We start from the raw sequence: 144,179 nt of genomic DNA on the forward strand, positions 1-144,179 counted from the left end.
ATGAGCATATGATGACAACTACACTATGGTATGGTAATATCCTACATGTATAACCAACACAAGCATGAATAACAAGTTATGCATATATATTAAAATAGATCAAAATACAAGATCAAGCAATATAAGGTCAAGCTAAAGAAGTAATATAAAATAGATATCAAGGTAAAAATAGCTACCACACAAGCAACGCAAATAACATAATCATGCATTAAGGTCAAAAATCTAAAGAAGGTAAGCAAGAACTATCCACCTCTAATGTAGAGTGTCCTATCCGTCTTTAAGTCCGAAGGTTACATTGAACTTAAATCCTATGAATATAGGGCGCAAAAATCCTAAGAGTCTATTAATCAATAATTAAACTCTATTGATTAATTAATCAACTTATTAGTTAATCTTTAAGTTAGTAATTCGAATCCTTGGTTAAGCCAACTAACTGTGTTCACTAACTTGTAAATTAACCCATTAAATGACCAAATTATCATTTGCTCATACCTAAACCAATTGAATCAATTGATCTACTTCATTAAACTTATGCAATCATTGACCCACACTACAAGAAAAAAGCTGAAAGACAACACTTTTTATGCGTTGTCTATGTGGCTAAAAAAAACATTGTTTAAAGCATTGTTGTTAAAAGTCTATTCAAAGACAACGCTTAAAAAGTGTTATTTTTTTTACAAAAATAATGCTTTTGAAACATTTAAAAAACTGTCATTTTTCTTTTTGCAAAGACAATATTTTTACAATGCTTAAAAGGTGTTATCGTTTGTTGCAAAGATAAAACTTTTGCAACACATAAAAAACATTATTTTTTCTATTTACAAAAGCATCATCTATTATATTTATATCACGAATTACTTAATTAAACCCTTATAAATAATAACAATTAAAATACCATGAAGGTACAACTAATTAATCTTCTTATTATTGAACCAGATGTGTGTCATACAATTCAAAATGAAAATAGGTAGACATAATCTACAAACTTTGGATACATGTTAAGTTTATATAAAAGCAAAAATCCTACCTACTAGACATATATATTAATTCTAATATATCTAGCTTTTTGGATTAAATCTTTCTGGTAATATTACATCTTCTCAGAAATATATAAGTATCTTTCTTAGCAAAATAAAAACTCCACTTTCAGTTTCTTTCCACATTCATCTGTGAGGATGAAAAATATTACATTATAATTAAGATGAAACAACTCACATAATCAATATATTAAACTCAAGACAATAAGCAAGTTCACATAATTAATATGCATTTGCTCGATCTACATGATCAAGAATCGATCGAGCATTCCAATGTTAGAGATTAATTCTTCATAAATTAGTTGATTGCTAGTTTCAAGTGAGGAACCATTGCCCTTCATCATATTATAGTATATTAAGAAATTGCATCTCTGATGTAGTAGTTTACCTGAATGAATAAAATACAAAAGTAAAATTGAAAAAGAAAACAATTTGTAGGACATTCTAAGAGAACTTTGCTTTCCAGAAAAGAAGAGCATCATCTTCCAGTCTTAAGCCTACACCTTGCAAATTGAAAAGGTTTTGCAACAAGATGGTAAGTTTGAGTCAAAGCTATAATAGAAAAAGAAATGTCAAGCTGATGTTCATGGCACAATTTCATTTTAAAAACAGACCACCGCATGCAACAGTTGAATAAAAATACCTTCAAGAAAAGTCCAAGTTGCATTCTTCCTCCATGCTTTAAATGGTGAGTTTCTCTTAACTACAAGAACTACATAGCTGCTAAGGTTAAAGTAGACAACAGATTTATAACAAAATACTGGAGATCCATCACCTTATCAAATAAATGGCACATGCAAAGAGGTTTTGAACTACTAGCTAGCTAGCTTGTTAATGTCCTTCAAAGATATTTCAACAGAATTTTTAGCCTGCAATAAATACTTCAACAATCATAAATACTTCAACACATTTGATTAACTAGCAATAGTCTAACTAACAATATTCTAACACATTTTTAGGCTAGCCTGTCTCTTTCTGTGTCTCTAATGGTTGATATCCATTTTCTGCAAAGAACTCACACCATGTTTGTCACGATAAAAAATCACAAGATTTATAAAGCTTGAAGATCTAAATATAAAAATAAAATAATAATAATAATAGTGAGCACCCATCATCACGCTTCTCTTTTATATCTTTCTTTTGATTTGATCTAATATCATAGGTATGTAGCAAGCAAAAATTAAAATTATCAAATCGCACAAGCAACTATTCTCGATAGCAATGACAATCCCAACAAATGCAATGTTGAATTTAAATTATATGAACAATTAACTGTTGGTTAAGACAAAGGACTTTGAAATATTACTTTGAAATTGAGTGACAATAAGGGACACAACCTAAAAAATAGTTCCAAACAAATATACAGTTATAATAACATCTTATGGAGTTTCAAAGACTTCAGATGAAAGCTCAGACATTTACACGTGTATTGTTAAAAAATATTATTATTTTTAGATAGTTAATTGAATATGAACATAGAACAATTACCTGTTGGTTAAGACAAGGGACTTTGAGAGATTGCTTCGGAATTGAGTGGTGACAAGGGATACAACTTGAAAAAAAAGTTCTGAACAAGTATAAAGTTATAATCACATCTTATAGAGTTTGAAAGTATAAAGATAAATTTAACATGGACCTGATGCATCACAACATAAGCAAAACCTTTTTGTAGGAAAACCCTACGACCAACAAATATTTCTGTCACTTCTTCAAAGGGTGTTTGCATGTAGAGATAGATTAGTAGAAACCATGGAGATATTATTGTAGTAAAAAATAGAGATTAGATTAAAAACAAGTAGATAAATGGTACCTTAAAAATAGTGTATCAGCTACAAATCAACAAAAGAGAACACCAGCAAATCATGAAAGACTTGGATGATAAGCAAGCACAACATAATAGAGTCAAATATTCTTTATATGATAAAGATTGCTAGGATCTCATATAGAGAGATGAGAAAAGTTAAATTCAAATCAAAGTTTTTTCAAATGATAATGGGATAAAGTTGTTTTGATGTGCTTGAGAAACCACCAACGTTAGAAGAATAATTTGCAGCACAAATGAAATTAATGATCGAATCGGGTAACTAATAGAGTGAAAATTGGAGGAATAGAACTGGACAATGAAATAGGGCGGGCAAGAAGAACTCGCCAACAAGGGGGATGAGGTTCTTATGGCGAAGGCGGTTGATGATGGTGAGTTCCTTGAGGAAGTCATTTGGAGCGAAGGTGCCACCTCTAGAGAATCGCTTCACGACAACCTGCTTGTTCTCCCCAGGCAACATGCCCCGGTACACCTCGTCAAAGCCCCCTTTCCCTAGCTTCATTTTCTTGTCGAAATTGTTGATCGCTTTGTCGAGGTCCTTGAACTCGAACTCCCTCGGCATCCCCAGTAGGCTCTTTAGAGCCCCCCAATAACAGTGGTTGCTGCTATTGGCGGTAGCATCCTTCCTCATCTTCAGCCACACACAAAGCCCTGCCCCAAGCGCCATCATGATCGCAAAAAATCCCCCAACGATCGCTCCAATTTTCCATGGCGGCATGAATTTTCCACTTACAATTATCATCTCGATAAATAGATTCCATGATAGTGTTGGTGCAATTCCCCTTAGTCAAAGTTGATTAGGTTGACTAAGTTTGAATTGGCCCAGCTTGAGTCGTAATGTGTGAGTTTCGATGCTTGACAATATATGAAGATTGTTTTGACTATGTATGGAGATTGCAGGAGCAATTGTCTGTTTGGAGAGATTGATCAAGGTAGACCAGGTTGACAATGAGAAGAGTCAAATAGGTCAAGGTTGACCGGATACTTGATTGAGAAAGTCCTAACTGGAGGTTAGACAAGGATAAGTCCAATGAGAAGGCTGGCAAAAGAGGAAAATCCAAGTGGGTCATTGTTGACCAGATAGTTGATGTTGAAACGCCAGGTAGAAGAAAAGTCCTGGTGAGTGAAGCTAGGTAGTGAGAAAATCCTGGTGAGTGAAGATAGACAGTGAGAAAATCCTGGTGAGTGAAGCCGGGTGAAAGACCTAGTGAGTGAAGTTGGGCTGTAAGAATATCCTAATGAGTGAAGTCAGACAATGGAAATCCAGGTGGATTAAGAATGACCAGACATCTGGTGATTGAAATTTCAAGTAGGTCAAATGATCGACCGGATACTTGGCACAAGGATTAAAGTCCAAGTGGGTTAAGAGATTTACCAGATACTTGGTGAAGTAGTCCCAGCAGGTTAAGGTTGACCAAATACTAGGCAATGAGGAGTCCAAATAGGTCAAGGTTGACTAGATGTTGGATTTGAGAATCCTAGACTTGAGTTAAACAAGTTAGGGTTGGTCAATCAATCAGGTAATTAATTGAACTAAAGCCCAATTGATCAATCGATCGATTGGGAGTGTGCTGCTAGTGAAAGCAGCCCAATCTATTAGTCAATCGATTGGGGAGACCTTCTCGCAAGCACAGAAAGGTTCTCAATCAATCAATCGATTGATTGAGTCATGCTAATCGATCAGTCAATCGATTAGGGCTAGATTTCTCGTAGGAATGCGAGGAAGTCTGAATCGATCGGTCAATCGATTCAGGACTTTTCTAGCGTGAGCACAGAGGCACTCTGAATCGATTAGTCGATCGATCGATTGGGATATGATTGTTGCGCAGAATACAGGTTTTGGATGGCTGGGATTGCTGGAATCTGACGTGGCAATCGATTGGGAGGAAGCTCAATCGATTGGGAGCCCTAGATTGTGGAATATAAAGGTGACAACGAGTTCAAATGAGGCAGCGCTTACACGAAGATCTCTCCCGATTCTTCTCCACTGAGCTCACGAATCTTCCACCAGTTCTTGGAGCATCTTGGGGACAAGTGCTACTACACTTCCAATAGTCAAGAGGCTCTACAAGCTACATAAGATAGAACAAGAGAGGTTATTCAATGTATTGTTTACTTTTACTTCTTGTTTTGAGTTTTATGTCTGTGTGAGTTTATACGAGGTTTCTCCACCTCCGGTAGTTACTGAGAAAGAGTATTTTTCACAGTGGAGAGTGCTTATGTATGTGGTTCCTTGGATTAGTCACCTCTTCTTGAGGTGGATACCAAGTAAATTATAGTGTTAGTGTTGTGAGCTTGCTGTGAGGTTTTTCGCTGTAACATCATCATCTACGAAGCAAGTGAATGAGTGCGACGAGCTATTCACCCTCCCCCCCTCTAGCTCCATAAGAGATCCAACAAGTGGTATCAGAGCGAGATCACTCTTCATCAAAATCATCACGAGAAGGACAACGAGCTAGAGGAAGAAGAAGTTGAAGCACTAAAGTCAACAAGTTAAATATTTCAAAAGGTTCAACTTCAAATGTATTTCCGAGATGGACTCGGATTCGACATAAGAATGCCTCCGCCATTCACATCGACAAGCTTCAATTCCTGGAAATCAAGAATCAAAAACTTCTTCATGATGGAGATAGAGCAATAGTTTGCTCTAATAGAGGTATTTGAAGCTCCAACAGATTCAAAAGGTAAAATCCTCAAGAAAAGTAAATGGAGCAAGGAGCAAATTCAAAGGTGTGAGGCAAATGAGAAGGTAACCAAACTATTGGTTAGTTTATTGTCAAGCACAATTTTATGCAAGATTGGAGAATGCAAAGATGCCAAGGAGCTTTGAAGCAAGTTGGCAAGAATTCATGAAGAAACCTCCACTACACTAAATCAAGACAAATCCAAAGTGACCAACTCATTGGATCAAGAAGAAGATAACTCTGAGGCTGAGAGGTGCTCAACATCAGAAGAAGAAGAAGTCGAAAAAGGTTCATCCTCAATGGAGGGCAACGAAAAAGGCAAAGAGGGAGCATACTCTTTGTTCAATGTGCAAGAGGATAAACAATAAGAAGCCTCTGCCTCTAGGATTGAGGGAGAGCATCGTTCATTGACGCCAGAGCAAGAAGAAGCTTCTACATCTGGGTCAAATGGAGAGGAAGATGATGCCACCTCCACAAGTCAAGAAAAATCAAATAGAGGATCACATGCCACCCCTACAAGCAAAGGTATAGAAATTTCAATTAGCAATAATAAAAAATATATTATTTTCTTTGAGTGCAGAGAGAAAGGGCATTACAAAAACAAGTGCCTTAAGTTGACCAAGAAGAAAGGTCAAGTGACACCAAAGGGCATGGAGAAGCCCAAGAAGGTTGGTCCTGTAACAAGGAAGAGCAAGGAATATATTGTATGTTTCTTGTGCAATCAAAGAGGACATTATCGGAGTCAATGTCCTAAGCGAAGGAAACCGACCAAAGTTAAAGGAGGAAGCTCAAGTCAAAGGGGAGCTTCAAAGGGAAAACTCAAGGTATTATTTATTGAGTCAATTCCTTTAACCCATGATAAAAAGCATGCTAGAAATAATTTATATCATTTCAATGCTATTTATCATGAAGATAGAGGGCATGATAGGATCAAATAAAAATATGTAGCTCTTCATGCCAAGTCTACCTCACCTAAGGTTAGGAAGGTAGATAACAATCTAGGTAAAAATTCTAGGGATTTTAGATATACGCCTAGAAATAGAAATGCTCAAGGACTAAATGTAAAATCAAAATCTAAATATTTAAGGATGGAAAACCAAGTCTTAAGGTCAAGACAAGGTCAAGACTTGATAAATTAGAAAAGACCCTAAAAAGAATGAAAAATATCCTCAAGGGGTCAAATGAGCAAAACCTAGGTTTAGGACATCAAGAGTCATCCAATGACCATAGAGGTTTGAGATACAAACCTAAGACTAAGAAGGATGTGACCTCTTATCATAGAGTTCCATATAGTTATGGAACTAAACCTAGGTCTAGGTTAAACCAAGGTTGCAAGGGAGGTCATCCCTAGAATTAACCTTAAAAAGACCAATATGACTAAGACTTCTAAGAAATCAAAGAAAGTCATTAAGAGGGTCACAAGGGAAGCTATTCCTAGAGTTGACCTAAGTGAGTCAAGTGTAACCAAGACTTCTAAGAAGTCTAGGAAGGTCATTAGAAAGGTATCTAGGGAAGTCATCCCTAGTGAATACCTAGAATATCCAAGGAGAATCAATCAGTTTTGGGTTTCGAGTGTATTCTCTACACCCTAGATGGGTTTGAAGAGTGTCAACTCTAATTGGAAAGATAGTTAACCCAATCTTGATGAAGTTGACACTTGGAGAGCATTTTCAAGGTAGTAGTATTCCTTGAAAATGAAATGGATTATATTGGTTATTCTTTAGAAGAGTAAATGTGTCAAAATTTAAGAAATTGAGCTTAATTTGAATTGGCACAATTAGGAAAAAAGCAAAAGAAATGCCAAGTTGGGATTTTAGTATTTACTTAGGGGGATAAGGGCAATCTAGGATGATTTCCTTAAATCTAGCAAATTATTTAAGGATACTTAGATAGATAATCTAAGTATATTTATTTATGCTAAATTGTCATGCTTTGTTTGCCCATCATATGTCATGACATCATATTTTGTATTCATACTTATTATGAAAAATAAATAAAAATACCATGTCATGTCATACATACAACATGTAGCAATAGTATGTTTTCTTTTGAAAATTATTCTTTTTGATATATGCTATAAATTATCATGCATTATTTTAAATTCCTTGTAATTAAGGATAATGCTATTTACCAACAAATGGTATAGGATTTTATCAACAAGTGACATCATAGGTGGATACTCATAAATTAAAATACCTAGATAGATATGAATGATCCTTAGTTTAGGGTAAAATCAAAATCTATATCTCACAAAAACTATAAGTTGACTTATATATATTTTAGTGCACCTTAGATACAAGTGAGATGTTAGAATAATGAACAAAACTCAAGATGTTGATTTAGTACATCTTTTTGAATTTTTAATTTCATCAAAACACATAGTTATGTGTTATCCAATCATTTGGAAAGTTAATATACAAGTTATGTGAATTGAGCCCAAAGAGCATGGTTGGAAATTAGTTTTGAAAATCATTTTTAATATACTTTGTAAAACCTTGGTAAAGGCTATCTTTTAATAGTAATCACCATTGAAAAGTTAAATACAAACTAGAAGAAAATATTGAAGTTTTCAAGTTTGTGTCAATCTTTGAAAATAATAAGTATTTTCTTAGAAAACTATTTTTTCTTGATAGTATATGTCTTAAATAATGTCTACAGGAATCTTCATGATGTTTAAAATTTTATAGAATTATTGGGGTATTTTTGAATTTCGGCTGAAATTCGATTTTAAAAATTCAATTGATCAACCGATTGATTGGGAGAATTCAATCGATCAAGCAATCGATTGAACTGGGTGCTCTCGTGAGCAGAAGCTCACAGAATCGATTAGTTGATCGATTCAACTTTTCTTGGATCGATGAGTTGATCGATTCAAGGACATTTTTTTTGCGAACAGAAGCTCTCGGAATTGATCAGTGGATCGATTGAATGACTTCAATTAATTGAGTCCCAACTTCAATCAATTAAAAAGGCAAATTTTGACTGAAAATATCTGATTTCAGCACACTAAACCATTTTTAGTCATGTTAACCATGCATAACCCCTTGAAATATGTTTATATATATATTTAGGGGTGATTTTCTTTATGAAAACAGGATTGAATTGGTTAAGGAAAATTAAGTTGGAGTTTAGGTTGAAGTTTACAATTAAATATTGATATTTGAACCTAAAAACTTTAAATTTTTGGATTTTCTAAAGTCTTAGGAATTTCAAGTCATTGTTGGTGCAATGACAAAAGTTTGGAGTATGTTTTTAGGGGGAGTCACTCTTTAAAGATATCAAAATTATTTTTCACAAAACTTTAGAGGGGAGTAAACCTTCATTATGATGAATGCTTAAGGGTGAGCAGTGAAGACAATGAAGGATATGCAACGAATGAGGTTGTGAACAACATATGATAACTACTATGGAGGAGAGTTTTTGATCTATGCCAAAGGGGGAGAATGTAGGGTTTCAGTAATGTAGGGTTTAAGTTAGACCTTCATTACCCAAAGGGGGAGTTTGCCCTCTAGGAAAGGGAGAGAATGAAGGAAAACCCTCATTCATGCTTTGGCATGAAGAAGAAGTTGATGCTATGAGATTAGCCTAACTTAAATGTAGGGGGAGTTTGCTCTCTATGAAAGGGAGAGAATGAAGGAAAACCCTCATTTATGCTCTGGCATGAAGAAGAAGTTAAGACTATGAAATTAGCCTAACTTAAATGTATTGTCAAAAATCAAAAAAGGAGAGATTGTTGGTGCAATTTCCCTAGGTTAAGGTTGACCAGGTTGACTAAGCTTGAATTGGCTCAAGCTTCAGTCGTAATGTGTGAGTTTTGATGTTTGACAATATATGAAGATTGTTTTGACAATGTGTGGAGATTGCAGGAGTAATCGTCCGTTTGGGGAGATTGGTCAAGGTTGATCAGGTTGACAATAAGAAGAGTCAAGTAGGTCAAGGTTGACTGGATACTTGACTGGAAAAGTCCTAACTAGAGGTTAGACAAGGATAAGTCCAACGGGAGGTTGACATAAGAGGAAAATTCAAGTGGGACATTGTTGACCGGACACTTGATGTTGAAAGTCTTGGTGAATGAAGTCACGAAGAAGGAAAATCCTAGTGAGTGAAGCTAGGTAAAAGCCTTGGTGAGTGAAGCCACGCAGAAGAAAAGCTCTGGTGAGTGAAGCCAGATAGTGAGAAAATCCTGCTTAGTGAAGTCGAGTGAAAGACCTAGTGAGTGAAGCTAGGTAGTAAGAATGCCTTGATAAGTGAAGCCAGACAATAGAAATTCAGGTGGGTCAAGGATGACTGGATATCTGGTGATTGGAAGTCCAAGTAGGTTAAAGGATCGACCAGATACTTGGCATAAGGAGAAAATTCCAAGTGGGTCAAGAGATTGACCGGACACTTGGTGAAGAAGTCCCAGTAGGTCAAGGTTGATTGGATGTTGGGTTTAGGAATCCTAAACTTGAGTTAGGCAAGTTAGGGTTGGTCAATCGATCATGTGATCAATTGAACCAGAGTCCAATCAATCAGTCGATCGATTGGGAGTGTGCTGCGAGTGAAAGCAGCCCAATCGATCAACCGATTGATTGGGGAGACTTTCTTGCGAGCACAAAAAGGTTCCCAATCAATCAACCGATCGATTGGGGCTGGATTTCTCGTAGAAATGCGAAGAAACCTGAATCGATCGATCAATCGATTCAGGGGTTTTCCAGCGAGAGCACAGAGGTACTCTGAATCGATTGGTCGATCGATTCAAGCCTCCCCAATCGATTAAGATATGATCGTTGCACAGGATGCAGGTTTTGGACAGCTGAGATTGCAGGGATCTGACGTGGTAATCGATTGAGAGGAAGCTCAATCATTTGGGAGCCTTATATCGTGGAATATAAAGGCGACAACGAGTTCAAAGCGCTTACACGAAGATCTCTCCCGATTCTTCTCCACCGAGCTCATGAATCTTCCACCAGTTCTTGGAGCATCTTAGGGACAAGTGCTGCTGCACTTCCAAGAGTCAAGAGACATCTACAAGCTACACGAGATAGAACAAGAGAGGTTATTCGTTGTATTGTTTACTTTTACTTCTTATTTCTAGTTGTATACTTGTGTGACTTTGTACGAGGTTTCTGCATCTCCGATAGTTACTGAGAAAGAGTGTTTTTCATAGTGGAGAGTGTTTGTGCGTGTGGATCTTTGGATTAGTCATCTTTTCTTAAGGTGGATACTAAGTAAATCCTGGTGTTAGTGTTGTGAGCTTGCTGTGAGGTTTTTCGCTACAATATCATCATCTACGAAGCAAACGAACGAGCACGATGAACTATTCACTCCCCTCTAGCTCCAGAAGTAATCCAACAGATAACACACAGTTGAGCTCGTACTACATCCCTATCGAAGCGGCAAACTTGAAGTAGAATTCCTACTTCAGGTAATCGCTGAGATAGAGTGGCGCTTCGAGCAAAGCAGAGTTTAGCTTTGGATAGTCGATGGTCTGCATGTAAACCTCTAAATGGCGCATCACACCGTCGTAATCGATCCAAACATCCAAAACATCCACAAGGGGATTCCATGCTCACGCGGTTCTCGTCCTCCTCCTCCTCGTAGCACATCCTATAGAGACATATGGAATCGATAGATGATTCCAACCTCATGTGCATAGGAGGAGGGTCTCATGGGCGTCGACTGTGGGTTTTGGTGGAGGAGCTAAGGTTTCATGGGTTTTGGCGGTGGATTTTGACGGAGGAGGGTTCGTGAGTTTTGGTCAACACTTATTAAAAATCATACATTGGTATACATATATATAATTGAAAAAAATGAAGTATAGATAATGTTTATAGATAATATTTTTTGAAAAACGTTATCTTTTGATTAAAAAAATATTAATAGATCATGTTTTTTTGAAAAATATTATTTTTAATAAAAAATATAGACAATAGTTATAAGCCGAGCATATTATTTACCTCTTCTCATATGTATAATCTGACGACGAAATATAACGAACGGGACCGGTCTCCGCCGTGTAAGGGAGCATTTTATCATTTGCCGTCCACCAGTTACCTCAGCGGATCTGACGGCCACGATGGCACGCACCCAGGGTCGGGTATTCGTATTCCACAACCATCAAGTCAACTCAAGGAGCATGCGCTCGGTGCCACGTTGCGTATCCGATGGTTGTTGCTGCTCGTAGGGTCGCCGAGGTAGCTATCTGCTGCAGCGGCCCGTGACGAGAGCGAAGCGAGAGAGAGAGAGAGAGAGATAGACCTCCGATTGGTGGATGACCGACGAATTCATAGAAAGAAAAGGGTGGGGGAAAGTTAATCGTGCATATTTTTTTGGCGGAAGTCAGTCTAGATTTCGCGTAGAAAAAGGTATCGTTTATTTTTCAGAGTCTGCTTGATGTGATCCAAATTATGTTTCGTTTGTTTATTTTCGCGCTTGTTCTGTCAGTCGCACTTTCCAAGTTGCGACGATCCCGTGCCTTTCTTTCCAATTATTTCGGAGCGGGGATCTCGCAGCTGGCGGTGCTGTTCTGGGGTTTCCTATTTTCTATCAGATGTTTGGTGGTTTTGTATGCGTTTTTATTTGGGAAATCCTGTTAGTCATTGGTTGTCTTTATTTTGGTGGCATATATGAAAGCGGAGATTGGGGATCCATCCCTAGGGTTTTCACTTACATCTCTCAATTTTCTGAATTTAAGACTTATTTAGGGTAGCATAGTCGTGATATATCCGGATCTGAATGTGTTTCTGTTGGCGATAATAATTTTGCACGATCTGGGGCTAATTGGAGCTGAAAATACCTACTTTTGTTGAAACAATAAGACTTAGGTTTTCTGTTTATTACTTGTATCGTGTTACGGGTACCAAATGGCTGCATTTACTTGAGCATGCCATGTGCATTTGGAACCAACAGGGCTAAGTAAAGGTCTGGATTCAATCCAAACGGCCCAGTGGATGAAAACTCAACTTGTGAACTTGCTAGGCTTAACAGACTGGTCATGCTAGTGTAATCCCTAGTAGAGGAGAGTGCCGGCATGTATCTCGCAAATCGGCTCTGGCAGATAATGTGTTATTCTCAAATGTATAAATACCAACCTCCATGGACAGGAAAGGGTAGACTCTTGATTTGAGAACCATATGCGCTACTCCACTGTTCTTCTTCTGGAAGCTATTGTAGCCGTCATTCAGCCTCATTTGGACAGTTTGTTTGAGAATGTTTACTCTTGGAATTTTTTATTCCCTTTTGACCATTATAGAGGAATTTTTTTTCTCTCAAAATTAAAAATAATAAATGTAATTTTTAGCCCCCTCAACTCATAATCTTGCATCTGGCACAGTTGGATCCAAAATAATCCTAGCAATTACTTGGGTGCCATCGCATTTTCAGTAGGAAATGTATCATGTGTGTGATCGTAATCCATCCACATTTTTACATAGAAATTTATCAATTTATTATTATTATTATTATTATTATTATTATTATTATTATGTTTCAGACTTACTGCCTAAAAAGAAATGTATTCACTTGATCTTGAATCATAATGAATTATCTCATAGATATGATATATTGAAACAACATTTTTCTATAATTCCCTTACTATGCTATATTATCATTATTAGCATTATCTTTATTATGTTTACTATTACTATTTTCTTTCATTGATCTCATAGATAATGGCAAATGCATCAAGAAATGGTTTTCTCAAGTACAGATTTGGCGCACAGCAATCCAGCCTCTCATGACCAACAAATAGAATCCAGTAACAACACTATGGGACCTATCTCTGGGGTGAACAACCACAATAATTTAGCTTTGAGACAGCGTTTAAGGTGGACAAATGAACTCCATGATCGCTTTGTGGATGCTGTGACACAGCTTGGTGGTCCAGATAGTAAGTGTTTCTAGTCATTTTTTATGACAGATTTCATTGTAGTGAAGTTATGTTAACAGATTGACTATCTATTTAGAATTTTATATTCTAAAAACAATTCGTTTTGAATTGCCATACAGTGTTCTTCATATTTGGTGTTATCTTAAAGTCTATATGTGAGTTTTTTTTTGCATAGACATTGTACAATACTAAATGACGTTAATGTGGAGATTGAAAAATATAATCCTGCGCTCCTCTGTTTTGGCTACATGGTTCTTATTCCTCCGTTTGAGCTCTGTTAAAGGCTATATCATTAGTATTTGAAATAACATATATAATTTTTTTATAAGTGGGCATTCAGGCTTGGTTACATCACAACTCCAAAACTTTCAGTTACATTTAGTATTTATCTCTTTTCAAAGTAACTGTTTAGCAACTTTTTGAGATATGATATTCGTTCCACTGAAAAATTGGATTCTTGGCAGGAGCAACTCCTAAAGGGGTTCTTAGAATCATGGGTGTACAAGGGCTGACAATATACCATGTCAAGAGCCATTTACAGGTACTTGTTTGCGAGATGCTACATTTTCACTATATTTTCGTTTGCTACATAGTTTTTTTTCCCCTTCTTATTTTGGTTTCTTATGTATGACTAGAAATATCGACTTGCAAAGTATGTACCTGAAGTTTCAGCTGATGGTAGGTAACTATTTTTCTCTATCCATCTGGATATAGCATTCTGAAACTAATGTCTATGCTCTCTATATACAAGATGACAAGCACTATATTTCACTTGGTCATGACTTCTGCAGGTGCGAAGTCTGAAAAGAATGATGACAGAAACTCAATTGCAGGCATCGAAAACTCTTCGTAAGGATAAGATTTATATTTTGTTGAATGAATATGCACAGATATTATGGTGTATTTAACAACTACGATATCTTTTACTGTGTAGCAGTGTGCACAAATAACTTTACTAGATTGGCTTGCTATGCAGATTCTTCTATTTATTCTCCCATCATTTTTACCCCAATAGATGCTTTTGATGGATAACAACCCATTATAACCATACTCATGGTGTCACATCAATGGTTGAGAACGAGGTTAGTTTTAGGGTTATAATCTTCCTTAGTTTCTTGTAAATGGGAAAAGGAAGCAGTTGATCCATCATCATATGACCTGCCATTGGACTTACTAACAAAACAACTGCTTACTTTTGAGTCTATAATTTTCTTGGTAGAAGAATAACTCTTGCGTCTTCCCCTTTTCAGAAATCTCTTCTATTTATTTGGAGCATAAGCAATATAGATTGTAAAAGTAATCAGCTAATTGCAACCAAGTACTGTGTTTTCTCATTGATTAATCAGCCTTATTGTCTGCTTCTTTTCGCTGTCAGTTGCTATATGCTCATGGCTTGCAATTTGAGGAAATCATTAACTTGTTCTTCCATGATCGTGTACTTTTTGTCACATCCTAACTCTTGGCTCGCTATGGAGATCTAGATTATGAGTGTGATAAGCTGAAAGAATAATTTTCTTCAGGGGGATTCAAATAACTGAAGCGCTCAAGTTGCAGCTGGAGGTGCAAAAACGCCTTCAAGAACAACTTGAGGTAAGATAAAAGCAAATGATAGTTATAAATTTCTCCAAAATAAAATCTCTGTCCTCTTTGGGTTTTTTTGATGAATTATGTTTCTATGATTTCAAACTCTGCTACTTCATAATAATGACAGAAGGCCGCAACAGTATTCTAGAGTTGCCTGCAATACTTCTCACTAGTGATCGTAAGGAATTGATTAGAGAAATGCAAAGTTGCATGCCAAGAAGTGGATAGTTAGATTGTGAATCATTTGAATTAATTTTCACGTGAGGGATGGACATCATAAATTTGAACTTTCATGCTTGTCAATATCGATAACAGGTGCAAAGGCAGCTGCAGCTAAGAATAGAAGCCCAAGGGAAGTATCTTAAGAAGATCATCGACGAGCAGCAGCATCTCAGTGGGGTACTGGCTGAATTTCCTGGATCAGACAATTCAGCACCCAATTCCGGTGGCCATTGCCTGGACTCTGGAAAAGCTGACCCTTCAACCCCTGCTCCAATCTCAGAATCCCCTCGCCAAGATAAGGCCACCGGTAGGGAGCATGGAGACACTGATGGCCTCTACAAAAGCATTTCATGCGATGATTCTTTCTCCTCTCGCCAGGAGCCTCTCACCCCTGACTCCAGCTTCCATGCAAGCGGCCCCTCAGCGAGGAACAAGTCGGAGATTATGGTTGCTCACATTCTAGAGTCAAGTTCAAGCTCAGATTTCCACCATTGATGCTTGGGAAGGAGCAATTTGGTTCATGTTAGATTGCAGGATTTGCAGCTTGGAAATCATGCTCGAAAATGGCATTTATTAAACCTAACGCCTAGAGACCCCCAAGAATGAATCATGTAAATATATTAAGTTAGAGACATTAATCCTGATGTAGATTGAATGTTGTTGGGAGTAGATTAGTGTTATGGTTATCAAACATTGACATATGATTTAGATTGCCCTCATTTTTATTGATATGGGCGACAAATAACTGCAGTAATGGGCTGTGCTTCTTGTGTGTTTCCTGTGGAATATGTCGAAAGTAGGGATGTTAATTTTTTCTGAATCTATTAGAGGATTTGATATTCGATTAGAATATAGGAGGGTACGAAGGGAATATTGATATACAATCCAAATATTTAATTAAATATATATTTTTTTCAAAATTTATTAATTATTTTTTTAATATTAGAAGTAGATTATATATATTTTTAATTTATTTTTTAATTATATATATTGCTCTGTTGGGACCAAATGATGCGTGACTGTGAGAATTTGGGGCGTTTGGAGTGAATTTATGTGCCTAAATTCACTCTAGGTGCCTCGAGTCTGCAGTAGTTTTTTTTTTTTAAATTTTTTGTTTATTTTTTAGGGTACATTACATGTATTTAGTGTTTTTAGATTTTAAAATTTAGGAATTTAGTTATAATATGTTTCAGTCAATAAGATTTTCATTCTAGAATTTAGACTTCCCTCTTAGATTATAATATTTAAAATTATAAATTTTAGATAGTCACGGGTATATTATATGTAATTACGATTTATGATTTTAATATTTAAGGATTGAATTATAATGGTTTAAGTTAATAAGATTTTTCCTCTAAAATTCAGATTTTTTTTTTTATGTTATAGTGTTCAAGATTAAAAATTTTAAATATTCATGGGATATAATATTTTTTTCAAAGAAATATTATTTTTTTAAAAAAAAAGACAATGAATTCTAGCGCCTAGATTCAACGCCTGGCACTATTGCGCGCATAGTTTGCATGTTGTAGTCTGCAATAGAAAACTCTTATATATATATATATATATATATAGTGAGGCTCTCCTGCGGTGTTTTTGGTGCGGTTTGGTGCGGTATGGGACAGCGAGGATGTCATGTCAAATGCGGTAAAGGACATATGTTGTAATCTGCTCCAAAAACGCTGCGCTGTTTAACCTCTCCAGAAAAAAACCCTAGCGCTCGCCTCTCCTCTCTCTCACCGAACCAGATATCTCTCGCTGTGATCTCCCTCCCTCGCTCCCTCACTGCACCTTCCTCACCGACCTCGCTGCGATCTCCCCGCCGCATCTCCCTCTCTCGCCTGAAAACACTGCGTCGGGGCTCCCTCCCTCGCCGCACCTTCCTCACCGGCCTCGCTGCGATCTCCCCGCCGCATCTCCCTCTCTCGCCTGAAAACATTGTGTCGGGGTTCCCTCCCTCGCTGCACCTTCCTCACCGTCGTCTACCTCTCAACAGAAGAGAGCCCTAGCTTCTCCCCTGACCAGTTGCCGGTGGAAACGAGGTACCTTGCTACCAATCTGGATCATTAGCCGATCTTTTCTTCATACCCCTTGTTAATTTGCTACCAATCTGGAAACGAGGTACTTTGCTACCAATCTGGATCATTAGCTGATCTTTTCTTCATACCCCTTGTCAATTTGTTAAACAATGTCAGGTCATATAATTTTGTCATGTTAGCAGGATATGCCTCTGCAAATGGTTTATGTAATTGTATCATACAACTTAAGTTTATTGATAACAATATCAGGTTTAGAGTTTGTGATCTTTGCAATCTGGATCATTAACTGATATTTCTTTCATAACCCTTGTTAATTTTAAAAATAGAGTTTGTTGGAATTGTATCAGGTTTAGACAACTTAAGTTTATTGATATATCAGGTTTAGAGTTGAGTTTGTTGGAATTGTATCAGGTTTAGACAACTTAAGTTTATTGATATATCAGGTTTAGAGTTTGTTGGAAATAATATCAAGTTTAGAAGCATTGTCTGCTGTTGGTGCATGTTTTTTTAGAGTTTGTTGGAATATGCAAATGTTTACTTTTGCTAAGTTGGAGGTAAAAAACTTCCCAACTCCATCTGCAATTAGCTAACTGTGTTGGAAAGTGAATATTGACATTTATTCCAATTGGCATTTAATGAAACTACTCACTTTTCAATAAGTTGGGATAAAGAAGTTATAATGAACTTCCTGAGTTACATGCTTCATTGGTTTTATGACTACTTGAATATAGTTCATGTTTTATGCTACAATGTTTTATGCAGAATGTTATAAATTATATAGAATATTATAATTTTTTTAAATCTAAGTAATGAAAATTTGATTATTAGGTTGTTATTTCATGGCATCATCAAGTTTTAGCAGCATCGAAAACACAAGATTTCAACCTGTAACATGTAGGGACTGCGGACAAAGAACATTGGTGTGTATTTCTAGATCAACCAAGAATCCTGGAAGACAGTATTACAGGTGTAGACAACATGGATGGCAAAAGTCGGTGACGACCGATACTACTTCATTTGATAATATTGAAAGTGAACACAATGCTTTTCATAGAGATAATCCGGCAATAATCCAAATACCGAAATTCATTTGGATAACAGTGATGGTGAACTTGATTCTCTTAGCCATAATCTTGATTGTGTTGTTAGTTCATCTTGTTAGTTAGTGTTAGGTAATGTTCGTGTTGTAATGTAACTGGCTAAATGTTTGTAATTCTGGACGCAAAATTAGTTTGTTAGTTGGTGTTGGAAACATTAAATATTGTTGTATAATGTTGATATTATAATTGTGGTATGATAATGGTGTTCTTTGTGTTATAGATAAAATTTATCTGAGTTAAAGTTGAAACATCTTGATTATTGTTATGCTATTTAGTGAAGTTCTTGATGCATGTTGAAAGAAATGAAATTGTTGGTGTTTAATTGAATCTTGTCCCGTTTGAGATTTTTTTCACTATGCACTATGTAATTTATGGTTTAAAATATTTATTTCGAATGGATTCTGACTAAACTTAATGTGCATCATTAGCAGCCTGCTGGCTGATTAACTAGATTACATTCTTCGATAACCATCCAGATTAGCAGCATCCTAAATCCCAATGAATCACAACTTCTTCCACGTTCCAGGAATCAATGTGTTTACCATGTGATTGTAGCACAAGATAACCATCCAATTTTACCAGTAGAGCATTCTGGCAAAAGCAGAGCACTCTATGCCTAAAAGCAAAGCATTCTGTATTCTGAAGTCAGGCATTAAGAAGAGGCAAATCATAGGACTCAGCATAGCATTGGATCGGTCTGTTGACCGATCCAGTGATACTTTGGTTGTCTGGATCGGTCTGTCGACCGATCCAGTGATACCTTAGTTATCTGATCGGTCTCGTGACCGATCAGTAACCACACAGAAGCAATCTGTGGATTATCTGATCGGTCTAGTGACCGATCAGTAAGAAGCGATGAAGCGATGGGATGCGCTGGGATTCAAAGCGATAGGGGGGATCGGTCTGTGGACCGATCCACCCATAGGCTGATCGGTCCACAAACCGATCAGGGTGTGTCCTGATCAGTCCGGAAGGCTATGGATCGGTCTGATGACCGATCCACAATGATGTCGATCAGACCGATCCACAACGATGTCGTTGCTGTGAGTTACAGGTTGCAAATCATCTGCTGTACAACAATTTTCGGGCATAGGCAATTTGTTCATTACTAAGCCTGTAGTTTTCCTAGTTGCTCATGGTGATTGCATCTGGCTTTTCCACTTCTGTTCTTCAGCAAAGAGCCACTACATCTCATTCTTATTGTTACCTCATTTATATAGAGCACTCATTCTTATTTATATAGCAGAGAGCCACTACAATATCATAAAAAATAACAATGATGGCATCAAAATATAAGAAATTAGATACAAGACATTAAATCAGTGCTATTTCCAGTTACTCTTTCAGTCTCAGTAAATTAAAAACACGACATTGAACCAGTCTTTGAAATCAAGTCTCAGTAAACTAAAAACACAACATCAAACTAGTTTTTGAAATCAAAATACAATTCTTCAATTACAATATAATGAAACAAAAAAAGATTTTAATAGCTTCTTTAACACTAGAGCAAAGGGAATAACCGCATCGAAACCAAAGCCAAGTCAAAAATGTAATGAGCGTGTAGTTATTGACATCAAGAGCTTTTATCTTTTTCCAAGAGGCAACCACTGACATTGGCATTGAATCAAGAACAGAACAGAAGAAAATTATATATGATCATTTAATTAGACCAATTGAAATAATATATAACTTAAAAATCAAAATGTATATATTCACCATATCCTTCTGGATCTTTGTTCATAATCTTCATCAGGAAATCATTTGCAACCAGATTGGTATCGCTGAACTGGTACTCCACCTGTGATTCGGATTGCAAAAATCATTTAAACATATATACTTTTTTAATATGTGACAAAATGATCAGAACCTGCTTTACTATCTTTTGAGCTAGATCGATGCTGTTCTTGGGGCTTGTTGTTGTTTTTGGTCTGCAAAGTAGAACCATTCTGCCGCCGCCATTGCCGCCGTTAAAGAACTGGAGGTAGGGGTAGAAGCACCCTCCTGGTAAGGAAGACGGCGGCGCAGGCAGGGCCAACCCACCCCACCCCACTATTGAATTTATATAGAGCACTCATTCTTATTTATAAAGCAGATAGCCACTACACTATCATTAAAAAAAACAATGATGGCATAAAACATAAGAAATTAGATACAAGACATTAAATCAGTGTTATTTCCAGTTACTCTTTCAGTCTCAGTAAACTAAAAACACGACATTAAACCAGTCTTTGAAATCAAAATACAATTCCTCAATTACAATATAATGAAACAAAAAAAGTTTTTAATAGCTTCTTTAACACTAGAGCAAAGGGAATAAACCACATCAAAACCAAATCCAAGTCAAATCTTCTCAAGCACTAGATTCACTGAAAGAAAACACACATTAAGTTAAATATATACAAAAAGGGGATAGAATTCTTAAACAGTAAGAAGCAAGTGACATGAAATCAATAAGAAGCTAATGCATCCTGTTACCTAAAACATCAAAGGTTCCACCTCCCAAATCAAATACTGATGCATCATGTTAATTATTCTTCTTTTCAAATCCATAAGCTAATGATGCATCTGTCAATATCCTAAAGCATGTTGTTAGAACCTGCAATTAAAATTACAATTTATTAATTTTATTTATTCAATAAACAATAAACCACTATAATTTAATAAATTAAAACTTTGATAGTACCAGCTATAGATCCCAAATCAGGTTCATATGTGTCGTCAAGACTGATATGATTATTATCTTCAATTGATCTGGTAATTGACATATTGTTATATACAAAATATAATAAAATATAATAAAAATGTAAAATAATTGACACATACCCTTGTTGCAAATTAGGACAGTTACGCTTATCATGTGACACTCCTCGATGTCCGCATCCATGACAAAGCTTGGAATTTGAGGTTGATTTCTCCTTTGATGATTTTAATCTCTTCCCACATCCCTTAATTTTTATTGTAGAAGGATCAATAATACCAAGACCCTCATCAATCGATTTCTTTCTTTGACTTCTATCACTGCATGTTGTACTAATGGACATCTCTTGAATTTTGTTGTAGATATAATTGAATTGTTCATCCAAGAAGATTGCCCTCTCATTACTCAAAGATGCATCATCAACTAATACTGAAGCTTTATAGGATAACCTCGAGTGCCTCGATATCAAATACCTTTCTAAATCAGGCTCATCATTGACATTTTGCTCTCCTAAAGCGTATATTGTTCCAACTTTTGCATCTCGTGTCTATCGTTTGAGTATATACGTATCAGGCAAAAGAAACACTTGGTTAATACGAAAAAAAGCTAACATGTGTCTGCATGGAATGCCCTCAAATTCAAATTTTGTGCAGCTACACGATATGTAGTCCCTTTGTTTGTCATGTGTGAGCACTCTTGATTTTGAGGAAGAAGAACTTTGAAATTTTATCACATGGTAAACTGCTGATGCAACTCCTATAAATGTCTGTTGCACATAATAACTATGACTCTCAGTCATTTCACTTTGAAACTCCAACCATTTCTTTTTTGTGTATATCTTAACCATTTGAGTTTCCATTGGCCAGGTTGTCTTAACCTTGGGATGCTCATTCATATCAATATGGTCTGCAACTAACTCATTGTGTCTTTGATGTCTCAGTGCCCTATTAAAACGGGTGATAAAATCTATTAATGAGTTCTTATTTGAAACATATTTCTTGAAAAATGCATGTGAACCTTCAGATCTTTGACTACTTGACATTCCTGCTGAAAATACATGACTAAAATATACTGGAACCCATCTATGTCGTAATTCATACATCAAAGATAACCAATTATTTTTCTCTAAGTTAGCACACTTGATAGTCTCTTCCCATGACTTCTCAAAATCATCAGGTGTTGTAGAATTTGTAATGACATTCTTTATGTTGTAATAGTGGTATCGAAAAGTCAAAGGGTCTAATTTATCTGGGAATTTGTTCAAGATGTGCCACAAACAATATCGATGCACTGTTTGAGGGAAAACCTGTGCAATAGCTTTTGTCATAGCAGGATCTTGATCAGTGATGATAATGTTTGGTGCACCTTTAGGCATGACTTCTAAGAACTTTGTAAGCAGCCAAACAAAAGACTCAGTTTTCTCATCACTAAGAAACTCACAGCCAAAAATAATTATCTGATGATGATGGTTAACTCCTACAAATGGTGCCAAAATCAAGCCATATCTGTTGGTGTTATATATAGTATCAAATACAACTGCATCACCGAATACACTATATGCCCTTCTTGACACATGATCAGCCCAAAAGCACCTACTAAATTTCTTATCTGAATCAGTCTCGTAATAAAAGAAAAAAGCTGAATTCTTTTCTTGCTCAGAGGTAAAAAAACTCAATCAGTGTTTCGGCATCAATACCCTTTTGCTCATCCCTAAGATTTCTCTCAAAGTTTCTAATATCTTTTTCTGTGCAACCTACCAACTCAGGGCCTCCATACTCTATCTCCAATAAACGTATTTGTTGACAAGTTGGTACATTGGCTTCTGAAAACTATTTTGTCAATGCTTTCTTAGCTACCGAAACACTACGATGTGAGCGTAGCAAATGCACCTTTGATGGGGTTGAGAGCGGATGATTATGAGTTTCTATAAAGTTACAGACAACCCAATTAGGCCCCGTCTGTTTCTTGACAAATGCAATATTTGACTTACAACCCGTTCTAACTGTGCCACGTGCTCTTTCCTTTGTTTGTTGATTAGGGTTTGGATCTTTTTTGTTCCGCATTAGATCTGTATGCCCTTCTTTAAAGCAAACAATTTGTTTCCATGTCACTTCATTTGTCATCTTGTTTTTCCTACTCGTGCTATTCCTTGAACTAAATCCCGCTTCTCGTGCATATTGGTTATAAAATGAATATGCATCCTCTAGTGATGGGAATTCCATTCCAATTTTTGGCTTTCGATCATCTGTAACTTGGGGAATGAATTCTTGATCATCAACTCTATTTTCTTCCATTTCTGTGCACCCTCGCATTATATTTGACAGTAGATAAATAAATAAATAAATAAATAAATAAATACCACATCTTATTTTAGAATAAACAACAAACTTAAGTTTTACAATTAACTTGACAGGGATCACAAACTCTAAACCTGATATTGTTATCAATAAACTTAATTTGTTTGATATAATTACATAAACCATTTGCAGAGGCATATCCTGCTAACATGACCAAATTCTATAACCTGACATTGTTTAGCATAAATCATATCATGAATAATATTATAAGTCTCCAACATGGTCTAAACGAAGTTAACCTCGATCAATTAAAGGTAATAAGCAATTGTAGCAAATTAACAAGGGTTATGAAAAAATATCAGTTAATGATCCAGATTGCAAAGATCACAAACTCTAAACCTGATATTGTTATCAATAAACTTAAGTTGTATGATACAATTACATAAACCATTTGCAGAGGCATATCCTGCTAACATGACAAAATTATATGACCTGACATTGTTTAACAAATTGACAAGGGGTATGAAGAAAAGATCAGCTAATGATCCAGATTGGTAGCAAAGTACCTCGTTTCCAGATTGGTAGCAAATTAACAAGGGGTATGAAGAAAAGATCAGCTAATGATCCAGATTGGTAGCAAGGTACCTCGTTTCCACCGGCAGCTGGTCAGGGGAGAAGCTAGGGCTCTCTTCGGTTGAGAGGTAGGCGACGGTGAGGAAGGTGCAGCGAGGGAGGGAACCCCGACGCAATGTTTTCAGGCGAGAGAGGGAGATGCGGCGGGGAGATCGCAGCGAGGCCGGTGAGGAAGGTGCGGCGAGGGAGGGAGCCTCGACGCAGTGTTTTCAGGCGAGAGAGGGAGATGCGGCGGGGAGATCGCAGCGAGGTCGGTGAGGAAGGCGCAGTGAGGGAGCGAGGGAGGGAGATCACAGCGAGAGATATCTGGTTCGGCGAGAGAGAGGAGAGGTGAGCGCTAGGGTTTTTTTCTGGAGAGGTTAAACAGCGCAGCGTTTTTGGAGCAAATTACAGCGTATGCCCTTTACCGCATTTGACGTGGCATCCTCGCTGTCCCATACCGCACCAAAAACACCGCAGGAGAGCCTCACTATATATATATATATATATATATAGACGTCTAAGATATTTATAGAAAATATTTTCTATTATCAATTCTAAGATGTAAGACTAAAAAGATTTCTAAATTTCTAATTAATTAATTAGAAAAAAAATATCAATAATACGCTGCATTTAAGTCTCGAATTTTAGATTTGATTAATGAAAAATATTTCTAATAATACATAATTTTAAACTCTAGATCCTTGATAGATGTGGTGTAGAAATTAATAATAAATTTAAAAAAAATTTTGGTGTGGAAAAATGATATTAATATAATTTTATTTCAGGTTTCATTAAAATTAATTAGTAGAGGAGAATTAAGTAAGATATTTAAAGTAAGAAATATTTAATAGATTAATATTTTCAATCCGGCCCAATACCAATTAGCCAGTAGCGTGATGCTTGAAGCGCTTGACATATTCCTTGCTTCTTCTGCAAGACAAATTTGGAAAGTGCAATTGCCTTTATATCTTCTATAGTCGCAGACCGATTCAATTCCTTGTTCGACAACCGATAAGATCTCTCTCTGCTGCCTCTTGGATTCCTCTTTTCTCCCCCAAATCCCGTCTTTCTGATTCTTCTCTAGACATCCTTCCTCCAAACCCTAAATTTGCCCCTCCAACGCCCGATTAGTGCCAATGAAGATCACCGTGATGACCCCTGACGACCGGTTCATCACGCTCGACGTCGATGCCGATGAGTCTGTAAGTTAAATCTCCGGAGTTCGGCCTTTTCCGTTGAATTTTACTTTATTCTTGGTTGCGAGAAAGGTTTTGACAATTTTTCGTGTAGGTTGAGAATGTTAAGGCCCTGCTTGAGGTGGAGGTGAGAAAACGTTTGTTTTTCCCCAACTGTTTGGAGGTTTTTGGTTAATCTGACCGGATGGTGTTTGGATTATGGCAGACGAATGTGTCACTTCCCCAGCAACATCTGCATTTCAACGGGAAGGAGATAAGTAATTCGCAACGGTTGAGCGCTCTTGGCGTCGGTGATGGTGATATGATCATGATGGTTTCATCAGCAGCGGCAAGGTAGTTAATCAATTGCTAACTCTGTTCACGTTTCTGTATTCACTGCCGAGGCGATTAGACAGTAAGTGAGCTAGCTTGTGTTACGTGAAATATTTTATTTGTTATTGGACGAGATTTCAGAGTATGACTCTTCCAAAGTGGTGTCACTGGGAATCTTTTGAAACTATTGACTGTGCAAAAAAATTGTTTTCAAAGTGTGAATACTTCTTCCTATCAAATGACCAGTTGATGATATACTAGAAAACAGGGATCTTGGATCTGCCCTTGCGTTGGCACCTAGAGTGCCTTTTGCTGTCCTTGCTGTATCCGAAGAGAGAGCCCTATGTTTACTGGTGTCATTTACTACACGGAATCCAATCACCATTGAAGCCACATGCACTTGCTTGTTGAAGAAAGAATGAAATGACAAAAAAACCAAAAGGAGTCTAATAAAGTGAGACTCTTAATCATCTGAACTTTTGAGTAAATGACAAAGTGATCCTTCTTAGGCGTGCTTGCTTGCCCACTATACGTTAGGATTTTCAATCTCCTGTTTCGATGAACTATGCAGGCCAGCCTTTGTTGGAAACGAATAAGAACTGAGTTTCAACTCCTTGCACATTTTTTCAATAATTGCTGTCATTCACGGTACTATTTTAGCTAGATGATTAAGGTGTGTTAAAAATGCTCCGTTCTTTCCTATGTCAAATGCCATACTCCGGCCCTTCAGGATTTCTTAATTCAGATGATTTTTACATGTATTTCCCACTTTCTGCTTCCAAAGCTTATTGGGTTTCACATGTAGCAATTTTGTGCCTTGTCTCTGCCATTTGAGAAGAAAACACAATGAATGAGAGAAGTTGGAACCTTATTAGTATCGATTGTTCAAAGGACCTTACTTCTCTGCTTCTTCCATGCTAGTATGGTTTTATATGTCTTGCATTAGGGACAGAAAATGCAGATTAAACTGGATTAGAAGTTGATTTTTGAATGATCAGCGACTCAAGGTGATTCAAATGCCAAATGATTACTTTTGATATACAAATAAAATTGGTACCTGCGCCACTGCATTCAGACTTCAGATGGATTGGTGGGTTTGGTTATAGGTCTGTTTACAGTATGGTTTGTGTTTTTTTTGGCTGTTTACATGGACTGATGGTGTATAAGCTTAGTAAGTTGACATGAGCTGAGCCAGCATGCTAACATTTGAACTAACAGAATCCTCCATCACCTGATAGATCTATTACATTTCCAAAATGTACGTGCATTGATTAGTGAAAAATAAAAGGATAGATTAATTAACCATTATTTTGATTTACCTTGCAGATCTTCTCTCGAACTAGTTTGTATTTTTTATAAAATTTATGCTGACATGATTTTTTTCACTTGTCCCAGTGCCTCATCTGCTGAATTGAGATTAAATGCTGATGGTTCAGCTGTCAATCCCTCTGCCTTCCAGCAGCATATTCGGCATGATTCTCAGTTGATAACGCAACTTCTTCAGGTAGAGCTCACATGGTTTACTCTCTGATCATTTTTATATGACAATTTCTTGGAACTTATTTGAACATGCAAAATCTGTTTGATTTATTGCAACATCTGAAAGATTGTTGTTGATTCTACTTTAGTTGGTTACATGATTTTGTTACTGAATCAGCTTTCTTTACTCGTGCCTAATTTTGTAAGAAAAAATGATAGCTTAATTGAGACACTTGATTTCTAACGGTTCTACTTTTGCAACCTATATAAGAAAATGGTGCAGGTTTTTTACCATCTGTGCTGTCTTTTCACTTTGGCACACACTTTGCTTTAAGAATAATGCAATTATGCAATCGATTTCTTTGTATTATTAATTAGTTAAATGGTTCGTGATCTACATTGTCTTATGCCTAACATTTGTGAGATATTATGGAGTTACTTTAATAATTTCTATTTTGGACTTGTAAACCCTACCACCCCATGTTGAGTTAATCCAATCAAGAACAGTTGTAACAATAATTACATCTCATGATCAACATTTAAGATCTGTGTCAGTAGCTATGTCACATGAGATCTCAGTCAAAGGGGATGTGTTTTTTGATGTAAATATCATAGATTGTTGTAAAAGACATATGACGACAAAAATGCATATGTAGTCAACATACACTAAACCAGGGATTGAGATCTCATGCTGAGGTGGTTGAAACGAGTAAAACATTTCGTTCTGCCCGTCGACCAGCACCGGCATGAACCCGTCCCGCAGCAGCCGTGGAGGTGTTGCGACGCCGGTGGCCACCCTAGAGTCGGCCGTGTCGGAGGGGCATCGTGACATCCGCGATCACGCCGGAGGGGCGTCGTGACCCCGTGGCCGCGGAAAAGGGATTGTGCGCCCCTTGTGGTCGCGCCTGGGGTCACAGTTGATTTTTTTAATTAAATATTTTTTTAAATTAAAATAATTTCCAAGATGGATGGGGATAATTCAAAGAGGTTTAATTAAATCCTAATAAAAATTATCTAATTAATTAAATATTTTATTTATTTTAATTTAAAAATATATAATAAAATTCTTATTTATTTATTTAGTTATGTTATTATTATTTTTTTAACGATCTAATTATCTCTAATTTAAATAAATAATCAAATATATTTTTTAAAATCCTAATTAAATTATCCCTTTAAAATATATAAAAATTAATTTGAAATTCTAAAAAAATTCTAATAAAATATTATATATTCCTAAAATCATCGGCAATGATCGCGACGGTATCCACGGATCACTGCAACCACCATTTTTTTTATTTAGTTAATTTTTTATTTTTTAAATATCTATTTTTATAAATAAACTTTATTAATAATAATTATAAAATTATTTCAAATTTTAATAAATATTTTATAAAATAATTTATTTTTTAAAAAATAATTTTAAAATTAAACATAAATTTAAAATAATCTAAAAAATAAAAAATATAATTCTTAAACATTTCAAATAAATTTTTTAAAAATAAAAATTTACAAATACATAAAAAAATAATTTAAAATTTTCAAATAATTTTATAATTATTTTTATAATTTTAAATTTAGTTTTGAATTTTAAGAATTACTTATTTTTTAAAATATTTTTTATAAAAATTCAATAGGCATTATCTTATGAGAAAATATTAAAATATAAATTCAACATCTCAAAATATAAAACATCTTTAATAATCAAATATTGATATATATTTATATTTATATTTAAAAAAATACCAAAACTATATCAACATGGCACGATACAATACCCAAACCGTATCGTTCTGGTCCAGGACCGAAACCTCGGCACAGGTCGAGATTTTACACCTTGCACTAGACTCCCTCTCATATTTTCTCACCTTTCTTTTACCTAGAATCTAGTTACTTTTATTCTAGCATTCAGTTGTCTAATGGTCATATTCCATATTCACGAGCAATAAGTAGTAAATAGCAAAATACAGACAAAATAATATAACATCTTCTGGTTTACCTAGAAAACTTAGTATTGTTATCTTTAGCTAGGAAATTCCGATCATTATATTGAAATATATAGTTTTTGCTCTTAAATTATTGCAGTGCTATTAGTACTTTTAGTATCGTTTTGAGGCACAAACCCCATTAATTAATAGACTGATTTACTTGCAGAATGATCCAGCACTTGCACAAGCTATACTTGGTGACAACATTAATGAACTTCAGAATATCTTGCTGGAGCGTCATCAAATGAGAATGGAACTACGCAGAAAGCAAGAAGAAGAGCTTGTAAGGAGTTGGCGTCAACATCTGTGATATTGCCTGTATTTGATTCCATTTGTTCTTACTTTGGGCTATATACTGTTAGTCACATGATTTGAGATGCAATATATTATTTTAGGGTTCTAGGTAGCACTTATTTTAGGAAGCCCATCTTGACTTATAGTTCAGCAACCCACTTAGGATACTTGAATTATTATAAATTTTTGCTCTTTTGTCATGCAAAAGAACATATTCAGGTATTTGTTTCATTGGCCGGGAATCATTCAATCTATTGCTTATTTTTATATTCTTACACTGTCAAAAGACTGAAAATAGCTTCATATATGCAGGCTCTGCTTTATGCTGATCCTTTTGATGTTGAGTCTCAGAAAAAGATAGAGGCAGCTATCAGACAGGTATACTATTTTGTATTATTTTACTTATTGTTTACTTGAGCAATTTTGGGGCTTATTTATCATTCTACAGAAGACACTGGTATCTATATATATACGTGCCTTGTATCTGTAACACTGTGCTAAGAAACCTTGGGAACCTAAAATGGATGGCAGTTGGCTTCTATTTGACGAAAATGATATAGTGGTTATACACGTTGATAGAGATGATTGCCCTTATTATTAATATCCTATTTTTGCTTGATCTTACTTAATTGACTGAACCTGAAAAATGGAGCATAGTTGACTTATCTGGTTAAAATGATCTAGTGGTTACACAGTGATTGGGATAGATTCTTCTTTATTCTAGATATGAGGTGCAACCTTTACTAGGAGGTCCAATTTTTATTTTATATATATAGATAGATAAAGAGAGGTAAAGAGATATGCATGATTCCTTATGCTCATATTGGTGATATTCATCTTTTGAAGATCTTAATTGATTTGTAATAGTAAAACAATGTTGTAGAAATTTGTGAACTTTGCATAATCAATCAAAAAATCATCTTAGGTACTGATTCAATTATTAGTTAATAATTTTACTTCCTCTTGGAAGATCTGTCTGTACACAATATGTGCCTGGAAATGGCACTGGCAGTTAATCTGGTACCTGCTTTGACCATCTCTTAGTTGCATAAATTTTAACTGCAAATGACTAACTAAAATACTAAGTGGCTTGTTGCTTATAGAAGGTTTAGCCTATGCTTGATGATATGGAGCTGCAGATGCTGCTCCAGAAGTACCTTATATCATGTCCTAAAATGGGTCACGGACTCAAATTTACCTTAATCTTTTGTATAAAAAAATATAAACAGAAGGTCTGTAAACATTAACTCACTTATTTTTTGGTCAACCTCTGGCTAATATCTAATAATATGTTTGGTAACTGATGTATCTTTTATCTATATATTTTAATAAATTGCAGAAAGGAATTGAGGAAAATTGGGAGGCTGCTTTAGAACACAATCCTGAAGCTTTTGCAAGAGTGGTATGGTGTATTCTTGTTATCAATCTTTTTTTTAAATTACTTTGGTTACATTTTATTCAACATTCCCATTTGTAGGTTATGTTGTATGTAGATATGGAAGTCAATGGAGTACCTTTAAAGGTAATTTCAAATTCTAGCATCTTTTTTTTTTGTGCGACAACCATTGCTGAAGATAATTGTAGAATACAGTTATTTTGTAGACCATATTTATCATGTATTGTTAAATTCATATAAACTAAATTTAGTTCTCTTATGCTTCTCTTTCCAGGCTTTTGTCGATAGTGGAGCACAATCTACAATAATTTCCAAAAGTTGCGCTGAAAGATGTGGGTATGATGACCTTCTCTAATTAACTCCAATTTAGCTTTACAAATTAGTTGTTGAATTTTATCTTGGATTAAGTAAAATCTGTATTTATGAGGATCTATTCTTTGTGAGTTGCTACAACAATAGCAGGACCCTCGTGCGTTAGCTTTCATTATTTAGAATATTTCACCACCACATTTTTTATTATGACATGAGGTTTGATGAATGGATTTTCTTTTTCACACTATTTTGGGAAGTTAAGGTGAAATGATAATCTTCTATTTCCTGAAGGGGTAAGTTTCTGTTCTTATATTAGGCTCTTGAGACTCCTTGATCAGCGCTACAGAGGTGTTGCTATTGGTGTTGGCCAGTCAGAGATATTAGGTCGAATACATGTTGCACCACTTAAGGTAGGCTTCTTTGTTGATTTTTCTTGACCATTTCTTTTAAGGATATTAATTTTTTGCAGATATTTAGGTAATTGACTGGTAATCTGCCAACCCAGTTGCTTGCAATATTATCACATAATAAACACTATATTTCTACTTAATTGGCTGATTTGATACTATAAATTTACTTGATCTTGACACATTTATATGATGATGTGTGATATTCAATTTTATGATAACTCTAGTGATAGTTGTAAATACTTGAGGAACCTGCTTATAATATTTCATTAATCAGTGGCTAATTGTCTTCGTCATAGATTGGCCATGCATTCTATCCTTGCTCCTTTACTGTGTTGGATGCACCAAACATGGAATTCCTTTTTGGGCTTGATATGCTTCGTAAGCATCAGGTAGTGGTTTACCATGCTTTGATATCTTTGCTACAACCGACGGAGTATCTTGACCTTTAAAAACCCTCTACCGTTAAACATTTGCAGTGTATAATTGATTTAAAGGAGAATGTTCTAAGAGTGGGAGGTGGAGAGGTTTCAGTGCCTTTTTTGCAAGGTTTGTTTGAACTCTAGAAGCATCTGAAATAACTGTATTTGTCTTATTTGTATCCTTGCTGATAGTGTGTGTGTTTAAGTTCATTCACTGCTGAATTCGTCTTCTGTGTAAGGCTTAACTGAACTGTGTCTCTTCCAGAGAAAGACATACCAGCTCATATCCGTGATGAAGAAAGACTGTCAAAACAAGCATCAACAGGCCAAGGATCTGCTCCTGTAAGCAACTTCTCACCCAGATATGCTTTGCGATTAACATGGTTTCTTGCACCATTAGACCAATGCTTTTTAACCTGTATTTATCCTGGATATCTGAAACCTTAGTGTCTTGTTGTACAACCTATCCTGGAATTGTGAGCGGGTAGTATTATATTGTAGTGAGCAAACATTTTTGAGTACTATGATAGTGTGATTTATAGATCATGTTTACCATGGAAATGACAAATGTCTATGCAAATCAAAGCACACTAAACAACACTGCATAGAAACAACTGATGTTTTTTTTACCTCCCTTTCATATCGCATGGGGCAGTCTTGAGGGGCCCTTGCGGTGAGGGTTATCACCTTTTGCTGTAACTGATGTTATTTTCTTCATTACCACCATGCAACCAACTGATGACTTAGCATTTCTCATCCTTGGATCCTGCATCTACTTTGCTTGTCTCAAACTGCTACACTTGCAACCTTCTTTATGCTCATGTGCACCGCAAATTTACACTAGTCAGAATAAAAAAGTTGAATAAGTTGACATTCTGGTTTTGTTTGGGTTTCATCCACACTTTTGTTATAGGATGACTATGGATGACAGCTATTGATGCAAGATGATATGCGTGCTGCATGCTTCTAAATGATTTTCTAATGCCTTTTCCATGGTTTCTTTATTCTCATGATCTTATGTAAATTGGGGTAATGTGAACAAAGGATTAGGTTAAGTTGGAGATGTTACTGCAATACCACAAATTCTACTCTTGTTTGTCAGAGGGGGTACAGTCTGAAAAACAACTAAATGTATCAGTTGGTATCTACCAATCTGACCCCCATGGGCATAGTTGAGGTGGTAAGTGGATGGAAGTTTACCACTTGAGGTTGAGGGATCGAACCTCGGGACTGAAGGGGTGTAAATCCCTACACTCCATATAGTTTGACTCCTTAGTTACCATAATTTACCTCTTCTGTGTTGGTCCTGAAGCAGGCTGGCGGGGGCACTGGGGATGAGCGCTTCGCCTTTTGCCACTTGGTATCTACCAATCTTGGGAAATGGAGCCATAACATCAATACCAAATACCACTCATCTATATGTTTTATTATTAATATTTATTTCATAGATCTGGTGCTAGAGTACCGCTAGTTGTCTGAGCAAGTGTTTAATTTGTTAATCAACAACTTTCCACCACAAGTTCACATAAATTGAAATCTTCTCTGAGTTTGTAGCACCTAAAGAGATTCTCCACTGTTGATAGGAGTTGCTTCTTTCATGTGGTATATCAAATTTTGTATCCGAATATAGTTAATTCGTAATCTGTAATGTTTAGGAATCATCAGGAGCAAGAGGGAAGACTCCAAATATCTCTACACAAACCCAGCCCTCAGGTTAGATTCACAGCGTTCTCTAACTAACTTGGTTTTGTTCATTTAGCTTATCCGAAAATAGTATCTTTTTAATCCTCTTTCCCTCTTTTAACTATATTCCCATCTTTTAAACTTTCTAACAATCATCTTCTGAAAATTTCTTTTTAACTTATTTTAAATATTTCATTCTCAGGAACTCCATCAATTGGTCAAGCACAGGTGAACTCCTTGAACTGCATACTCCACTTTTTTTGTGTGCTATTGCACACGTCCTGCAAGAAACTTCTCTGACATAAATACAACTGCTGATTCGTTTAGTTACATTTGTGATCAATTGAAATTCTAGTTTTCAAGCAAGTTCACATAACTGTTTTTATCTTTTATAACCATTCATTTGCCTTGTTGATAAGACTCAGATTAGCAAGAACTGCAGAATTAGAAAGATAGAGTGTCTCCTCAACAACCCACCTTTTTGTGCTACATTTTTATGTGAAGTAATATATCCTTTAGCGCTTCCACTTTCTTTTTTTTTTAAACTGACCCACTAGATAACAAACAAACCATAAATTGCTACACCTAAAAACCATAGAGGTTCTGGTCAACATGGATGGAATTGAGCTTTGTTTTACGTATTAATTGGAACTTGCAAGCAACTTGCAATTTGGTATTATCGTTGGTATTATCGTTACTAAGTAAACAACTCGCAACTTGTTCTTTACTCCTTTTTTAAAAAAAATCTAATACTTGATGCTTTGGCCGGTAATCTGTTTTTACATTACAGGTTGCTGATTTTGAAGCTAAAATTGGCAAGCTTGTGGAGCTTGGGTTTGATCGGGCATCAGCAAGTCAGGCCCTTAGATTGTTCGATGGCAATGAAGACAAAGCAGCAGCATTCTTGTTTGGGGGTTAACCATTTCTTTTTCAACTATATTCTTGCGGAAATTATGACCTTGCTTGCGGACATCTTCTGATGGTCTTTATTGGAATTTGGTTATGGTAAAAAAAAAAAAAACCTCCTCAGATTGCCCAAAAATACAAATGAAGGCAGGATTGCATTGTGACATTGTACTCATATGATGTATCAAGATGGTCAATTAATTTATTTCGCTGGAATTTTGTAGGCATTCAGGTTAATTCTGAAGCATATTTGTGCGACTGCTGCAATTTTCATTCGAGTGCTCTAAAACATTTCACCATTATTGTTGCTTTTTGGATGATCAGAACGTCGCGTTCCTATTGCTGAATGCTTTTTCTCTTCATGTTTAATTGTTGGTGTGTTTTTTTCCAAAGTCTATAAATTTCGAATATTTATTATTGTATCTCCAAGAGTTTGTTAAAATAAAAACTAGGTCTCAATTGTTATATTTTTTTACAGCAATTAAGGATCCTTTAATATATTATATTCATTTTAAAAATGTTTGGTTAATATGCGAATAACCTAGAATTCTTATCCGTTGGATTACAACACTAGTTCTCCACTGGCCCTCGATCAACGTATGTGACATAACATACAAATATTAAACGAGTAGCACAAGAACACTGTCACTGTGTTTGAGATAGGAACAAGAAAATTTGAATTAAAACAATATCATCAACTATCTGAATCATTTAAGATTTATCATTGAATACAGATGGATAAAATTCATATATTCAACTCCTAATAATTTGCCTAGACAAGGTTAAAAAAGTGTTCAAGAACATGCAAGTTTGGAGACGTGAATATGAAACATGTCATGGCATTATAAGTCCAATCTGCAGACCCTATTCGGATTCACAACCATACACTCAATTTTTTGTATTCCTCTTGTAGTGTTTCTCAGTGGCATAGCTTTAATCTTCTATTGCAAGAACAGTATGAAATACTTGCGATTTGGAAATCCTGTCGCTGCAGTTCAAACTCATTGAAGTTCTATATTAAATCTTCCTCCACGCTAGTTTTCCAAGATCACCTCCACTAGCTCACCTGTCAAGGAGAAATGATCATGACTCTATCAGAAGCTGGAGTATCAACATGGTAGAATAGTTAGTGGGAACATTAACCCTGTCAACGAGATTGAGACTTGAAAACATAACCAAGTTATTTTTTGCAGGTAGAATTGTTTCATTCGTGTGTTCAAATTCATTTTATCAAACCGTTGGTTTATATTTACACAGTGGAACTTCTATCACATCCTACTAAAGATCACTGGAGATACTGTTCGATATAGCATGATGAACATCAGATTATACTGTCAAGATAATGCCATGGAATACAAATGTAAATCTCTTGTTCCCATCAAGATTGTCTTTTTCAATGCCTGTCACTGCTATCTTTTTTACAATAAACATAGCTCCATTGCAATATGCAAAACAAGTTTTCAAGAATAAAACTATTAGTTAGGTTAACCCCAAAAATATAACTGTTCTAGTAAATTTTCTTCTCTCCCAGTCTCCTTTAGAAAAATTTAAGAACATTTCTTACAATTTTCTTTTTTCTGTTGCATAAATTTCCTAGTCAAAATCAATTGAAGCAGCAACCAATAACTGTGAATTGATTATTTCTTACACTATTTATTGCCTCTAAAAAGAACTTACCGACCAGCACAAAAATGGGTGGTTGATAAAGGTGCTAAGTGCATTAATAAAAAATAGTTGACAATCAACTAAGAATTACATATATTAACTAAATCAAAATTTGAGAAAAAAACTAGTCTCTATCCAGATGCATTATGCAAGTACTATTCTCATTTCCACTGAAAAGGAACATGCATCACATTTGGCACATTTGGCACACAATGAAATTGAGAAGAAATAGAACAGTTAATCTTAAAAATGGTATAGAATAAGAAATTAAGAATAACAATTCCACCATATCAGAAAGTATTACTAGAGGTTGATACAAGAAATAACTAAGAGGAACTCGGGGAAAAACAATTGTGTTAGAATTGGTATTCGAGATAGATTTTGCAACCACATGCTAGAATAACAATGTGCCAAAATTCATATAGAAGGAAGAATAATTAAATATGTTATTAGCGATCTATACAAGAATGACTGGTTGAGAAAGGTACAAAATTGGTTAAATACGAAATATATTCGAGTGTAGTTATGCTAAGCATGATCCCTAAACCCCTTGAACTCACAAATTGGTCACACATAATAAAAATGAAACTAACAGGGACAATAAATTAATTGAATAATTCATTGCATTTGACATTCATATTATATCTAAATTAGATGTGGTCTGAGCTTAAAGGAAAAGAGGAACTAAATTCATTAAAAAAGTGAATTGTATATATATATATATACCCAACAGAATAAGTAATATCTCAATAAGAAACATGAGGATGAACCAAACAGAGTTTGATGTGTTATTCTTCATCATAATAAAGTCACTTATGAAGTAACACATCCAATTATGTGTTTCCATCATCTCCTTTCTTAAATCCCTCAGTTTGTTACTGTAAAACTTCAAAGTTCACAATTAATGTAGGACAATTTGATGAAATAGGGATCAAAGAGAGACTGAGATTCCCACAATTATTCTAAAGGAGAAAAAAGGGGAGAAATCTTAGGAAAGAGGACTGGTAAAGCTTTGACATCTGGTTCATTAAAATATAAAAGACGGGAGAAAATATACTAAGTAATGAGTAAAGTATAGGATCTAGTCCATTAAAAGAGAGAAGAAAATTTTAGAAGAGAGAAAAAAAATAATAAGTTTTCTACATCTATGTTTTTGAATGAGATAAAAAGAAGAAAATATTGAAAAGGAGAAACAAGAACAATGCCCCAAGAATTACTTTGAAAAAAAATGAAACAGAAAATAATGGAAATAACACAACATAATAATAATAATAATAATAATAATAATAATAATAATAATAATAATAATAATAATAATAATAAATTTTCCGCATTTATGATTTTGAGAGATAAAAAGAAGAAAATATTGAAAGGGAAAAATAATAACAATGCCCCAACAATTACTTTGAAAAAAATAGTAATTTACCGAACTACGTAGCCAACTTTCTCTAATACCCAAACTACGTATCCAAATTTTATATTTACCAAACCACATAATTATTTCCCATTGTACCCTTCACTAAGAGTCGATTGCTCCTTCACCAAACTATTATGTATCTAATGACCTTATGCCAAATTATCTCAAGGCTATGAAGATTTTAAAAATTCACATATCTTACAGGCCGTCAAATTCAAGTTTAAGGGCATGGTTACACTCAGGAAGTTGCAAGAAATGCAACGAATTTGGTTTGAAGTATTTATGAGATGCCTAGGACCATCAATGAGTTTTAGCTAAAAATAATTGAGAATTTTAAAAGTTTAACATAGTCTGACTCAGGAGAGTCTTAAGAACCCTTTGGTGGGGTTGGTGAGTGAGTATGACACGCTTAGGTCTTCTAATGAGCTTATGCCAAATTGTCTCAAGGCTGTGAATATTTCAAAAATCCACACTTCTCAATGTAGGCTATGGAATCCAGATATAAGGATATGGTAACACGGGAAGATGTAAGGAGTCAACAAATTTGGTTTGAAGTGTTTATGAGGTGTTTAAGGCCATCAACAAGTTTTGACCAAAAACTCGTTGATGAATTTACAGTGTCTAAAATTACAAAAGTTGATATGGTCTGAACTAGAGGAGTCATAGAAACTCTTTGATTGTGTTAGTAAGTATGGCAGTCCTAAGTCCTCTAATGAATTTATATCAAATTGTCTTAAAACTGTGAAGATTTAAAAAACCAACAGCTCTCGATTTACACTGTGGAATCCAAGTTTGAGGGCATGGCTACATTCAGAAAGATACCAGGAGCACAATAAACTTAGTTTGAAATGTTTATGAGATGCCTAAGACCATCAATGAATTTTGGCTAAAAACTCGCTAATGAACTTATAGTGTCCAAAATTTTAAAATCTTGACATGGTCGGAGAGTCCTAGGAACCCTTTGGCGGTGTTGGTGAGTATGGGATGTCTAGGTCTTCTAATGAATTCATGACAAAACATCTCAAGGCCGTGTCAATTTCATAAATACACAACTCTTTATTTAGGTTATGCAATCCTTGTCTCACCCTCAGGATGATGCAAGGAGTGCAATGAACTTTGTTTGGAGTGTTTCTAAAGTGCCTAAGGGTAAAACTCATTGATGGACCTATAATGTCCGAAATTTTAAAATCTTGATATAGTCTGAACTAGGAGAGTCCTAGAAACCTTTTGGTAATGTTGGTGAGTGAGTATGATAGACCTAGGACCTTTAATGAGTTTATGTCAAATTGTCTCAAGACCATAAAGATTTCAAAAAATCCATAGCTCTCAATTTAGGTCGTGGAATCAAGTTTCAGGGCATAGTTACACTTAGGAGGCTCCCTGGAGTGTAATGGTGCTTGAAGTGACTCCGAGGTTCCTAAGGCCATCAGTGAATTTTGATTAAAACTTGTTGACGGCCTTAAACACCTCAAAAATACTTCAAGTCAAGCCATTGCACTCTTTGCAGCTTCTTGAGTGTAACCATGCCCTCAAACATGGATTAGAGTATTAAGATTAGGGAATTAAGTTTGGGATACCTCAGAAATACCTTAAATCAAACTTATTGCACGGAGGTGTTCCAATAGCAACTCCTAAAAGAGTAGAAATCTAACGTCTTCTTTAGAAGGAATAAAGGGAATAAAATATGATCTTGGAAGAGAGAATGCAATTAGTTTTTCTTTATCCTACACTCAAATAGATAAATAGAGGGAAATTTTATAATAAAATTATGACGTTCATTCTCAGAGTTGAGATAACCACATAATGTATTGCATGAAGAATTTTGAGACCAACAAACACAGGACAATTGTGAAAGATGAAGATACCCTAGTCAAGTATGTGTGAGGCCACATTCTGAATATAGGAGTTTGTGACAAACTATGGGAGATTTGTGCTTCATGAGGTAATACATGATGGATAGAAGGCCGGATGAGTTCACTTGACCTGAAGCCAAATGATACGATAGCAATGGTATCAATCACTACATGAGTAGAGACAAACTCAAAAGAGTTGATGCATATTGTGTATGCAAGGGAGGCAGACAATTTAGAATATTGTTCCATGTTGATTGGCACCGACAAAAACTTTTCATTTGGCCCATCAATCGACAAATAAGATAGGTTGCCTTAATGGGATGAGGCAAGTGAGTAAGTGAGCCTTCCTTTGCAAGACAGAGAGACAATGAGGGTTACATGAGGCAAACCTAGGGTTCCTTTGTGATGATAAGGCATAACCGTCGTTACCTCCATGAGGATAGACATTGGCAAGGGCTCTGTGTACTGTGATGCTTCCTCTTGGTTTATTTTCTTCCTTCAACTACATAAAGGCAAGTGAGATATGCTCTAAATCCCTCCCTATTCCTATCTCCTTGATTCCTTCTTCCTCATCTTGATCTGTCACTGACATTACATGTTTGTACGTTGCAACACAACACATGTTTGTATTCAGGTTTGGAACAATACTTTAACCCTTGAAGAGGCATGATTTGGTTGGTTGTCAAGGACACTCTTTATCGAGACGAGGAAATTGCAATTAATAGTTCTAACCTGTAAAGAAGATAAGTTACAGCAAAGGTGATGACATTGGCGAAAATAATTAGGGGTGTTATAATACCGTAGGCTAACCAAGCTTGTTCATTTTGGAGCTAACATTAGAGAAGACAAAGAGTCAGAGGCAACCTATTACAATGTGATGGTTGCCCAAATATACAAAGGCATGCCTCACATGACACTACAATCCAAAGGTCTTGAAAATCATAGAGGATCTTTTGGTGGTGGAACGCTGAAGACCCGGTTGCCCTCCTACAGGAAGTTAGGATAAGTTGTAGGTTGTTAGAGGGTGGTGTGTCATATGCTTACTAGTTATTGCATAAGATAGTTGTTGTATAAGGGGTCATAGACTTTGATGGTGTTGGTCCATAAAGGAGATCTGTGTTGACAGTAGGGTTGGGAGTGGAGATGATGGCATCGAAGCTGGATTTGTGGTTCTTACTCCTATGACACAAGCATTTGTGATCAGACCAGCTTCCATGGGAATCAGTAATAATGAGGGTGACAAGATCAAGTAGAGCAACGACTATGAGATATTCACTATGCCCTATCCTAGGAGTAATGTGTTATCGCTTACAAGTTATCAGGGAGGTAGTTACTAAATTAGACCTGGCAAAGGCCGAGTCCGGTTTAGACCTGGAACCAAGTCAACGAGTCAGATACCCATTGACCCAGTTCAACAAGCTCAACTCGTAACCAACCCGTCTAAGGGTCGGGCCCAAAGTAAATTAGCAAACAGCCGGTTCAACCGCCCAACCACCTATTTATTTAAAAACAAATTGTTTTAGATTTTTAAATTATTTAATAATATTTTAGTGATATTGATGGTGCAGTTCAATGTAAATTAACTCGTTTGCTTAAATTTGTTCAATGTAAATTAACTTGCTTAAAATTTTTCAATCTGGAACTATTATATATCTCTATTGAGTTAATTTTTTAACCTATTTGCCTTAAATCTTTTAATGTGAGACTATTATACCTTTAACTCATTATATTTATTAATATAACTATCTTAATAGGTTATTGGTCTTATTCTATCATTTTATCCTATACTTGTATGATATATCCAATAATAAATTTATAAAGTGATATAATTTATTCAAAAATAAAATTATATATAGTGAAGATTATCATCGAACATATAAAATTAGTCAAAAATATAAATGTATATCTCATCACATGAAAATATAATAATATTAAATTAGTTTTAAAAAATCAGGTATCAAAAAGTGAAGATGATTCAAGATTTAGTATAATATTATTCTTGATCTATTTTGGCTCTCGACTTTTTGGAAGCTCAAACACTATCTGATGATCAAACGAAAGTTACGTGGGAACTCATATGGATGGAATTAGTAGTCCTGATCCAACTACTGGGTTAGGTTAATCAACTTGACATTGAATCGTTGGCTCGAACCGGTGGAGCTCGGTATGGCGAAGTGAACCTTGTCTTGTTTATAATCTCGACACACCCTTTCGGTTATCGAGGTACCCCTTCAAGTAATAGACATACCCCTTTTGGTATCGTCATTATGGACTTAATCTTGTCGATCGTCGAGTTATCCCTTTGGATATCGACACACCCCTTTGGGTAACTTTATTCCTACGGATAAGAGTATTAAGGTCGAAGTGAAAGACCATAATTTCCAGGTAGGTACTTACGGTTTATCGACAATCGTCTCCCAAGATACAACGACCAATGTCTCAAAACATGAACACTCCAAATTTCGAGCCCTAGCAAACTTTCAAAACCTTGAAACTCTTACCAGAGAAGAGAGTGGAGAGAGAGGAGAATTCACAACTTGAGTTTTGATTTATTTGAATCAAGGAGTAGACTTTCTTTTATATGGATGAATAGTTACTCTCAAAGGATGAAGAGTTTCTTCCCGAAGTGAAAAGACATGGAGTGTCTTTTTAGTTAAATATTATCAATTGTATTTGATTAATCAATAACATTAATTAATTAAATTAATGTTATAGCTATGATTAATCTAATTAATCATTTAATTAATCTATTATAATATTAATCTTTTAATCGATCAAAGGAATTCATTCCAATTTCACATCCCTTAATGATTTCACATGGATTGACATTCATGCATACTTGAGTTACCGTTCATGTAATCCCATCCATGAACCTAGCTCGTGTGCGAGCCAAAACTTATGTCCGATCATACTGGACAAACCCTTTATTAGACATTAATTTCTCATTCACTCGAGAAATTGATTTACAACAATCTACTCATGAAATAGTCATCTTGCCCCTATTTAATTTATCAATTATCAAAATCAATTTTCCAACGATCTTCTACATGAATGGAAATGATTAAGTTTCAAGTCTTAGATAAGAGTTTCATTAGAAGACTAACGCATCAGGAGCGGTAGCTTATAACTTTGAACCTTTCGTAGTGGAATCCAATAGATTATGTCTTGAATTGTTTAGCCGTTAGTGTAAATCAAAACAATCATACCTACACAATAGTCCCCTAGGCTTCTACCAGTTCAATATCGTGTCCTTTTTGGCCATGGACAATGCTTGGGATTCATAAGTGTTTCATTGAAGTGACTCCTCTTCACACTTATATAGGTGATCTCCTATTAAAAGTATCTTATAATACCTTATTATACCCTTTGCAGTATAATATATGAATCATTAAGAACTTTTGTTCATCCTTTACTCAATTTGCAAGTCGTACCTTTTATCTCGAGAAATGAGTTGGAGTAATTACTCATAGGTGCCTCGAATCTTGTAGCTTAGTTATCCCTTTTGAACCATGATCTTGGGATCTCTAAAATTTTAGGATAAATCCAAAACTTATCAACATAGCCTTTATCATCTCTTTCATGTTTGGTTCTCATGCTCCACAACATCGTTGGATTGAGGTGAGTGGCATATAGTCGAATGTTGCTCTTCCTCAAGAAACATTCCTTAAGCAATATCTTGCACTCTCTCCCTCGATAATCTTGCTTAGTTAATTTTCCCAACCACATTTTGAAGGTCCCGTTGAGGCCGACTAGAGGAGGGGTTTGAATAACTTGCAAGTTAAATTACAATTTTCTTTTGCTTTCTAGTTTAGCAAAGACAAACATGTTAGTTAGTTAGAAATAAAAACATAAAAGAAAAGTAAGAGACACAAGCAATTTACTTGGTTACAACCAAAGGTTATTAATCCAAGACGTTGAAAGTACTAACAAACTCTTTCGATGAAGGAGGAGTAGCCTCTTACAGCGTTTAAGCACAGACAGAAAGAAATACAAAATATCTAAGTTAAAACACAAGTGTTGTTCTTAACTTCTAGGATTATGACTTTATTTATAGCCTACTGGTCAAATTCATCCGTTAGCTGACGTGACAGCTCTGGGCGCCTGGAGCACCTGCGGTGCACTTTATCTGCTTTGCAACGACTCTTCAAACTAAAGATAAAGTTTTATCCTCACCCGGGATCCGGGCGATTGAAATGATGCTGATGTGGACTACGAACGTCATCCTAGTAGCAACGTCTCGAAGGGGCGCTTGTTCTGGCCCAAGGTGGTTCGAGCGCCTGAATTGATTGTGTTGACTTGTCCGGCTGTTCCATTCGCTTAGGTGATTCTCTAGCCATCCAGAGTTGAGCTCACCTGAACCCAACTTCGGTCTTCTCCTCGAGCAGTCTTTTGCTTCGGCTTCTCGTCCCTCGGAAGCGTCGTGCGCGTCCTTCTCGTCCTCCAATGTATTCTTCCGCAGCACCTCGTCCCTCAAATGCAACGAACTTGTCGACTCACATTCCGTGTCATCCTTCTCGCTAGTTGCGTTTTCCGCTCGATTTCTTGTGTTCCTAGATTCCTACACACTTAGACGTGAGGATCAAATACAACGAGACCTAACTTAGCTCGGTTAACCACATCAAAACTATCTCGGGGTACTTACACATTTTAGTGTGTGATTTTTTTAAACAATTCAAGAGCCTCAATCTTGCTTAAAGCAAGTCTCTATGACTCCTTCAATGATCATGAAGGGTCGTCCTTGCAAGGAAAGACAAAATGTTGTACCACCTTTGGTAAAGTTCCCCTTGCATGACACAAGGCCACAATCTCATTTAAAACCATGTGTCTCGATTTGGCCTCTTAATCATGCTGAATCAAAAGTTACAACTTTTTGATCAAAGTTTTGTTGGGACACTCCAGAGCTAAGGGGTGAATAGCTCGTCTCGCTTCGTTGAAATGATTTACAGCGAAAAACTCGACGCAAATTCCTCCAATGCTAACACAAAGGATTTACTTGATATCTACCTCAAGATGAGGTGACTAATCCAAGAATCCACACACGAGTACACTCTCGACTATCAAAAACACATTTCGGAACAATCCGGAGGTGGAGAAACCTCGTGTAAGCTCATACAAGAGTACAACTCGAAACAAGAAGTAAATGTACAAAAATACAATGAAGAACCTTTCTTGTTTGATCTCTTGTAGCTTGAAGATGCCTCTGGACCAGCTGGGAAAGTGCGGCAGTATTTATCTTCCAAGCTTAACATCCAGCAAATAGTAGTGGCGAAGAATAGTGTAAGCGTTTTTGCATTTGAATCTCGCCAACAACTTTATCCTTCGTGATTGATCTAGGGTTACTCCCAATCGATTGCCACGTTAGATCCAGACGATCCTGCGCAACGGTCATATCCAAATGATCGATCCAAATGTCTTCTATACTCTCGCAGAAGACCCGGAATCGATTGACCAATCTATTCCGTCTGCCTTGCATCATCGCGAGAAAACTAACTCCAATCGATCGACTGATCGATTGGGAAGCCTTATGTGCTCACACAATTTCCTCTCAATCAATCACCTGATCGATTGAGCTCCTTGCATCAAAAAGCACCGCCCAATCGATCCATTGACCAACCCAAATTTGCTTAACTCAAGTCTAGGTTCCCACGCCCAATATCAAGTCAACCGTGGCCTGTTGAGACTTCCTCGTGCCTAGCATCTGGTCAACCTTGACCTGCTAGATCCTTTGACCCACTTGGACTTTTTTTCCCGTGCTAAGTGTCCGGCCAATCTTGACCCACTTGGACTTACTGTCTTATGCCAAGTATCCAGTCTTCCATGACCTACTTGAACTTCTAAGCACTAGATGTCCAGTCAATCCTTTGACTCACCTGGATTTCCACTACCTGACTTCACTCACTAGGACTTTTTATTACCTGACTTCACTCACCAGGATTTCCCTCTGCCTAGCTTCATTCACTAGGACTTTTCACACTGCCTACTTCACTCACTAGGACTTTTCACTACTTCACTCACCAGGATTTCCATCTGTCTAACTTCACTTACTAGGGCTTTCTCAACTCCCCGACTTCACTCACAGGGACTTTCTAATCTTGCTGACTTCATTCACCGGGACTTTTTCAACTATCCGACTTCATTCACCGGGGCTTCCACACCAAGTGTCCGGTCAACTGACCCACTTAGATTTTCATCTACACCCAACCTTTCCGTTGGTATCGCCCTTGTCTAATCTCCAGGTAGGACTTCCCAATCAAATATCCGGTCAACTTTGACCTACTTGATTCTTCTAGTCAACTTATGACCGTTCATCTCCCATATGAACAATTGCACTTGCAATTTCCATATATTGTCAAACATCAAAACTCAAATACCAAGACTCAAGCTTAAGCCAAGTCAAGCTTAGTGAACCTGGTCAACTTTGACCCAGGGGAAATTGCACCAACAAGTTTGACTAAGATTGCATTTGTTCTTGAGAATCACTTAGTCTAGAGAAAATGTGCCCCTTGATCTTATGATTTCACCGAGTCAAAACTGCGGTTGCCTAATCAGAATGAAGGGCAGCCCGGTGTAGGGGTGTCAAAAATGAACCCGACCCGACGACCCAACCCGAGTCGACCCGAAAAAAATCAGGTTCGGGTTGGGCATTTTCGGGTTCGGGTCGGGTTCGGGTTGGAGGGTTGAAGAGTAAAAAAATTTCGGGTTGAGTCGGGTTGGGTTCGGGTTGACCCGGGTTGACCCGGGTTGGCTTAAATATAGGGTTTTGTGGGTCTTTTTGGGGTTAAATCAAATTTTATTTTAAAAATTTAGATGTTTTTATGTACATTAATATCATATTTGTATGATAATGATGGAGTATTGAGATAAAAGTGAAGAATTATAGGAAAAATAGCCCAAAAAAGTCGTTTTGAATCGGATTTTCGGGTTATATGGGTCGGGTTCGGGTTGATCGGGTTGGTCGGGTTCGGGTTCGGGTTGAGGTGTTTTGGGTTGAACTCGGGTTCGGGTTGGGTTAAAAAAAAAAAAAAAAAACTCAACCCGACTCAACCCGACTCAACCCGACCCGACCCACCCGAATTGACACCCCTAGCCCGGTGCATGAAGCTCCCGCCATGCGGGGTCCCGGGGAAGAATCCATTGTACGCAGTCTTATCCTACTTTTTGCAAGAGGTTGTTTCCAGGTTGCCTAATCATAATGATGACCAAAATTTCACTTGTTCTCGAAAAGTGCTCAATCTAAAATATGCATCCCTCGATCTTCCAATCTTATCGAGATAAAGCAATGGTCGCCTGATTGGAGTGCTGGCCAAGATTTTATTTACTCTTCGAGAGACAGAAGAAATATACATCCTTGGTCTTCCAATCTCGTTGAGCTAAAGCCGCGGTCATCTGATTGGAGTGTTAACCAAGACTATTTTTTATTCTTCGAAAGACACTCGACTCAAGAAGTATACATCTCTTGATCTATCAATCTTGTTGAGCCAAAGTTGCAGTTGTCCGATTGGAGTGTTGATCAGTTTCTTGGTCAATTGCTCTAACTCATCTCTTTTGACCTCCACTTAGGTCTCGTTGAGTTAGACTCATATTTAGCTTTTGACCAAATGAGCTTTAGCTTCTATCTAAAGCCTGTCATTAGCCCTCTTTTTGAATAGTTTAAACTCACTATCAATAACTTTGTAACTTTAGTCCAATAACTCCCACAAAGCCTTGACCATCATTGTTACACTATACCCATGGTATAGTTTTGTCATGCAACCCTTTAAAGCATGGTTCTCGAATAGAAAGATTCAATTCTTCCTTACGAATCTCTATCCCATTACTTAAGGTTCACCTTTAGATACACCAGAGGCATCTTTTGATAGTAACCTTACGAGGTACATTTTCTTCAAGTAATACAATATCTTTCATTGTCACTGCTAGAAGATGGTTATGAAGAATTTATTCAACTTCTCTCTAGTATGAGTGTGACCCACGATCTTCATAATCGAGAAAATATCGTCTTAAGATTAGTGGAATTTATATGGATGGAATTGACAGTGTTGATCTTGGGTCAGGTTAATTTGCACAACCTTGAGTCGTCAGCTCAAACCGATGGAGCTCGATATGATGACATAGACCTTGTCCCGTTTATACTCTTGCAACATCCTTACGATTATCAAGGTATCCCTTTGAGTAATAGGCATACCCCTTTTAGTATCGTCATTAACGATTTAATTTCGTCAATTGTCAAATTATCCTTTCGGATATACACCCCTTCAGGAAGGCTTATCCCTGCGGATAAGAGTATTAAGGTTGAGGTGAATGTTAGACCTTTCTTTAAGAGGATATTGCCCCACCTAGGTACTTACGATTTATAGGCAATCGTCTCCCCAAATACAACGACCTACGCCTCGAAATATGAACACTCCAAATGTTGAGCCTCAGTGAACTTTCAAAGTCTTAAAACTGTTAATAGATGAGAGAGAGAAGAAAGCTCAAGAGGAGAATTCACAACTTAAGTTTTGTGTTATTTGAATCAAAGAAGTAGAGTTTCTTTTATAGGGATAAGGGTGACTCTTAAAGAGCGAACGATTTCTTCTAAAAGGTGAAAAGACATAATGTGCATCTTTTTACTTAAATATTATTAATTAACATTAATTGATTTGATTAATCGATAACATTAATTAATTAAATTAATATTATAACTATGATTAATATGATTAATCCTTTAATTAATCAATTGTAAATATTAATTAATATTACAATCACCGATTAATCTTTTAATCAATCAATTAATCAATCAATAAAATTAATTCCAATTTCACACCCCTCAATGATTCCACATGGATTGACATTCATGTATATTCGAGTTAGCGGTAATGTAATTCCATCCATGAAACTAGCTCATGTGCGAGCCAAAACTTTTGTCCGATCATATCAAACCAATCCTTCATTAGACATTAATTTCTCATTCACATGCGAAATTGATTTACAATGATCTACTTACGAAATAGTCGTCCTATTCCTATTTAATTTATTGGTTATCAAAACCAATTTTCCAATAAGTTATAAAAATAATAAAAGGAATGCAACTTTCAAAGAATGAAGTAGAAGATTTTCATACCGAAGGAACTAACGAACTAGTTGACTTCATTCCTTTATAGCCCAAGTGGATAAATAGACGACTTAAATAAATGCACGTCTTTAAAATTTTATTTTACACATTTATAAATTTTTAAATATTTTTTTAAAAAATAAAATATAAATAATAATTTTGAATCATCACAAACTGTAACCGGCAGTTTTGAACCGTAAACTATAACCACCTTTGAAGGTTAAGGTTAAGGGTTGAGATTTTGTGAACTGTTGAACCGATGATTCTAAATTGTCGGTTCTCAACCATGGTCGGGTCTATATTAAGTTGTTGCATGTAGATGGTATATGGGAAATGGGGTTAAGAGACCATTTATGTAATGTAATTTATGTTATATACCCAATAATCTAATCACTTGTTATGCAAATAACTTAAAGTTGACATTATTAATCTAAACCTGACTTGTAGTAAATATAAGACTAAGTTATATTGTTAGCCACTAACCCTAATTTATATAAAATAAGTCAAGACTAATCCCCCCTTCTCCATTTTAACTTGCATATATTGTTAGCCCTACCTCATAATACAAATTATATAACTTATAATCCTCGTACCCATTTTGTGTCCACATGAGGACAGGAGAGGTATACCGAGTTCCATTGGCAAGGAGAGAGTTGCGTGGAGACTCAGAGAGAAGGGAGACTAATTCATTACATCAGGTCCACAACCTGGATGAACTATAAGAGGGAAAAACTAAGCTCTAATACCATATTAAGAAGAAAATAACATTTTAGTTGGTTAAAAAATTGAATACATCAAATCCACAACCTGGATGAACTATAAGAGGGAAAAACTAAGCTCTAATACCATATTAAGAAGAAAATAACATTTTAGTTGGTTAAAAAATTGAATACATCAGATCCACAACCTGGATGAACTATAAGAGGGAAAAACTAAGCTCTAATACCATATTAAGAAGAAAATAACATTTTAATTGGTTAAAAAATTAAATACATCAGATCCACAACCTGGATGAACTATAAGAGGGAAAAACGAAGCTCTAATACCATATTAAGAAGAAAATAACATTTTAGTTGGTTAAAAAATTGAATACGATCATAGTATATATAAGTTTTCATCACATTAAGAAATAACCCAACAAGGAACGTGAGACTACTTATTCTAGCATCCTAATATGTGATGCTGATTGCCAATTTTGTTTTTACCAATAAAAGGAAGTTACACAATATGGTATTCACAGTCAATGTTGTCTGTTTTAGAATTTAAAGTCACGTCTAGGGAAAAGTGCTATTTGTGGCGATTGTAGGAAGTTTCCCTATTGTACCAAATCAGACCAATATTTATATCAATAACCAAATCATATTTGAAACTACTAATGATGTGTGATGTTGCGGCGATAAAGAGGGCCCGCCCGACACGGGTCAACTGCCGAAGTGGAGGTCAAAGTCAAGGTGATCAACGCCAGGGTGTCAAAAGGCTTGCCCACGGTGGCCGAGCGGAGGACCATAGTAAGGCATTAGTGTTTGATTTGTAAGAGATTTGTCCGAACTGACCACCCGTCTAACTCGGGAAAATACTGTAAGATAGCCAGACGCTCAATGCAGAACGGCAGGACGCTAAGGAGACCGAAGAGCTTGTCCGATCGAGAGGGATAAGCTGCTACGCCCAGTCACCGTAAGGAAGAGCAGCTGAGGCCAACAGAGAAGAAGAGTCCCGGCGAGCAACTACCCCACTCGGCCAAGCAGCGGGACCATTGTTATATCTCTCGATATTCTTTTGGGAGATAGTACTGCTGACACGAGTCATGGTCAACAGGTAGATCGTACGGCGGAAGCTTCTACTGTCTTGTAGGGATATGCATGCTCGGGAGGAAGAAAACAGGAGTAACGCCGCTCGGGGAGAAATTGGAATGATTACTGATGGGCCGATCGGCGATGATTCCAACCGAGCGAGGAAATCGCACGCTCGGCGACTGGAAATCCACGCCGTAGGGTGTAATAAGGAGAAGGCCAAAGGACCTGAAATAAGCCTCGGCCCCCGAGACTTAGAGGGAGTGGAGATCCCTCATGACAACGTCCTGATCATCCGAGTGATAATCGCTAATTATACTATTCACCGAACCTTTGTTGATACAAAAGTTCGGTGAATATTATATTCAAGAAGGCGTTAAGTTGCAAATTGACCGGAGCGAGTTGCAGCTAATGACGACCCCGCTCTATGGATTCACGGGCAACGAAGTGTTGCCGATCAATCAGGCACGGCTAACCATTTCGCTCGGAAAGGAGACGCTCAAGAGGACCAGGACCACGGACTTCATTGTGGTTGACGCGTCGTTCGCCTACAACGTCATACTGGGCATACCGACCCTCAACAAGTTCCGAGCGATGGTGTCCACTTTCTGCCAGAAGATTAAGTTTCCGGCGGACAACGAGATGGATGAAGTCAAAGGCGACCGGTTGACCGCTTAGCTATACTACGTCGAGATGGTCAAGTCTAAAGCAAGGGCCGCTTGAGAGAACCCGCGCTTGGAGGTGAACGCTATTAGGGAGGAACCTCCTTCGCTGGTCTATGAAGAAAAGGAGGAGCGCTAGATCTACCCCGGCCAAATGAGAGGTACGTGAATAGATCTAGATGTACTTGTATAAGTGTATGTCTTGTGGATGCAGGAAGAGAATGAATAAAAATCCCAAGTGTTCCAGACTCTTGTGCCAACCGGCCAAGTTAAAAGTTGAGCGGCGACTATAAACTCTTGTCTACGCCAATCAAAAGTCGAGCGGCAACTATAAACTCTTATCTACGTCAATCAACAATCGAGTGACGACTTTAAATCCTAGTCTACACGAACAGTCAAGCGACGACTTTAAACTCCGGTCTACGTCAACAGTCAAGCGGCGACTATAAACCCTAGTCTACACCAACAGTCAAGTGACGACCTTAAACCCAAGTCTACGTCAACAATCGAGCGACAACTTTAAACCACAGTTTTCATCAACAGTCGAGCGATGACTTTAAACCTCGATCTACGTCAATAGTTGAGCGGCGACTATAAACCCTAGTTTACACCAACAGTCAAGCGGCGACTTTAAACCCAAGTCTATGTCAACAGTCGAGCGACGACTTTAAACCTTGTCTTCGTCAACAGTCGAGCGGTGACTTTAAACCCAAGTCTTCGTCAACAGTCGAGCGGCGACTTTAAACCCTGATCTTCGTCAACAGTTGAGTAGCGACTTTAAACCCAAGTTTACGTCAACAGTCGAGCAGCGACTTTAAATCCAAGTCTGCGCCTTCAACAGTCGAGCGACGGCTATAAACCCGAGTCTATAACGAATAACGACTGATCGACCGTTCTAAAACCAAGTCTACGACAAATGAAGAGTATTGACGAATATATAAGTCGAGAATAAGGAACGTGCTGCAATAAGAAGCAACAGTTTTCACTAAAATAAGGTCGTTCGGCAGCGTTGAAGTGATGGCTCAGGCATCCCAGCGACTGGTTACATCGACGATCGGGAGGACATGGAACCACACTTAGAAAGTTTTCGCAAAACGGTAAGTGGTTCGTAGTCCTACTCGAGCCGAGCGGCATGAATGAACAAGTGCAACAACCAACGAAGCGAAGAAACGCCGAACGACGACGCATGAGAGAACACAATCCAATAGACGAAGATTCGCCGAACGGGCGATTATGCATTAACACTTAGAAAAATTTTATAAGTTAGCAAGAGACAGTACAAAAGGAGGCGAGGTTCGTAGGGGCGGGTTCACTCAAGGTAATCCAGTACATCATCGGGCAGCGACTCGGTCAGCTTGTCCTGACCGATGACCGTGTTAGTCAATGAGGTTGGGATATAGCCACCGCCCTTCAGCTGGTTGAGCATCTCATCAATGGCGAGGTTGAAGAGGCGGAGCGCTCGGTCGATGAGCCGGTCGTTGAAAGGGTCCGAGCGGAGGTAATCCCGCTTCAAAATCTCGAATCGACTAGACTTTAGGCCTTGATATACCTCCAAGGCCGTTCGAGACGCCCCCAGCTCAGCCTTCAAAGTAGCCAGCTCGGCATCCTTAGTGGTCAGCTGTTCTTGCGCCGCTGCTTGTTCAGCCGATCGGCTCTCCCACTCAGCATTCAGAGCTGCCTTCGCCTCCTTCAAATTTTGAGCCAAGATCCGAGCCTCTTTGTTCTTGATCTCTAGGTCCTCAATGGCTTGAAGCTTCTTGGTATTGGCCAAAAGGATCTTCGCCTCGAAGAATCCGAGCTTGTTTATTGAGCCTCGCCAGTTGCAAAGCTTGCTCGGCGCTCTTGCCCCTCTCTACCTCCAGCAACTCAGTGCTTTTTTGCAGAGCGACCTTTAGTTGGACTGCCTCGGCAGTCAGCTGTTCCAAGCGCACCTTAGAAGCCGCTGACTGGCCGCTCGGAGCACGCAGCTGCTGGACTTCATGCTCTAAAAATGCAAGCCTCTGGCACATGGCCAGACTCTCGACCTAGTATAACAAGGAAATGGTAAGGGTTGAGCGAATAAAAAGAAGTAAGAACAAATACAACGAATATACCCCAGTGGATATCTGAGTATGACTGTTCGCGAGCTCCCATGGTGAAATTACCACCGCACGAGCCCGGGCATCGGCTCATATTTGTGTGAGCGACCCTTGGATCCGTATCTGGTGCTCGGGGGTCCGGGACGTAATGTCGTCCGGACTGCGCCATTCATCGTTCGACAAATGGATAATTGTCGTTATTTGTCTCTGGCCGCTCGGACCAAAGGTTTCCGAGGTAGCTCTGCCTGTAGATTGGGGCGTTGGGGCCGATCGGATGCGGGAAACTTGGGCTGCTGGCAAGGATTGAGGCGGCATGAAGACGACCGGCGATGCACAAATTGCCCCCAGCCGTGGCCCGGACAACGACGGTGTCCGGTCGGATGACAGGGAGGTGTGAAGCGCTGCGACTCCCTGCTAGAGAAGAGCAGGCATGGATGTCTCGCCCCACTCAGAGGATGGTCGTGAGCTGACTTGGGCTAGAGTTTGCAGGGCGGAAGTAGCAGAGCGGGAGGACCCTTCTGCGCGACGCCTCTTGCGTAGTACCAGAGGTTCATTGGAAGTGGCCGACTTAGAAGCCACTACGATTGGCAGCATTGAGGGTCGTTCGAGAGGAAGTTTCGCTGAAGTGGCCGTTGCCCTGCTAGCCGCAGTTTGACTTCTTCCACCCTCGCTGGTCGGCGCTTCCACTCCTTCGGTGTCGCGAGCGGATCGTCGTAGGAGTCGATCGACTGTAGGCCTCGACTCTCCAGTCGGCCACAACCACAACACTAATTTCCGCGTCCGTGAGTTTGCTCTTTCCAACCAGACGTGCTCTTAAGATGATGCGACCTACAAAAAAAAGAAAGCACAATCAGTTAGATTCAAGGATGAAGAGAAGAAAGAGCATACCTAGGCTGAACGGAAGTCGCGTGCGGATTGAGTTTAAGCCGAACACGTAAAGGACGCCCTCTAACATCAACCCGGTGAATGTGGTATTTCTGACCGACCAAACTGGAAGTTGCATGGAGAAAGTCCGATCGACTTCTGTACTTCCCGAGCGATGGGGGATTCGTCACTTCTATCTGCCAGCCGGTCAGGAAGTCTGGCCGCATGGGAAAACGAAGAAAGAAGTAGTGGTCCCTCCAATGCTTATTTAAGGACGACATTTTATCAAAAAAAACCAAGTCCACTCGGGCTTGGAACAAGAAGGTCCCTGGCTCGGACAATTTAGGGTAATAAAAATAATGGAAGAGCCGAGGAGTCAAGGGAATGCCGTGTAGGCGGAACAAAACTACGACCTTGCACAACAATCTAAAGGAGTTCGACACCAACTGATTAAAGGAAATATGGAAGCATTTACAAACAGCGAGAAAAAGGGATGAACGAGGAATCAAAGGTCAGCGGTAAACTGATCCTTAAAAAAACACAAAAAAATCCGTAGGTGGTTCGTGTGGTCAGTTGTAAGCAGATGAAATGACAACTTGGTAATCAGATGGGAAGTGGTAGGCAGATTTCAGATTTTCAATGCCGTCCCCGTCAAACCTGGATTCGATGGAAGTATACCAGAGCCCAGGGATGGGGATGGGAGGTTGTGAAGAACTAGCCATCGAAAATAAAGGATTTGAGAAGGAGCAATGAACGGATTCGGATAAAGAAAGAGCGAAGAAGCTTACAAAAAACGATCGCTAGAGAAGAAGGAGAGATGAAGCGTCGCAGAGAAGGCTCGAAGACGAAAGTGCAAGGAATGAAGAAGGCGGCGACGCGAAGTAAGGCTTATAAACCTCGCGACCGATCGCCCTGAGCCGTCTAATCCAGGGTTCGAAAAACCAGGAGAAGATTCAACCGTAGAATTTGAAAAGGCGTTTGTCACATCACTAGCGGATATCTGCCTGCCACGTCAAACGTGCGGCGACAGAAAGTGAGACACGTAGTGTTCAACTATCGGAAGACATTAATGAGGCTTAATTAAAAGGTATAACCGCGTGCTCGGCCATAATGATCAGAGATTTGCACGTTTTTCAAAAAATTTGGATGAAGTCGGCTACTATGAAAGGGCGCTCATCCGAGGGAACGCAGGGAAAGGAGAAATTTCGCTAAGTGTTGTCGCCCATCGTCCCAATCGGCACAAAGAGGGGGTTATCACACAGCCAAGCGACATCTGTCTCAGGCGGTATGATCCGAGCGACAGCTACAAACCCAGCCAACAAAATAAAGCCGAACGGCGTAGACATTTGTTTCGATCAGAAACTTGGGAGCGTATATGGTCCGATTGTACGTGAAAACCACCCAATACTCTACTGGTCCAGTCAATTGGACTTGCAGTCTCCTTCGACTAGACTTCAGGGGAGGCTTGTGATACGACGATAAAGGGGGGGGTGCCCGGTACGGGTTAATTGCCGAGGTGGAGGTCAAAGTCAAGGTGGTCAACGCCAGATGTTAAAAGGCTTGCCTATGGTGGCCGAGTAGAGGACCTTAGTAAGGCCGGTCGGGGCAATTAGTGTCTAATCGGCAAGACACTTGTCCGAGCTGACCACCTGTACAGCTTGGGATAATACGGTAAGACAGTCAGACGCTCAATGCGAAACGGCAGGACGTTGAGGAGATCGAAGAGTTTGTCCGATCGGAAGGGACAAGCTACTACGCCCAGTCACTGCAAGGAAGAGCAGCTGAGGTCGACAGAGCGGAAGAGCCCCGACCGAGCGGCGGTAGCCGCTCGGCCAAGCAGAGCGGGACCATTGTTATATCTCTCGATATTCTTTTGGGAGATAGTGCCGCTGACACGAGGCATGGTCAACAGGCGGATTGTAGGGGAAGCTTCTACTATCTTATCAGGAATATATATGCTCTGTTAAGGTATGGTGTTAGAGGCACTTTCCTGATAGGTCCTTACACATTGGAGAGTGTGTCCATGCCTCGAGGAACGCGCACATCGCCCACCAGGGCTCTATATAAAGGGGGTCCAAGTACCGACGAAAATATGCGTTATTCACTATTTACGCTTGTGTTACTGTTGCTCCGCTTTCCTCTACAGTTCCGGTGACTGAGGACCCTTTCCCTAACTCGGCACTGACGTTGCTTGTTTTGCAGAGTGAGACGCGGTGTATATCCAGTTAACGTAGCAGCCACATCCCCAACTTTCCACCTTCTCGTTTTCGGACAGGATCATGTGATAAAAACAATAGAAAAAGATAAGGATGTTGTCAATTTGTAATATCTCTCTCAAACTGTCAAGTTCATCAAAATTGATCGATCATCATCAAACTGTGTTTGTCCCATTTGTATAGATGCAATTGTGAACTCACAAATCTATAGACCCGATCGTCATTAGAATGTTAAGAACACCGGTGTTGATTTAAATCAACAAAAAGCTTCAAACAATCCTAATGGTGCAAGAACAATACCATCTAGAACCCTAAAAACTAAGACCGTGCAAAGGGCAGCAGGATTCTACTAATTGGAAACAAAAAAAAATGAAGGATAAGAATACAAATCTGGACCAACCTCAATAAATTTAAATCTTCTGTTCAGATGTACTCATTTGTTAAACAAATCTCAGAAAAGATAAATTCCTGTTCGTCAATAATCATGATAAACGAAGAATTACAAGCTACAGGAAAGAATATTCATTGCTAAAAAGTTGTATTGGACCGGAAGCAAAAGATATCATGATTACTTAAAGGTTAAACCTAACAGAAGTAACCCTCAATCTTATTATCTTATTGATCGGCTGATGTGGGAGCTTGCATACAACAAATAATGACAAATCGGTGGGAAGAATCTACATGCCATATGTTTTCAAAGAACAAAGAAAGTTATTATTTCCTTCACAAGCAAATACTGCAATCAACCGAGGGAAAAGTGTAATATTTACTGTCAAACAGTACGAGAAATAAATACAATGGGTGAGCTCCACGATCTGTCCCTTGACTTTGGTAAATCGTGACGACTCAAACAACTACAATCAAAATATAAGTTAGAGATAGAGCAAAAAGTATGATAAACTTCCTAAGATGAAAGAAGCAAGTATCGAGATGTATGAGTTCCTTAGCAGGGAAAGGGAGGAAGAAAGATTGGAGGAAAGGGAAATGGAATATATTCATCAGTGCAAATTGTAAACCTGATATTTCAAACTTAAAACCAGCAAGATGGTCAGTATTTAGACTTCGGAGCAAAGACAGATGAACTCAGTCAGTATGAGGTACTCAAATCGAGGACTGGCAAAAACAAACAAATAACGTGTTAAACTGAAGAAAGATGATAGCTTTTACGATATTGAAGGAAGTAAATCATATAATAAAGGACCGTCTCAAGCTTCAAGATTCAATATGGCATATCCCAAAGTAGATGGAGCTCTATCCATTGGAAACAAAGCGCTGCACCAGTCTTTCGAAAAATAACCAAAAAAAAAAAAGCGATCTTTAGCGAAATGATGACGCGAAGGTGAAAAAAGATCAAAGACCGCACAAGACCTGAAGAAGGATAGAGTAAACAAGGACCTAGCGGCGGCCCTAAAGAGCATCAACAAAACCAAAACTTTCTCAAACAAAAACGAAAAGAGAGGAAGAAAGAAAGAAGCGTTAGACAAACAGTGGCTGCCTTAAAGGAACACAGAGAGAGAATGGGCGAAGGGAGGTGCATGTATGATGTACCTGGCGAGTGGACGGTGTGCATATCTGCCTATCCGGATTGGTACTCTCCTTCTCAAAAGTCCCGCTTCCATTCCCAAACTTAACTCGCCACGGCTGATACAAATTCAATAAAAGGAAGCAAGAAACTAGTAATCGAGAAAGACAATCGGTAAACAAGGATATCTCAGTGAAAAAAAAAACTCCTTTTGAAAATCGGGAGAGGAGTAGAGTCTCCGCTACTACCGAGGTTGAAGATAAGGATCAAGAAGAAGACAAGGAAGGAGTCGAAAAGGCTGACAGGAAGAGAAGTAAGCACGCAGCGAAAACAATAGCTCCATCATTTCTTGTTTAATTTGTTCCCTCTCTGTGCTCACTCTCTCCTGTCAACCTTTCCTTCCTCTCCCCCTTGGAATCTTTCTTCTTCCTCTTCCTCTCTTTCTCTAGATCCGAACGATCACCAACCCTGATAAATTGGGAGATAGGAGTGAAGCGATCATGAATCAACCACCAGCAGCTACTACAATAGAGACACGAGATCCGAGCCCTCTTCTTCACCTGCTCGCTGCTGGAATGGTACTCGGGAGCAATGAATTGGTCGGAATGATATTACATAATTTAACAAATTGATTAAATTTTATTCGTTGGATCTAATAATATGAAAGTACACAAAAAAAAAAGAGAGAGAGTAAAATTTAGAGAAACAGTACCAACTCTGCGCGCACAAATCATCTCAAAGGAGAAGAAAAATGCCCTTTTGCATCAAACTTTCCATAACCTTCAGACATACACTGGAATCGATCCGAAAAGGATTTTGTTAATCAAATTCTACAGTCAAAGAATATCAAACCCTATTTCCAAGGTCCTAGCTTCAAAATCTTTGCTCTTTTAAATGGGAACCGAATCGAGAACTTATATATACGAGCATCATCCAAAAGAAAGGACCCAAAATATGGCATCGCAAACTCAAAATTACGACAAAATCGAATCGCGTTATCAATTAATGCACGGGCAAAAAAAAAATGACTATGATTCTATCAAGGAAGTAAGTGGTAGGGCACCAAACCTTAGATGTGACTGGGCGTGACGGTGGTCGTGCGGGCGAGAACAAGCATGGAAAAGATGGGATCGAAGAGGAAGAGGATCAAATCATCATCTTCCTATCTCGTTTCCCACATCTGCCTCATCCCTGGAGTTCGATCGGATTTGCCTTTTTTTCCAATAAAAAAACAATCTTTAACCTGAATTTAATTGTGTTAGCCGAGCCCAACCTTCCCCCCGCTTGCACTTGCTCCAATTTGGTGGACCGCCTTCGTTCATCCTTTTTGTCGACTTGCGCTCAGGCAACGCATTGAATGTGGCGGCTAACGTTCTCCTTATGTACCTTAATGTGGCGATTTACAGGAACACCCCTCTAATTTATTGTTATTACTAAACACACCCTCTTTTATATATATATATATATATATTATTAACTACCATTAATTTGATGATATTTAACTCAATTTATATCTTATAAATGCATTGATCACTTAAAAATATAATTAAAATTTAAAATTTAAAATTTTAAGTTTCAAATGTGAGGAATATTTTAAAGATAAATTTTAAATTAGTTAAATGAAATTTAAATTATCAAATAATAATAATGATGATGATAAATCTAAATGAACTCTAACTACCTGTTAGTCATCAAAAACATATCATGATCGTACCAATGAAATGAGCATATTCATTGACATTTTTTTCTCCTTTTAGTTAAGTAGGCCTAGAACGGAAAGATATGAGAAAAAAATAGAAGGTAAGAATATATACTTATTATCGAATCATTCGTGATGTTGGGTGATCTTGTGTCCCATTTGTGCTTTCTAGATTTATTTAGTAGCCGATGAGAAATTTTTATAGGGTTGGATCGATCACCTCCAGTGAATGATGAATGAGTGAAGATATGATATTTGAAGATAGAAGAGTAGTATAACAATTTAGAGAATAAATATAACTAAGGAAGAAATATGATTTTTTTTCATGTCAGAACTTAACTTATACAGTTATGACAAAGGAAGTTCAAAGAACAATATGGATCTTCCTACATTAAACACACAATTATATTTTTCTAATTAAATGCATGTACGTAACAATTTAATTCAACATGATAACTTTGAAAACCAAAGCAATTTGGTTTTGAGTTCCATAATGCAATTTAGTTTAGTTTTTCAAGCATGCAATTTTGTTTAGATTTCCAACAATGCCCTCGTAAACTAAACTTACTTTTCATTCCTAAGTTTGCTGTAATTTTCGTGAAAGTGGATTCTCTAAGTGGTTTAGTGAAGATATTAGTATTTTGTTCATTTGTCCTACAATATTCAACATGAACAATAATTTCATTCACAAACTCCCATAAGAAATGATATTGAATTTGAATATGTTTTATTTTTCCACGAAGAATTGGATCCTTTGAAATTGAAATTGGACCTTCTTAATCATGCTTCAGATTCTCCAAAATTATATATAACCAAAGTAAATGACATCCTGCAAAAAAAATGATAATGTATTTTGTTTATGTAGTAGAGAGTGCAATAAGATATTGCTTCTTTGAACACCATGCTATAACTCCACTTCCAAGATCAAAAACATAACCTGAGGTGCTTAAACTATAATTGATATTTCCTGCTAAGTCATTGTCATTATTGTAGGATCGATGTGCACATGAGGAGGGGAGGGGAGGGGAGGGTGAATCACATGATTTTAAAAACTTATTTTTTTCTGACTTTGAAAACGAGTATGCAGCAGAATAACACAACACAGAAACAAAAAAATAAGAACTCGAGGAGTTACTTGGTTCGGAGTCTTCGGCGACTCCTACTCCAAGACCCACAATCCCTCGGATTGTATCGACGGGCAATCCACAATAAAGCTCTTCTAGAACTGTCGGAAGAGGGAATCAAATACAATAGTAAACTAAGGATAAGTGTAACAATCTACACTTTCCTTTATGCAGTAATTAAATACTTAATTAAAAATTTTATTACCCAACATTTGAAGATTATCGGATCGAGCTCGGTGTTGGATGACTTCTCTGTAGTAGTAGGACATTGTAGTGTCATAGCACAGTGGGAGGACGAAGTTGGAGCAACCGAAAACTCGAAAGATCGCGTATAGAAGTTGTGAACTTGTTGTGTAGAATGCTTGGGTGAACAACCCTTTTATTGAGCATTGAGGGCGCCTCCAAGCTCAATAAGGGTGCCTCTAGTAGCAAAAATGATCTCAAAAACCTCGGTCTTGATAAGCTCCATTTCTATTTGCGTGAGGGTGCCTCCAAGCACTTTGAGGCCCCTCCAATGTGCCTTGGAGGCGCCTTCGTGCCACGAAGCCTTATTCGCAGACCTTATCTCTTTGAGAGCGCCTCCGCCCTATCCAGGGCATGTTCCATGCTGATCTGAGGCGCCTTCAAGTACCTTTGAGGCTCCTCAGACATTGTTCATCCGAAGATGATGTTTGCTACTTCAACCCTACAAAATGTGTTAATCCAAAAACAAACTATACCTATAAAATAGAGTTAGCACAATAAAATAGTATTATTAATTAGATCATGTCTGTCCGAGACTAGGATCTAGTCATGATCTCAGTTTAGGTATACAAAATATATCTAAACTGGACCAATGCCTAAAGTCTTAACTGAGACTCGTCCTCACTGGGTCACTCTCCTCCAGTGCTTACCTTCACTTACCTGTCAAACATTTGGTCCTCTAAACCTGTTTGGACTTTCTCTAATTCTGCTTAGTGCCTGATCAATTTGATCTACTAAGACTTACTTGCAATACTGAGTTAGCACAATAGATATAAAACAGTAAGGTAAAACAGTGTTAATAACTTTCAAGATTCACTGGTCCAGTCAACTACATGCGATCAATCGAAAACCAGTCGGTCACACATGCTTGGAGTTTACTCCTCCAAGACTTTTCATTACTTAGGGGTACCTCCCCTAGGGTTGCCTAGGTTCACTTACTAGGATTTTCAATGTCTGGCTTCACTCACCAGAACTTTCACCGCCTAGCTTCACTCACTAGAGTATGGTTTCACTCACCATGACTATCACCACCTATCTTCACTCACTAGGGTCTAACTTCACTCACCAAGACTTCCACCACCTAGCTTCACTCACTAGTGTTGGAACTCCAAGGTTATTTTGATGTGATCAATCAAGTTAGGTTAAGTCTTGTGGTGTTTTAACCTTGTATCTAAGTGTGCAGGAGCTTAGGAACACAAGAAGTCGAGCAAAAGACGCAGCTAGCGAGAAGGACGACACGGGAGAGAGAGCTGACGGGCTCGGTGCGTCGGAAGAGTACACCGACGGACGAGAAGGGAGCGTGCGGTGTTTCCGAAGGATGAGAAGTCTGAGCGGAAGATTGCTCGAGGAGCAAGAGACGCAGCCAACGAGAAGGTCGACATGGGAGAAAGTCGACGAGCTCGGTGCATCCGAGGGACGAAGAGCTGCGGATGAGTATGCTGGCGGACGAGAAGGAAACACGCGATGATTTCGAGGGACGAGAAATCGGAACGGAAGCTTGCTCGAGAAGGCCGAAATTGAGTTCGGGTGGGCCTTATTTCGGTTGGCCGAAATCACATAAGCGAGCGGAGCGGAAGATCTGGACCGAGGCGAGCAGAACCGGAGCAGAGAGCTCGGATCGTAAAAAGTCAACAAAGTTGACTTTAAGGGTTCGGGCGCCTGGAATGTGACTTTTGACCAGATCACTTGTTGGGACCATTGGTGGCCGGCTAGAAGGGGGTTGAATAGCCCTACAAAAATAAAACCAAAATACCCTTCTCGAATTTTTAAAAGAACACATGCGTAAATTAAATAAAGAAAGAAACTAAAAAGACGAGGTGAGCAGAACCGGAGCAGAGAGCCCGGACCGCAAAAAGTCAACAAAGTTGACTTTAAGGGTCCGGGCGCCTGGACTATACCCGGAATCAATCCGAGCGCCCGGACCAATCCGGGCGCTCGGAACCCTTCCGAGCGCTCGGAACCCTTCCGGGCGTCCGAAATGCGACTTTTGACCAGATCATGTTTAACCGTGATCCGTTGCGAAGGGAATAAAGTTTTATCCCCTTCCAGGCGCCTGGAACCCTCCAGATGCCCCGACCAAGGCTATAAATATAGCCTTGGTCCAAGAAGCTAGATAGAACAAGCAATTTGATATTCAACACTTGTACGCTTCTATTGTTTAGTTTAGCTTCTCATTTTTGTGCTTTCATTATTGTAAGAGGCTTCTCCGCCTGAAGGAGATATTTAGTGTGATCCATTCCTTGGATTAACAACCTCCCCGGTTGTAACCAAGTCAAAACCGTGAGCCTCATCTTTTTAGTTTCTTTTTTTATTTAATTTACGCAAGTGTTCTTTTAAAAATTCGAGAAGGGTATTTTGATTTTATTTTTACAGGACTATTTAACCCCCTTCTAGTTGCCCACCAACGCTCCCAACAAAAGGTATCAGAGCCAAGATGCTTCAGGAGGACTAACCGTCGATCGAAGCAAAGACGATAGCCGGACCTAGCATATACCCTCCAAAGTTCGAGGGGAAGTTCGCTAGCTGAAAAAAGCGAATGCAGGTATTTTTTAAAACTGATTTCGATTACTTCTAATAATGGAATTCAGTTTTATAGCACCGGAAGGTAAGGAAAAATACCAGTGGACGAAAAAGGAGCAGGCCGACTACGTGACAAACAACAAAGTAGATTTCATCTTTTGAGCGCCCTTCCACCACAAGAAGTCAACCGGAACGGCAACTACGACTCAGAAAAGGAGTTTTGGGAGAAGTTCCTTGAGCTACACGAAGAGACGTCCGAAGCCAAGCTCGTGAGACGGGACTTACGTCGCAACCAACTGACCAACCTACGACTTAAAGAAGACGAAACTGTTGGTCCCCGTGGTTGTTTTGATGTGATCAACCAAGTTAGGTTAGGTCCTGTTTGGTTTTGATCCCTGTGTCTAAGTGTGCAAGAGTTTAGGAGTGCAGGAAGTCGAGCGGAAGACGCAGCTAGCGAGAATGATGGCACGAGAAGGGAGCCGACGGGCTCGGTGCGTCCGAAGGATAAAAGAGCTGCGGAAGATTACACCAGTGGACGAGAAGAACGTGCGCGACGTTCGAGCAACGAGAAGACGGGGCAGAAGCCTGCTCGAGGAGAAGGCTAAAAATTGGGTTCGGGTGAGCCCTATTTCGGTAGGCCACAATCACCCAATCAAACGGAACTTTGGAAGTTGAAAAGGAGAGGAAGAAGTGCGAGAAAAACAGTTGGAGGCGCTCTTAACAGTCGTTGGAGGCGCCTCGGACTTCAGCACGCTGAAGGCGCCCTCAACAGCCTTGGAGCCGCCCTTAATGCCTTTAATGACACCCTCGACCTGGCCAACTTGGCCGTTGACGAGCGGATAAAGTTTTATCTGGTCATCCCCTTGGAGGCGCCCTTAATCCCTTTGGAGGCGCCCTCAAGACTCGAGATAGGATTTCTAGGAGCTATATAAAGACCCCTGGAGCTAGGAATTAATCATTCAACTCTGTATTTAATTCCTAGCAACGTTTAAATGCTTTCAGTGTGTAAAAAGCTTCTCCGCCTTCAAAGAAGGAGATTCTGTCTGAGCTGTTCAACCGTCTTGGATTAACAACCACCTAAGTTGTAACCAAGTTAAATCCTTGAGTCTTCTTTCTTTCTTTTCTGTTATTTGTTTTTATTTTATTGTTGTTATTTTAGAGTTGAAAGAACGAGGAGGGTATTTTCGTATTGTAGGCAATTCACCCCTCCTCTCTTGCCGGCCCCGCTATGCCAACAAGTGATATCAGAGCCAGACCGCCTAAAAAGAACTGACCATTGACTAAAGCATCAAGATCAAGACGATGGCCGGTGCAAGTATTCATCCCCCGAAATTCGACGGAGACTTCACTACATGGAAACACCGAATGGAGGTATTCTTCAAAACAGAATTTGATATTCTTTTAATTATGAAATATTGTTTTGTAGTCCCTAAAGACAAGGAAGAATACAACTGGACGAAAAAGGAACAAGCTGATTTTGTGGCCAATGGAAAGGCAAAGTTCCATCTGTTCAGCGTTCTACCACCCCAGGAGGTAAGTCGGATCGGAAGCTACGACTCCGCCAAAGACCTCTGGGAAAAATTCCTAGAGCTCCACGAAGATACCTCAGAAGCGAAGTTGCAAGGCGCGACATCCTCCGGACTCACCTTACAAATCTCTGGATGAACAATGGCGAGAAGGTAGCGCAACTCCAAGCAAGAATCAAGGAGCTAATAACTTAACTGAACAACCTCAGAGAATCGATAACAAATAGAGACTCGATCCGGTATGTGCTCAACGCCTTCCCAAGAACTCTAGAATGGGCGTCCTTAGTAGATGCATACTACATCTCTAAGGACTATGAGGTAAGTACGCTAGAAAATTTATTTTCTACATTTGAACTTCACGAATCTTGAATTGCAGAACCTAAACAAATAGAGAAGTCAAATCTCAATGTTGCCCTATAAGCCGAGATGGACGATCCCGACTCTGAAGCGTCAATCGACGAAACTGAAATGACGCTATTGGTAAGAAAGTTAAATAAGTTTATTAAGACTAATAAATTTAGATCACAGTCGAGAAAGTATCAACGCAACAGAAGGACGGTCCAATGCTACAACTACAACGAGGAAGGGCACATCAAGGATGACTACCCAAAATTAAAGAAAAGGGACAAGGAGAAGTCTCAAAGACTGGCGTCCTCTAAATGCAAGAGTCTGAAGGCTACATGGGATGAATCATCATCCTCCGAATCAGAAGTCGAAGTCTTCTCAGGAGTAGCACTGATGGCCAACCATCAAACTAAAAAAGAAACCAGCTCAGAGATGAGCATAGATGAAGGGGGAGAATCATCAGAAGAAAGTTACGATGAAGGGGGAGTATCAGAAATTGAGGTAAGTAAAATACGTGCTCTAACTCCCAAACAGTCTTTTCAGTTCATCAAAGTTCTTACAAAAGACCTAGTAAAATCAGAAAAAGAAATTGCTGATTTAAAAATATTGTTAGATAATTTACAAATAGAAAATGATAATTTGAAATTACAAATTGACAAATTGAAAATAAATGCATGTTTAAAACCTAACAACTTTAAAAAAATCAGAACTTAGAGTTTATGGAAAATTAAATTGGTACATTAGAAAATATCAGAGATAACTTAGAAAAGTTTTCAAAAGTTATGTATCTCCTAAATACTTGATTAATCCAGTAGGAAGGAATCTATACTGGGTTCTAAAATCTTGTCTAGATTAAATTTTTGTAAGTTGCGCTTTCAGCAAGAAAAATTAAACAGTTAATTTCTTTATGAGACTTTGTCTAAGAAAGTGGTTGTTGCTCCAATAACTAAGAAGGCCTAGTGCCTCGCCACTGCTTGGAAGCTAAAATATTGAAATAAAATATTTAATTAACTTACTGATAAAGCATGTAAATAGAAATTAGATAATGCTTTAACAAGTTTTTTTTTAAAAAATATTTTTTGGAAATTTCTCAAAAATATTTTATTTAAATTGCCTAAAGGTTAGAGTTCTTTGTTAACTTAGAATTTATTTTGAAAAATTCCTACCCCGTTTTTACTGTGATCAAAGGGGGAGAGATAGGAACAAGTTTAGAGGGAGTTAATATTTTGTTTGGGTTTTTAATTTATTTTTTTTTTGGATAGGAACAAGTCAATATTTTTTTTAGAAAATTGTAAATTCTATTATTGCAATCTTTATGCTTAAAATGTTAGTTTAGTAGTTTCTTTAAATTACTTCTTGTCTGTTTCTTTATCCTAACTTGAACTTAGGTTGATGCATGATGTGCGTAAATATTATGATCGTTTATGCATGTTTTAACGCACATTCACTTGCTTTATACGTATATATTCTTTGCATGATCGCCTCTTTTATCATGTACTCATCATATATACTATTTTGTTCAGATATCTACTCTTTGTTTGGTTTTGTGTTGACAGGGATAACTTTCGGAGCAAAAACAACGATTGTCGACACACTGGAATGAGCCAGAGAACACGGCCGTACAACCTCGCATGGTCGTGTGGCCAAACAGAAGAGGAGCAGTGCACGACCATGCAACTCTTGCACGGTCGTGTGGCCAACCAGAGACAGATCAGAGCATGACCGTGTAAACTTGCACGGTCGTGCCCCTCACGACCGAAGCCAAGCAAGGAACGGTCGTGCAACCTTGAACGGCCGTGTCCCAGGAGCTGAGCCCGAAGTTCACACAGTCGTTCCAATTGGCACAGCCATGCAGCGCGGCCAGAGACAAGAAAGGGCACAACCGTGCCATATTGGCACGGCCGTGTCGCCGCAGCCGTGCCCTAGCCTATATAAGGGTTTTAACGCTTCTTCTCAAAGGGGGAGAGCCGAGAAGCGAGCCGTCAGCAAGAGAATCACCTTGGTGTCGTTCCACGCCGTCCAGGACCTCTGTCCAGCGATCTTTCATCACCACATCAACTCCAGAAGCAAAGGATTAGATCCGAAGATCACTCGTCATCGTTGGATAAGTATATTTCTTCTTTCTCTCTTCTTGTTTGAGGATGCTTAATTACATTATGTCTTCGGGGTTTTCTCCGGCGTCTATGGAGTAGATTCCGTGTTCTAGGATGAGGGAGTAATTGTAGATTAGTTTTGATGTAATACTCATATTTGTGCTTTATTTCATTGGATGATTTCGCTTGCTTTGTTTCGACTACTCGATCTCTATATTGTGTTAATTGATTGTGTAGGAATTGTCAACCTCGTAGAGAAAGTATCTTAGATCGTACACCCGAGGGGCCCTAGTGACAAGGATAACCTGTTCACGGATATCTAGGGTACTTCCTTGAAAGGAGAGGCAACTTCTCCACAAGGAAGTAAGAGACTAAACTAAGCTCCTTATTTCTATCCTTAATGACACCAATTAGAGCTGTGTTCTTGTGATCTACCGAGGCGCCCTAGTGATAGGGGTTAACCGTAACAGGATTTCATAGGGATCTTCTTTATTTGGTACTTGAGGATAGATGCTTCAACTTCCGGTGAATGCATGTTGATGGACAATGAGTAAAGGATAGAATGTGATACATCAATACCACCACAATGAAACCGAACTCCTAGAACTATTCATAAACCGAGTTAATTACTTCTTCTTGCTAGTTCTCGTTTCTGCTTCCCAATCTCTTTGCTTTAGATAACTTATAACCATCGATAGTTTAGCTAATCCTAAGTGAACCATTGCTAGTGCTTAAAACCAGTCCTCGTGGGATCGATAATCTTTATTACTGACGATGAATCCGTGCACTTGCAGAATCGTAACAATGCACATCAAAAAGGGAGAGATTGTTGGTCCCCGTAGTTGTTTTGATGTGATCAACCAAGTTAGGTTAGGTCCTGTTTGGTTTTGATCCCTGTGTCTAAGTGTGCAGGAGCTTAGGAGTGCAGGAAGTCGAGCGGAAGACGCAGCTAGCGAGAAGGACGACACGGGAAGGGAGCCGACGGGCTCGGTGCGTCCGAAGGACGAAAGAGCCGCGGAAGATTACATCGGTGGACGAGAAGAATGTGCGGAAAAAATAAACTTAATATATTTTCTCAATATTTTTAAACTTAGTTTAAAAGCAAATTTTGCCCATTGTTTCAATTTTGTGAATACTAGCATCACCAATCATCATTTCATCATGATCGATTTTAAATAAAATGGAAAATAAATTTTTTATTACCGGCCATGTGTTTGCTAGCCCCACTGTCTAGGTACTACATTTCATCAACCTTGCTATCATTAGAAGCAAACAATAAAATTTCCTCATTCTTACTTTGATGAATAAGGTTACTTTCAATTTGCTTGTCATCTTCTTTCTTAAACCAATAATATGCAGCTTTATGTCCAAGTTTATGGTAGTGGTTACACTTGATATTAGGGGTGAGCAGTCAATCCGTCATACTGACCCAAATCAAATCGAAAAAAAATTTGTCGGATATAGGGCCGGATGTAGGGTCCTGATATTATATTATCTGATCTAGTAGGGCCGAATGATTTTTTATCCCAATAATCGAACCAACCCGATCTGCAATCATCCCTACTTGTAGCAACTACTGTCGATAAGCTGCTACACATTGTACCAGCTACTGCCAATAAGTTGTTACACGTTGTAGCAGCTACTACCAATTAGCTGCTACAACGTGTAATAAGTAATGTCTATTATCATTTTAAAATATTTTATTTTTTTGTTGTATTTATATTTATATTTTATATTTTATATTTTATTAGATATAGGGTCGGATATCCAAATAACTGACAAATCATCGGATATCTGATACATAAGAACCGCTGGATATAGGGTCGAATGTAGGTCCTACTATTACATTATCTGATCTAATAGAGCCGGATAATTTTTTACCCTAAAAATTGAACCAACCCGATCCACGATCACCCCTACTTGATATAACAATTTTTAGCTTTGTCTTAGTTTTTTACAATAATCACATTCAATATAACCACATTTTCAGCCTCTTTGATAACCATCATCGCCTCATCCTCTTTGAAATTTGAAGCTTTGATTTTCATTGTTGTTATTTTGATGATATTATCGATTATTTCTTTCTCTTCCGTGAGAACTTGAATCACCACGTCCTCTAAATTTTTTGCCCTTGCCGCGGATAAACCACGACCTCTAATAAAAACTTAGGATTTAAGATTGTTGTGATGAGAAAATAATAAATTAATCTTCATTTTCAGAATGTCTCATAGATCCTCTAAAATCATGCTCTACAAATCTCTCCTTGTTTGCTCAATAACTTTTAGAATGCCTTGTAAGTCCTTCAAAGTCACGCTCTCTAAATATCTTCTTCTTGATTGCTCAATAACAGCAGCAAGATTAAAATATGACTATCTGACACAGTTGGTTCATCCTTTTGAATTTTGATCAGTAACTTTACAATTGAATAGGTTTGGTTTCTATTTCAACGGGGGTTTATACACTCAACTAGACCGAAAGTTCTTGATTAAACTTCATGATTTAACTTGAATAGAATGAATACCAAAATGTTACACACACACTGATCACAATAGAACCAGCTGGTTTGTGATTCCTGAGTTAATCGAATCAGCCAGTCCAGTACAGAGAATGATTTGACTGGATATTATTGAATAAACCATAAATTGACATGACTAATATTGACTACTGCTTAGCTATTTACAAGGTTTCTGATACAATACATCGCAGTAGTGGCTTGACTACGATACCAAGAAATGAAGAATCATAGAGAAGCACAAGCCAAATACAGAATTTTTTACAAGCTGCAACTTGCAACTTGGTTCCCACTTCCTCTCAATGTGGTATATCAGTATCAAAAAATGGGAGGGCGAGAAACTCCTAGACCACAAGCCACACACATCCCCGAGAACAAGCCACACAACCTTGTAATCGTAAAGATTCACTTCGGATAATAGTTTCATTGCAGCCGATAACCCCACTTGATAATTGATATCCATTATGCATAATACCGATTCTTCTATGAATTATGTTAATGATGACTTGCAATGAGATAAGAGAGAGTGATTTTTCCGCATTTTCCAGCATCTAGCTTGTCAAATTGGTTGCAGATGGGTATGATATCTTTCTGCGAGATCTTTTCCATCTCCTTGAGCTTGTAAATCACATATTCTGATTTACTGCAGTGTAATAGAAGGAAAGTTCAGCTTTCATGATTGAAGAAATAGCTATTTGAGCAATGTAGCCAACGGAATTAAGAAGATAAGGAAATCAACATTAAATCTGATGGAAACATTTTTAAGCATGCAGCCATCGAGTGGTTAGATATTTAAGAATAAAAAAGTAGGAAAATAAATATAGTTTAATTACATCCAATATAGACTACATTAATGGTTTTAATAGCTCCAGTTAGTACTTGCAGATTATATGCAAATATTTGAAAAAGATATTTCTATATAATTTTTAAAAAACGGTCTGCCCAGTTGGCTAGGGTGGCAGATTTACTACAATAAGACAAGACAGAAATCAATTCTCAACGAGTATATGCCCTCGGAAAAAAAACTCTTCCTACCTCCTAGCCACTTAACGGTCGGCTATAAGCTGATCATGTAATTTACGTCCCTTCACATAACTTGGGATGAGCTATGAGGAACGTTTGGGGTGAGCGTAATCACCTTTTGCTATAATGAATGGTCAACAGAGTATTATTGTTTGACCTCGGACAAAAGACAAACACTAGGATAAGATGTCGACATTGTCTTGTTCGCCAGGCAACAATGTGTAAAGAGCCATCAAAGATGAGAGTGGGGTAGCTGCTAGCTACTACATAAGTGAACTCTAAGAATGCAACCAAGTAACTTTTTGGGTAAATGAATCACCATTTATACTTCCAATATGATCTCTTGTTTCGATTTAGCTTCTCTGAAACATCTAACAACCAATAGTTGACCAATTTTGACACACAATCTTGCTGCCTAAACTAATTTGTTGACACTGAAAGATTATATCCTAAACCTCATTTACATGTCCATTACCTGAGTGAAAATTCTAAGTTGAATCATAAGACATAAAGAAAGTATTGGGAAATCATTGCATGGCAATTCAAACTCACTAGGCTTTGTTGAAGCTGCAGTGGCAACTAGCAAATACTGATATGCAGTAACTAAGGGTAAGAGATTTTGGATACTCACCTAGTGTATCAAAGATATTAGTATATAATTCATACAGCAAAACACTTCTTATCATATTCAAGATAGCAACTAGTTTCACTAGTAAATTAAAAGGCCCTTCAACGAATGAACCAGTTAACTTTTAGTAGTAGATCATCGACTAGCATTCAAAATTTATTCAGTCATGCATGAAACTTTGGCAAAGCAAAATCTAGGAAATGACTATTTAATATTCATCCCACAGACAATCAGCATCACACTTTATAAAGGTCTTGACGAAATTAATATCTTATCAGCCGACTTGCTAGTGAGAGACTTCAAAATCCATCTCTTCTTCAGTGGTGACAAAAAACATCAGTCGATAGAAATGCATGATCTTGGACATGCCATATGACCGGGTGACCAATAATTATTACTTCTGAAGTAGTGAATAAGAAAATCATCTGTTTTTATGGCAAAAACTTGATCCTCACAATTCCTACTGTTTCCATACACAAAGCCTTGCAAAATTTGTATTAACTATTTCAAACCTCTAGAAATACGTTCTGGCTTTGGCTGTTTGTGTTAAAAGTTTAACTACTCTTGTATTCCGTATCCCCTATTAATGTCTTCTACTTGTCTCATCACCTCCAATTCTCAGATAACAAGGTGGGATACCAAATGTATAGTGGAGATCAATGAAGCAAACCCTTATGCTAAATGAAGTGCATCTAAACTCCATTTGTTCTTTCAATTGCTTTAGTAGCTCCCTCAAACCAACAGCATGCATTACCTAAATTTTGTCTAAAATCATTAAACTTCATTTTGCCCATATTCAGCTATGATCTAAAGCCTCAGGGTACTCGTGCTAACAATAAGATAAAAGTGGGAAATTAATCAACTAAAAATAAGTTGATTCTGATGCAGGAATAAATCAACCAAGGAAGAAACCACCAAAAAGATAGGGCAACTCACGTAACAAATCCGGTGTTATTGATATCAGCGGCAAGGAATTCCGAGACGGTCATGTCCCTGCAAAGCACCAATTTTGCTATGTTCCTGTGCCTCTTATCGATCCTCGCCTCAGCTAAGTAAAGAAATGCACGAGCGACTGCAAGAGTGGAAACGAGAAGCCACAGCGACGCAAACAGCCTGCCCGGGAGCGTCTTGAATGCTCGGTCTCCGTACCCCACCGTGGTCACGGACATCACGGACAGGTAAAACGAATCGAGCCACTCGAGCCGCTCGACAAAGCGAAGCACCCCAGTGCCGAGGCCGATGCAGAGCAGGACGACGCAGAGTGCAAGCGCGACCTTCATCCGTATCCTCATCCGCCCCTTCTTGACATCGATGATGTAGTTCCGGGTGATGTTGTCGTCAACCTTCAATGGGTTATTGACGGCGGAGAGGAGGAGGGACTCCTGGATATCGAGCACGTAAGATACCATGCCAGTGAGAAGGATGTCGACAAAACCAAAGCCAATGATCACGAACAAGATGGAGAAGATCTTGGCAGAGGAGGAGGCGGGGGTGATGTCGCCGTAGCCGATGGTGCACATAGTGACGATGCAGAAGTAGAGGGCGTCAACCACAGGGTGAGTCTCGGTAGCAACGAAGTGATGGCGATTGAAGGTATAGATGGAGACTCCAAAAGAGAGGTAGAGGACGAGGAGGATGAAGGCCTGGCTGATGATGGAGGGTCGACGGGGGGTGTCGGGCTGGGAGGGGCTGACGTCGTTGAGCGTCGCCATCGCGGGGGCGGTTCGGGATCGGTGGAGGTTGGTTTTCCAATGCGCGGAGGAAGGATAGCTGAGCCAAACATCGGTGGCGGCGGCGGCGGCGGCGGCGAAAGCGGAAGAGAAGGGGCTAGGGTTGGGACTGTTGGGGACAGGGGAGGAAGGACGAGGGGGAGAAGGGGCGGAGGCGTCGGGTTGGTCGTCGGATCCGTTAGGGAAGTGGCCGAAGATGAGGAGATCCTTGAGGGAAGAAGAGGCGGCGGTACTGGGGGAAGAAACGACGGGGATAGAAATCTCTCCGTCTTCAGGGAGAGTGCACAGAGCGGAGGGAGGCGGCGTGGAGGAACTGGAGGAGGGCCTCCGCCGGTGAAAGGGCAGCGACGGAGTGGGAGACGGTGTCGTGGAGCCGATACTTACCGGAAGCAGCGGCTCTGTTTCCATGCTGCTCGTCGATGGAAATGAGGAAGAAGACGATTTTGACCGTAGAACAAATAATTTAAATATTTTTTAAGGGACGGTTAATATTAATGATTATCAAGGCGATGACTCTTGAAAAGGAGAGAACATAATAGATAATTAATCGATTTTATTAGCAACTGAAATTTGGCAAAAAAAACTGAAATCACGCCTCTTTTTTTCTTTTTTTATCCAAATCGGTAAACAAACGAACAATTACTATATTTAATCTTCAATACCAAACCATTAAGCCTTACCGATATTTTTATAGGTTACTTTTAAATGCACATAAATTATAATTTGGATTTTAAAGGCGGCCTATTTTTAAGATTAGTTGGATAAAAATTAAATATTTAAATTATCATAGATTGTGATTTAATTTTAAAATTTAATTATTGGAGCTAACAGTGCCACTCTGAATGGAGTTAATGGTAATGATCCCATAATTGCTCAGTGAAAGCGAAAGATAACTTGCACGATGGTGAAAGGCACCTTACGTAAGAGAAAAACAAATACTAGTATGCAAAATTAACTATACCTAGATTAATAATTTTATATATACATATCATACGTTGGTACTCAATAACATATATCACATTATTATATATATAAATTTAAATTAATTAGAAATTTAACTCTCGTTCAAACACAAACAATAAATAATATTTATTATTTATTGATCCTGTCTGAACTATGAGCTGATAAAAGTTAGGGACGTGATGCTCTCTGCTGGTTTCATGTAGATGTCGGGATGAGATGGACCTCCGGCGAACCTACAACAAAGTCGGACCGGGAAGGGGTTTCCGGCGACGACCTTCCGACGCTCAAGTTAGGTGAGAAGAAAACTGGAGCAAGATAATGAGAATTGTAGCTACAGTGTGGATCATTTTATACCTCCGTCGAAGTTTGGGGGTCCTTATATAGACCCCCGGAGAGGCGCATGCACGCTCCTTGACGTGTGAGCGCTTCCCCAAACATACCTCCAAATGGATATGTCAGAAAAGCACGTCTGACACCATACCGCAACTGTCTGAGCATATCTTTGACATGACAGTGGAAACTTCCACCGTACGATCTTTTGTCTGGTCCATCCGTCGACCATACTGTCTGTCGGCGACACGTATCTCGAAAAGGACATCTCTGGTCGTCCCCTTTGTACCTTTCTGTACCTTTTGTCTTTTATTGGGCCGAGCAGGAGAGTCGCTCGGCCATACTGGTCGTCCGGGGGGACACAGGAGGGGCAGAGCGAGTGGGTCGCTCGGTCATATGCTCGGATGAATAGCGCCTATGTTGGCCTACGGCTCAGCTGAGCGACCCTTCGGCCCAATCAACTGTCGTATGTGAATTCCTGAGCGTCGGAAACTCGAACCTTAGCCGAGTTATCTCCTTGCCGACCTGGCCTTCTACCGCGGCCGCTCGGCAAGGTGGCCCCCGCTCGGCGCACCTTTTACGTCGATCGCCTCGACCCTGACCTCCACGTGTCCTTAACCTCTGTCCGTACGAAACCCCTCCTTGGCTACCGGATCATTTATATTTTTAAAGAGTATAAAATTTCTACTAATACACTAGTAAGAATCATATTTAATGTCAAAAATATTCCCTTGATTTATAAGATAATCTAATTTAAAGGATAATAAAACATTTGATGTAGCAAACATTATTGAAACTTTTGGTTCAAATATGAACATAAGAAATATTTTTCTAAAGACCTATTAATTTCGTAGAATATCAAACAATTGTTAGAACATGTATGAGCTATAAGAGGTGGAGGGAGGGTGAATAGCTCGCTTCACTTCTTTGAACTTGAATAACTGAGAAAAACTCAAAGCAAAACTCTCAATCGCTAACATCTTCGATGTTACTAAGCATCTACCTTTTTGATGTGACTAATCTTAGGTTTGGCTCTCTCTCTCACAACTTCACTATGAAAACCTCCTTTCCGGAGACGGAGAATCCTCATATAAACTCGAGCACGAAAATATAACGAGAGAATTAGAATAAGATGTAGGATTAAGTCCACGTGAGTGGACTAAATCCAATTGAGTCCACATGGGTAGATATAATCTCCATAAGATGGGCTTACACTTGATTAAGACACATACATAACTAATTGCTATTAAAGTAACTAAACTCATTTAAGTGATCTAATGCTTCAAATATATAAAGAAGGTTTAGATTTAAATGGATGTGGATTCAATGTGTAAATAAAAAAATCCGGTTCATTAACATTTATGGGTTGTTAATGATGAATGAGCTTTAAGTATAGGATGGGCTTGGTATATAAAGGAAGAGGCTCATGAATTAAGGCAAGGGGTCTAGAGTTTTCTTCAACCTCCTTTCTTTCCCATTGAGAGAGGACTAAGGATTGTCGCCGCCCACTCCTGTAGAAGACTTTTCCGCAATAGCAGGAACTCCTGGCAAAAGTAAGAAGCAATACTCTTTTGCGATGGATTCAAGTCAGTCATTCATGAGTTATTGTTTCGATTTGTATAGAGCTTTAGAGATTGATAAAAGCTAGATCTTGTTGTAGATACATCCTTTAGCTCATACATGATGTATTGCAAGTATTTTAATTGGTATCAAAGCATAGGATTGACTTATTATTAGTTTTTAAGGCGTAAGAATTATTTTTCAACGTTTTGACATAAATACATCAATTTTTTGCATTTGATTCCATATGGATGAGCGAAATTTATGTATATTTATTGAATGTAGTATGAATAGATTATGATTTAACCTATGAATCGAGTTTTTACATTATCTGCAAAGAACGAGATTGGCGGTGTGATTTTAGGGCAGAAGATCGCGTTAAAAAATGAGCATTTTCTAATATCAATCGATTGGGAAGGTTCCCAATCGATTGGGAGTTGCGGATTCGCGAACAGAAGGGTTCGGAGTCGATTAGTTGATCGATTGATATGTATCAATCGATCAGCATGAGGAATCAATCAATTCAGATTGCCCCATCGCGACAAGAATCCAACAGAAGCTTCTAGATCAATCAACTGATCGATTGGACTCACCAATTGATCGGTCAATCGATTGAAGGTTGCAAGAATTCAACAGAGAGCTTCTGAATTGATCAACTAATCGATTTGGGCCATCAATCGATCAGTCAATCGATTGAAGTTCATGAAGAGTTCAACAAAGAGCTTCTGGATCGATCAACTAATCGATTGGGGTAACCAATCGATCAGTCAATCGATTAAAGCTTGTGAGAATCCAACAGAGAGCTACTAGATCAATCGGTTAATCGATTGGGTTCACCAATCGATCGACCAATCAATTAGAGTTCGCTAGGTTATCCACATAAGGTTTTTAAATCGATTGGCTAATCGATTAACATTGGTCAATCGATCAACTGATCGATTGGGGTAGATGAACGAGCGAACAGAAGCCTTTTGGATTGATTAGTGGATCGATTAATCGATTGATCAATTGATTGGCACATGTGTGAATCGATTCACATCCATTCATGATCGATTAATAAAGGTATCAATAGATTGATATCCAATACCAATTGATTGATAACTGAATTTAGCTCAGTTTTTTTACAATTTCTTCCTGGATTCTTCTTCACTCTTACTATTTAGTCAAACATATACTATCGCTAAAGCAAGAACTATTGGGGAGACTAGGAGTACTAGTCTAGAGGGATGTATGTCCATGCTAAGGGTGATTGACCTAAAGGAAAATCATTCTTATGTCGGATATGTGTTTGAAGGAAGCTCACAAATTAAGTTAAACTTCTTGATCATGCACGTGGTGTGTTGGCCTAAAGGAAGGGACACTATGTGGCCAATTAGAATAATTGTGAGTGATGTAGAAAACATAAGCTAACTAAGGAAGTTCATGAATAAAGTATCATGTGCATAATGTGTCGACCCAAAGGAAGACAAGTTATATGGTAGATGAAAGTAATCATGAGTTATTTAGAGAGACCCAATAGCAAGTTATGATTTAGTTTAAGAACTTAATGTAATGTTGCACTAGGAATCTCTAATAATGCACATATAGTTGCATGCTTCGCTTGTTGGATTTTGTTATTGCACAACTATAAAGATACATGTCTTGTTTATTAAATTGAGCTATGTTCTTTTCTTTTATTTATTCAACACTCTCAATGTCTACTAATTTGAACAACATCCCCGTGCTTATTGGCACAAACTTTGGACAATGGAAAGAGCATATTATAGTTTTATTGGGATGCATGGATCTAAACTTTGCATTTAGGCATGATCACACTACACCTTTGGTTGATGATTCCATTGTGGATCAAAAGGTGACCTTTGACGAGTGGGAGTGATTTAATCGCATGAGTCTAATGATCATGAGAATGTCAATTCCGGAATCACTAAGGGGTTCGATAACTGAGAAGGGGGATACTAAAACCTTCCTTAAGGAATTAGCAGACCAGTTTACCTCAAACGAAAAGGTCGAAACTACTACACTTCTCACGAAGTTATTGTTCATGCAGTACACAAGAAAGGGTAACATTAGGGAGTATATCATGGAGATGTCCAACTTGATTACAAGGCTTAAGATACTAAAGTTAGACATGTCTGAAAGTGTCCTTGTGACCGTTATCTTAATATATCTGCCTACACAGTTCACTCCTTTTAAGATTAGCTATAATACTCAAAAGGAGAAATGGACACTAAATGAGCTCATAGCTCAGTGTGTATAGGAAGAAGAGAGATTGAGAGGTGACACATCTCAAAGTGTTCACTATGTATCCTCATCTCAATATTCAAACAAGAAAAAGAAGAAGTGTAATAGTAAGAGTAAGGGTAAGCAACTTGCAGTGACTGAGGCTTTAGAGCATAAGGTGCAAAAGCAACAAGATCAGGACTCAACTTGTTTTTTTTTGTAAAAGAAAGACCATCTTAAGAAAGATTGCCCTAAATACGCCAACTGACGTGCCAAGAAAGGTATACTTTTTAACTTTGTTAGTTCAGAAGTCAACCTAGCTACTGTACATAATAACACTTGGTGGATAGACATTAGTGTAACTACTCACATAAGTGTAACTATGCAGGGTTACCTCATGAGCCGAATGCCAATTGATACTGAAAGATTCATCTATATAGAAATGGGCAAGAAGACAAAAGTAGAGGTAATATGTGTCTTTAGAGTTTGTTTGATGATTAATGTATCTTTGAATTTGGAAAATACATTTATAGTGTTGTCTTTTAAAAGGAACTTAATTTCTATTTCATGTTTGAACAAATCCAGATACACTTGTTATTTGGAAATGGAAAGTTTAGTATTTTTTGAAATTCTATGTTGTGCGGTACCGGTTCCTTGATTGACAAACTATATAGATTGGACATTGAAACTTATACGGATAATCTTGTGAAGGATAGTATGGGTGTGAAGCGTGGTGTGATAAATGAGAATTCATCTATGTTGTGGCATAGGCGTTTAGGACATATCTCTAAACAACGCCTAGAAAGGTTAATGTCACTAGAAATTCTCAATTCCCTTGATATGTTAGATTTTGGAATCTGTATTGAGTGTATCAAGGGGAAAACAACTAACAAAAGTTCAAGGTGGAGTAATGAAGTCTTAGAGCTTATACATACGGACATATGTGGACCATTTCCTAAGGCCTCTTGGAATGGTCAAGCATACTTTATAAGCTTTATAAATGATTATTCTTGATACAGATACTTGTACCTTATTCATGAAAAGTCACAATCTCTGGACATGTTCAAAACCTTCAAAGCCAAAGTTGAAAATCAACTTGGTAAGAAGATTAAGACCATAAGATCAGGTCGTGGTGGTGAGTACTATGGTAGATCCAACAGATCAGGTGACGTAAAATACGGTACCTAAATAGTAGTTAAATAATAATGTTATTTGACAAATAATCTTATTGGATTTTTCAGGAATTTTTAGAAATTTTCTGAGATTTAAAACGGAGTTCGTATGACACGTGTTGAGGGGATGAACCGGTGGGGCTAATTGGAAGCCTGTTTGAAATACACTTAAGTGGGAGTTGATTGAAATTATTAATATAAAGTTTAATTATTTGAACTTAGGATAAGTTATTAAACCCTAACTATTGTTCCCGATTCTATTCTATCTCCCTAGTTTCTCATCTTCGCCGAGCTTCTTCCCTCTCCCATCTTCTCCCTCACGCACCGGCCGCTCCCGGGCATCTGCTTGCGACCCTCCTCTGGAAGATCGCCGACCCAACAGAGCAGTCCCCGGCGCCATTGGACCCACTTTCGACTGAGCCTTTCTCCTCCTTTCCTTCGAGGTGTGGAGTCTTTTCCCTTCCTCGCGTTTGAGTCCACCGTCGGCTGTCGAGTCCGAACGAGGCAGCAACGAGTTCGTCAAGGAGGTTCGTCACTTAACCCTCTCCACCAGATCTCGATTCTTTGTCTTCGTCAGCATGGATCTGTGGTCGATCCTCCTCTCGATTTCTTCCGCCTGATGCTGAGCCACAGCGTCGTCAACGCCAATCAACCCACCGCCGGTCACAAGGAGGAGGATCTGAACCCTAGATTCGGTCCCTCGTTGCCTCACCCGTGTGCTGTGGTTTCGATCATTGGAGCCTCTATTCCAGCCGAGGTTTTGTTGCCATCTACATTGTCGTCGGCCACTTGTTGCAAGAAATGGTTACTAGGCCAGTGAACCTTTGGAGAAGGGATTGTTGACAAGGAATTAAGGTTTCGGCCACCACAACTTCATTTGGGGATCGGTTTCTTCGCCGGATCTGTGATCAACACCGGCAATTGAAATAGAAGAGGTAATGAGTGTTATTTCGCTTGCTGGATTCTTTAGTGACAAATAGTTTCTCTGGTTGTTCTTTGTTGCCTTCCTTTTGATCTGATCAATGGGTGCAATACATGGTTAACCAGTAGAGTTTTATGTATTGATTGATTTGGGGTTTATAACAGAATCAAAGTGTTGTTCTGTTTAGGTTGCTGGAGATGTTTCTGTGTGTAATATGATCTGGGATTGTATTAGTTGAGATTAATCTTGGGTCAGATCTGAAATTGTTGGAGGAAGCGAAGGTATGCTATCTTTAGGTAATGAAATGTGTTGATCCTGTGTTAGAAATTGGAATTTAGGAATTTATTCATGAGTTATATTAGTTGTCAGATTGCTAATTAGCAATTGATCTCGTGGATAAACTATGTATGTTGGATTCATAATGGTTATTTGGTGAATGATTTATATAGGTGGATGCATGATTATTATTAGCATATTATAGAATTGGTTGTTTATTGATGATTGATGCCAGAATTGGATTGTAAATGAATTAATGGATTCATGTTAAGTTGAGAAACTCAAGGATTAAATGATTGGATTAATTGGTGATTTATGTGTAAACCTAACTTAATTAGGTTGTAGTATAATTAAGGTTGATTGGGGGATTACTCAAGGATCATGTTTGATTAGCGTTACCCTAATTAGAATAGGGATTCTGTTTGGTTATTTACTTCCAATGTAATTAGCTGAATAGACTATGTGATCGCAGGATTTTGTTTCAGGACGAGCATCTCGATGTCGGATTTCGGGACACGATCGACAGATAAAGGCGGGTATTTCTTACTTTATCTCTTTAGTATTTTGATCCTAGTGCATGAGCTTTATGTTCGGATAGTTGCTATATCTATCTTGACTCCACTCTTATTTTTCCTGCATTTGATACTTCCACTCAATCTTTGAGCTACTCGTTTCTGTATCTATACAATCTCTAGTTGATATCGATGATATTTAGCAGATACTATATTACTAGGTATCAGATACCAGATGTCAGACATTAGATATTAGGTATTGGATATATAGACACCTGATATCATGTTTACATACTTTGATTGTTGTTTGTTTACACACCTTACTGAGCATGCTGGCTTCATGTAGCATACCTGTTTCTGTTTATATATATATATATATGATGACTGTTGCATTGTTCGCATCATGTCATTGCATGCATTGCCGACGATCCTGTCTCCCTTGTGGTTGAGGCGGTTGTTGGCCAGGGCCGCACGCTCGACCACTCATGGGTAGTGGTAGCTTGGAGCGTGCCGCATGTCCTGTCATGCCCCCCCCCCCCCACTCGCACACTCATGGGTAGTGTCTGCTGGAGTCGCGGGCAGTAGGGACCCCGTCGCAGACGTAGCTATTCAGCTACTATGCAACTGTCCCCTCGGCCACTCGAGAGTAGTGGTAGCTGGAGTGGCGTACAGTCTGTCATTGTCCCGGCCTCTTGTCCATACTGGGGTCATGGACTTGAGGGGTGGGCGGGAGTGACCATCCGTACATACGCTGTTGTTATTATATCTGCTGGTTGTTTACTTATGCTGTTGTTGCTTATCTATGCTGCTGTTACTAGCTTATGCTGTTGTTGTTTATTTATGCTGTTATGCTTACATAGGTTGAGATTTATACCTGTGATATGTGTTTAGACACTGACTTACTTACTGTTGACATGTATATACCTCACACGATACCATGTAGTTATGAGCAGTACTGTAGCAGGACTTTGCTACACTTTACCTTTTACTACTAGCCTAGGATATGGTTTCAGGTATGGACACTTATTATGATATCACTGTAGTATCTGCTATTTTCCATACGAGACTGTATATCTTTGCATCTCTAGTTCTTTACTATACTCATGCACTATCAGTCTATTACCCGCTGAGTCTTTATACTCACCATCCCGTATATTGGTAATTTCACCAGGTAGCAGGTAAATGATTTATGGAGTCGCTAGGAGAGCTTGTCCACCAGTCCCACGTCACATTCGAGGACGACCTTACGATTTTGGTATTTCTTACGCTATTTGCATTTTGGGTTTTGTACTTATTTATGTATTTGTGTTCTCTTGTATTTGGTTTGATATTATTGTGTCAAGCCGAGCCGGCTCGCAGTTAGTTACTTATGTTTTGTGATCGTTATTTGTGATTTCCACTGTGTTGATTTTAGTACAGCCGAGTGGCCTGATTATATAACTGCGTGATTGTGTTTATTTCTGTTCCAGCCGAGTGGGCTGATTATATAACTGCGTGGTTGTGTAAATATATTCCAGCTGTATGTGGCTGATGTATTTTGTATGTATGTATGCCTCAGATTGTCACCCGTACAGGGGAGATGCTGTCGAAATTTTTCGGTAAGGACTCCTTTGGGGGCGTGACAGGTGAACAACGTCCTGGGCCATTTGTGGATTACCTTGCTGAATACGATATCGTTGTGCAATATGCCATGGCTGAGACACCTCAGCAAAATGGTATAGCAAAGTGATGAAATCGAACCCTTAAGGGCATGGTAAGAAGTATGATTACATTTTCTTCTTTACTGGAGTCCTTGTGGGGTGAAGCACTCAAGACTGCAGTTTATCTACTCAACAGAGTTCCTAGTAAGGCAATAATTGTAGGGATCTAGTGTGATAAATAGGCGAAAAGCGTAACAGAAAATTTACTAGATCCTCTCCAGAAGATCCATCCAAAGGAAAAACTATCATATACTAAGTTTGATTAGAGGGTTATACCTTTGGTGAGTGCACTCTATCTCTTGATAGCTAGGATCTCAGCATGATCACGTGTCCATGCCTCTACGGTATCCACACGAACAAGCTTTCGTTTATCTCACAAACTCAAAAGTGAAGAAGGAAACCACCTAAGGTTGTGCTAGCAACCAAGAGAGGTGGTTCGGTCAAGATAAGGAAGAAGAAGAAAAAGAGGAGGAATCTCAATGGACACAACAAGTTTTTATCTAATGAGAATTTCATTCATGAATCATATTTATATCCATCTAAGGAATACCAAAGGGTTTTACCATTTGGTCTTCCTCTTTTCAATCTAATGGTTTAAAATTGATCATTCAATCCAATGGTTCAAAATTGACCATTCATCTTTCTTGATGAACCTTATCAACTCAATTAACTCCATGAATATCAATCTAAATTTACTCCATGAATCTAATTCAAATTAGACTCAATCCAATAATTAGATCCAATTGTATCTAACTCAATGAGTCTAATTCGGATTAGATTTAATCCAACGATCCATCATATAAACTCATCTCTAAATCAACTTGTTTTTTGTGTGTGACCTAATAGGTTCTCGTAACATTGGCAATATATCTATATCAATATTTTAGATACATAAACAATGAGTGGCATTTAGCAAGGCATCATTGCTACCCAAGTGATGAGAATAACGAGGTCTGACTTAACCTTTCCGTGACTATTATCTTGTATGACTTGGTCCTTCTATCCTTGATATCTAGATTGATCAATGAGGCATAGACCGTGTCATTCTCTTATCAATCTTTATATTTCTTGATCTCTAAGTATGCATACTCAATCAAATAAGCTTAATATCTCATATTGACTCATTTGAACATGGTCATGCATTCTTGTGTTCTACTAATCAATGTATCCACAGATATTATGTTCGTCATATGGAAAGGATAGATCTCATGTACATCACTCACCTCCCTCGGTATAACTCATTGCATACTCAGTGATCGACTTGATAGTCCACCCTATTACAGGTGACGTTTTACGATATCAAAGTACATAATTCCTTATGTAGGGAACCGTAGTGACTTCAGGTCTAAGGACTATTCATATCAATAGTCACATGAGAATATTTATGACACTCATATAATGATCCATGAAACATTCTCATGGCGGGTCATTCAGTATATATTCTCTAATATATACTCATGTGTCAACCTAATATCTCATATCCATGACTTGTGAGATTAATGTTGGTGCAACCTTAGGTCAAGGTTGACTTGGTTGACCTGACTCGAGTTGACCTGACTCGAGTTGTGTTTTGATGTTTGACGATGTTTGACGAGAAGAGAGTTGTATTCTTGATGTTTGACAAGAATAGGTGTTTGGGAGATTGTAGGTGCAACCTTAGGTCAAGGTTGACCTGGTTGACCTGATTCAGGAAAAGTCCAAGTAGGTAGCTTGGCACGCGGAAAGTCCAAGTATGGAGACTTGGCACGGGGAAAGTCCAAACAGGGAGTTTGGCACGGGGAAAAGTCCTGGTGAGTGAAGCCAGGCAGTCGGAGAAGTCCTGGTGAGTGAAGCCAGGCAGTCGGGAAGGCAGGTGAAAATCCTAGTGAGTGAAGCTAGGTGAAGGTGAAAGCCCTGGTGAGTGAAGCCAGGCATTCGAGAAAGTCCTGGTGAGTGAAGCCAGGCAAGGGAAAGTCCTGGTGAGTGAAGCCAGGCAGTTTGGAAGTCCTGGTGAGTGAAGCCAGGCAGATTGGAAATCCTGGTGAGTGAAGCCAGGTGAAAACCCTAGTGAGTGAAGCTAGGTGAAAGTCCTGGTGAGTTAAGCCGGGCAAGGGAAAATCTAGATGGATCAAGGGTGATCGGACATCTGGTGTTGAGAAGGTCAAGTAGGTCAAGGGAGTGACCGGATACGTGACACGAAAAGGAAGTCCAAGTGAGTCAAAGGGATTGACCGGACACTTGGTGAAGAGTCTTAGCAGGTCAAGGGAGTGACCGGATGCTAAGCATGATGTACCAACTGGTCAAGGTTGACTGGAGGTTGGTGTGGGAGACTTGGGACTTGGTTTGGGCAAAAACCAAGCTCTGGATCGATCAGTGGATCGATCCAGCGATACGCTGGGTATCTGATCGGTCTGGTGACCGATCAGATAACGATCAGTGGCTTACTGAGGCTCTTCTGATCGGTCTGCAGACCGATCAGAAAGCGAACAGAACTCACAGAGAAAAGGTGGGGATCGGTCTGAGGACCGATCCACATGCACCCTGATCGGTCCACGATCAGTGGCTCTGTGAAGATATGGCTGATCGGTCTGGGGACCGATCAGACTAGAGCCTGATCGGTCCCATGACTGATCAGAGAGGCTCTGGACCGATCAGGGTGGAGCCTGATCGGTCCAGGTCCTAGCCGTTGCGACACAACGACTAGTTTCTGTGTCTTCTTCTTCGCAGGTTATAAAAGGAGATCGAGCCTCTGCTTCTACTGCTTCTTCCTCTTCTTCTCTGCGACAGAGCTGCTGTTCTGGTGCTTGAGCTTTGTTGAGCTCTTCTTCGCAAGCTTCGCGTGAGCTTCATTCCACGACTGGATCAGCTGCTGCTGAGTTGCTTGTTGGCATCCGTCCGTGAAGTTGTTGCTTCATCTGGGACTTCAGTCGACAACGAGAAGGCAAGCTAGTGTTGTTGCATTCATATTGTCTTGTATTTCTTGTTGTATCTCGTGTACTCTTTGCTTGCTGTTGCAAGATTTTGTGGCGAGGTTTCTCCACCCAGAAGGAGTATATTTTAGCCGGGTTTCCGGGGATTCATCCACCGACGGATTGACAGGGCTCGTCCACCTTACGGACACGCCGAGGAGTAGGAGTATCATCTCCGAACCTCGTACATCGCTGTGTTAAGGTTTGATATTCTTCCTTTCGTTTCTAGTTTATTTTTCCGCTGCGCTAACGAAGTGTAGGAAGAAACGCGAGCGATTTGGGGTCGGCTATTCACACCCCCCTCTCTAGCCGTACAAAGGATCCTAACAAGTGGTATCAGAGCGAGGTCGCTCTTCATCGGATCAACACCCGTGGGAGCAAAGCTAGAGATGGATCAACTTGGAGAAGACATCACCATTCCACCCTTCTACGATCGCGACGACTTCGCGTATTGGAAGGTAAGGATGAAGTATTTCCTTATGACTAACATTGAAAATTGGACTTGTGTACAATTAGGTTTCACTCCTCCGATGGATAAAGAAGGAAAACCTCTTGAGAAGAAGAAGTGGACGAAGGAGCAAATCCACCAATCCACAATCAACGACGAGGTAATAAAAATATTTGAATTCTCATTACCTAACGATATATTGTGTAGGATAGATGGATACAACAATGCCAAGGAGTTGTGGAACAACTTGGCTAAGTTCCATGAGGGGAACTCCACTTCAAGCCATGAAGAGGAGTCAAGTGAGCCAAGTAGCTCACATCATGGAGAAGAGAAATTAGAAGTTGAGGGCTACTCAACATCTAAGGAAGAAGAGGAGGAGAGTTCTTCTTCAAGAATGAAGCAAGAGGAAGAAGCTTCTATCTCCGGAAGGGATGAAGAAGAAAGCATACATCCCACCTCAACCCTAGGTAACTCAAGCATTTCAATTTCAAATAAATTACACATAATGTGCTTTGAGTGTAGGGAGTATGGATATTATAAGAGTAAATGTCCAAAGAGGGTTAGAAAGACTCCACCGGCACCAAAGGTCAAGGAAGCCGGAGTCCCAACACGCAAGGGCAAGGAGCACGTGGTGTGCTTCCAATGCAAGCGAAGGGGACATTATCGGAGCCAATGTCCGAGAGGGAGGCAATCTCACAAGGACAAGAGATCGAGCACATGTATAGGGGGAGCTAGGGCAAACCCTAAGGTAATCTCTAAGGCACATTCTTGCAATTCTAGTAGGATGCATGCTAGTAGCCTTATTGCTATTGTCAAGAATGATAAGCATGTTAATTATAGAAATCGATACACATGCTTAGGTGCCAAACATGTGAGCCTAGATAAGGATAACACTAGGAAAGCCAACCCTAGAATTAACTCATCTAAGGCTAAGGAAAGTCTAGGTAGAAATCCCAAATCATCTAGACATATGCCTAGGAATACCTCAAAGAAAAATGATAAATTAAAGCTTGAGGCATTAGAGAAAGAAAATCAAGTCTTGAGGTCAAGACTTGACTCTCTAGAAAAGGCTCTTGGGGATTTGACTCTAGGGCTTAAGGGTCAAAAACCAATGCCCAAGGACAAGAAAGGTTTGGGTCACAAACCTAAGTCCCAAGTGGTCAAGCCCACTTATCATAATGTTCCATTCGATTATAGAACAAAACCTAGGGCTAGGAAGACCACCACCAAGGTCACAAGGGGAGTCACCCCTAGAGTTGATCTTGATGAGTCCCAAATGACCAAGGCTTTAAAGCCTAAGAGGGTCATTAGGAGGGTTGCTAGGGAAGTCATCCCTAGTGAATATTTAGTGAACCCAATGAGCTCAAATAGGTATTGGGTTCCTAGGAGCGTGATTTCATCACGCTAGATGAGTTAGGGTGTGCCAACCTTACTTGAATAGGTAGTTAACCTAATCATGGCAAAAGGTGACACTTTAGGAATTTTCAAGGTGTGAACAAGCCTTGAAAATGAACTTAACAATTATTCCTAAGGTGATGTGCCAACTACATTTGAGGAGTTCTCTTAAGTAAATCTAATTGGCACATGGTGATCTTTAGTATATGATTTTAGGTCTATTACACTTAGGAATATAGAACCTATGGCAAAATGATCAAAATTATCAAAAATGGCAACTAAGGCTAGAATTAGGTATTTTCTATACCTTTATGTGCTATTTGTCATATATTGTTTGCCATATGCCATGTCATGACATCATATTTAGTTTATGATCATTTAAAATGTCATGATAATGCTTAGGTTATCTTATGTCATGCTTTATTTAAGTTTCATACTTTATGCCATGACATCATGATATTGGCACATGTTTTCATTTATGATATCTTTTTATGCCATGTCATCATTTCTTGCATTTATAATCAATGAAATTGATCTAAGGATAAACAACACAATTTGATATGGAGATCAAGTTGTTGTTTTAGAAAATGCATGAAAACTTAGCCTAAGATAACCTAAACCCATATCTCACATCAAAATTGACTTGGATGTGTTTTATACACCTTAGATGTGTGTGAGATATTAGGATCATGAGTTAGGATCAAGGTGCATAGTTCTTGTACTTAGATGAGCCTAATTCGAAATTGGGGATCATAGGGAAAGCTTATGTACAAGTCATGTACATATAGCCCTAAGATTGTGGTCCTAAATTAAAAGGTTTAAAATCATTTTGAAATTGGTTTGAAAAACCTTGATGAAGCTTTTCTAGTGATAGTATTCATCATTGAGCAAATTGATACAAAGATGAGTTAACTTTGAACTATTTCAAAGACTTTTGAACTTTGTATCAAGATTTGAAAATGGAAGTTATTTTCATAGAAAACTATTTTTCCTTGATAGTATATGGTATGAGGAATGTATCCTCAAAATTTCACAATTTTTCGAATTTTCTGGAATTTGTTGTGAGTTTCTGAATTTCGGGAGAGAAGAAATCAGAAACCGCCTGATCTGAACTTGGATCACCGATCCAGGGAAGGCTGGATCGGTCTGGGGACCGATCCAGAGGGGTCCTGATCGGTCTGGTGACAGATAAGGAGTGCTGAATTTGCTGAATTTCGACTGTGGTCTGAAATTTCAGCTGTGGGAGTTGAGTTTCGGGTTTCTAAAGGTTTGAAACTCTCCAAGACATTATTGGTGCAATGGTCAAGGGAGAGTTGACCTTTAGGGGGAGTCTTAACTAATTGTCAAGGGGGAGTTGATTTTTAGGGGGAGTTTTTACTCCTTAAGACTTTTGAGGATTAGTGATATGGGATTGTCACTAAGTGTTGAGTTTAGTATCAAGGGGGAAATTAAGGGTTTCAATGAAAGGTATGGGACTTTCATTAGGAAGAAACTCTTGACCTTGATTCCCTCTTTTTGATGTGTGTCAAAAAGGGGGAGAGATGTCCAAAGGGGGAGAGTGTAGGTTTTGGAAGAATGTTCAAGGAAGAACATTGGAAAACCTAAGTTAGGTTATCGGGTTAACCTAACTTGATTTTGGATTTTGTCAAACATCAAAAAGGGGGAGATTGTTGGTGCAACCTTAGGTCAAGGTTGACTTGGTTGACCTGACTCGAGTTGACCTGACTCGAGTTGTGTTTTGATGTTTGACGATGTTTGACGAGAAGAGAGTTGTATTCTTGATGTTTGACAAGAATAGGTGTTTGGGAGATTGTAGGTGCAACCTTAGGTCAAGGTTGACCTGGTTGACCTGATTCGGGAAAAGTCCAAGCAGGTAGCTTGGCACGCGGAAAGTCCAAGTATGGAGACTTGGCACGGGGAAAGTCCAAACAGGGAGTTTGGCACGGGGAAAAGTCCTGGTGAGTGAAGCCAGGCAGTCGGAGAAGTCCTGGTGAGTGAAGCCAGGCAGTCGGGAAATCCTGGTGTGTGAAGCCAGGTGAAAATCCTAGTGAGTGAAGCTAGGTGAAGGTGAAAGTCCTGGTGAGTGAAGCCAGGCATTCGAGAAAGTCCTGGTGAGTGAAGCCAGGCAAGGGAAAGTCCTGGTGAGTGAAGCCAGGCAGTTTGGAAGTCCTGGTGAGTGAAGCCAGGCAGATTGGAAATCCTGGTGAGTGAAGCCAGGTGAAAACCCTAGTGAGTGAAGCTAGGTGAAAGTCCTGGTGAGTTAAGCTGGGCAAGGGAAAATCTAGATGGATCAAGGGTGATCGGACATCTGGTGTTGAGAAGGTCAAGTAGGTCAAGGGAGTGACCGGATACGTGACACGAAAAGGAAGTCCAAGTGAGTCAAAGGGATTGACCGGACACTTGGTGAAGAGTCTTAGCAGGTCAAGGGAGTGATCGGATGCTAAGCATGATGTACCAACTGGTCAAGGTTGACTGGAGGTTGGTGTGGGAGACTTGGGACTTGGTTTGGGCAAAAACCAAGCTCTGGATCGATCAGTGGATCGATCCGACCATTGCACTCTCGATCGGTCCGGTGACCGATCAGGCGTGCTGAATTTGCTGACTTTCGACGGTCTGGAGACCGATCAGAGACGAGCCAACTCTCAGAGAGTTGGCTGATCGGTCCGGGATCGATCAGCCTAGCCTGATCGGTCCACGACCGATCAGAGCACGATCGATGGCTCGTGAAGATATGGCTGATCGGTCCGGGACCGATCAGGAAGCCTGATCGGTCCCATGACCGATCAGGACCGATCAGGTCCTTTCGGTCCCGAAGGTGAGATGCTTCCCGCACCAACAGTTTCTTCGCTGTTTCTTCTTCGCAGTTATAAAGGAGATCGAGTCCTCCCTAACGCTTCTTCCTCTTCTTCTCTGCGACAGAGCTGCTGTTCTGGTGCTTGATCTTTGTTGAGCTCTTCTTCGCAAGCTTCGCGTGAGCTTCATTCCACGACTGGATCAGCTGCTGCTGAGTTGCTTGTTGGCATCCGTCCGTGAAGTTGTTGCTTCATCTGGGACTTCAGTCGACAACGAGAAGGCAAGCTAGTGTTGTTGCATTCATATTGTCTTGTATTTCTTGTTGTATCTCGTGTACTCTTTGCTTGCTGTTGCAAGATTTTGTGGCGAGGTTTCTCCACCCAGAAGGAGTATATTTTAGCCGGGTTTCCGGGGATTCATCCACCGACGGATTGACAGGGCTCGTCCACCTTGCGGACACGCCGAGGAGTAGGAGTATCATCTCCGAACCTCGTACATCGCTGTGTTAAGGTTTGATATTCTTCCTTTCGTTTCTAGTTTATTTTTCCGCTGCGCTAACGAAGTGTAGGAAGAAACGCGAGCGATTTGGGGTCGGCTATTCACACCCCCCTCTCTAGCCGTACAAAGGATCCTAACAATTAAGTCATCCGTTGACCTACATGCTAGTCTCAATGCATTAATATTGTCCTTCCATATTAATGTTTGACTATGAATAGTTAAGAGTAGTGCTCTATATATATCTACAATATCTCACTATCAATTCAACCAATTGATATGTTGTAGATTAGAACCTCCTACTCTAGGATATTATTATATTTATTCATTCGGTATTGAATTGAAGTAAATATAATAACTAACTTTGTCTTTATTAATAATGAAATATGATACAAAAGGAGTTCTTTACAATCATCTCATGATTGGTACTAAAGATAATACTAACAGTAACAAAAATGTTGGTGCAATATTCCCTAGGTCAAGGTTGACCTAGTTGACTAAGCTTGAGTTGGCTCAAGCTTAAGTCTTGATGTTTGAGTTTCGATGTTTGACAATACATTGAGACAATACATGGAGACTGACAGGTCGTGGAGATTGCAGGTGCAATCATCCGTGTGAGAAGTCCTAGTGAGTAAAGCCAGGCAGATGAAAATCCTAGTGAGTGAAGCTAGGTGCAAGTCCCGGTGAGTGAAGCCGAGCAGTTGAGAAATCCTAGTGAGTGAAGCTAGGTGAAAGTCCCGATGAGAAGTAGGGCAGTTGAGAAAGTCCTGGTGAGTGAAGCCAAGCAGGTAGAAGTCCTGGTGAGTGAAGTCAGGCAAGTGAAAGTTCTGGTGAGTGAAGCCAGGCAGGGGAAAGTCCCGGTGAGTGAAGTCGGGCAATGGAAAGACCTGGTGAGTGAAGCTAGACACTAGGAAATCCAGATGGGTCAAGGGTGACCGGACATCTAGTAGAAGGAAGTCCAAGTGGGTCATGGAGGACCGGACACTTGGCATGAGATGATAAGTCCAAGTGGGTCAAGTTGACCGAACACTTGGCACAAGGAGAAAGTCTAGATGGGTCAAAAGTTGATCGAACTCTTAGCGGTCGTAAGTCCAATAGGGAGTTGGCATGGAACTAGGAAGTTTGGACGTAGTGAGCTTCCGAAGGCCATAACTTTTGACTCGGATATCGGAATGAGGTGATCTCGGATGCGAAATGAAGCTAATTTCAAGATCTATCCAGTTTTCTACTTTCCAATCGATTGGTCAATCGATTGGGTGACATGATTTTATGCAGAAATGAGCTGAATCGATTGGGTAATCGATTGAAACTTCCCCAATCGATCGGTCAATCGATTGGGAGAGTTTTTGAGCGAACAGTGAGCTTCTGAATCGATCAATTGATCGATTGAAACCTCCAATCGATCGGCCGATCGATTGGAGCGATGGAAATCGCTCGAGAAGCCTTGAATCGATCGGGTAATCGATTAAGGGTGATTCCAAGAGTACAGAGGCGCTTTGGATCGATCAACCGATCGATCCAAAGCCTCCCCAATCGATTGGGAGCAATCCAATCGATTAGGATTCGACCGTTGGCGTGGATAAAGCCGTTGGCGAGCGTTTTTCTGCACAATTCTTCCTCTCTTCTCCACAGGCGATCACAGCAAACCTCCACAGCGATTTTTCTTCCTCACCGCCAGTTCTTGAAGGTTCTTGGAGGCTCATCCAAGTCAAGAGACGAGTTACAACAAGAAGAAGAAGCTAGGGTTTTCATTATAATCTTGTAAGATTCATTTGTATTTTTGCTTCTTTCTTTCTTATTGTTGTATTGTGAGGTTGTAAGGCTTCTCCGCCTTCGGTAGTTACCGAGAAGGAGTGTTTTTATAGTGGAGGGTGTGTGAGTGTGTGGATCCTTAGACTAGTCACCTCTTCTTGAGGTGGATACCAAGTAAATCCCTAAAGTTAGCGTTGTTGTTTGTGTTTCTTGTATTTCCACTGCACATCATCCCAAGAAGCGAGCAACGATGAGCACGACGATCGCGACGAGCTATTCACCCCCCTCTAGCTACATTTTGGTCCCAACAAGTGGTATCAGAGCGAGGTTGCTCTTCACCGGAATCATCGCCGGAAAGGGCAACAAAGCTAGAGGGTGAAGAAGTTGGAGAAAATTTGTCAAAGTTAAAGAATTCAAGAAGCCCAACTTCAAGATGGAATTCTGAGATGGACTCGGATTTGACACGAAGGTGCCTCCACCATATGTATCCACGAGTTTCGATTCTTGGAAATCAAGAATCGAAAATTTTCTTATGATGGAGATAGAGCAATGGTTTGCTCTCATAGAAGGCTTCAAAGCTCCAACAAGTTCAAAGGGCAAAATTCTCAAGAGGAGTAAGTGGAGTCAAGAACAAATCCAAAGGTGCAAGGCGAATGACAAGGTAACCAAATTACTAGTTAATTTATTTCCAAACACAATTCTATGTAAAATTGGAGAATTTGAAGATGCAAAGGAATTATGGAGCAAGCTGGCCAAGCTTCATGAAAAACCCTCCACGTACCAAATCAAGACAAATCCAAAGAGGGCAACTCATTGGAGCAAGACCAAGAGCAAGAGGACTCCGAAGTTGAGAGATGCTCAACTTCCAAAGAAGAGGTCCAAGAAGCTTTATCTTCAAAGGAATACAATGAAAAGGGCAAAGAGGGAGCATATTCTTTGTTTCATATGCAAGAGGAAGATGAAGAAGTCTCCACCTCTAGGATTGAGGGGGAGAGACCGTTGTTGACATCGGATCAAGAAGAATGAGAAGCTTCTACATCCGGGTTAAATGGAGAAGAAGTCATCCCTACACGCAAAGGTATATCAATTTCAATTGTTAATAATAAAGATCATATTATTTGCTTTGAGTGTAGGGAAAAAGGGCATTACAAGAGCAAGTGCCCTAAATTGGCCAAGAAGAAGGGCCAAGTGGCATTAAAGGGCAAGAAGAACCCAAGGAGACCGCTCCCGGAACAAAGAAGAGCAAGGAGCACATTGTATACTTTTCTTGCAATCAAAAGGGGCATTACCGGAGCCAATGTCCAAATGGGAAGAAAGCGGTCAAGGCTCAAGGAGGAAGCACAATTTTCAGGGGAGCCTCCAAGGTAAAACGAAAGGTATCATTTGTTAAGCCTACCCCGTTAAATAATGGTAAAAAACATGCTAATTCAAATTTATATCATTTTAATGCTATTTACTATAAGAATAGGAAGCATGATAACATTAAAGAAAAACATATGGCTCTCCATGCTAAGACTACCACACCTAGGGTTAGGAAGGTAGGTAAAAGTTTAGGCAATAACACTAATGACCATAGTTATAAGCCTAGAACTAAAAATGCTCAAGGATTTAATGAAAAATCTAAGGTTGAGGAATTATGGAGAGAAAATCAAGTCTTGAGGTCAAGACTTGATAAATTAGAGAGGACTCTTAGAAAAATCACAAATAATACACAAGGGTCAAAGAGTCAAAACCTAGGTCTAGGAGCACAAAAACCATCCAATGGCTATAGAGGTTTGGGATACAAACCTAAAATCAAAAAGGATGTGTCTTCTTACCATAGAGTTCCATATAGTTATGGAACTAACCCTAGGCTTAGTGGTCAAGTCAAAAATACAAGGGAAGTTATCCCTAGAAGTATTTTTGCAACAACAAACGTGACTAAGACTTCTAAGAAGTCTAAAAAAGTCACTAAGAAGGTCACAAGGGAAGAAATCCCTAGAGTTGACCTAGAAAAGGTGACCAAGGCTTCTAAGAAGCCAAAAAAGGTCACTAGGAAGGTGTCTAGAGAAGTTATCTCTAGTGAATACCTAGAGTATCCAAGGAGCGCCAATATATTTTGGATTCCTAGGAGTATTTTCTCTACCCCTTAGATGGGTTAGAGAGTGTCAACTCAAATTGGGAGGGTAGTTAACCCAATTTTGATGAAGTTGACACTCGGAGAGCATTTTCAAGGTTATTATCAACCTTTGAAAATGAAGTGGAGTTTCATTTACTCTTTGGAAGAGTAAATGTGTCATAATTTGAAAGTTTAATTTTAAATTAAATCGGCACAATTGGGAAAATCATAAAGAACTACCAAGTTGGGATTTTGGTATGTTCTTAAGGAGTAAGGGCAAAAATTTAGAACTTGATCTCGATGATTACTCCTTGAAGGAGAAAATTGTGCCAAAATTTGAAGAATATGCTTAATTTGAATTGGCACAAATTAAGAAAAGCAAAAGAAATGTCAAAATTAGAATTTGGCATTCTCTTGGGAAATGGTGGGCAATTTAGGGTTCAAATTTGTTAAAATTAGCTAAGGTTAAGAATACTTAGATAGGTAATCTAGGTATTGTATGTGTGCTAATTTGTCATGTCTTGTTTGGCCATCATATGCCATGACATCATATTTATTTATTTGTTTTTGCATTCATGTTTTATTATGAAAAATACAAAAATACCATGTCATGTCATACATACATCATGTAGTTATAGGAAATTTTCTTTTGAAAATTATTCATCTTTGATGTATGCCATAACATTTTCATGCATCAGTTTATTTCTTGCAATTAAGAACTAATGACATTCACTAACAAGTAACATCCTAGGTGGATGTTCATAGTTTCAAAAATGCCTAGGTAGATATGTATGATCCCTAGTTTAGGACAAAACCAATATTTTACATCTCACCAAAGAACTATAAGGTGACTTGTATGTGATTTCATACACATTAAATACAAGTGAGATGTTAGGATGATGAACAAAACTCAAGATGTTGGTTTAGTGCATTCTTTTGAGTTTTAAGTTCATCAAAACACATAGTTATGTGTTTTCCAATCATTGGGAAAGCTAATGTGCAAGTCATGTGCATTAAGCCCAAAGAACATGGTTGGATATTGGTTTTGAAAATCATTTTAAAATGTTTTTAGAAAACCTTGATGAAGACTATCTTTTGATAGTAATTATCATTGAAAAACACAAACTAGAAGAAAACACTAAAGTTTTTACAGGTTTTCAAGTTTGTGTCAATCTTGGAAAATAGAAAGTATTTTCATAGAAAACTATTTTTCCTTGATAGTATATCCATTAAATAGTGTCTACATGAATTTTCATGATTTCTAGAATTTTATAGAATTTTTGGGGAGTTTCTGAAGTTGACTGAAATGGAATTTCAGCAATTTCAGAGCTTCAATCGATCACCCGATCGATTGGAGTGCTTCAATCGATCAGGCGATCGATTGAGAAGGCATTTCTCGCGAGCAGAAGCTCGCTGGATCGATCCACCGATCGATTCACACTAGCTGAATCGATCAGTGGATATCAATTAGGACCCAACTCCAATCGATTGGGGATGCTGATTTTGGCTTGGAAAGCTTGTTTTCAGCATTCTAAACCATTTTTAGTCTGTAAAACCACTCCTAACCCCTCAAAACACATTTGTATACATTTAGGGGGAGTTTCATGATGAAAACAAAGATGGATTGGTTAAGGAAGACTAAGTAGAGGTTTAGGTTGAGGTTTGATTTCAATATTGAAGTTTTGAACCTCAAAACTTCTAAATTTAGATTTCCTATATGTTTAGGGATTCCAAGTCATTGTTGGTGCAATGACAGAAGTTACGTGCATGTCTTTATGGGGAGTTACTCTTTAAGGACATGAAAATTTATTTTTCATACACCTTGGAAGGTGGTTAACCTTCTTTCGGAAAAGCTCAAGGTTGGGCATTTGAATACAATGGAGAGTAGATATCTTCATTATTCAAGTGGTATATACTCAAGGATGAGCATTTGATGAAAATGAAGGGTATGAGACCTTTATTTGAATCGTGTGTGAACATACCAAGTGGTATATGCTCAAGGATGAGCATTAAGAATAATGAAGGGTATGGGACCTTCGTTATTGAGTTGTGAACAATGTTGGGTAACTCTTCAGGGGGAGAGTTTTTGATGTATGCCAATAGGGGGAGAATGTGTGGTTAAGTTAGGTCTTCATTACCTAAAGAGGAAGTTTGCGCCCTCTAGGAAAGGGGAAGAATGAAGGGAACCCTCATTCATATATTGGCATGAGATTAACCTAACTTAAAGGTATTGTCAAACATCAAAAAAGGGAGATTGTTGGTGCAATATTCCCTAGGTCAAGGTTGACCTGGTTGACTAAGCTTGAGTTGGCTCAAGCTTAAGTCTTGATGTTTGGGTTTCGATGTTTGACAATACCTTTCAATCTACAAATAAGGAAAGTTTTCTCAAAAATAAAATCTACCTTTCAATCTACAAATAAGGAAATATTTCAAATCTTTTCTTAATCTTTTGTAGAAAGCTATAAAAGGAAAGATTTAAATTTTAAACTCTCTTTTAAAACCATGGAATCCACATAAGAAAAATTTATAAATAAAATCCATTTTAATATGATGTGGCCGACCACCTAAGCTTGGGCTCCAAGCTATTGGTCGGCCACCTTAAGGCTCAACCTTTAGGCTTGGTCGGCCCTAAGCTTGAGCTTCAAGCTTAGCTTGGCCGACCCCTATTGGTTGGGTAAGAAGGTGGGTATGTGGTGGGTATAAATCTCTATATACAAGAAGCTGCGATAGGGACCGAGAGGAGGAATTGGTTTTGGTCTCCCGATGAAATTAAGCTTCCCGTGTTCACCCCGAACACACAACTTAATTCCATCAATAATAATTCATTCCACTAAAGAATTATTATTGAACTACCGCACCAATCCCAAATTATATTTTGGGCTTCTTCTTATTATGAGTGTGTTAGTCTCCCTGTGTTTAAGATAATAAATGCCCACTAATTAAATGAGTTACTGACAACTCACTTAATTAATATCTTAGTCCAAGAGTAGTACCACTCAACCTTATCGTCATGTCGGACTAAGTCCACCTGCAGGGTTTAACATGGCAATCCTTATGAGCTCCTCTTGGGGTCATTCTCAACCTAGATAATTAGGACACAGATTCCTTCTATAATCAACAACACACACTATAAGTGATATAATTTCCCAACTTATCGGGCTTATTGATATATCGAACTAAATCTCACCCATTGATAAATTAAAGAAATAAATATCAAATATATGTGCTTGTTATTATATTAGGATTAAGAGCACACACTTTCATAATAACTAAGGTCTAGTTCTTTTATCAAGTCAGTATAAAAAGAACTTACCTAAAATGGTCCTACTCAATACACTTAGAGTATACTAGTGTAATTTATTAGTCAAGATAAACTAATACCTAATTACACTATGACTATTCCAATGGTTTGTTCATTTCCATCTTAGTCGTGAGCAACTGTTTATAAATTATAAAGAACTGATAACATGATCTTCTGTGTGTGACACCACACACCATGTTATCTACAATATAAATTAATTGAACAACTACATTTATCATAAATGTAGATATTTGACCAATGTGATTCTTATTTCTAGATAAATGTTTATACCAAAAGCTAGGCTTTTAGTATACACTCTAACAATCTCCCACTTATACTAAAAGACTAAGCTGTCATATCTGCTGCCATACATCTGATTCCCAACCCTTCAACATGCTCATCAAAAGCTCTTGCCTTAAGGGCCTTAGTGAAAAGATCTATAGGTCATCATCTGATGCAATCTAGGCGGCAACAACTTCTCCTCGTTTATACGATTTCTTGTATTGGGTGGTACTTGCGCTCTATTGTGTTTACTTGCCTTATGGACTTATGGTTTCTTCGAGTTTGCTACTGCACCAAAATATTTTGGGAAAACCAGAAATCATATCTAAGTCTATCTTGAAGTATCTGAGCCATACAGCTTCTACGGCTACCTCAGAGGCTGTCATATACTCAGCTTCTATGGTGGAGTCCGAAAAAACACCTATGCTTATCACTCTTCCATAGTTATGACTTTTCCTCCTAAAGCAAACACAAAACCCCGAGGTTGACTTACTATTATCTCTTTCCGATTGGATGTTAAAATCCATGTAACCCACAGGGACCAAATTATCTGCCTTGTAAGCTAGCATATAATCTCTAGTGTCTCTAAGGTACTTCAATATATGCTTTACCGCTGACAAATGTCCTTGTCCAGAGTTACTTTGATATCTGCTAACCATGTCCACGGTAAAAGAGATATCCAGTCTCGTACACAGCATTGCATACATTAGACTTCCTACAGCCAAAGCATAAGGAACTGCCTTCATGTCCTTTATTTCCTTTGATGTCTTCTGAGACATCTCTTTAGATAAAGTTACTCCATGCCTAAAAGGTAAGAAACCTTTCTTGGAGTTATGCATGCTAAAACGAGCTAAGATTGTTTCGATATATGAAGCTTGGGATAAGTAAAATATATTCTTTTCTTGCCATCCTTTTGATCCCAAGAATATATGCATTCTCTGTAACACCCCAAATTTCATGATTTAGAGTTCTAAAAGACCTTATTAAAATCTAGAAATGTTTTAGAAAAATTCTAGAGATTTTTAGAAATTTTTAGAGTATTTTTATGGAATTTTTGGAGTTCGTTTGGTATTTTTACCAAGAGGAAGAAGTTTAAAAAAATAATAGAAAATATATATGTTGAAGCCGGGTTTTGAACCCAAGACATCGGACTCGAATCCGATTCTTAACAAATTCAGCCCAACCATCTGGGCTATGGATGTTTTGTTAATTATATGTGGAATAAAATATATATAAGGTAGAAGTTAGTAATAGAGAATAATAGGAAGGAAATAAGTTGCAGCTGAGGATTCGAAACCCAGACCTTTGATTTGGTCAAAACATGGCTGACCAACTGTTCCGCGGTTATTTCGTGAACAGATAAGAACATGTAATATTGTTAAGTTATAAAAGGACAAGTTAAGAGGGGGTTAAGTTATTTCTTTTCTCTCCTGTGACCTAATTCCTTCGCCCTTTCCTCTCTCGTGCGCGCGACAGCGCTGTTCGGGCGACGGCGTCGGCGATCTTCGTGAGCGAAAACGAAGCCGAGGAAGCTAGGGCTTCTCCGACGAGCACCCCTCTCCGTGGAGTCTTCGTACCATCGGGCTCCTCTCGTCAAGAAGGAAGTCGGGAGCACGAAGAACAGCCGGGATTGGGAGCTCACCCGAACCCTAGAAGCACTAGGAGGTTTCTCCTTTGGCTGTGAGTCAAGGAAACGAAGGTAAGTGCTTCCTCACCTGCAGAAGAGTAGTTCCGGATTCTCGTTTCTTTCTTGTTTTCGAATTGGCATGAGTTCTTTTCGATTGGCCTCTTTCCGGATGTGTTTGTGAATTGGCTCGAGGTTTCACAGGGGTGCTTGCTCCTTTAGTTTGGATTCGAAATTTAGCTAGTGTTTGCTGTATGAAGGAAGCTCAATGTTCATCAGAAAGATTTTCCATGATTCTGTGGTGATCGAGTTATCTACAGTTGAGCTCAGTTCTGATTTCTTAACTAAAGGAATGAGACTTAGATTGGGTTTCTTATGAAGTTCTAGCTTTGGTCTAATGATGTTGTGCAGGTTCTTCCTTGAGATAGCATGGGTATATGGGAGAGATTTGGAATAGATATAGGTTCTTATGCATTTGGCTGTTTAATGTGAAGTTCTGCTCTTTTTTCAAGATGAGCATGGTTAAGGGAATCGTGGTCTTGATATCATGATCATGTTTGTCTTCGATTTAGTTTGGGATAGCTTAATAGTATTGTACGGAATTATGCTGTAGGGTTGATTTTATTCTAGTTCCCCTTTCATGTGTACAAGCTCTTAGTCGTCTCTTCCAAAAGTTGTTTTGTGAATCATATGTTGAATGACAGTATAGCTCCCCTACATGTTTGCATGTTTTAGTACATTACGAGTTAACCTTTGATAGCAGCCGTAACTTTTCCTTAGGCTTAGCTTGGTTGAAGATTTTGTTAAAGATGGTTGCTTTATGCACAGAATTAGGATTTGGAAGAGGTTAAGAATAGCATGCGTGAATTGCTTTCCTTTCTTCTGATTTCCATTGTAGCATGTTAAAGATTTTGTTAAAGTTTATATGCAGAATCTTGTTAAGTTTGTTTGCAGAATACTATGCAGATTTTATAAGAATAGTATGCAGATTTTTATAAGTATAGTATGCAGATTTTAGTTAAGCTTAGTATGTAGATTCATGTTAAGCTTTGTATGCAGATTTTTTTGTTTAAGCATTTTTAGAATTTGTTTAAACATTTCAGCCTTGTAAGAAGCATTCTTTTATTAGAAGAATCAATCAAGACATGTTCTGGGATGGTGGTATGATCTGGGGACCTAAGCCCGGTGAGCGCGCCAGAATCAATTAAGATATGTTCTGGGATGGTGGTATGATCCGGGGACCTAAGTGTTGGAGTGTATACTGAAAGCCTAAGCTTTGTAAACATTCATTATGAATAAAGAATCACATTTGGTCTAATTATCTACATTTGTTTGTAGTTGTTCATTTAATTTATATTGTAGATAACATAGTATGTGGTGTCACATACAGAAGATGATGTTATCAGTACCTTATAAATTATAAACAGTAGCTCACGACCAGAATGGAAAGGAACAAACCATTAGAAGGTCGTAGTGTAATTAGGTATTAGTTTATCTTGACTATATAATTACACTAGTACACTCAGAGTGTATTGAGTAGGACCATTTGAGGTCGTTTCTTTTATACTGACTTTATAAAGGAACAAAGACCTCGGTTATTATGGAAGTGTGTGCTCTTAATCCTAATATAATAACAAGCACATATATTTGATATTTATTTCTTTAATTTATCAATGGGTGAGATTTAGTTCGATGAATCAAGAAGCCCGATAAATTGGGAAATGATATCACTTATAGTGTGTGTTGTTGATTATAGAAGGAAACTGTGTCCTAGAGATACTAGGTTGATAATGTCCCCAAGAGGAGCTCATAAGGATTGTCATGTTAAACCCTGCAGGTGGACTTAGTCCGACATGACGATAAGGTTGAGTGGTACTATTCTTGGACTTAGACATTAATTAAATGAGTTGTCAGTAACTCACTTAATTAGTGGACATTCGATATCTTAAACACAGGGAGACTAACACACTCATAATAAGAAGGAGCCCAAAAATGTAATTTGGGATTGGTGCGGTAGTTCAATGATAGTTCTCTAGTGGAATGAATTATCATTGATAAAATTAAGTTGTGTGTTCGGGGCGAACACGGGATGCTTAATTTTATCGGGAGACCAAAACTAATTCCTCCTCTCGGTCCCTATCGTAGCCTCTTATTTATAGAGTTCTATACCCACCTATACCCACCTTCTATACCCACCCAATAGGGGCCGGCCAAGCTAGCTTGGGAACAAGCTAGGGCCGACCTAGGTATAAAATTGGGTGGCCGCCCTAGCTTCAACCCAAGCTAGTAGGGCCGGCCAAATTAAATTAAAAAGAAATTTAATTTTAATTTTTATTATTATGTGGAAGATATAATTTAAAGAGAATTAAAAATAAAATATCTCTCTTATAAAAGATCTACAAAAGATTAAAGAAAGAAATTAGATCTCTTTCCTTATTTGTAGATTGGAGAGATGTTTTATTTTCTCTTTAAAAATTATTCACATGTTGATAAAATTAAAATTATAGAAATTTCCTTTTATCAACCATGAAGAGATTTTAAAGAGAAATTTTATTTTTTAAAATTTCCGGAAACAAATTAGGAAGTTTTAATTGTTGATTAAAACTTGTCCAATTTGTTCTCCAATGATGTGGCCGACCATTGAAGTTTGATTTGGAAAATTTATTTCATTTTTCTAAATTAAATCATGTCAAGGAAATTGAGGAAATTTTATTGTAATTAAATTTCCTAATTTGCCTAGGCCAAGGAATATAAAAGAAGGGGTGAGGGTGCCTTCAAGAGAAATAACATCTATTATTTCTCTCCCTCTTTTGTTCCTTGGTGTGGCCGGCCATCATCTCCTTCTCTTCCTCTTGTGGTGGCCGAACCTCTCCCTCTCCTTTGGAGCTCTTGTGGTGGCCGGATACTACTCGGAGAAGAAGAAGAAGAAGGAGAGAAAGCTAGCATCTCTTGGAGCTTGGTTAGTATTTTGGTTTTCCTCCTTGGTGAAGTTTTTCCTTTGTGGCCGAACCTTGCTTGGAGGAGAAGAAGGTGGTTGGTGGTTTCTCATCTTGGTAGATCATTGCCCACACAACATCCGAGGTTAGAAGAGGAATACGGTAGAAGATCAAGAGGTCTTTCTAGAAGGTATAACTAGTAGTTTTTCCTTTTCCGCATCATGCTAGTTATTTATGGAAATAATACCAAATACAAGAGGCTTACGTTCTAGTATTTCGAATATATTTTTCGATGTTGTGTTCTTTTGTTTCTTTCTTTTCCTTGTGATTTGATTGTTCTCTTTGGTTAACCTAAAGTTATTTTAGGAAATTAAATATTAGCTTTCTATTAAAGGTTTTGTCTAGTCGGTGGTGGTTGCTCCCATATCCAAGAAGGCCATGTGCCTCGCCACGCCAATCTTGGGAACCTTTTATGGAAATTAATATTTAATGGAATTAATAACTTAAGGAGACTTGGGTCGAACGTGTTAAGTTCCGCAGGAGATCCAAGTCAAAACCTAAAAGAACAAATATATTAAGTTTTGGATCAAACGTGTTAAGTTCCGCAGGCGATCCAAAATTTAATTTAAAAGAACACATGGTAGCTAGGAAAAGGTTCAGATCTTTGTACAAAATTTTGTACAGTGGAACCTATAGGTTTTCCGAGTAGCAACCAACAATTGGTATCAGAGCTAGGGTTTTGCCTCTGTGTATTTGGTATTAGGTTAATTATGCACATGTCATACATAATTTAGGCAGGTTAATAGTAGGATGTGCTAACTCTATGGATGCAGGATCCAACTATTATGGCTTTTAGTTATTATGTGTGTGATTGGACCCTTGGACATGTCAAGGGCATTTATATGTGTGTGCATGATTATATTAAAATACAGCAGGAGCTGTATTTAGTTTTATTAGGATTTTATTTTTGATCTAGATACATGTACATTCCTTTTATGGAATATAGGATCAAAAATGTAAAATTCTATTTATGTCGCGGATCGAATCTTGCAAAGCGTGGAACCTTCTAAGGACCAGAGGCGCAGTGGAACTAGGAGCAAGATGGATGCGACAGTTAGACCCGGTGGCGGTGGCCAAATATGGCAGCAGCTTCGGATGACAACACACGGAAGACAATTAAAGATAAAAGCCATAATAGTTGAAAATTAGATTTTCTATTTATTGCTTTTATATTGTGCTGTGTGTGCATGTTAGTTTACAAGTTTAGTAGGCTAGCATAGTTAAAATTCCTCATTTATAAATAACTAAGTGGGAGAGGGATTTTTAAGTAAATCCCATGGTCTCCATTACTGGTTTGTAAGTGATGCAAACAAGCTTGCGCGTTGGCTCTGAGTGCCTTCCTCCATAACGGATGAGCTTGTTTGTGGATCACTAGAACAGACTTCCATTTTTGGATGACTATAGGAAGTTAATTAAGAGCGTGTGATCTTCCCCAACGGAAGGGGCATAATCTTATTAATGGACTTAGTGTCAAGTAATGGTGTACACTTAGACACATCTAATAGTATCCTCCCCAACTGAGTCATCATTTGTGTGACCAAATAATACCAACTATTAATTTTATTTGTCAAAAGTTAGGTTGACAAGATAATAAAATTAATGGGTTAAAACCCTCCTTTACAAATGTTGAAATTGTATACGTCCACACTAACGTGGCATACAAAATTCACGGTGTTATGAGGTGTTGGTTAATTTAAAATAGTATTGTTTGAGGAATCAATATTATTCTAAATTTAGAGTTCTGACCAAAAGTTATTTGTGATTCTTAGGATGACTTTCAACCCACTATCCATCATACTTCAACAAAATAGACTTACTGGACCTAATTACATAGATTGGAAAAGGAACCTGGATATTGTTCTGACTGAACCTTGTCCTGATGCACCCACTGGTGAATCTACCCAAGAGGAGATTGAATATCATAAGAGATGGGTAAAGGCAGATGAGATGGCGCGGTGTTACATTTTGGCTTCAATGTCAAATGTATTGCAACATCAGCATAAAGATTTACCAACAGCTTATGATATTATGAACAATCTCAAGGAACTCTTTGGTCATCAGGATAGGGCTTCTAGACAAGAAGCTATGAGAAAGATAATGACAGCCACCATGCAAGAGGGTACTCCTGTAAGGGATCATATCCTAAAGATGATGGCTTATCTGAACGAGATACAGATCCTTGGAGGAGAAATTGATGGGGAAACCCAGATCGATATGATCCTCCAAACGCTACCTAGAAGTTTTGAGCAGTTCCGCCTGAACTATAATATGAATAAGAGGATTTATTCATTAGGGGAACTACTGACTGAAGCAGAAGGATTATTTCGTCACAATTCTCAAATTCACTATTTGAAAATGGTTCTACTTCTAAACCGAGAGGAAAGAAGAAGAAGAAACAAGTTGGTAAGAAAGAAAGTGAATAAATCTCAGTGTACAGGATTTAAAGCGAGTGAAGAAGTCAAGGGCAAGTGCTTCATCCGCAAGCAGTCAGGGGCAGACTGTCCTCGTAAGAACCAAAACAAAGGTATATCTCATGCTCTAGTTGTTGAAACATGTTTAGCGGTGTTATCTACCAGCACCTGGTGTGTAGATACGGGAGCCACTGATCATGTCTGCAATTCCTTGCAGGGGTTCCAGGAAACCCGACGACTATCTGAAGGGGAGATTACCATCTACATGGGCAATGCTACTAAGGTGGCAGCTGTTGCAGTGGGAGATGTCTACTTATCTTTTAGTAGAAATAAAAATTTGGTTTTAAGAAATTGTCTTTATGTACCCAGTTTTAGAAAGAATTTAATTTCAGTTTCTAAACTCTTTTTAGATGGATATTCAGTTTCTTTCAGTAACGATGTAGTTATTAAAAGAAATAAAGTGATTATCTGTTCTGGTGCATTAGTTGGCAATTTGTATACTTTAAATCCAATTTCTTCCACAAAGCAAAACATGGAAATTTATAATTCATCTTCTAACTCAAATAAGAGAAAAGAACCTTCAGAAATGAACCAAGCATATCTTTGGCATCTAAGGCTTGGTCATATTAACTTAAGTAGGATTCAGAGGCTTATAGCCGATGGACTTTTGGGTTCATTAGAGTTGGAAAATTTTTCAACTTGTGAATCTTGCTTGGAAGGTAAAATGACCAAGAGGCCTTTTAAGGCCAAGGGGTATAGAGCCAAAGAAGTGTTAGAATTGGTTCACTCTGATTTGTGTGGTCCTATGTCTGTCCAGGCAAGAGGAGGTTTTGAATATTTTGTCTCTTTCATAGACGATTATTCAAGATACGGATATATTTACCTAATGGGCCGCAAGTCCGAGTGCTTTGATAAGTTCAAAGAATACAAGGCTGATGTGGAAAAACGATTAGGTAAAAGTATCAAGTCACTACGATCTGATCGTGGTGGCGAATACCTCTTAGGAGAGTTTAGGAATTACTTATCAAAAGCTGGGATTCAATCCCAATTGTCTGCACCTGGAACACCCCAACAGAATGGTGTAGCAGAACGAAGGAATAGGACTCTTATGGAGATGGTTAGATCAATGATGAGTTATTCAGAATTACCAAATTCATTTTGGGGATATGCTCTGGAAACAGCAGTATACGTTCTGAACTTAGTACCTTCTAAATTAGTTTCTTCTACTCCCATAGAATTGTGGAATGGGCGAAAACCCAGTCTAAGACATATTCGGATTTGGGGTAGTCCAGCACATGTGCTGAAACCAGATGCTGATAAGTTAGAATCCCGTACAGAAGTTCGCGTGTTTGTAGGATATCCCAAAGGAACGAAAGGTGGTTTATTTTATAGTCCTAAAGACCAGAAGGTCATTGTTAGCACCAATGCCCAGTTTTTAGAAGAAGACTATATAATGGATCACAAGCCCAGTAGTAAAGTTGTTTTAGAAGAACTTAGAGAGGACACGTCTACTTCAGTACCAACAGTACAAGATGAAGTACCACAAGAGACTGCAACACGTGTCACACATGATACACAACCACAGACAGTGCCTCGTCGTAGTGGGAGGGTTGTAAGGCAGCCTGAAAGATTCATGTTTTTGGGAGAGTCTTCGGACTTGATCCTGGGTAAACATGAACCTGATCCACGAACATATGACGAAGCACTCCAAGATATAGATGCAGCATCTTGGCAAAAGGCAATGAATTCTGAAATAGAGTCTATGTACTCTAATAAGGTCTAGGAGCTTGTAGAACCACCTGCTGGTATAAAAGCCGTTGGATGCAAGTGGATCTACAAAAGGAAAAGAGGGACAGACGGGAAGGTAGAAACCTTCAAAGCTAGGCTTGTTGCGAAAGGGTACACTCAGAAAGAGGGAATCGATTATGAGGAAACCTTTTCATCGGTAGTCATGCTTAAGTCTATCCGGATACTCTTATCCATTGCTGCTCATATGGATTATGAGATTTGGCAAATGGATGTCAAGACAGCTTTCCTTAATGGAAGTCTTGAAGAGAACATCCATATGAAGCAACCAGAAGGGTTCATTGAAAAAGGCAAAGAGCATCTAGTGTGCAAGCTCAATCGGTCCATTTATGGACTAAAGCAAGCTTCAAGATCTTGGAACATCCGGTTTAATGAAGTAATTCAGTCATATGGATTTATTCAAAGTCCGGATGAATCTTGTGTATACAAGAAGTGTAACGGAAACGTGGTGGTATTTCTTGTACTATACGTAGATGATATTTTGTTAATTGGCAACAATGTCAAGGTATTATCAGACGTAAGGGTATGGTTGTCCAAACAATTTGATATGAAGGACTTAGGAGATTGTGCACACATTCTTGGGATCAAAGTTATAAAGGATCGTAAGAAAAGAATGTTGTGTCTATCCCAAGCTTCATATATAGATACAATCCTTGCTCGTTTTAGCATGCAGGATTCCAAGAAAGGTTTCTTACCTTTTAGACATGGAGTAGCTCTATCTAAAGAGATGTCTCCAAAGACGTCGAAGAGATAGAGGACATGAAAGCAGTTCCTTATGCTTCGGCTGTAGGAAGCCTAATGTATGCAATGCTATGTACGAGACCGATATATCTGTTTTGGCATTGGAGATATCGAGTAACCCTAGACAAGGATATTGGATGCGGTAAAGCATATATTAAAATACCCGAGAAGGACTAGAGATTATATGCTAGTTTACCAAGACGATCCGCTCCCGTGGGTTACACGATTGATTTCCAATCGATAGGGATAACGATAAGTCTACATCGGGCTATGTGTTTACTTTAGGAGGTGGAGCCATTTCATGGAGGAGTGTTAAGCGAATGCGTTTCGGACTCAACCATGGAAGCCGAGTATGTAGCAGCCTCCGAGGCGGCTAAAGAAGCAGTATGGCTCAGGAACTTTCTAATGGACTTAGATGTGATTCTGGTTTGCCCAAAATCATCACAATTTATTGTGATAATAGCATTGCAAACTCGAAGGAACCACGAGCTCATAAGGCAAGTAAACATATAGAGCGCAAGTACCACCTGATACGAGATATCGTGAAGCGAGGAGAAGTTGTCATCGCCAAGATTGCATCAGCGGATAACCTGGCAGATCCTTTCACTAAGGCCCTTCCGGCGAAAGCTTTCGATCGGCATGTGGAGGGAATGAGAATCAGATGTATGGTAGAAGATATGGCAGCTTAGTCATTAGTATAAGTGGGAGATTGTTGGAGTGTATATTGAAAGCCTAAGCTTTGTAAACATTCATTATGAATAAAGAATCACATTTGGTCTAATTATCTACATTTGTTTGTAGTTGTTCATTTAATTTATATTGTAGATAACATAGTATGTGGTGTCACATACAGAAGATGATGTTATCAGTACCTTATAAATTATAAACAGTAGCTCACGACCAGAATGGAAAGGAACAAACCATTAGAAGGTCGTAGTGTAATTAGGTATTAGTTTATCTTGACTATATAATTACACTAGTACACTCAGAGTGTATTGAGTAGGACCATTTGAGGTCGTTTCTTTTATACTGACTTTATAAAGGAACAAAGACCTCGGTTATTATGGAAGTGTGTGCTCTTAATCCTAATATAATAACAAGCACATATATTTGATATTTATTTCTTTAATTTATCAATGGGTGAGATTTAGTTCGATGAATCAAGAAGCCCGATAAATTGGGAAATGATATCACTTATAGTGTGTGTTGTTGATTATAGAAGGAAACTGTGTCCTAGAGATACTAGGTTGATAATGTCCCCAAGAGGAGCTCATAAGGATTGTCATGTTAAACCCTGCAGGTGGACTTAGTCCGACATGACGATAAGGTTGAGTGGTACTATTCTTGGACTTAGACATTAATTAAATGAGTTGTCAGTAACTCACTTAATTAGTGGACATTCGATATCTTAAACACAGGGAGACTAACACACTCATAATAAGAAGGAGCCCAAAAATGTAATTTGGGATTGGTGCGGTAGTTCAATGATAGTTCTCTAGTGGAATGAATTATCATTGATAAAATTAAGTTGTGTGTTCGGGGCGAACACGGGATGCTTAATTTTATCGGGAGACCAAAACCAATTCCTCCTCTCGGTCCCTATCGTAGCCTCTTATTTATAGAGTTCTATACCCACCTATACCCACCTTCTATACCCACCCAATAGGGGTTGGCCAAGCTAGCTTGGGAACAAGCTAGGGCCGGCCTAGGTATAAAATTGGGTGGCCGGCCCTAGCTTGAACCCAAGCTAGTAGGGCCGGCCAAATTAAATTAAAAAGAAATTTAATTTTAATTTTTATTATTATGTGGAAGATATAATTTAAAGAGAATTAAAAATAAAATATCTCTCTTATAAAAGATCTACAAAAGATTAAAGAAAGAAATTAGATCTCTTTCCTTATTTGTAGATTGGAGAGATGTTTTATTTTCTTTAAAATTATTCACATGTTGATAAAATTAAAATTATAGAAATTTCCTTTTATCAACCATGAAGAGATTTTAAAGAGAAATTTTATTTTTTAAAATTTCCGGAAACAAATTAGGAAGTTTTAATTGTTGATTAAAACTTGTCCAATTTGTTCTCCAATGATGTGGCCGACCATTGAAGTTTGATTTGGAAAATTTATTTCATTTTTCTAAATTAAATCATGTCAAGGAAATTGAGGAAATTTTATTGTAATTAAATTTCCTAATTTGCCTAGGCCAAGGAATATAAAAGAAGGGGTGAGGGTGCCTTCAAGAGAAATAACATCTATTATTTCTCTCCCTCTTTTGTTCCTTGGTGTGGCCGGCCATCATCTCCTTCTCTTCCTCTTGTGGTGGCCGAACCTCTCCCTCTCCTTTGGAGCTCTTGTGGTGGCCGGATACTACTCGGAGAAGAAGAAGAAGAAGGAGAGAAAGCTAGCATCTCTTGGAGCTTGGTTAGTATTTTGGTTTTCCTCCTTGGTGAAGTTTTTCCTTTGTGGCCGAACCTTGCTTGGAGGAGAAGAAGGTGGTTGGTGGTTTCTCATCTTGGTAGATCGTTGCCCACACAACATCCGAGGTTAGAAGAGGAATACGGTAGAAGATCAAGAGGTCTTTCTAGAAGGTATAACTAGTAGTTTTTCCTTTTCCGCATCATGCTAGTTATTTATGGAAATAATACCAAATACAAGAGGCTTACGTTCTAGTATTTCGAATATGTTTTTCGATGTTGTGTTCTTTTGTTTCTTTCTTTTCCTTGTGATTTGATTGTTCTCTTTGGTTAACCTAAAGTTATTTTAGGAAATTAAATATTAGCTTTCTATTAAAGGTTTTGTCTAGTCGGTGGTGGTTGCTCCCATATCCAAGAAGGCCATGTGCCTCGCCACGTCAGTACTGGGAACCTTTTATGGAAATTAATATTTAATGGAATTAATAACTTAAGGAGACTTGGGTCGAACGTGTTAAGTTCCGCAGGAGATCCAAGTCAAAACCTAAAAGAACAAATAGATTAAGTTTTGGATCAAACGTGTTAAGTTCCGCAGGCGATCCAAAATTTAATTTAAAAGAACACATGGTAGCTAGGAAAAGGTTCAGATCTTTGTACAAAATTTTGTACAGTGGAACCTATAGGTTTTCCGAGTAGCAACCAACACTAAGCCCGGTGAGCGCGCCAGAATCAATTAAGATATGTTCTGGGATGGTGGTATGATCCGGGGACCTAAGCCCGGTGAGCGCGCCAGAATCAATTAAGATATGTTCTGGGATGGTGGTATGATCCGGGGACCTAAGCCCGGTGAGCGCGCCAGAATCATTTAAGATATATTCTGGGATGGTGGTATGATCCGGGGACCTAAGCCCGGTGAGCGCGCCAGAATAGAGGGGAACTCCGGTCCTAAGATCGGACCCCTACCAACCTAGCGCTAGAGTAGTTGTTTGATCAACAACTTATGTTACGGTACTGCTAAGTGCAACTAGATCACCACAATAGTAGGTGTATAAGTACGCATGCAAGTATGTTCAAGTCATGTTCATGTTTATGCTTATGTTTATGTTTATGTTAGACTTGCTTACATGTTTAACATTTCAGTATGCTTTGTTCCTCCCGCTGTTAGGAGAGCATGAGTAGCTTACATGTTTAGCATTTCAGCCTATTTGATTCTTTTACTATTAGATAAGCATGAGCAGTCTTTAGTAAGCATTCAGTTTTAGCATGTTTTTATTTCAGTATATTCACATACATATCGAGTTTTTGTGAGTTAGATAGCGCTTACTAAGCATTTTGCTTATAGACTACACTTCCTCTTACTGCAGATACAGGAAAGGAAAAGATATAGAAAGGAAGGCGACAAGGAGGTGTTCGAAGGATGTGTGATGGCAGGACTATGGAAGCCTTGGGACTAGGAAGGAAGTTTTAATTTTAGTTTCCGCATTTTAGTAATTAATAAACATTTGAGTTGTATTTTAAGTTCATGTCATTTGAGATTATCCTGTTGAGATTGCATGTAGGATGAGTTTAGTTTAGTAAGTAGATATTTGTGTGTTTGATACTTATTTAACTGCGTGGTTGATTGATATGTGTTCCAGCCGCTTGTGGCTGAGTATATATTGCATGTATTGTTAAATATGGTCACCGGTACAGGGGAGATTCTGTCGAAATTTTTCGGTAGGGTTTCTTCAAGGATTTTAATCATACTGGTTAAGTAGAGTTAGTAGTTAAGTAACGGTCATCCTTAGAGAGTAGTAGTAGTAAGAAGGGTGGTCGTTACAGTTGGTATCAGAGCAGTTCCCATTCTCCAGCATCACACATCAGCACCAACCTTGCCGTCTTCAAGTAAGAAAGTATTTAATTTTCTTTTATGCTTTCTTTATTATTTGCAGTATAGAGTACCTGTTTATATGTACTTAGGGAAGAAGGCAATTCATGTTTTAATTTTCTATGTTTTGATACATATGCTTAGAAAGAATATAGACAATTTTAGTTTTGTTTCTCTTATATTCATATATGCATAAGTATGTTTAGAAAGGATAGAGAAGTTAAGAGACTAAGGAACAAAAGAGTATCATTAGTAGAAGTCATTTAGAACCAGAAGCATGAGGAAGTTACTAAGGAGCATGAGGACAGTATGAGATAGAAATGTCTAGAATTATTCTAAGTTCGAGGACAAACTTTTTATAAGGGAGGGAGAATTGTAACACCCCAAATTTCATGATTTAGAGTTCTAAAAGACCTTATTAAAATCTAGAAATGTTTTAGAAAAATTCTAGAGATTTTTAGAAATTTTTAGAGTATTTTTATGGAATTTTTGGAGTTCGTTTGGTATTTTTACCAAGAGGAAGAAGTTTAAAAAAATAATAGAAAATATATATGTTGAAGTCGGGTTTTGAACCCAAGACATCGGACTCGAATCCGATTCTTAACAAATTCAGCCCAACCATCTGGGCTATGGATGTTTTGTTAATTATATGTGGAATAAAATATATATAAGGTAGAAGTTAGTAATAGAGAATAATAGGAAGGAAATAAGTTGCAGCTGAGGATTCGAAACCCAGACCTTTGATTTGGTCAAAACATGGCTGACCAACTGTTTCGCGGTTATTTCGTGAACAGATAAGAACATGTAATATTGTTAAGTTATAAAAGGACAAGTTAAGAGGGGGTTAAGTTATTTCTTTTCTCTCCCGTGACCTAATTCCTTCGCCCTTTCCTCTCTCGTGCGCGCGACAGCGCTGTTCGGGCGACGGCGTCGGCGATCTTCGTGAGCGAAAACGAAGCCGAGGAAGCTAGGGCTTCTCCGACGAGCACCCCTCTCCGTGGAGTCTTCGTACCATCGGGCTCCTCTCGTCAAGAAGGAAGTCGGGAGCACGAAGAACAGCCGGGATTGGGAGCTCACCCGAACCCTAGAAGCACTAGGAGGTTTCTCCTTTGGCTGTGAGTCAAGGAAACGAAGGTAAGTGCTTCCTCACCTGCAGAAGAGTAGTTCCGGATTCTCGTTTCTTTCTTGTTTTCGAATTGGCGTGAGTTCTTTTCGATTGGCCTCTTTCCGGATGTGTTTGTGAATTGGCCCGAGGTTTCACAGGGGTGCTTGCTCCTTTAGTTTGGATTCGAAATTTAGCTAGTGTTTGCTGTATGAAGGAAGCTCAATGTTCATCAGAAAGGTTTTCCGTGATTCTGTGGTGATCGAGTTATCTACAGTTGAGCTTAGTTCCGATTTCTTAACTGAAGGAATGAGACTTAGATTGGGTTTCTTATGAAGTTCTAGCTTTGGTCTAATGATGTTGTGCAGGTTCTTCCTTGAGATAGCATGGGTATATGGGAGAGATTTAGAATAGATATAGGTTCTTATGCATTTGGCTGTTTAATGTGAAGTTCTGCTCTTTTTTCAAGATGAGCATGGTTAAGGGAATCGTGGTCTTGATATCATGATCATGTTTGTCTTCGATTTAGTTTGGGATAGCTTAATAGTATTGTACGGAATTATGCTGTAGGGTTGATTTTATTCTAGTTCCCCTTTCATGTGTGCAAGCTCTTAGTCGTCTCTTCCAAAAGTTGTTTTGTGAATCATATGTTGAATGACAGTATAGCTCCCCTACATGTTTGCATGTTTTAGTACATTACGAGTTAACCTTTGATAGCAGCCGTAACTTTTCCTTAGGCTTAGCTTGGTTGAAGATTTTGTTAAAGATGGTTGCTTTATGCACAGAATTAGGATTTGGAAGAGGTTAAGAATAGCATGCGTGAATTGCTTTCCTTTCTTCTGATTTCCATTGTAGCATGTTAAAGATTTTGTTAAAGTTTATATGCAGAATCTTGTTAAGTTTGTTTGCAGAATACTATGCAGATTTTATAAGAATAGTATGCAGATTTTATAAGAATAGTATGCAGATTTTTATAAGTATAGTATGCAGATTTTAGTTAAGCTTAGTATGTAGATTCATGTTAAGCTTTGTATGCAGATTTTTTTGTTTAAGCATTTTTAGAATTTGTTTAAACATTTCAGCCTTGTAAGAAGTATTCTTTTATTAGAAGAATCAATCAAGACATGTTCTGGGATGGTGGTATGATCTGGGGACCTAAGCCCGGTGAGCACGCCAGAATCAATTAAGATATATTCTGGGATGGTGGTATGATCCGGGGACCTAAGCCCGGTGAGCGCGCCAGAATCAATTAAGATATGTTCTGGGATGGTGGTATGATCCGGGGACCTAAGCCCGGTGAGCGCGCCAGAATCAATTAAGATATGTTCTGGGATGGTGGTATGATCCGGGGACCTAAGCCCGGTGAGCGCGCCAGAATCATTTAAGATATATTCTGGGATGGTGGTATGATCCGGGGACCTAAGCCCGGTGAGCGCGCCAGAATCAATTAAGATATGTTCTGGGATGGTGGTATGATCCGGGGACCTAAGCCCGGTGAGCGCGCCAGAATCATTTAAGATATATTCTGGGATGGTGGTATGATCCGGGGACCTAAGCCCGGTGAGCGCGCCAGAATAGAGGGGAACTCCGGTCCTAAGATCAGACCCCTACCAACCTAGCACTAGAGTAGTTGTTTGATCAACAACTTATGTTACGGTACTGCTAAGTGCAACTAGATCACCACAATAGTAGGTGTATAAGTACGCATGCAAGTATGTTCAAGTCATGTTCATGTTTATGCTTATGTTTATGTTTATGTTAGACTTGCTTACATGTTTAACATTTCAGTATGCTTTGTTCCTCCCGCTGTTAGGAGAGCATGAGTAGCTTACATGTTTAGCATTTCAGCCTATTTGATTCTTTTACTATTAGATAAGCATGAGTAGTCTTTAGTAAGCATTCAGTTTTAGCATGTTTTTATTTCAGTATATTCACATACATATCGAGTTTTTGTGAGTTAGATAGCGCTTACTAAGCATTTTGCTTATAGACTACACTTCCTCTTACTGCAGATACAGGAAAGGAAAAGATATAGAAAGGAAGGCGACAAGGAGGTGTTCGAAGGATGTGTGATGCCAGGACTATGGAAGCCTTGGGACTAGGAAGGAAGTTTTAATTTTAGTTTCCGCATTTTAGTAATTAATAAACATTTGAGTTGTATTTTAAGTTCATGTCATTTGAGATTATCCTGTTGAGATTGCATGTAGGATGAGTTTAGTTTAGTAAGTAGATATTTGTGTGTTTGATACTTATTTAACTGCGTGGTTGATTGATATGTGTTCCAGCCGCTTGTGGCTGAGTATATATTGCATGTATTGTTAAATATGGTCACCGGTACAGGGGAGATTCTGCCGAAATTTTTCGGTAGGGTTTCTTCAAGGATTTTAATCATACCGGTTAAGTAGAGTTAGTAGTTAAGTAACGGTCATCCTTAGAGAGTAGTAGTAGTAAGAAGGGTGGTCATTACATTCTCCCAAGTCCTTCATATCAAATTGTTTGGACAACCATACCCTTACTTCTGACAACACTTTGATATTATTTCCAACTACCAAAAATGTTATCTATGTATAGTACAAGAAATACTACCACATTTTCATCACATTTTTCACAAAACCCATTCGGTTATAAAATAAATCCATAGGTCTGGATTACTTTATTAAACCGAATGTACCAAGTCCTTGAAGCTTTACTTCAGTCCATAGACTGTTTGAGCTTACACACAAGATGTTCTTTGCTCTTTGCAATGAACCCTTCTGGTTGCTTTATATGGATGTTTTCTTCAAGACTTCCATTAAGGAAAGTTGTCTTGACATCCACTTGCTAAATCTCATAGATAAAAGAATCCGGGTAGACTTAAGCATAGCTACCGGTAAAAAAGTTTTCTTTTTCAACAAGCCTTGCTTTGAAAGTTTCTACCTTTCTGTCTATCCCTCTTTTCCTATTGTAGACTTATTTTTACCCAATGGCTTTTACACCATTTGGTGATTTTATAAGCTTCCAAACTCTATTAGAATACATATATTCTAATTCTGTATTCTTTGCAAAGATGCTACATCTTTATCTTGAAGTGCTTCGTCATATGTCCGGAGATCAGGTTCATGTCCTCCAGGGATCGAGTCCAAAGACTCTCCCAAAACATGAATCTTTTTAGGTTGCCTAACAACCCTCCCACTACGATGAGGTACTTTCTGCAATTGTGTATCATTTGTGATACGTGTTGCAGTTTCTTGTGATATTTCATCTTGTACAGTTGATACTAGGTTAGACGTGTCCTTTAATTTCCTTAAGAACAATTTTAACTCATGGGGCTTGTGGTTTATAATATAATCCTTTTCTAAAATCGAGCATTGGTGCCAACAATGACCTTCCGATTTTAAGGACTATAAACCTCTTTTCGTTTTTTCTAGGATAACTTACAAACAAGTGAACTCATGTCCAACTTATCAGTGTCTCTCATGTGCTAGACCACCCAAATCCGAATATGCTTCAGACTAGGCTTACGCCCATTCTACAATTCTATGGGAGTGGAGAGTTCTGACTTAGAAGGTACTATGTTCACTTCCGTTTCCAGTGTATATCCTTAAAACGAATTTGGTAATTTTCTGAATAACTCATCATCGATCTAATTATTCCATAAGAGCCTTATACCTTCTTTCTACTACACCATTCTGTTGGGGTGTACCAGGTGCAGTTAGTTGGGATTAAATCCCGACTTCTGATAAGTGACTCCTAAACTCTCCTAAGAAGTACTCGTTACTACAATTTCACCATAGTATCTTGATACTTTTACTTTGACGTTACTCCACATCAGCCTAGTATTCTTTGAACTAATCAAAGCACTTAGACTTGTGGCAAGTCAAGTAAATGTATCCTTATCTCGAATAGTCGTCTATAAAAGAGACGAAATATTTGAAACAACCTCTTGCCTGGATAGTCAAAGGTCTACACAAATCAGAATGAACCAATTCCAACATATCTTTAGCTCTATACCCCTTTAAAAGCTTCTTGGTTATTTTTCCTTCTAAGTAAGACTCGCAAGTTGGAAAGATTTTCACTACCAATGAACTCAAGAGTTCATTGGTTATTATCCTTTGAATCCTACTCAAGTTAATATAACCTAGCCTTGGATGCCAAAAAATATGATTGGTTCATTTCCGAAGGTTACTTTCTCTTAAAGTTAGAAAATGTGTTATTAATTTTCATTTATTGCATCGTGGGAGTTATTGGATTATAAATTGTCAACCAACGTACCAGAACAGATAACTTCCCTATTTTTCTTGATAACAAGTTTGTTATCAAAATAGACAGAATATCTATTCTTTAATAGTTTAGAAACTGAAATCAGGTTCTTAGTACGTAAAGACAATTTCTAATAATCCATATTTTATTCCTATCAAAGGATAAACATCTCTCACTGCAACAGTTGCTATTTTTATAGCAGTGCCCATGTGGACGGTGATTTATATAGTTGTCAGATTTCTTGGAACCCCTGCAATGAATTGCAGACATAATCAGTGGTTCCTATATCTACACACTAGGTACTGGTAGATAACACCACTAAATATGTTTCAACAACTAATAAAATACACTGTTATTATTCTCAGTTTTGTGAGGATAGTCTACCTTAATGTCCAAGTTTTCCAATCATTACAATTGGGACTACTAAGTCTATTCTATAGTATAACAGCTAGGGGATTGACTAACATTTGAAAACCTAAGAATCACAAAATTATTTGGTCAAGACCAACATTTCAAAAATCCCCGTGAATTTTGTATGCCACGTTAGTGTGGACGTATACAAATCCTAAAAAGAGATTTTATCCATTAATTTTATTATCTTGTCAACCTATGACAAATAAAATTAATAGTTGATCTGTCTTTGATCAAATATTTGGTCAAGACTCTAAATTTAAAATAATATTGATTCCTCTAACAATACTATTTAAATTTACCAACACCTCAAAACACCGTGAATTTTGCATGCCACGTTAGTGTGGACGTATACAAAATCATCATTTGTAAGAGGAGGGTTTACCCATTAACTATCTTGTCAACCTAACTTTATGACAAATAAAATTATCTCAAACGCCGTTAATTTTGTATGTCACGTTAGTGTGGACGTATACAAAATCAATCATTTGTAAGAGGAATTTTAACCCATTAATTTTATTATCTTGTCACTCTAGTTTTATGACAAATTAATAGTTGGTTTCCCTTTGGTCACACAAGTGATAGCAGTGACTCCGTTGGGGAGGATACTATTAAATGCGTCAAGTGTATACCATTACTTGATACTAAGTCCATTAAATAGAATTGTGCCCCTTCAGTTGGAGAAGATCACACACATCCTAAATAACTTCCTATAACCATCCATTAAGGAAGTTTGATCTAGTGATCCGTAAACAAACTCATCCGTTGTGGAGGGAGGCACTCAGAGCCAACACGCAAGCTTGTTGCATCACTTACAAACCAGTAATGGAGACCGTGGGATTAATATACTAATCCCTCTCCCACTTAGTTATTTAAGGTGAGGAATTTTAACCTATGCTAGCATATAACACATGCATACACACACATCACAGTAAATAAAAGCAATAAACATGGAAATTAATTTTCCAACTATTATGGCATTTTCATCACTGTCCTCCGTGTGCTCCAACCCTAGCTGCTACCATCTTTAGCCACCGCCATCGGGTCGAGTTGTCGCATCTATCTTGCTTCTTATTCCGCTGCGCCTCTGGTCCTCCAATAGCACCACGCCTCGCTAAGATACGATCCGCGACAAATATAGAATTTTACATATATCGATCCTAAATTCCATAAATGGAATGTACATATATTCTAGATCGAACAAAAAATGTAAAATCCTAATAACTAATACAGCTCCTGCTGTATTTAATTTTACAATCATGCACACATAATTAAATGCCCTTGACATGTCCAAGGGTCCAATCACACACAATAAAAATATGTCATAATAGTTAGAGCCTGCAACCACAAAGTTAGCACATCCTACTATTATCCTGCCTAAATTATGTATGACATGTGCATAACCTATTTGAAAACCAAACACACAGAGGCAAACCCTAGCTCTGATACCAATTGTTGGTTAGTCCTAAGAAAATCGTACCGGTTCCACTGTACAAAAAAATTTTGTACAAGTGTCGAACCTTTCCTTAAATAACCTATTGTATTCTTTAGAAGTTAAATTAGGAATCGTAGACAGAACTTAACATCATTGATTCCAAATTTAACTTATCTGTTTTTAATTATTTAGATTTGAATCGCAAGCGGAACTTAACACTATTGATTCAAATCTACCTAAATTATTAATTCCATAAATATTAATTTCCAAAATTGGCTTCCAGGACTGCATGGCGAGGCACATGACCTTCTTGGATATGGGAGCAACCACCACCGCCTAGGCAAGCCTTTTAAGGAAAGCTAATATTTATTTCCTTAAATAACTCTAGGTTAACCAAAAAGAACAATCGAATCACAAATTCGAAAAAGAAGAAAACATAAACTCGAAAAACTATTTCGAAAACTCTAGAATCATATGCCTCTTGTGTTTGGTATTTCCAAAAATAACAATACAAAGAAAACTAGTATGATGCGAAACACAATTACTAGTTATACCTTTCTTTGTAAGCAAAAATAACCTCTTGATCTTCTACCGTATTCCTCTTCTAACCTCAGACGTTGTGTGGGCAACGATCTTCCGAGACGAGAACCACCAAGCACCTTCTTCTTCCTTCTAGGTTTCGGCCACCACAATTCTCCAAGAGAAGTAGAGGTCCGGCCACCACCACCAAACTCCAAGGGATGCAAGAAATAAAACCTTCTTTCTCTCCTTCTTCTCCTAGCTAGAACCGGCCATCATCAAGAGCTCCAAGAGGGGTTGCCGCCGGCCATAAGAAGAAGAGAAGAGGGAGAAGCTAGGGTCGGCCACCAAGGAGGAAAAGAGAGGAGAAGAATAATAGAGTCGTTCACCCATGAAGGCACCTCTACCCCCTCTTTTATAATCCTTGGTCTTGGCAAATAAGGAAATTTTAATAAAAACTTCCTTAATTCTTTTTCCATGAAAAAGAAAAATTAGTTTAATTAAAAATAGTTTTCTTCTTTTAATAATAATGGCCGGCCACCACAAGCTATAAACAAGGAGAGTTTTAATTAATTAAAACTTCCTAATTTGTCTCCAGAAATTTATAAAAATTTCTCCAATAATTTTAATCCCTTCATGATTGGTTAGTAAAAAGGAAATTTTATAAATTAAAATCTTTCTTTTAAACATGTGGATAATTTCTAAAAAGGAAAGTTATCTCTAAAAATTTAAAACTCTTTTCAATCTACAAATAAGGAAAGATATCAAATCTTTTCTTAATCTTTTGTAGAAACTTATAAAAGAGAATATTTAATTTTTAAACTCTCTTTTAAATCATGAACATGGTTAAAAAAGGAAAGTTTTCTCAAAAATAAAATCTACCTTTCAATCTACAAATAAGGAAAGATTTCAAATCTTTTCTTAATCTTTTGTAGAAAGCTATAAAATGAAAGATTTAAATTTTAAACTCTCTTTTAAAACCATGGAATCCACATAAGAAAAATTTATAAATAAAATCCTTTTTAATATGATGTGGCCGGTCACCTAAGCTTGGGCTCCAAGCTATTGGTCGGCCACCTTAAGGCTGAACCTTTAGGCTTGGCCGGCCCTAAGCTTGAGCTTCAAGCTTAGCTTGGGTAAGAAGGTGGGTATGTGGTGGGTATAAATCTCTATATACAAGAAGCTACGATAGGGACCGAGAGGAGGAATTGGTTTTGGTCTCCCGATGAAATTAAGCTTCCTGTGTTCGCCCCGAACACACAATTTAATTCCATCAATAATAATTCATTCCACTAAAGAATTATTATTGAACTACCGCTCCAATCCCAAATTATATTTTGGACTCCTTTTTATTATGAGTGTGTTAGTCTCCCTGTGTTTAAGATAATGAATGCCCACTAATTAAATGAGTTACTGACAACTCACTTAATTAATATCTTAGTCCAAGAGTAGTACCACTCAACCTTATCGTCATGTCGGACTAAGTCCACCTGCAGGGTTTAACATGACAATCCTTATGAGCTCCTCTTAGGGTCATTCTCAACCTAGATAATTAGGACATAGATTCCTTCTATAATCAACAACACACACTATATGTGATATCATTTCCCAACTTATCGGGCTTATTGATTTATCAAACTAAATCTCACCCATTGATAAATTAAAGAAATAAATATCAAATATATGTGCTTGTTATTATGTTAGGATTAAGAGCACACACTTCCATAATAACTAAGGTCTAATTCTTTTATCAAGTCAGTATAAAAAGAACTTACCTAAAATAGTCCTACTCAATACACTTAGAGTGTACTAGTGTAATATATTAGTCAAGATAAACTAATACCTAATTACACTACGACTATTCCAATGGTTTGTTCCTTTCCATCTTAGTCGTGAGCAACTGTTTATAAATTATAAAGAATTGATAACATGATCTTCTGTGTGTGACACCACACACCATGTTATCTACAATATAAATTAATTGAACAACTACATTTATCATAAATGTAGATATTTGACCAATGTGATTCTTATTTCTAGATAAATGTTTATACCAAAAGCTAGGCTTTTAGTATACACTCTAATAAGTGAAAGTCCTGGTGAGTGAAGCCAGGCAGGGAAAAGTCCCGGTGAGTGAAGTCGGGCAATGGAAAGACCTGGTGAGTGAAGCTAGACACGAGGAAATCCAGATGGGTCAAGGGTGACCGGACATCTAGTAGAAGGAAGTCCAAGTGGGTCATGGAGGACCGGACACTTGGCATGAGATGATAAGTCCAAGTGGGTCAGGTTGACCGAACACTTGGCACAAGGAGAAAGTCTAGATGGGTCAAAAGTTGATCGAACTCTTAGCGGTCGTAAGTCCAATAGGGAGTTGGCATGGAACTAGGAAGTTCGAATATAGTGAGCTTCCGAAGGCCATAACTTTTGACTCGAATATCGGAATGAGGTGATCTCAGATGTGAAACGAAGCTAATTTCAAGCTCTATCCATTTTTCTACTTTCCAATTGATTGGCTAATCGATTGGGGGGTTAAATCGATTGGTCAATCGATTGGGCGACGTGATTTTATGCAGAAATGGGCTGAATCGATTGGGTAATCGATTGAAACTTCCCCAATCGATCGGTCAATCAATTGGGAGAGTTTTTGAGTGAACAGTGAGCTTTTGAATCAATCAATTGATCGATTGAAACCTCCAATCAATCGGTCGTTCGATTGGAGCGCTGGAAATCGCTCGAGAAGCCTTGAATCGATCGGGTAATCGATTCAAGGTGATTCCAAGAGCACAGAGGCGCTCTGGATCGATCAACCGATAGATCCAAAGCCTCCCCAATCGATTGGGAGCAATCCAATTGATTGGGATTCGACCGTTGGCGCGGATAAAGTCGTTGGCGAGCGTTTTTCTGCACAGCTCTTCCTCTCTTCTCCACAGGCGATCACAGCAAACCTCCACAGCGATTTTTCTTCCTCACCGCCAGTTCTTGAAGGTTCTTGGAGGCTCATCCAAGTCAAGAGGCGAGTTGCAACAAGAAGAAGAAGAAGCTAGGGTTTTCATTGTAATCTTGTAAGATTCATTTGTATTTTTGCTTCTTTTTTTCTTATTGTTGTATTGTGAGGTTGTAAGGCTTCTCCGCCTTCGGTAGTTACCGAGAAGGAGTGTTTTTATAGTGGAGGGTGAATGAGTGTGTGGATCCTTGGACTAGTCACCTCTTCTTGAGGTGGATACCAAGTAAATCCCTAGAGTTAGTGTTGTTGTTTGTGTTTCTTGTATTTTCACTGCACATCATCCCATGAAGCGAGCAACGACGAGCACGACGATCGCGACGAGCTATTCATCCTCCCCCCACTCTAGCTACATTTTGGTCCCAACAAAAAACTCCATACGAGTTATGGACAGGTAGAGCGCATAGTTTTTGGCATCTAAATGTCTAGGGTTGTCCAGCTGAAGCTAGGCCTTATGGGCCTAACAAAAGGAAATTGGACTCAAGAACTATTAGTTGTCATTTTGTAGGATACTCTGAAAACTCAAGAGGTTTCACGTGTTAGGATGTATACTAAAAGCCTAGCTTTTGGTATAAAACATTTATCTAGAAATAAGAATCATATTGGTCAAATGTCTACATTTGTGATAAATGTAGTTGTTCAATTAATTTATATTGTAGATAACATGGTGTGTGGTGTCACACACAGAAGATCATGTTATCAGTACCTTATAAATTATAAACAGTAGCTCACGACCATGATGGAAAGGAACAAACCATTGGAAGGTCGTAGTGTAATTAGGTGTTAGTTTATCTTAACTATATAATTACACTAGTACACTAAGAGTGTATTGATTAGGACCATTAGAGGTCGTTTCTTTTATACTGACTTTATAAAGGAACAAAGACCTCAGTTATTATGGAAGTGTGTGCTCTTAATCCTAATATAATAACAAGCACATATATTTGATATTTATTTCTTTAATTTATCAATGGGTGAGATTTAGTTCGATGAATCAATAAGCCCGATAAGTTGGGAAATGATATCACTTATAGTGTGTGTTGTTGATTATAGAAGGAAACTGTGTCCTAGTAATCTATGTGAGATCTCGGAAAATTTAAATAAATAGGGTTATCTCAGAAATAGCCTTATAATATTTGTTTGGAATTTTTAGAAATTTTCTGAGAATTTTTCGGAGCTCGTACGACGAGTTTTGAGGGGGACTAATTACGGGTACGGATAAAGCCTGTTTGGGATACCCGTTTAAGTGAGGAATTGTTTAATTATAAATTCCTTTTATTCCTCAACCAAACGCCGTTCTCCCGAATCGAGCCTCTTCCTCCTCTTTCCCGATCTCCCCTCCCTTCTCTCTGTTCTCTCTTGCGGACGAAGCAAAGCCGACGGTTCCGGCGGCTGTCGACCTCGACGGAAACCAGTGGAGTCACCGGAGCTTGCTGGAGCACGACGGGATTGGTGGAGTACCGATCTCCTTCGATCGAGGGGTTGCGGTTCGGTGGATTCAACGCTCGATCGTCGGCGATTCGGCAACTAGGGCACGGCGGGGGGTTTGATTCGTGTTGTCTCCTAGCCAATCGACCTTCCCTTTCCTTTCCTCGCATTGCTCACAGTGTGATCCATCTCTTCCTTGGCCGGATCTGGATCGAGCCGTGCCACCCGATCGCTGGCGTGGAAGGGGCGATTAGGGCTTCAATGGGTAAGCAATCCGAACCTTATTCCTCTTTCCTGTTCTTTGATTTGTGCCCTAGATTCGATTCGATTCTTCTCTTGACCCTTGCGGACCCGTGCCCTAGATCGCCGGGAGCCATTCCCCCGATCTCTTCTCTGTTCACCGATACCCTGTTCTTGATCCTCATCTTCTTGTGGTTGATTAGGTCTCGGTTGAAGATGATGGGATCATTTGAGCTGTCGGCAGAGGCTAGGAGAGTTCTTGCTTGATTGGTGATCTCCACCGCTTGACCTCCTGCTTGATCAGATTGATAGCAGCAAGGTGAGGTCTTGTTCTGTTCTTGCTGTGGAGTTGTTCTTGGTTCCGACAACACTTCAACCAGTAGCTTCTCTGATTCCAGCAATCAATAGCAACTGGATCGAGGTAAGGTGTGTAGGGTTTGTTTTGTTTTAGATGATTGATCTTAGTGTGGATGAATTAGGGTTTATGTATTGGTTGAGTAGTTGGATGTAGATTTGATTATTTAGGTTTGGATTTCATTTAGGTATTAGATAACTAATCTAATTGGTAACTAAGGATTAGGAAATTATTCCTAATTAACCGTTAGAAAGGTGGAGGGTTATAGGTTAGGGTTTGTCCCTAAATTTCTGTTTAGGATTTATTTAGCTATTTGTTTGTATTCTAGCTAAATAAATGTAAATGTATCTATTTACACAGGACTCTGATTCGAGACGAGCATCTCGACATTGGATTAGGACTGGATTGTATCTTCTATTTGAGGCGGGTACCCTTTGACTTATCTTTTGATACTGTCTTATGATATGTATAGTTTATATATACTTACTAGTGATTGGTAGATTTAGCACTTCTCTGGATTTAGGTTTAGTTGATACCTATCACATGCTTCTACTGTTAGATGCTTTACATTAGTCTGGTTTACTTTTATCTCTTGCCATGTGTATATGTGTTTGTGGTTATGGTTACTTATAGTGCTTATCTACCCATGATTAGATGCTGGAGATACTTGTTATATATTGTTGGATTCATGTTGTTTATATCTCTATTATATATCTGCGTTTACCTTTATGGCACCTACGCATATGGAGGAGGATACGTTCAGGTATGACATTCTGTAGCCGCATGCACCATACCGCATGATTGCATGCTGGGCGATGGACGACTCCATTATTGTTGAGCTCGTCGGCCGGCTACATGAGGGCCTGCACACAACGTGTCTACTGCATGGGTAGTGGCACAGCACTCAGGGTGTGTATGGCAGGTTGCTCGGTGGTGCACCGTCGGGGTGCTCATGGGTAGCACGATACAGCGGGGTTGCAACCGGGATCCCTCCCCGTCATCGCGTACCGGGAGTTGAGAGCATTGCGCTCCCTCACTATGTTTGAGGTAGGAGGATAGGTGTACTCCGACAGCATCCCGTCCACTCGGTCACTCTTCAGGGGTAGTGACGGCAGAGTGCACGGTGTCACAGCCCTACCCACGCGGTCTCACCATTGTGTGTGAGATACAGACTGGCGTCAGGGGTGACCATGTCATATTGCATCATATGCACAGATTGCATTTATTGTGATTGTTGCATATTGGATGATGCACTTGGGTGACTGCATATGATTGACATGCATACAGGATACATGCGTATTTGTTCTGACTATCTTTATCTGTGTATGTCCACAGTCATTCGCCCAAGCCTCGCAGGTGAGTACAGTTTATTTCAGTTATGCATTTCTTATTATTCTTGCTGTAAACTGTATTACATGCTTCTGGTTACTTATTACAGTTTATCTCAGCTATGCATATCTTTTATACTGTTAGGAGACTGTACCGTAGGTTGTACTGTTAGGAGACTGTACTGTAGGCTCTATGGTTTAGTGTACTGTACCATAGGATGTTACTGGTGGTTATATGTTGTTGTACATATCTATTGGATTACCTACTGAGTTCTTTGAACTCACCCCGTTGTTACTATTTTTCAGGTTGAGGCCGTCAGGAGAGATTCCAGTCGCTAGCCCCTTGGTCGCGAGGATTTCTAGATATCGTTTTCTTTCTTCGCTTTTATTCGTATACTTGTGATGTGGGTTTGTATTGTGGACTTTATGACGCACATTGGGTTTACTACTTTTGTTTTCCGCTGCGAACATTTCATTACTTCGTGGATTTCGTTTCTTCGTTGTAGTGGAGTAGGATGTGTACGTATATCTTCGTTGATTTCTATATCATCTTTTCTTTATATAACTGCGTGGATTGTTCATATTATATCTGTGTAGAAATGTTGAATATAACTGCGTGGATTGTTTACTATTTGTATGTATTGTTCCGGCCGAGTGTGGCCGAGGTATAGATATATGTATACTGAGATTCATATTGTCCGCCGTACAGGGGAGATGCTGCCGAAATTTCTTCGGACAGGGACTACCTGGGGCGTGACAATCTAGGTTGAGAATATCCCCAAGAGGAGCTCATAAGGATTGTCATGTTAAACCCTGCAGGTGGACTTAGTCCGACATGACAATGAAGTTGAGTGGTACTACTCTTGGAGCTAGATATTAATTAAGTGAGTTGTTAGTAACTTACTTAATTAGTGGACATTTGTTATCTTAAACACAGGGAGACTGACACACTCATAATAAGAAGGAGCCCAAAATGTAATTTGGGATTGGTGCGGTAGTTCAATAATAGTTCTCTAGTGGAATGAATTATTATTGATAAAATTAAGTTGTGTGTTCGGGGCGAGCACGGGATGCTTAATTTTATCGGGAGACCAAAACCAATTCCTCCTCTCGGTCCTTATCGTAGCCTCTAGTATATAGAGATTTATACCCACCGCATACCCACCTTCTTACTCATCCAATGGGGCCGGCCAAGCTAGCTTGGAACCCAAGCTAGGGTCGGCCAAGACCAAGTGGATGAGCCATGAAGGTGGCCGGCCAAAGCTTGGGTCCCAAGCTTAGGTGGCCGGCCACTAGAATATTAAAAAGGATTTTTATTAAAATTATTTCTTATGTGGATATCATGGTTTTTAAAAGAGAGTTTAAAAATTAAAAATTTCCTTTTATAGCTTTCTACAAAAGATTAAGAGAAGAGATTAATCTCTTTCCTTATTTGTAGTCTAAAAGGATGGTTTTAATTTTTGGTAAAAACTTTCCTTATTTGTAAATCATATTCATGTTTAAAAGAGAGTTTAAAATTTGAAATCTTTCCTTATTTGTTGATTAAAGGAGGATTTTAAATTTTAAGAAAACTTTCCTTTTTAACCATGTTCATGATTTAAAAGAAAGTTTAAAAATTAATAATTCTCTTTTATTAGTTTCTACAAAAGATTAAGAAAAGATTTGATATCTTTCCTTATTTGTAGATTAAAAGAGATTTTAATTTTTAGAGATAACTTTCTTTTTATCCACATGTTTAAAAGAAAGATTTTAATTTATTAAATTTACTTTTTATAAACCAATCATGAAGGGATTAAATTATTGGAGAAATTTTTATAAATTTTCGGAAACAAATTAGGAAGTTTTAATTCTTGTTTTAATTAAAACTTTCCTTGATTTGGGGCTTGAGGTGGCCGGCCATTGTATTTGAAAAAGAAAATTATTTTTAATTAAATAATTTTTTATTTTCAATCGAAAAAGAATTAAGGAAATTTTTATTAAATTTTCCTTATTTGCCAAGACCAAGGATTATAAAAGAGGGGGTAGAGGAGGCTTCAAGGCTAACGACTCTATTCTATTTTTCTTCCTCTTTTCCTTGGTGGTGTGGCCGGCCCTTCCTTCTTCTCTTCTTCTTCTCTTTGTGGCCGAACCTCTTCATGCTCATGGAGTTTTAATTGGTGGCCGGATCTAGCTTGAGGAAGAAGGAGAGAAAGCCTACATCCCTTGGAGCTTGGTTGGTGGAAAAGATCTTCATCTTTTGGAAGCTTTGTGCTTGGCCGAAATTTGAAGAAAGGAGAAGGTGCTTTAGTGGTTTCTCATCTCGGAAGATCGTTGCCCACACAACGTCCGAGGTTAGAAGAGGAATACGGTAGAAGATCAAGAGGTCTTTCTAAAAGGTATAACTAGTAATTTTTCTTTCCGCATCATACTAGTTATTTTTGGAAATAATACTAAATACAAGAGGCATACGATTCTAGTGTTTCGAATTTGTTTTCGATATAGTGTTCTTTTGTTTTTCTTTTCCTTGTGATTTGATTGTTCTTTTCGGTTGACCTAAAGTTATTTTAGGAAATTAAATATTAGCTTTCCTTAAAAGGTTTTGTCTAGTCGGTGGTGGTTGCTCCCATATCCAAGAAGGTCATGTGCCTCGCCACGTCAGTACTGGGAACCAATTATGGAAATTAATATTTAATGGAATTAATAACTTAAAGTGACTTGGGTCGAACGTGTTAAGTTCCGCAGGAGATCCAAGTCAAAACCTAAAAGAACAAATAGATTAAGTTTTGGATCAAACGTGTTAAGTTCCGCAGGCGATCCAAAATTTAATTTAAAAGAACACATGGTAGCTAGGAAAAGGTTCAGACCTTTGTACAAAATTTTTGTACAGTGGAACCTCTAGGTTTTCCGAGTAGCAACCAACAATTGGTATCAGAGCTAGGGTTTTGCCTCTGTGTATTTGGTATTAGTTTAATTATGCACATGTCATACATAATTTAGGCAGGTTAATGGTAGGGTGTGCTAACTTTGTGGATGCAGGATCCAACTATTATGGCTTATAGTTATTATGTGTGTGATTGGACCCTTGGACATGTCAAGGGCATTTTATTGTGTGTGCATGATTGTATTATAAAATACAGCAGGAGCTGTATTTAGTTTTATTAGGATTTTATTTTTTGATCTAGTTACATGTACATTCCTTTTATGGAATATAGGATCGATGGATGTAAATTTTATTTTATGTTCGATCTAGTTTACATGTACATTCCTTCGAGGAATATAGGATCGAAAAATGTAAAATTCTATTTATGTCGCGGATCGAATCTTGCAAGGCGTGGAACCTTTTGAGGACCAGAGGCGTAGCGGAACAAGGAGCAAGATGGATGCGACAACTAGACCCAATGGCGGTGGCCAAAGATGGCAGCAGCTAGGGTTGGCGACACACGATGGACAGCAATGGATAAAAGCCATAATAGTTGAAAATTAGTTTTTCTATTTATTGTTTTTTATGCTGTGTTGTGTGTGCTTGTTAGTATGCATGTTAGGTAGACTAGCATAGTCAAAATTCCTCACTTTAAATAACTAAGTGGGAGAGAGATTTATTTTAAATAAATTCCACGGTCTCCATTACTGGTTTATAAGTGATGTAACAAGTTTGCGCGTTGGCTCTGAGTGCCTTCCTCTATATCGGATGAGCTTGTTTGCAGATCACTAGATTAAACTTCCATTTTGGATGACTATAGGAAGTTAATTAAGAGCGTGTGATCTTCCTCATCGGAAGGGACATAATTTTATTAATGGACTTAGTGTCAAGTAATGGTATACACTTAGGCACGTCTAATAGTATCCTCCCCATCGGAGTCACTGCTATTATTTGTGTGACCGAAGAAAACCAACTATTAATTTGTCAAAAAAATAGGTTGACAAGATAATAAAATTAAAAACCCCTCTTACGAATGTTTGATTTTGTATACGTCCACACTATCGTGGCATACAAAATTCACGGTATTTGAGGTAATTTTATTTGTCATAAAGATTTATTGACAAGGTAATTAATGGGTAAACCCCTCCTCTTACAAATGTTTAATTTTGTATACGTCCACACTATCGTGGCATGTAAAATTCACGGTGTTTGAGGTGTTGGTGAATTTAAATAATATTGTTTGAGGAATCAATGTTATTTTAAATTCAAAAAGGTTTGACCAAATATTTGATCAAAGACAGATCAACTATTAATTTTATTCGTCATAAAGTAAAGTTGACAAGATAATAAAATTAGTGAATAAAATCTCCTCTTCGATTTTGTATACGTTCACACTATCGTGGCATACAAAATTCATGGGGATTTTAAGGAGTTGATCTTGACCAAATATTTTTGTGAATCTTAGGATTTAAAATGTTTGTCAATCCCCTAGTAGTCATATTATAGAAAAGACTTAGTAGTCTCAATTGTAATGATTGGAAATAGGACTTGGACATTAAGGTAGACTGTCTTCTTAGAATTAAGAACAATATAGGTGTATTTAATTCATTAGTTGAAACATGTTTAGTGGTGTTATCTACCAGAACCTGGAGTGTAGATACAGATGTCATTAATCATATCCGCAATTCATTGCAGGGTTCCAGGAAACCCGGCAACTAAATGAAAATTAAAACACCGTCCACATGGGCACTACTGTAAAAATGGTAGTTGTTGTAGTGGGAGATGTTTATCTTTTGATAAGAATAAAACATGGATTTTTGAGTAATTGTCTTTACGCACCAAGTTTAGAAAGAATTAGTTTTCAGTTTCTAAACTATTCAAAGAACTTGATATTATATCTCTTTTAATAACAAAGTTGTTATTAAGAAGAAGAGGGAAGTTATCTGTTCTGGTACGTTGGTTGGCAATTTATAAATCCAATAACTCTCATGATGCAACAAATGGAAATTAGTAACACGTCTTCTAACTTTAAGAGAAAGTAACCTTCGGAAATGAACCAATTATATCTTTGGCATCTAAGGCTAGGTTATATTAACTTGAGTAGGTTTCATTGGTAGCTGATGAACTTTTGGGTTCATTAGTAGTGGAAATCTTTCCAACCTGCGAGTCTTACTTGGAAGGAAAAATAACCAAGAAGCTTTTAAGTCTAAGGGGTATGGAGTCAAAGATATGTTGAAATTGGTTCATTCTGATTTGTGTGATCCTATGACTATCTAGACAAGAGGTAGTATTGAATATTTCGTCTATTTTATAGACAACTATTCAAGATACAAATAAATTTACTTAATGTACCGCAAGACTAAGTACTTTGATTAGTTCAAAGAGTACAAGGCTGATGCGGAGAAATGTTAAAGTAAAAGTCACTATGGTAAGATCGTAGTGGCAAGTACCTCTTGGGAGAATTTAGGAGTCACTTATCAGAAGTAGGAATTCAATCCCAACTAACTGCACCTGGTACACCCCAACAGAATGGTGTAGATAAAGGAAGGTATAGGACTCTTATGGAAATAAGTAGATTGATGAGTTATTTAGAATATTACCAAAATCATTTTAAGGATATACTCTGGAAACGGAAGTGAATATAGTACCTTCCAAAGACAGAACTCTCTACTCATATAGAATTGCTGAATAGGCGTAAGCCTATTTCGAAGTATATTCATATTCGGGTAGTCCATCACATATGCAGAAGAGAGACAATGATAAGTTGGACAGGAATTCACTTGTTTGTGGGTTATCCTAGATAAATGAAAGTAATTTTATAGTCTTAAAAATCAGAAAGTCATTGTTAGCATCAATGACCGATTTTTAGAAAAGGACTATGTAATAAACCATGTGTCCATAAGAAAATTTGTTTTTAAGAAAATAATAAAAGACATGTCTAATCTAGTACCAACTGTATAAGATGAGATACCACAAGGAAGCTGCAACACGTATCACAAATGATACACAATTACAGAAAGTGTCTTGTCGTAGTGGGAGGGTTGTTAGGAAACCTAAAAGGATTCATGTTTTGGAAGAGTTTTTGGACTCGATCCCTGGAGGACATGAACCTGATCTCCGGACATATGACGAAGCACTCCAAGATAAAGATGCAACATCTTGGCAAAGAGTAATGAATAACAGAATTAGAATATATGTATTCTAATAAAATCTGGAAGCTTGTAGAACCACCAAATGGTGTAAAAGCCTTTGGATGTAAAAAGGTATAAAATAGGAAAAGAGGGATAGACAGGAAGGTAGAAACTTTCAAAAGTAAGGCTAGATGAAAAAGGAAACTTTTTCACTAGTAGCCATGCTTAAGTTTATCCGGATTCTTTTATCTATTTGACAAGTGGATGTCAAGACAGCATTCCTTAATGGAAGTCTTGAAGAAAGCATCCATATAAAGCAACCAGAAGGGTTCATTGTAAAGGGCTAAGAGCATCTTGTGTGCAAGCTCAATCAGTCTATGGACTGAGGCAAAGCTTCAAGGTCTTGGAACATCCAGTTTATCAAAGTAATCCAGACCTATGAATTTATTGAGTAAACAGATAAGTCTTGTGTATACAAAAGGTGTGATGGAAACGTGGTGGTATTTCTTGTACTATACGTAGATAACATTTTTGGTAGTTGGAAACAATATCAAAATGTTGTCAGAAGTAAGGGTATGGTTGTCCAAATAATTCGATATAAAGGACTTGGGAGAATGTATATATTTTGAGATCAAAGTAATAAGGGATCGCAAGAAAAATATATATATATATATATATATATATATATATATATATATATATATATATATATATATATATATATATATATATCCCAAGCTTAATACATCGGAAAAATCCTTGCTCGTTTTTAGCATGCAAAACTCCTAGAAAGATTTCTTACCTTTTAAGCATGGAGTGTCTTTATCTAAAGAGATGTTTCCGATGACATCAAAGAAGATTGAGGACATGTAGGCAGTTCTTTATGCTTCGGCAGTTAGACAACCTAATGTATGCTATGCACGAGATCTGAAATCTGTTTTGCCAAGGGCATAGTTAGCAGATATCAAAGTAACCCTAGACAAGGACATTGGACTACAGTAAAGCATATATTAAAGTACCTTAGAGGCACTAGAGATTATATGCTAGCTTACAAGGCAGTTAATTATGTTCCTGTGGGTTGCACGGATTTTGACTTCCAATCGGATAGGGACAATAATAAGTCGACCTCGGGGTTTTGTGTTTACTTTAGGAGGAAAAGTCATAACTATGGAAGAGTGATAAGCATAGGTGTTTTTCTGGATTCCACCATAGAAGCTGAGTATATGGCAAGCCTCTGAGGTAGCCATAAAAGCTGAATGACTTAATAACCTCAAGATAGACTTAGATATGATTTCTAGTTTGTCCAAAGATTATTACAATTTATTGTAATAATAATGGTGCAGTAGCAAACTCGAAGAAACCATGAGTCTATAAGGCAAGTAAACACAATAGAGCGCAAGTACTACCCAATACGAGAAATTGTATAACGAGGAGAAGTTGTTGCCGCCTAGATTGCATCAGATGATAACCTAAGGTCCTTAAGGCAAGAGATTTTTGAAAGGCATGGGAATCAGATATATGGCAGCAGGTATGGCAGCTTAGTCTTTTAGTATAAGTGGGAGATTGTTAGGATGTATACTAAAAGTCTAGCTTTTGGTATAAAACATTTATCTAGAAATAAGAATCACATTGGTCAAATGTCTACATTTGTGATAAATGTAGTTGTTCAATTAATTTATATTGTAGATAACATGGTGTGTGGTGTCACACACAGAAGATCATGTTATCAGTACCTTATAAATTATAAACAGTAGGTCACGACCATGATGAAAAGGAACAAACCATTGGAAGGTCGTAGTGTAATTAGGTGTTAGTTTATCTTAACTATATAATTACACTAGTACACTAAGAGTGTATTGAGTAGGACCATTAGAGGTCGTTTCTTTTATACTGACTTTATAAAGGAACAAAGACCTCAGTTATTATGGAAGTGTGTGCTCTTAATCCTAATATAATAACAAGCACATATATTTGATATTTATTTCTTTAATTTATCAATTGGTGAGATTTAGTTCGATGAATCAATAAGCCCGATAAGTTGGGAAATGATATCACTTATAGTGTGTGTTGTTGATTATAGAAGGAAACTGTGTCCTAGTAATCTAGGTTGAGAATGTCCCCAAGAGGAGCTCATAAGGATTGTCATGTTAAACCCTGCAGGTGGACTTAGTCCGACATGACAATGAAGTTGAGTGGTACTACTTTTGGAGCTAGATATTAATTAAGTGAGTTGTTAGTAACTTACTTAATTAGTGGACATTTGTTATCTTAAACACAGGGAGACTGACACACTCATAATAAGAAGGAGCCCAAAATATAATTTGAGATTGGTGCGGTAGTTCAATAATAGTTCTCTAGTGGAATGAATTATTATTGATAAAATTAAGTTGTGTGTTCGGGGCGAGCACGGGATGCTTAATTTTATCGGGAGACCAAAACCAATTCCTCCTCTCGGTCCTTATCGTAGCCTCTAGTATATAGAGATTTATACCCACCTTCTTACTCATCCAATGGGGCCGGCCAAGCTAGCTTGGAACCCAAGCTAGGGTCGGCCAAGACCAAGTGGATGAGCCATGAAGGTGGCCGGCCAAAGCTTGGGTCCCAAGCTTAGGTGGCCGGCCACTAGAATATTAAAAAGGATTTTTATTAAAATTATTTCTTATGTGGATATCATGGTTTTTAAAAGAGAGTTTAAAAATTAAAAATTTCCTTTTATAGCTTTCTACAAAAGATTAAGAGAAGAGATTAATCTCTTTCCTTATTTGTAGTCTAAAAGGATGGTTTTAATTTTTGGTAAAAACTTTCCTTATTTGTAAATCATATTCATGTTTAAAAGAGAGTTTAAAATTTGAAATCTTTCCTTATTTGTTGATTAAAGGAGGATTTTAAATTTTAAGAAAACTTTCCTTTTTAACCATGTTCATGATTTAAAAGAAAGTTTAAAAATTAATAATTCTCTTTTATTAGTTTCTACAAAAGATTAAAAAAAGATTTGATATCTTTCCTTATTTGTAGATTAAAAGAGATTTTAATTTTTAGAGATAACTTTCTTTTTATCCACATGTTTAAAAGAAAGATTTTAATTTATTAAATTTACTTTTTATAAACCAATCATGAAGGGATTAAATTATTGGAGAAATTTTTATAAATTTCCGGAAACAAATTAGGAAGTTTTAATTCTTATTTTAATTAAAACTTTCCTTGATTTGGGGCTTGAGGTGGCCGGCCATTGTATTTGAAAAAGAAAATTATTTTTAATTAAATAATTTTTTCTTTTCAATGGAAAAACAATTAAGGAAATTTTTATTAAATTTTCCTTATTTGCCAAGACCAAGGATTATAAAAGAGGGGGTAGAGGAGGCTTCAAGGCTAACGACTCTATTCTATTTTTCTTCCTCTTTTCCTTGGTGGTGTGGCCGGCCCTTCTTTCTTCTCTTCTTCTTCTCTTTGTGGCCGAACCTCTTCATGCTCATGGAGTTTTAATTGGTGGCCGGATCTAGCTTGAGGAAGAAGGAGAGAAAGCCTACATCCCTTGGAGCTTGGTTGGTGGAAAAGATCTTCATCTTTTGGAAGCTTTGTGCTTGGCCGAAATTTGAAGAAAGGAGAAGGTGCTTTAGTGGTTTCTCATCTCGGAAGATCGTTGCCCACACAACGTCCGAGGTTAGAAGAGGAATACGGTAGAAGATCAAGAGGTCTTTCTAAAAGGTATAACTAGTAATTTTTCTTTCCGCATCATACTAGTTATTTTTGGAAATAATACTAAATACAAGAGGCATACGATTCTAGTGTTTCGAATTTGTTTTCGATATAGTGTTATTTTGTTTTTCTTTTCCTTGTGATTTGATTATTCTTTTCGGTTGACCTAAAGTTATTTTAGGAAATTAAATATTAGCTTTCCTTAAAAGGTTTTGTCTAGTCGGTGGTGGTTGCTCCCATATCCAAGAAGGTCATATGCCTCGCCACGTCAGTACTGGGAACCAATTATGGAAATTAATATTTAATGGAATTAATAACTTAAGGTGACTTGGGTCGAACGTGTTAAGTTCCGCAGGAGATCCAAGTCAAAACCTAAAAGAACAAATAGATTAAGTTTTGGATCAAACGTGTTAAGTTCCGCAGGCGATCCAAAATTTAATTTAAAAGAACAAATTGTAGCTAGGAAAAGGTTCAGACCTTTGTACAAAATTTTTGTACAGTAGAACCTCTAGGTTTTCCGAGTAGCAACCAACATCACGTTCTATAACCCCTTGAGTAGATCTTTTTTTGAGACGGGAAATACCAAATTCATTTAGGATTGTGGGAGTGATAAAGCTAGAGAAATATCATTTGAGGAGAACATTAGTGATCCTAATATAGTGACTACTGATGTAGTTGATAATGAAATGATTATCATTCCACATATGGTTGAAGTTACACAATTAGAAGGGATAGTTGGTCATGATATTCCTAGGTCGGCTCCAATTCATTTGAAAGGTGCATCATCTCAAATAGAGGTATTTTCTCCTATGATTGAGAATGACTCTCAACTACCTTAAGATCAAGTGCCACCAAAAAGATCCATTAGAGAGAGGAGATCCATGATGTCTCATAATTATGTATATCTCCAAAAGCATGAATTGGACATTGGGTTGGAAGATGATCCCACATCATTCCAAGATGTTAAACAATGCTCTCATCCGAAAAAATGGATCAATGTCATGAAGGAAGAGATGAAATCTTTAGCGGACGATAGTATTTGGGAACTCGTAGAATTACCTAAAGATTGTTAGAGTGTATACTAAAAGCCTAGATTTTGTAAACATTTATTTATGAAATAAAAGAATCACATTGGTCAAATGTCTACATTTTATTTGTTAAGTGTAGTTGTTTAAATTAATTTATATTGTAGATAACATGGTGTGTGGTGTTACACACAGAAGATCATGTTATCAGTTCTTTATAAATTATAAACAGTTGCTCACGATTAAGATGAAAAGGAACAAACCATTGGAATAGTCGTAGTGTAATTAGGTATTAGTTTATCTTGACTAATAAATTATACTAGTACACTCTAAGTGTATTGAGTAGGACCATTTTAGGTAAGTTCTTTTTATACTGACTTAATAAAAGACCTAGACCTTAGTTATTATGGAAGTGTGTGCTTTTAATCCTAATATAATAACAAGCACATATATTTATTATTTATTTCTTTAACTTATCAAAGAGTGAGATTTAGTTTGATAAATCAATAGGCCCGATAAGTTGGGAAATGATATTACTTATAGTGTGTGTTGTTGATTATAGAAGGAATCTGTGTCCTAGTTATCTAGGTTGAGAATGTCCCCAAGAGGAGCTTATAAGGATTGTCATGTTAAACCCTGCAGGTGGTCTTAGTCCAACATGACAATGAAGTTGAGTGGTACTACTCTTGGAGCTAGATATTAATTAAGTGAGTTGTTAGTAACTTACTTAATTAGTGGGCATTCGTTATCTTAAACACAGGGAAACTAACACACTCATATATGAAGGAGACCATAATGTAATTTGGGATTGGTGCGGTAGTGCAATAATAACTCTCTAGTGGAATGAGTTATTATTGATGAACTTGAGTTGTGTGTTTAGAGTGAATACGAGATACTCAAACTCATCGGAAGGCCAAAACCAATTTCTCCTCTAGGTCCCTGTCGTAACCTTATTAAAGCCTCAAGTCCATCCATATAAAGCCCTTCTTGGTGTCCAAGAAGAGGTCGGCCCATGGCTTGGTGACCAAGCCAAAGGGGCTGACCAATCTCCTTCACAAAGGGGCCGACCCTTTACTTGGTGTCCAAGAAAAGAGGGGTCGGCCATAATATGTCAAATTAGGAGGGGTGTTTTGAATTTTTTAAAATCTTCTCTTTGTAGAAAACTACAAGTTTTAAAAGAGAGATTTTAAAATATAAAACTTTCCTTATTTGAATTAGGCCACATGGTTTAAAAGAAAATTTAAAAGTTTTAAAACTTTCCTTTTTTAACCGTCCTTATGATTTTTAGAAAAAAGGAAGAGAAGTTTTAAAATTGAAATTTTCTAATTTTGTAACCATGTTAAAAAAGGAAATTTTAGAAGAGAAGTTTTAAATTTTAAAACTTGGTTTTAATTTTTAAAACTTTCCTTTTTTAACATCCACAATAGGTAAGAGAACTTGTAAAATTTTATAAGAGGATTTCTTCTTTTATAAAATTTTATAAAAAATATTTCCTTCCTTTTTAAGGGATCGGTCACCCTTGCTTGGTGCCCAAGCAAGGGGCCGGCCAAATTAAATCATCATCCAATCTATGATTGATGATTGATTCAATCAAGAGGAAAGAAAAGGAAAAATAAAAAGGGAAAAGGAAAAAACAAGAGGAAGATTTTAATTTTTGTAAAAAGTCTTTCCTTATTTGCCTTGGGCAAGTAATATAAAAGAAGGGGAGATGAGGCATCAATTATTATTCTCTTGGTGGAGTTCCTCATTGTGGCCAGCCCTCTCTCCCTCTCTTTTCCCTTTGCTCTCTTTTGCTCCTTGGTGGTGGTGGTGGCCGAAACTTAGAGGAGGAGAAGCTCTTTGGGTAATGTTCATCTTGGAGGATCGTCGCACACATGACATCCAAGAGGAGGCAAGGAATACGGCAGAAGATCTCGAGTTATTAGCTAACGAAAAAGAGGTATAACTAGTAATTTTCTTTCGCATCATGCTAGTTATTTTTCTTTGTATGAATTCCAAACACAAGAGGCATTATATTCTAGTTTTTCGAATTTGTTATTCGAGTTTTTTTTTTTTCGAATTTGTGATTTGATTGTTCCTTTTGGTTAAACCTAGAGTTATATAAGGAAATTAAATATTAGCTTTCCTTAAAAGACTTTGTCTAGGTGGTGGTGAATACTCTCATACCCAAGAAGGTCATGTGCCTCGCCATGCAGTCCTGGAAGCTAATTTTGGAAATTAATATTTAATTAAATTTATAACATAGGTGGATTTGGATCAATAGTGTTAAGTTCTGCTTGCGATCCAAGTCTAAACCATTAAGAACAGATAAGTTAAATTTGGAATCAATAATGTTAAGTTTCGTTTGCGATTCCTAATTTAACATCTAAAGAACATAATAGGTTATTTAGGAAAGGTTCGACACTTGTATAAAATTTTTGTACAGTGGAACCGGTACGATCTTCCTAGGACCAACCAACAAAGGTGTGAAACCCGTTGGTTGTAAATGGATATTTAAAATCAAACGAGATTCACATGGCAATGTCAAAAAGTATAAAGCACGCCTAATCGCCAAGGGATTTTACTCAAAAGGAGGACATCGATTATAATGAGATTTTTTCACTGGTTTTGACGAAAGACTCCCTTAGGATAATCATAGTACTTATAGCTCATTATAACCTAGAACTACACCAAATCGACGTTAAGACTCCATTTTTCAATGGAAACATTGAAGAAACTATATACATGGTGCAACCGAAGAACTTTGAGTTGGATGACTCAAAGCACCTAGTATGTAAACTAAGGAAGTTCATATATGAGTTAAAGCACGCATCTCAACAATGGTACCAGAAGTTTGATCAAGTGGTTTCTTCATATGGTTTCAAGGAGAATCCAGTTGATTAATGTTTGTATATCAAGTTTAGTGGGAGCAAATTCATTATACTTGTTCTTTACATAGATGACATATTGCTTGCAAGCAATGATATGGATCTGCTGTTAGAAACCAAGTCATTTCTATTCGGTGAATTTGAAATGAAGGATTTTAATGAAGCATCTTTTATGTTAGGCATACAGATTGTTCGTGGTTGTTCAAGGTACACACTTGGACTATCACAAAAGGCTTATATAGAAAATGTGCTCATTCGGTATGACATGCAGAATTGTGCTCCCAGAAACACCCCAGTGGCAAAGGGAGATAGACTTAGCTTGCAACAATGTCTACGTTATAAACTTGAGATTAAGGAAATACAGTAATTCCCATATGCATCTACAGTAGGGGGTTTGATGTATGCTCAGATATATATGCGTCCAGATCTTGCGTACATTGTGAGGATGTTGGGCAAATATTTGAATAACCATGGACTGGTACATTGGAAAGTCGTAAAGAGAGCTGTGCGATATTTACAAAGAACGAAGGATTATATACTCACATATCGGAGATCAAGTCATCTAGAGATCATTGGATTCTCAGACTCCAATTTTACTGGATGCTTGGATAGCAGGAGGGTTCACCTCAGGTTATGTCTTCATGTTGGCAGAATGAGCTATATCATGGGAAAACGTCAAACAGATGTTAATAGTTACTTCCACTATGGAGGCAGAGTTCATAGCCTACTATAAAGCTTCCAACCACGAGATATAGATATGGAACCTTATCACAGGGTTATAAATTATTGGGGGCATTGATAAATCATTCAGGATCAACTGTGATAATAAAGCTACAAAATTATATTCCAAGAGCAATAGTAGTTCGTCGAAGTCTAAACACATCGACATAAAATTTTTTGCGGTTAAAGAAAGAGGTCAGAATGGTCAAATAATGATAGAGCATATAAGGGCAGATTCCATATTAGCGGATCCACTTACCAAGGGTTTGTCACCCAAGGTGTCTCATTAGCATGTGCTGAATGAGGGTTCTTCCTTTTGATGAAGTATTTTGGATGAAGTTTTATGTTCATGAACATATATTTTTTGCTCATTGTATATAGTGCAATTTTTCTTATATGTGTGCATGATTTTGACTTTTTCTGACATATAAATATCATATTTACTAATATGGTCTTGTATTTGATTGTTGTGAATATGATGTGGACTTCATTTTGAGTCATAAAGTTGAATCATGATTTACCACTGCAGTTTAGCATAAGGTTTTGGTAAATATGATTTGAATTCAATCATAATCATAAAGAGGACTTATTGAGAATGGGTACTTGTAGATCATATTTCATGTCATTCTTATACTATATATCTACATTTGATTTATGTCGTTAATGATATTAGTACTATGATTACTGTTGGGTCTTGTTACAGTTATAGTAGTTATGATGTCTTTAGTCCTATACTAATTGATTTAATGGATGAGATATTTTAAAGGGGTATTTAACCCATAAAGTTTGACATGTTGAGCTCAACTTAGGGGTTGTGTGGTGTATAAGGAATCAAGTATAGCCCAAGTAAGAGATTGCAGAATTAAGTCCACATGAGTGGACTAAATCCAATTGAGTCCACGTGGGTGGACTTAATCTCCATAAGGTGGGTTTACACTTGATTAAGACACATACACAACTAATTGTTATTAAAGTAACTAAACTCATTTAAGTGATCTAATGCTTCAAGCATATAAAGAGAGTTTAGATTTAAATGGATGTGAATTCAATGTGTATATCAAAAACCTGATTCATTAACATTGATGGGTTGTTATTAATGAATGGGCTTTAAGATGGATAGTCCCTATAGGATGGACTTGGTATATAAAGAAGAGGCTCATGAATTAGAGCAAGAGTTCTAGAGATTTCTTCAACCTCCTTTCTTTCCCATTGAGAGAGGACTAAGGATTGTCGTCGCCCACTCCTGTAGAAGACTTTTCCGCAATAGCAGAAACTCCAGGCAAAAGTAAGAAGCAATACTCTTTTGCGATGGATTCCGGTCAGTCATTCATGAGCTATTGTTTCGATTTGTATAGAGTTTTAAAGATTGATAGAAGCTAGATCTTGTTGTAGATACATCCTTTAGCTCATACATGATGTATTGCAAGTATTTCACAAGAAACACAAATAAGATTACAAACGAATTCAAAAATGACTTTATAACAATAAACCTTGCTTTGCTTGCTCTTTCCTTGTTTTGGTTAGCTTCTTGATGTTTGGAAAGTGCAACAGTACTTGTCGCCAAAACCTTAAGATCCAACTTTTTCAAATGTCTATGAAAATCCCTTTTCTAGGGTTCTTTAGACGCCTCTTAATCAATTGACCTTATCCTCAATCTTGATTGCTCAAACCTATAAAATGGATCTTTTTTACTCGACCAATCAATTGGTGAGTCATACCAATTTATTGATAACTTCCCAATTGAATAAGTGAATCGATTCTGAAGCCTTCTATTTTCTTGAGAAACCTCTACTGATTGATTGCCCCCTCCATCGATTCGAGCACATTTTGTTCACTCGACAAACTCCTCTAATCGATTGGAGCTACTAAATTGATTAAGTCAATCGATTCAACAACCTTCTGTTCTTTTCGTGAAACACAGTCCCAATCGATTGGCTTGCTAAATTGATTACCCAAATTGATTCAGCAAGCTTCTATTCGCTTGCGAGAAACCTTCAATCGATTGCACCAATCAATTACTTCAATCGATTCGAGCAACAAACTCAAAATTCCGAGTTTAGGGTTTGTCAATCGATTGCTAACCTTAATTTCAGCCTTTGCACGATTGAAATTAGGACTTGTTTGATATCCGGTTGACCTCAGCCTATCAGGACTTTCCGTTATCTAGCATCTTGTCACCTTAACCTATCAGGACTTCTTCACAAAATATCTGATCCTCCCTAACCCTCATAGATTTTCTTTTGTCAACTTCATGTTGGGCTTTCGATTACCAAATGTCTGGTCATCCTTTGATCCACTTGCACTTTCTTTCGTTAACTTCTCATTGGACTTCCGATCACCAAGTGTTCGGTCACTCTTTGACTCACTTGGACTTTTCCCTTGCTAACCTTCTCGTTGGACTTTCTCTTGTCTAACATCCAATTAGAACTAGTCACTTGATAGACTTCTCACCTACCTAATCTCCAATTATAATTTTCTGTTATCTAATCTCTCGTTAGGACTTCCCCAGTCAAATATTTAATCCTCTCTTGACATACTTGACTTCTCTCTCACATATTGGCAAAGATTGAAACTTAAATTCTAGTCAATATGAACTTATAATAATAGGCATTCAAAAACTCATCGTTTCAAGAAAAACGACAGATATTATTAATCAAAACTAACTAAAAAATAACTGAATAGATATTTAAATAACCTTAGAAACTTAACCTTTAAATGAAATAACCTAAATTATAAAATAGTCCCGACAATAATTAAAACAAAGAAAAATCTTTCAAACTAAAAAAAACAAGGGTTTCAAACTATGTTTTTTTTAAGTCTGAAATTGAACGGTTATAAATTTTACTTAATAATTAATTATAAACCTTTTGAACCAATTTCAATTTAATATATTATCAAAATTTTTATGGGACCTTTTGAACCAATTTCAATTTAATATATTATCAAAATTTTTATGGATCCTATTTCGATTATACTCCGGTAGCACGATCTCACTAATTTTGCTCCAATCCCCTAAACCCTATAAACAAGGCTCCTACATGACGCAATATTGATTCAGTATTTGGATCATGGGACTGTCTGATCCTACTATTCAAGATCGTCATTTTGCAAACACGATCGTCACCGGTTGGTCATCTCGTTCTTCTCTTCAGCAACTTGGAACAACTGGAAGTTTATAAATAATAAAAAAAGTACGTCAATATGCATCGATCTCAAGGCACCGCACGTGGATCTGTGGCAGCGCAGATATCACAGCAATTCATACAACTCACAACTCTTTCCGAGATTCAACTTCAGAAACTGTACTACCCCTGATTAATTATTATTATTATGAAAGATTCCTTCCATTATAATTTTTCGTGAAATAATAAGTTTTCATTTCTACTTTTATTTCTTTTTTACTTGTGCTGTGGATTTGTAACGCTATTTCTGTTCGATTCGCCTTTTGCTTTTCTAATTTTTCATCCATAATATTCTTAGAGAGATTTAGGAAAAAATTAATGGTAGTTATTGAAAGAACAAAGAAATCTATAGCCGAAAATATACACGTACGCGAACAAGAACAGAGTCGTTATTATCTTTGAGTACGTTATATGTGTTAGATTCTTGCCTGCATTCCGGCGGGCAAGAAAAAAGGATCCAAAAATCTCTTTACAAGCCAAAAAAAGGGAAACTGAACTCCAAAAAACAGGAAGAAGAAAAGAAAGAGGGGGATCAATCAATCGTGCCAGCAGAGGAGCATGACGACGCAGCGGCGGATGATGTAAAGCCTCGCCTTCTGCTCCCGCAAAACTTTGCTG

The 144,179-nt window shown here is 38.1% G+C and overlaps 3 protein-coding genes and 2 long non-coding RNA genes across 8 annotated transcripts; 2 read left to right on the forward strand and 3 right to left on the reverse strand.

Annotated features, from left to right (window-relative positions):
• Positions 1-1,357: 1,357 nt before the first annotated feature.
• On the reverse strand, positions 1,358-3,500 carry LOC122035021. Its single transcript, XR_006126861.1, has 3 exons — positions 1,813-3,500; positions 1,681-1,740; positions 1,358-1,540 (listed from the first exon to the last, which is right to left on the reverse strand). It is a non-coding gene; the product is annotated as an uncharacterized LOC122035021 (long non-coding RNA).
• Positions 3,501-11,678: 8,178 nt separating this feature from the next.
• LOC122034398 (myb family transcription factor PHL7-like) lies at positions 11,679-15,973 on the forward strand. Of its 2 annotated transcripts, none has more exons than XM_042593634.1 (7): positions 11,679-11,890; positions 13,234-13,413; positions 13,878-13,954; positions 14,049-14,091; positions 14,205-14,262; positions 14,934-15,003; positions 15,313-15,973. In XM_042593634.1, exons 1-7 carry the CDS (start codon positions 11,797-11,799, stop codon positions 15,712-15,714), a joined length of 924 nt encoding a protein of 307 aa, XP_042449568.1. In that variant the 5' UTR covers positions 11,679-11,796; the 3' UTR covers positions 15,715-15,973. The 2 variants fall into 2 exon arrangements, with proteins under 2 accessions (XP_042449568.1, XP_042449569.1); XM_042593635.1 differs by having other exon boundaries at positions 11,751-11,890; positions 13,193-13,413.
• An 8,898-nt stretch (positions 15,974-24,871) lies between these two features.
• On the forward strand, positions 24,872-34,673 carry LOC122034306 (protein DNA-DAMAGE INDUCIBLE 1-like). The gene is made up of 16 exons (XM_042593502.1): positions 24,872-25,167; positions 25,256-25,288; positions 25,367-25,494; positions 26,869-26,977; positions 29,107-29,223; positions 29,547-29,612; positions 30,574-30,636; positions 30,712-30,756; positions 30,905-30,966; positions 31,259-31,352; positions 31,649-31,741; positions 31,829-31,898; positions 32,037-32,113; positions 33,427-33,484; positions 33,657-33,682; positions 34,245-34,673. Exons 1-16 carry the CDS (start codon positions 25,102-25,104, stop codon positions 34,371-34,373), a joined length of 1,236 nt encoding a protein of 411 aa, XP_042449436.1. The 5' UTR covers positions 24,872-25,101; the 3' UTR covers positions 34,374-34,673.
• Positions 34,674-35,040: 367 nt separating this feature from the next.
• Positions 35,041-58,875, reverse strand: LOC122033646. Of its 3 annotated transcripts, none has more exons than XR_006126600.1 (4): positions 58,792-58,875; positions 58,587-58,709; positions 57,545-58,311; positions 35,041-35,426 (listed from the first exon to the last, which is right to left on the reverse strand). It is a non-coding gene; the product is annotated as an uncharacterized LOC122033646 (long non-coding RNA). The 3 variants fall into 3 exon arrangements; XR_006126601.1 differs by lacking the exon at positions 58,792-58,875 and having other exon boundaries at positions 57,545-58,088; positions 58,231-58,311; positions 58,587-58,785; XR_006126599.1 differs by lacking the exon at positions 58,792-58,875 and having other exon boundaries at positions 58,587-58,785.
• Positions 58,876-69,608: 10,733 nt separating this feature from the next.
• LOC122034953 (two-pore potassium channel 3-like) lies at positions 69,609-73,424 on the reverse strand. Its single transcript, XM_042594311.1, has 2 exons — positions 72,168-73,424; positions 69,609-70,223 (listed from the first exon to the last, which is right to left on the reverse strand). The coding sequence occupies exons 1-2, from the start codon at positions 73,367-73,369 to the stop codon at positions 70,076-70,078; spliced, it is 1,350 nt and encodes a 449-aa protein (XP_042450245.1). The 5' UTR covers positions 73,370-73,424; the 3' UTR covers positions 69,609-70,075.
• Between the last annotated feature and the right edge of the window lie 70,755 nt (positions 73,425-144,179).

This window comes from Zingiber officinale, chromosome 11B (assembly GCF_018446385.1).
Source record: "Zingiber officinale cultivar Zhangliang chromosome 11B, Zo_v1.1, whole genome shotgun sequence".
NCBI lineage: Eukaryota > Viridiplantae > Streptophyta > Magnoliopsida > Zingiberales > Zingiberaceae > Zingiber > Zingiber officinale.

Excerpts from the sequence above, each read along its gene's own strand:
- LOC122034398 (XM_042593634.1), top strand. The coding sequence starts at position 11,797 with ATGACCGACGAATTCATAGAAAGAAAAGGGTGGGGGAAAGTTAATCGT. Across the intron at positions 11,891-13,233 it reads TAGATTTCGCGTAGAAAAAG|ATTTGGCGCACAGCAATCCA; the intron begins GTATCGTTTATT and ends TCTCAAGTACAG. Across the intron at positions 13,955-14,048 it reads ATGTCAAGAGCCATTTACAG|AAATATCGACTTGCAAAGTA; the intron begins GTACTTGTTTGC and ends ATGTATGACTAG.
- LOC122034306 (XM_042593502.1), top strand. The coding sequence starts at position 25,102 with ATGAAGATCACCGTGATGACCCCTGACGACCGGTTCATCACGCTCGAC. Across the intron at positions 25,495-26,868 it reads GTTTCATCAGCAGCGGCAAG|TGCCTCATCTGCTGAATTGA; the intron begins GTAGTTAATCAA and ends CACTTGTCCCAG. Across the intron at positions 31,353-31,648 it reads TACATGTTGCACCACTTAAG|ATTGGCCATGCATTCTATCC; the intron begins GTAGGCTTCTTT and ends TCTTCGTCATAG.
- LOC122034953 (XM_042594311.1), bottom strand. The coding sequence starts at position 73,369 with ATGGAAACAGAGCCGCTGCTTCCGGTAAGTATCGGCTCCACGACACCG. Across the intron at positions 70,224-72,167 it reads AATAACACCGGATTTGTTAC|TAAATCAGAATATGTGATTT; the intron begins GTGAGTTGCCCT and ends ATTACACTGCAG.